The sequence below is a fragment of the Cheilinus undulatus genome, linkage group 6, assembly GCF_018320785.1.
Source record: "Cheilinus undulatus linkage group 6, ASM1832078v1, whole genome shotgun sequence".
Lineage (NCBI taxonomy): Eukaryota > Metazoa > Chordata > Actinopteri > Labriformes > Labridae > Cheilinus > Cheilinus undulatus.
The window spans coordinates 38,715,688-38,827,236 of record NC_054870.1 but is presented as its reverse complement, the minus strand read 5'-3'; the positions used below and the strand labels follow the sequence as shown (position 1 = coordinate 38,827,236).

General features: G+C 39.2%; 2 protein-coding genes across 5 annotated transcripts; both read left to right on the top strand.

The window, feature by feature from the left end:
* Window positions 1-1,595: 1,595 nt before the first annotated feature.
* On the top strand, window positions 1,596-23,772 carry zgc:123010 (uncharacterized protein LOC641500 homolog). 4 transcript variants are annotated; one of them, XM_041789821.1, is made up of 16 exons: window positions 1,596-1,783; window positions 11,747-11,829; window positions 11,913-11,993; window positions 14,053-14,109; window positions 14,199-14,411; window positions 14,587-14,700; window positions 17,619-17,664; window positions 17,837-17,927; window positions 18,038-18,179; window positions 18,280-18,384; window positions 18,567-18,660; window positions 18,773-18,806; window positions 19,361-19,438; window positions 19,605-19,707; window positions 21,084-21,205; window positions 21,291-23,772. In XM_041789821.1, exons 1-16 carry the CDS (start codon window positions 1,726-1,728, stop codon window positions 21,424-21,426), a joined length of 1,557 nt encoding a protein of 518 aa, XP_041645755.1. In that variant the 5' UTR covers window positions 1,596-1,725; the 3' UTR covers window positions 21,427-23,772. The 4 variants fall into 4 exon arrangements, with proteins under 4 accessions (XP_041645755.1, XP_041645754.1, XP_041645758.1 ...); XM_041789820.1 differs by having other exon boundaries at window positions 17,834-17,927; XM_041789824.1 differs by lacking the exon at window positions 21,084-21,205 and having other exon boundaries at window positions 17,834-17,927.
* A 10,895-nt stretch (window positions 23,773-34,667) lies between these two features.
* Window positions 34,668-80,033, top strand: loxl4 (lysyl oxidase-like 4). Its single transcript, XM_041788751.1, has 14 exons — window positions 34,668-34,983; window positions 37,883-38,181; window positions 38,568-38,782; window positions 55,126-55,164; window positions 56,152-56,365; window positions 56,707-56,884; window positions 65,284-65,438; window positions 65,528-65,695; window positions 66,397-66,559; window positions 66,641-66,884; window positions 67,892-68,007; window positions 68,313-68,449; window positions 75,243-75,354; window positions 77,313-80,033. The coding sequence occupies exons 1-14, from the start codon at window positions 34,668-34,670 to the stop codon at window positions 77,381-77,383; spliced, it is 2,427 nt and encodes an 808-aa protein (XP_041644685.1). The 3' UTR covers window positions 77,384-80,033.
* The last annotated feature ends 31,516 nt before the right edge of the window (window positions 80,034-111,549 follow it).

Below are 111,549 nucleotides of genomic sequence, written 5' to 3'. Positions count from 1 at the left end.
GTGTTTACCCACAACAGGGCACCACACTCTTAGCTCTGCCTCCCCCACCCTATTGCAAAGCTTGCTCTCTCTCTTTTTCTTGATCTCCCTAATCTGTCTCATTTTCCCCTCCTTTGTTACTCTTAGTTATTGGTAATAATTGTTGCACTGTAATCATGAGTGGTGTTTAGGAAGGTAGTATCAGCATAGTCACTACCTGGAGCTTGCATGTACGGAGCCTGGGTCTGTTGAAGTTGGCATGCTGCTGAAGCTGTGTGGGCCATGTAGTAAGATAGGTAAGATGATGTCTCCATGTTGGCATGGTGGGTGATGGGAGCCGGCCATGGAGGGGGGTGGCTCTGGGACACTGGAGATCACTGTTCAGCCCTCTGGAGGTGTCGTGGGACAAACTGGACAAAACACTGACGAAGGAGGGTTCCCACTTGACAACCCCTGTGAAGTGCAGGTTTCTTACTACCCATCAGTCTGCATGGGTGACTTGTGGAGGCAAATAGTAATGGATTAGAGATTTCTTCACTGAGCGCTGATCCTCTTTATAGGGCGCAAGTATCTTGTGTTTCATTCAAACTGATAGGATTCAATATGTTTATAATACAGTACTGTGCATAAGTTTTAGGCATGTTTAGGCCAAAAATTAAGGCTGCAGGAAAGTGTAGATTTGGTGAGTAAGCTGCCTGAGGGTACCATCAGGTGGGGAGGAGGATTTACACAACCTCAGTTGTGGTCTGGATGTTTTTGCGCATTACGAGGGACATGGGAAAATAATCTGTTGAAAAAAATAAAGCCCAGGAACCGGGACAAAAGAGATGCTGGCGAGCTTGACTCTGGTCGCCCAGCCCTGTGTAGTGGCAAATTGAGCCCTGTGATGAATCCTTAATGCCCTACATGCCTAAAACTTATGCACATGACTGTATATCATAACATTTGATGTGATACAAGCCTGTAGCCAAAGAGGTTCTGAAGGGCTGAAAGGACCCCCTCATTGCCAAAGGTCCAGAATCTAAGTTATTTTTAAATAATAACTTATACCCCTTCATAACACTGATGGCCAATAATTCTAAACTAATAAAACAAAACATCTAAAACAATCAGAAGTCATTACATTCATAAAAGCATTATGTCTGTGTGATTGTTTTAAGAACTTTTATGTGTGGCAAGATGTACAGTGCAGCTGTAACTTTGAAATACGGGCCACATTTTGGAAAGAAGGACCCCCACCCCCCTCAATTGGTTGACTGCAGGCCTGTGATATGGGCCTTCCTTTTAGAAAATCTGTCCGCACACACTCAGCTGCCTCTGCAGTAAAATGAGTACTTTAAAAGTTAAACAAACAATAATTCACATGTAAACAGAGAGTACATGTCAGCGAAACTACAAAGTGCATGTGTGGTTCCTGCGATTATTACTTGTACAATATTTTGACAGTAATATTATTTACACAGGTGGTAATGAAAATGGTATTTGTGTTGTGTTGTGTGCTGTGATAGCATTCGGTAGCAGACATTTAAAATCTGAACTATTCAATAATCGATAATGGTGTACTGTGCCTTTAAGACGCTGCCCAGGGTGGACCTAACGTCTACATTTGACGCTCAGGAAGTGGACCCAACCACCAAAGATTCCCACAGATTCGATAGCGATTGTCCCAATGTTACAAACGTGTTCACTCCGGGCTAAACACTTGTTTTGAGTATTTTTGAGAGATTATCGAGAGGAATATGCTGGATGGTTGCGCTCATGAAATTCACCAGAGACATATGCAGGCTGCTGGGACTCGGGAGCGGTAAGACATGCTACAGTTTTCAAAAAAAAAGTTTCTAAAGTTAACCGTAAGTTCAGCCGAAGTAATAATGAAACCGTTTTGACAATGAAACTACTGAGAATATATATTTAAAGTTACTTTTTTCATCTTCACACGTGTAATAGTGTTTTTTTAAGCTTGTGTTTTGTCGTGAAGATCATTTTGAGTTCTTGTTCAGACAATGAGAGTTCCCCTCCTGCCAGTTACACCCTTGCTCTCCCCACTTCCAAGTTTGCGTTGTCGGTGCCAAGTAGTGGTAATAAGGACTCTAAAAACATACTTTCACAGACTTTTACAGCCCTGTAGCCAGTAATAATAAAACTTAAAAGTCCACGCACGCCATATAAAGCAGGAAATGTGCATTAAAGGCTAAAACTAAAACAGATAGAGGAGCAACATTCCCCCGTGCATGTTGGTATGACAATAATGCCTCAAATAGGTGGCAAAAGCCCTGCAAGCTAGAACCTCTAGGGCCATATTTAGAGTTATATGAGCATCAAGTTATGTGCCGATAAAACCTGTCATGTGCCTATACTTTGTTCCTCTTCTTGACTTTGTCTGTGTTTAGTTTCCTACTTTAAATATGAGCAGTGAATTAGGTTTGTTTACAGGCTTTCTGCTAAATCCCCATCATAGTCAGAAGAGTATCTTTAAAGCGCTCTTTCATTAAGCTACCTCTGATATAGAACTGGTGTTAATGAGGATACTAGGAATGTACTTGTTATTTACCTGCTTAATGTTTATTAGACCTGGTAAATATGGGTAAACGCACACTGCAGGGCTCCAATATCCAAATAATTTAATGCATGTATGTTCTCTTCGACTCCACACTCTCCCTCTTTGGTTTGGATGTTTGTGTTAAGCCTTCCTCTAAAACTGAAATCTCCAATTTTTCAAATCAAGCTTAATTTAGGAATTTAATTTTTGCCCTTTCCTTAAAAAATTGCAATTTAATAGCCAGCATTTTCCATGAACAACAAAAGCTACCTCCTATTTGAAGCCATTCCTTCCTTTGCTCCTTTTTTGTTGGTATTTAATACATGTCAGAATAAATCTTTATCATCACACCGCTCATCCATAGGCATACCATTACTGCCCTGTCTTAACATTGATGGTTTATGATAAACATCTGGTAAATTAGTATTATTCTTGGAATTATAAAGTTCAGTGAAATTACAGTGAGTTAGGGCCTGTGTCCATGACCAGCATTATTAGCCCTGGTACTTTAAATCCAAAACTAATGTAGTCCAGCATTCTGAGCCCTCAATGCTCTGTGTCAGTTGTTTTGGCCGCCATGCTTCTAGCCCTCTTGGTTGAAAACTGTTCAACTGGTGGAACAGTGCTGTGCTGGTCAATGTCATTTCTCCCTCACTTGCCAATCAAAATCAAAGAGCAAGCGGGACTTCTGACCTAGCGGAGAAGAAACCGATCAACTCGTCTTTTTTTTTCAAGGGTACTTTTCAGGTCTGCAGCTGCTGCCTATGTTGGGATGGATTCCTTTACATTGTTTTCATGTTTTCTGTGTGATATTCCCATGAAATAGGGAAATATGAAGATCATAGAGCTATTTTAAAATATTACAACATCACAGATTCAACCAAGGAAAGGGGGAGTCATTAAAAAAATATCCTGTAAAATACATGCACACATTTCAAAACATCACTAAATTTGGTTGATTTAAAATGCCAAAATGATACTGCATGACGTTTTTGGGAGCCAACAGAGCCAGCTCTTATTACTGAGCTGAGTCAAATAGGGGTGTAATGGTTAGTGAGCTTAAATGCTCCCTTGTAGCTGGTGTTCTGTACCTCTGCATATCTGCTCATAATCTTTAAAATGTATCAATGCCTTCATCCCTCTACTTTCACATTAACAGGCTTTTAAAAAAAATAGCATGGAGATGCTGAGGAGAGAAGCCAGCATCTTGTTTCTCCACTGCTCTTGCCACTGAAGTTGGTTGTTCTCCATCATTGTTTTGAAGTGCCTGCTTCTTTCTCTTCTTAGGTGGCTGTTCTATAGCAGTTATTTACCTGCCACCTTGATTGGCAGGTAAATACTGTTACACGTGATTGCCTTGTTTCTTCGTTCAGATGTATTCCTTGTGTGACCACATGCACCAAACCATAACGCTCCAGGACAAATACAAATATTGTTACACCCCAAGAGCTAAATGATCCGGTCACTAGAAAGGCCAAAATTCCCATCACTACTGCAAATGATAAGGAAATGACTTGAAATAGGCTTTACTTTTGGTCTATCACTATAGTTTTGCAAAAGCAAACTGAAATAACATTCTGAGATAAATAAACTGAATTTTAAGCTGTCCTCTTTTAGCATGGGAACACTTGTTATTCGTGAAAAGTGTGCAAGTAAAGTAAAAAACGTATAACCATATTTTTATTATTTTGTGAATGAGAACCCTAGATGATAAGTCTTTTTATGTGGGATTGACATGACTATCATGAAAATCACTGGTGTGAGGAGTAGCATTATACGAGATTTATATGCCTGCATCAAATCTAGACCGGACATCTGAGTAGCCAAGAAACTACACAGAGGTCTATGTCCGTAGCCAGATGTGGAACCCCCTCAAAAGTAAACAATATAGACAGCAAGCCCTGTGATTGGTATGCAGGGTAGTATCAGGCGACTGCCAGTCTGAGTAATGTCTTCAGTAGAGATGTAGGCTATAATATTATCAGCAAGATATCAGTATTGGCAGATACTACCTTAGAAAGAGAATTATTGGTACAGGCAGATATGAATATTTCTGCCAATCTTTACAACAGATACTCTGGCAATAAAATTCAGCCTTTATCAGCTGTAGATAATGGCAGTCAACAAATAAGTAAGTTGTACTGTAGGCTGGAATAACGCACTTACGTCAGCTTAATTATTTTTCTTTATTGTCCATCATTCCTTACACATTAAAGTGGGCTTTAATGACTGAAATTTGTTAAATTGTCGATCCTCAAACTTTAAATTGTGTTTAAAAGCTAGAGTTTTAAGTCTGAACTACAGTGAAATCCGTATCAGCTAAAATTAATTTATAAATATCGGCATATCAGATGTCCAGGAATCCAATATTGTTCATCCATAGTCTACAGGCATGTTGCCCCCTAGGATCAGACAACAGTAAATTTTTAATATCTACTAAAAATATCAGGACATTTTGTCATCCATGTCTCTCTTAGTGGCTGAACAAGTGCAGAAAATTCCCTCATCTTCTGTCTGTTCTGATTGAGCAGCCTTTTTTCTACTTCCTTCAGTGCCTCCTCTCTTTTGTTCTTTCACAAAAACCGCTGCAAGCAACTATTGCTCATTATTTATCAGTTAATACATAATACTTTTTTCAGTCATCAGCAACTGTATGTAAACAAGCAGGAATTGTGGTGGCAGGACCAGGAACTGGCATAAAAATAGCAGCTGAGTATTGCAGTATAGTGTGGACATACCAATGCTCAGTTATGTAGTGCTCACAGCAGCGTATGTCACTACAGTGTAGCTACGGCGTAGATTGAACTCCAAAGTATGAACCAGGCTTCTGAAGTTATATTGCAATTATCAATTAATATTAAGTATGAAGTTTTCCTTTTAAAATATTTATTTATATAAACCCTTTCCCCAGACAAACATGGCAATTCAAAACACATGATGCAATCGTTAATGCATGTCAAGTACTGTAAAATGTAGTCTAAAAGGTTAGATGAGGTCATAATGGGAGCAGTCATCATAGATATAGGCTACAATAGGCTACATTACTCTATGTTTCTAAACATCTTTGAACTTTAATCTGCTCACCCTGCTTCACTTCAGTTATATTATCCACACACAAACACACCTAGCCCTCTTAATACACACAGCTCATCCTGCCCAGCACTCCCCCCTTGTCACCATGGATGTGTGTGGCTGAGAGATCTTTTGACAATACTCAGCTTTATATAAACTGAAGAACACTTAGTAAAATGTTTCTTGTGGGTTTTCTTGATCCACTTGTAGAATAACTTCATTTACATTACTGACACAATCCAAAACATTGCTGGATGTTAGACACTGCAATGTAATATATGAGGAGTAGCCTAAAGGCTCATTTGTGCCTATGTTTATACGCTTATGGCCAAAGCCTTCTGTTGTACCATGCACAAGAATAAAGGCTCAGGAAAGCATAGCAAATCAGAGTTTTCTACAATATTCTAATATTTTGAGATAGTGGGTTTTTAATTTTCATGAGCTGTAAGCTGTAATCACGTTGTATGAGATAGTATTTAAGATGTAGGGAAATGTAACATTTTGAAGTAAATCACAGGGAAAAATAAACTTTTACTTGATATTCTATTTTCTGGAGATGCACCTGTATTTGATGCTAGCTCATGTGATACAGGGACAGCCAGCTACAACAGAACAGTTGAGCAGAGATCAAACAGGAACTAAATGTCAGTGTTTTGAAATCTTAGAGAAATTCGACCACTGGCTTTGTACAATTAAACACTGATATAGGGGTGCATGGTATATGAGGTAGATGGTATAAATGATACAAATTTGGCCTACGGTAGAGATTTGGAATGTACCGACCAATCGCGATAACGCTTGTTGATGACGTCATCATATCTGCCTCAGTGTGACAATGGCTTCAAGCACAGAGACCACAGAGCAGGAGGAGCTGGTTAAAAAAAAACAGTGCTACGTAGAGGTGGGTGGTAAACCAGTATTAATACCGTCACCGATAAAATTTTTGCCACGGAATGGATTCAAGCAACACCGTCATCACCGGTTTAAATGCTGTTGTGCTGCAATGCACACATGGGGCATATCCGCTCACACAGCTGGCGGAGAGAGTGAGTTGTGACACACAGCTCAGGCTGAGTCTAGTCAATAGCACGTTTAGCTCTAGCATTACGTGTAGCCAGGTAACTAACTGAATGTCAAGGACTCTTGCCGCTGTAACTAGGCACAGTTAGCAGGCAAAAACACGTGTTTTTTTCTCTCAAAGTCTGACGGCTGTACCGCAACAAAGTCAGTGTGCTGTCTCTATTAGCCTGCCTGGGGCTGTAACACAAGCTAAGTGCTGCTTTGGCTGTTCTCAGAGCCCAGCGCTGCAGCTCTTCCTCTTACAACGGCATAAACAACCATTTAAAAGTCTATTTTAACTTATGACTTTCTTTTCCACAGTGAGTCAAAGATCCAGGCTGTGATGTTAAATGAGGTCAGAAAAGCTGCTGTAAACTAGCCGTATTCTCCGGTACAGCAGCCAAAGCTAAGCTAATACAATCCCAAACACAATACTTCTGTCAAGCTCTTCAGAATAAAGGTCTGCGGCTGTTATTTTTCTGAAACGCTTATATTGTGAACGCCTTCACTAGGAAACGTGTTCAAGTCATTAGCAGATTAACACACCTCATCAGGTTAGAGATGAAATGCGAAACTTGGAGTGCAGTTAGACAGAAGTAAACCTAGAGAGACTTAAAAAAAAATAAAACATGTTTTCTGTGTTCCTATACTTAGACATAAATTGAGTATGCCATCAAAGGCTTGTTTTAAGGGGAGAAGGGGGTTAATAACACTTGAATTTGGATTAAAAAGCATTATCTGTTTTTAATTTTGTAATACTGTGATATAATACCGTTATCGTCAAAGGCAAGAAAAATACCGTGATATGATTTTTAGGCTATTGCTGATACCACGTTTCATTACCAAAACCCCAAATCAGTTTGTATAATTGCTCAAGAAGCAAGATCCTGTTGTTGCAACCATGTTTATTTTGCTGATACCTTTCAGCACTGTCACTTGGCTGAGGCTGTTCAGGTAGTCAGCAGCTGTCAGAACATGGGGTAAGGCGTCTTCATGTCACAGTATCTCATTTTCTTTCAGAATTCTTTAGATGGCAAAATCTGATGTCTCAAATTTGAGATAAGGGCTCGTACTGGGATGTGATGTTTACGTGCCTAAACCCTGAACAGGATACTTAAAAAAAAAAAAACTGATCAAAACCAGGAGATTCATGTATAAAACACTCACTGCTCTAAGTCAGGATTTTTTTTAGATTGGTTTGTGAAAGATATTCCTTAACATTTCTCCCCCTGATCAGGAAAATCTGTCTTTACAAGGCGTTATTAACAGAAATGAAACTTACATTGACTATTTCCTCCTCCTTTCCTGTAATATGTCGAAGCACTGTAAAGAAAAGGGGATGTTTTTCAGGTTAAAATGTCCAGTCAAGTTGATGCACTGTTATTTAACATTCCTGTGGAAAGAGCTCACCTTTCAACTCCACATTAACTTTAGCGGTGTCCTTGAAGGGGAGAAACAGAGACTCTTTGTTGTGTTTTTTGGGGATTTTGTGTCATTATTAGAAGGACATTCCTTTATGGTTAGGATTTAACAGAAACTGTTGACTCAGCTAACACGGCGGAGCTGTGCTTTAGAGGTGCTTATATCATGACATTTGAGTACAGACAGCTGAGATCCCTTTTACTTTCTGAAGATACTGACTCCAAACAGCTGTAGAGTATTTACGAAAGTAAAGCTGTATATAATCATCAGCTTTTATTAATCAGGCTGTTTTTTAATGGTTGCTCAGTTAGTCTTAAATTTTTAGGAATTTCAAAAGTTGTATAAAGTGCTCATCACACCACACAGTAACCTTGCAAAGCAGATGGATTCGGCTGTTTCTGTATTTCTCACTGGCAAATCCATCTTGCAAAGCTCCTGTCTGAACAGAATGGGCCCTGTAAGAAAGTGACAGGACCAATCAGGAGTAAGAGGCAGTACTCCTGGATGTGGCGGAGTCGTGACGGAAGCAAGCAGCGACAATAGGCCGGTGCAACTATGGTGGAAGAGATAAGCGTGGATTCTGTGGCAGCATCAGTTTTATCAGAACTTGACAACATTTCTTCATTAAAAGAAGAACAAAGTACAGATATCTCCGTTCAGGTTTCACTCAACTCTGACCAGTCTCCGAGTCCCTGCTGCTGAAAAACACCCCTACAACATGATGCTGCCACCACTGTACCTCACTGTAAGGACAGTATTTGGCAGGTGATGAGCGGTGCCTGACTCCTCTTCAGACAGTTCAATGATAATTTCATCAGACAAGAGAATCTTGTTCCTCACAGTCTGAGAGTCCTTCAGGTGCTTTTGCACTAAGGAGAGGCTTCCATCTAGCCACTCGACAGTAAAGCTCAGATGGAGGATTGCAGTGATGTTTGTCCTTCTGGAGCTTTCTCCCATCTCCACATAGGATTGCTGGAACTCAGCCAGAGCAACCATCAGGTTCTTGGTTGCCTCTCTTATTAAGACCCTTCATACCCCACTTGCTCAGTTTGGCTGGATGACTGGCTCTTGGAAAAATTCTTGTTGTGCCGAACGTCTTCATTTACATATTATCGAGGCCGCTGTGCTCTTGGGAACCTTAAGGGCAGCAGTATTTTTTCTTTGTCTTACATCATATATTCAGCAGGTTTTTAAATACTGTTCTGATTTCATATGAGCCTCAAAGGATCAGCACATTGATGGAGACAAAGAGTGAAGTTCTTGTTTTCCTGCCTTTTTCCATAACAATTGTCATTTGTAATATGAAGAACTTGAACTTAAAGAGTCAAACTGCACTGAGCAGAATGAGGTTAACAATCATTTGGATCAATTACTTGCCAGTCACAACATGAGTCACAGACAAAGAATGAATTTGTCACTGCCCTGGAAATCTTTGTTGAACAAATAGTAATCTGACACTGCTTAGATTTCTACATTGTGCTGGGTGCTTTTGGTTTCCTTTTGTCTAACGATTGGGGTTAAATGAGCTCAATTTTTTTCTGTTTTGATCAGTTATGCACCCACTTCAGGCAGTGCTTGTTTTCTACAAAGTTCCTGTGCAGAGATGTCATGCTCACAAACCGCAGTGTTACAGGCAGCTGTGGGTTGCACGTTGTGCCTGTTTGAGTGGTACAGAGTGCAGATCTTCCTCTCCTCAGGCTAAAAAGAAACGACTTGAGTTGAATCTCACTAAGCAGTTTTTCTGTTCGGCTTCCCCTTCTTATTTTTTTTTCATCCAAAAGAGAGCATGACATAATTTTTCCTGTCTCCACCCAGTGTCATACATAGTTAGCTTATCTAAGGTCACAGTGATTAGACCTGAATACGAAGTACCACATATATTTGCCATCCGGACGACTAATGATTCTTTTCCAACAAGTCACGATTGCTTGTTTTATTACCAAGTCAGTTACATCTGAGTGGAACTTGTTGTACCTTTTCTGTTTCCAAGACAAATGTTTGCAGCTTTTGTTGAGTTTACACAGCACATGTCATGCTAAAGATTGAGACTTGATAAGCATCATGTGCACAAATGATGGCTGACTGGGCATTTTAGTAGGGATGCACGATAGTGGATTTTTGCTGATATCCGATATGCTGATATTCATTTTAGCTGATACCGATTTTTAAATGTGCTTTACATAACGTAAAATTCAGTCCTTTGAACACAGTTTAAGCTTTGAGGATGACAAAAGAAACAAAACTTTTTTCTTAAAACATACATTAAGGTTTGAAGAATGAGGATGAATAAAGAAAAAGATCTCAACTTACATAGGTCTATAGGTCCAGCCTAAAATTCCACGTTTCAGTCTATATGGCCAAATTTTGCAGTCGATATATGCCAAAATTCACAGCCAAGATATTGAATGTAAATATTGGCAGAAATTTTGATATCCACGGTTAGCGATACTTAGGGTTGTTCCGATAACAGTATCAGGAATATGTCTGATACTGCTTAGAATGCAGGTATTGGTATCGGGGAATACACGAGTTTATGCACCGATCCGATACCATTGTTTAGCTTTATATTTTGCTTTGTTTAGCCATGCTAAATGTTAGTGCTATAAACTGGCAGTTAATTCTTCTTTGCTGCCGGAAAGCACAGCATGCACGGGCTACCATTTTTATACTACTGAAGAAGAAGCAAAGGACTCACTGCATCAGCAAAGAATTGTGTCTGCCTGACAGGTTTTCTCTGAACGTGATTGTTAAAATGACTTCCAGACCAGCGCTATTGTACATGACAAGAAGTGACACAGTTTATCAAAAGTTAAATAACTTTTGAACCATAAATCGTTGCCTCTTACTTGGTTTTCCTCTTGAAGTTAGCTGTTGTGCCTTCCCATTAACGCTATTGATGCCTTTGAATCCTGTGGTCAGCATTTTCCACTGAGCCTGGAACTTGTTTGACTTTTGGGGACTCTAATGATTAAATCCGCACCAGTAAACCCGATATTGAAAGTCTTTTTTGTCCATTTTAATTGAATTATGATCATTTATTACAACTAACTCGAACGCCAACTCGAATGCTAACGCCATATTGCTTTCCCTTTGTGAGGGTCTGTCAGCCAGTTGCAGGCTGTTCTGTAATCATATCATGCTGCCTGAATAGAGCATAATGGAGAGAGAGATAGAGAGAGCCTGTGATGCAGCCCCCTGCATTATTGATATTTTAATATTTAGCAATAAAACTCAATAATCAGCAGGAAAACAACTTTAGGGTCACAGAAATGCTATATAGTAACAATTCTATTTGTTAAACCATGTTCTGAATCAAATATAGGTCTAAAATAATTTGCTAGGCTGCACAGTCAGTCCAGAAAGTTCACACCAGTATCGCATCAGTACTTGGTTTCCATCACCTTGGTATCAGAATTGTATTGTGAAGGAAAAAAATGTATCGAAACATCCCTACCGATAATTGCCTTTTCTTAGCTAATATCTTCTGATACCGCTATCAGGCTGATAATATTGTGCATCCCTACATTTTAGTCTTGTATGTGGTGTAATTTTAGGTCATTTTCTATAATCAAAGCCAAAGAATACAGAAAAAATGTATTCTTTCTGTATTCTTACTGTAAAGAATACAGTGTATTTATGCTCTAAAGAGCTACTAAGTTGTTTTCTTCTCATCAGGCCCTCCTGTCCAGCAGCAGGACGAGCAGATGGACTGTGGTGCCGCAAACCCTGACCCAAGTGAGGATGCCTCTTTGACACAGGTAAACAAATTGTGTCACAGTGACAGGGCATTGTACAATTGGTGGAGGTACAATGTGCAACGTTCATGTGATTGTGTGTTTAGGATGCATTAAATGGAGAGGAGGATCTGAGTGAGGAGGAGAAGGCCAGAAGAAGGGCGGAGCGACGCAAAGCCAAAAGGAAGGTGAGCACACACACCCTCATAGCTCTTAAATATGCAACATGAGTCATTTGTTAATTCTGCAATGCTATGAAGGACTACTAAAGTTTGACCTATATTTCATTTTTGTTTCCAAAAACTTCTTTAGAAAGCAGAAGTAGTGAATTTTCTCTAGGAATGTCATGGTACTATTGTAAATTGTCAATAACTCTTGCAAAAATCAAATGTTGTGCTCATACTAAAGATCAAACCATATGTTTAACCCTCTTGGTGTATTGGTCAAGATTTTTGGTTCCGATCTATTTTTTACTTATTAAATTCTGAGGCATTTTAGGTGAATTTACAGGAGCAGCAAGGAGTTTATTTGAAAATTCCTTCTTTTAACATACAGTTTGTAGTGTTTATGCACTGATACGATACCGCCATTGTCATATACAGCAATCAGTGACACGGGCTATGAAAGGTCAAATAACTTTTGAACCATAAATCGTAGCCTCTTACTTTTTTTCCTCTTGTAGTTAGCTTTTGCACCAGTCCATTGAGGCTATTCATGCCTAATAGCCCTCACTGAATCTTTTGTAGCAAGCCTTGAACTTGGGTGACTTTTCTGGGACTTTAAAGATAAATCCACACCGGTAGATCCGATAAAGAACAGTTGGTCCAGAAGGTCTACACCTGTGTTGGATCTGTCCGCTGTATCAGCCGATACCCAACACTCTAGTATCCGAATTTGTACTAGAAAGGAAACAATGGTGGTGGAACATCTATAGAGAATGGTGATGTTCCAATGCATATAAAGTCAAATAAATGCATTGAGTAAACCAGCTTAACACTGCAATGGTAAAAAGAAAAGTTTCACCATCATGATGCAATGGCAGCGCCAGCACCACTGTGACTCAATGTTTCAGTTATATGCAAGTATAATCCGACACAGCCACCACACAACTTTATCCCAATTTTTTAGATTGAATTAGTGCTAAACTGCACTGTTTCAAAAGATTGGTGCTGAAGCAGTTAGCAGTTGTTTTATCAGAGTAAAAAGAATTGTGGCAGCAAGACAGTAGTCACTAAGAACAACTAAAGTGGTAACTAGTGGCAGGCGGCTACATTGCAGTTTAGATGGTGTGTGTGACTGGGATTGTGAGCCTGAGCTGATAAAACATGTTATTAATTAGTTTGCCCAACTCGTAATTCTGGTGCAGATGACAAAAGGATCTGGATTTTACTGTTTAGCTGGCTATTCCTGCATCCCTAGTACAGTATGTGTGTACGCTTATGCCTGTGTGTGTCACTGGCTGCTCCTGCAAAACAGTTAAAGCAGAGCATGAGTTTAAGCTCTGTGTAACAGACTCTGTAAGGATAAACTGATACCAGGCTGTGGTGTCGCTTCACTTTAATGACAAATGGAAAATAAAAATAAACTACAATATAAGAAATCACCCAAAATTGCCTGGGATAGAATCTCTAAACCCAAATATGGCATAATTTTATGTCAGTTTTTAGTTTCCTTTCCTTTTAATTTTAATAAATGTAAATTACCATCAGAACTGTATTGCACATGGTAAAATTTATTTTCTTTAGAGAACCTGTTAATACCAATTTTTAATATATAAGTAGTTATCTTCTTTTCTTATTTGTCTTGTACTACTGCTCTTGAAAAAACAAAAGTGATTGATTAAAAAATGAAATATTTCTGATTAGAGTACTCAGTTAATCGACAGAAGAATTGATAGTTAGGGCTGTGCTTATGGCAAAAATCTAAATCACAGTTAATTGAACTTTTTACCTCAATTACAATTAATGAACACTTATTCCACTGCCAACCTTCAACTGTGTTTGTTCTGTAAATATTTGTATAATTTAGAAAAGATAACTGAAAGGAACTTACAAAGATTCACAATTTATGGTTATTTATTGAAACAACTGAAATCAAAACACATCTTTTCTAAGTTTAATTTCTTTTTTGTGATGCTGAGGTTGTTGGCATGTTACTAATGTTTTATGCTGTTCATTGATCTTTCTCAGGATCAATAAAATTGTGCTATTGTTCAGTCTTTTTAAGTGTTGACTCCATCTCTTTCAGCGCCGTCGAAAACGAAAGAAGCAGGAGCAGATTAAACAAAATGAGAATGCTGATCGGGTAATTCCCACATTATTTTTTTCTGGAAATTCAACGTATGTTTGATTTTTGCGATAGAAAAAGTGATATTATGTAAACCTTGGCCCTAGGATGACGAAGACGAGGATGGTGGTGCAGAGTCTGAACTTGATGAGAGTGAGTCTGAAGCAGAAGCTGGAGCTGAAGTTGAAAAGCAAATAGTGCAAAAAGGGGAGGAACATGAGACAAAATCAGCTGCCTCACACAGGGACATCGCCACTCAAGTTATGAGTTCTTCAGGGAACAAAGGACATCAGAAGACTCAAGCCAGATCCACTGAAGAGGTGTGGGTGCTAGAGTTTTATATTTTTAAGAATACACTTTTTACAAATATAGTAAAAAAATAATAAGAACTCTCACTGTTAGCACCCTCATTTCTTGTATAGGTGGTCAGATATTTGTGTAATACTTTTCAGCCTCATTGCTTAACAGTCTGTCTCTTTTCTGTTTGTCTCACAGGAGCCAGAGTGGGATGTGAGCAGTGCCTTCTTTGCTAATGCTGCTAGCCATATCAAACCCAAAGGATCCAGCCGCAAATCCAAAGAGAACAAGGAGAACGAAGCCAGGAGAGAGGTGAATGAATGCTAGTAGATGATTAAAACGGCTACATCGGATACCTTGCTGCTGTTTTACTTGTGACAGCTCCACAGTGTGATGACGTGGAAAAGTGGACTCTGGACCATGACAGCCTTTACAGCAGTGTGTCTGTACATGAGTGTGTTTTGACCTACTTTGTCTCAGCTGTGGGATGATACTTGGACTTTGGTTATCTGTCTCTTGAATTAGTCTAATGCATTACAGGTGGGGCTTAAATTAAAGCCTGAGCTATATATGACTTAACAGATCTTACTGGCACATAAAGGCCAATGGCAGATACATGAATCCAAGTGTATTTGATTTCTGATGATTTCAGACAATCCTTGGGGTGATGTCATCACATAGTTTGTCCATCAGACCACACTGTTAAAAATAAGAAACACCTGACTACCTATATAACCATATATGGGTGAAACAATCGCAGCAATATTCACAGAAAATGGGACCACTTTTTAATTATTGCCCAACAATTCACCGTATTGCCTTCAGTATTGATAGCAGATTAGCATTTCCAGCTAAAAGTCTCATCATAAAGGACTTGGACATTCCCTGTTGTCAGACCCTCTTAGCCAATCAATTAACCAAATTCAGTTGTCTATGTAATGTTGTGCTTGTTTTGTGTGAATTTGTTGTCATGTTAATGTTGTGACTGTTTGTGTATTTGGGGAATTTTATGTATTTTAAAAGCCCAGCTCAGGATGGTCGTTGCAAATTAGCTCAAGGTACAAATGCTGTAGTGTGTGGCAATGGTTTACTAGCTTCATACTTGTCCCTATACAAATAAACATTAAATAAATTAATTGTTGGAATTCATGTAACTCTAAATCATGACAACTAGTATAGGATTTAAAAAAAGAATGCATTTTTTATATTCAAATTAGACCTGTCAAAATTAATCACATTAATCGTTATTAACTACAATCCACAATTGGTGCACTAGTTTTTTAATTGCATGTTTTACTTTCGCTTCAGCAAAAATGGTTAAGTTTCATCAGCCTCTCCCTGCAGCCACAGTGATGTAAAATAAGTCCACCACTGCAACTTAATGTCTCATTTTAATTTAAGAAAAACACAGACAGCTTAGTGGACAAGCCAAGCCAAGCCAACCCAAACCATGTGTTATCAAACCTTTTTAGTATGCAACAAGTTTGTTTTTCTGTGGTTACATCCATGTAAAAATCTTCAATTTACCTATAGAAGCAGGTCTGTATAGAAAAAGTCAAAGTGACACAAAAACAGTTTAAGCTGCAAAATGTTGGAATATTAGAATGCATTTAAAACGTGTGATTAATCACGACTACAAAATTCCTGGGATGAATCACAATTAGAATTCCGACTCTTTTGACAGCCCTAATCCTATTTTTTTGGTGATATTACTTATAGACACTTGGTATTAATCAATAAGAAAGACCTTAGAACAGAATTCTTCCTTGTAAAAGGCAAAAACCTTGAGCAGAATGACAATTATGGTGAACAGCCATCTGTTTAAATCAGCTGGGGTAGAGAAAGTTGTCAGGAGGGAGAGGTTAAAATACAGCCAGAAATCAGCCTACCTTGAACTTGCATTAGTCTGTCGCAAAATCAGTAAAACTTCAGACAAGTTAGTGGAAAAAAATTACGTTACCAAGCTGCCATTGCCGCAGTGGTTGCTCACTGTAACACTGGCGCATTTGAATGAAAGCTCACTGAAGAGGTGAACATTTTTCTACTTTTAGCATTACTTTCTATGTTACTTAGTTTCTGACAGTGATAAAAAGCAGTGATTTCCAACCTCTTTTTCCTTAGGCCCCCCCTATTCATAACTAAGTCAAGCTAAACCCCTCCAGGACACCCTTTGGAAAAATTAAACTTCAGTTTGAACTTTTTCATTGCCAATATAACAGGCCTACTCACACTTATTGCTAACAAATGTGTGTGCACTTAGTTGTTTTAGGGGGGACATAATAGGAAGATGAGGGTATGGGATGTCAATTTAAGGTGGGATTAAGCTGCATAAATACATTAAAGAGAGGAAGAGAGCCACTGTAAAAATAAGTGCTTATGAATGTATATATGCCTTGCATTAGCGTTCCTGCTCCTAGGTCAACTTGGGTTGAAATAAAATTCTTCCTTCCTAACAGGCATAACTTTAGGTGAACCAAAACATTTAATTTTTGAGATTATAAATTGAAAATACCTGATTGTGTGGAAGAAAATCTGACGAGATTAAATTATATACTTATATACTATACTGTATTTTTTTTTTAAATTTAATTTGTGACTTTAAAACATGACATGTTTGAGTTTATAAAGTCAAAATGTATGACTTTCCAAAATGAGACATTTCGAGGGCATGGAAGTGCAACAGATAAAAAGGCACTACAGCAATTACTATGATCTCTCAGCTTTAGCAAAAAAAACGTACATTTAATTTCTTTATTACCTAAGATTGGCCTTTTGATTGCCCCTATGCATTATGTCCCTTTAGAGAAGTGTTTTTGCTAACACTACTAATCAGTGATGATGAAATGCAGCTGGTAAATTATTGAGCTAACTAGCAAGTACAATAACTTAAACAGCTTTGTAAACAGTGTAAACTGTTTATGTGAAAAGTGTCTCATACATGAAATGTGTAAGAGATTAAGATTATCAGATAAGAGTGTCAGATGAAGGGACCTCTATCCGCAACTATCTGACATTTTTAACCTGATGATCTCCTTTGCTGCCACAGTCTGCAGGCAGCAGCAGGGACTAATACAATATGGCCAGCACCAAAAATTCTGCCTTTGGCTGTGGCTGCTGTTAATAAAAAAAAAAAAAAAAAGTCCATATCTATATATTAAGTCTTTATCAACTGTGTGTATATAAAGTAAATGCTCAGAGCAGTGAGTATAATCCATTTTTTTTTCTTTCAGTCAAATGGAACCGACACCATGAACAAGAAAAGTGCCTCACTGACAGGTGCGCATAATTTCTGCTTAGCAGTGATTGTAAACACACTTTTTCATTGAGAAATAATCCAAGCCTGGGAGTAAATTATTGATTACACACATCTTTGTAAAAACGCATCAGACAGCCCTTAAGGGACTGACTCACCAGAGAGTTATTTACAAGCATGTTTTCTTTCCAGCAGAAAAAGGGATAAAGCTGGTGCAGGAGGGGCAGTACTCACAAGCAGTCAGTATGTTTACAGAAGCCATCAAATGTGACCCAAAGGATAACAGGTACTTTATGACTAAGTCTATAACAAAGCGAGAACCTATAGTGATGCTACTTTGATCATAATTTTTTTTTTCTTTTTTCTTTTTTTTTTTTTTTTAATCCGGTCTTGTAGGTTCTTTGGGAATCGCTCCTATTGCTATTTCTGCCTTGAGCAGTACCCTCAGGCCCTGGCAGACGCTGAGCGCTCTATTCAGCTGGCCCCAGACTGGCCCAAAGGATACTTCAGGAAGGGCAGTGCTCTCATGGGCATGAAGGTATGAACTAGATATGGTTGTAACCAGTACCTCTCTCTCACCTAACCTTTGTTTTAAGATGGTCCTTTTTCTAACTCTTCATCCTGGATGTGTGTTGCAGCGGTACAGTGAGGCAGAGAAGGCCATGGAGCAGGTGCTAAAACTGGATAAAGACTGTGAGGAGGCTGTCAATGACCTCTTTGACTGTAAAGTGCTGCAGCTGATGGTAAATAAAGCCACAAATAAAAATGGCTCAGGTGTTTCCTGTGGGCGTAGCTGCGAACAAAATAAAAAAAGAACTTACTCTGAACTTTCCATTTAAAGAAGTGATTCTAAATTCCTCATTTTCATATGAAACTTGAAAGTATTTTTATGAAGTCATCAATACATCACAATTATTTTCCTCAGGAGCTCGGTTTTGAAGAAGGGCAAAGTGTGGCACTCCTGGAGAAGTTTTCAACTGTGCAGGCTGTGCTGGCATCTTGTTCTGATGTGGCTAGGGGTATGTCAACATGTACACATTTCATTAAGAAAGCCTGCATGCTCTCTTCCTGAAAAATAAAATGTTTTTTTCTGGGATTATAACTGTAAATGATGTTCTGATTGTCATGCAGCTGTGAACCAGGATCCATCAGTTGTGCAACCAGGGTAAGTTACCATTGTTATTTGAATACAGTGGTTCTTAACTGGTTGGGTTTTACTTTGTTTTGCTGTGTTAATAAGTCAGGTTTTTTCATGATCTCAACCTACTTCTCTGTTTTGGGATAAGCTGGTTTTTCCATGATTATGTGTTAATTTCTAGAGATCTCTAGAAAACAGCCAAAATGGAACAAACTGAGTAAAATATAATGTAAGCATACATGTCTTCAGGGCTTCTGAACATTTTGCACTTGATTGAATTTAAGTAGTTGCCTTTTTTTTTTATTTAAGTGGCTATTTCTGATTAAGAAGGTGGTGATGGGTCTTGAGGCTAGACCAGGTGAGAGTCACTGGTCTAATTTAACTAAGGGTAATAAGTCAGTCTTGCGGGTAGAATGTTTTATATATATATATATTTTTATATATATATATATATATATATAGTAACTTCATGCATTTTTAGTCCTTTTAACACAGTTTTATCTGAAGTAGTTTCAACAAATAATATAACTCTGCTATTTAACAGTCTTTGATTACATTCTTTCTTTTACTCTTCCCTCTAGAAGCCCATGCGCATCTCTGTGGGTTGGAAATGTGACGACAGAGCTGACAGAGAAACATCTTTGGGACCTTTTTAAAATGTACGACTTTCTGCAAATGTATTACTAAATATTCTGAAATTGTTCTTGATTCTTATTATTTCACTTAAAAGACATTAAGCATATCTTTACCTATGAAAACAGAAATGTAATATTTAACTAAGGTAGTTATTGACTCACCTGCTAAGCTGTTTACTTTGCATTGTAGGTACGGGGAGATCGAAAGTATTCGTGTGCTGCATGAGAGATTCTGTGCCTTTGTAAACTTCAAGAATGCAAACATGGCTGCTCGTGCCATGGAGAAACTAAATGTGAGTACTCATTTGTGGAGCAAAATACATTATTTAAACAAAATAAAGTCTTAAATCAGTTGTCAGGCAATCAGTGATGGCTTGATCGTTGAAGACTTTTTTCTTCCAGCTTTTTAAATTTAAGACCTGTCTGCTTTTTTCTGAAACTTTTAACCATTGATTGGACAAAAGTCAAAGTATATTTCTAAAGCACATATAAAAACAACTACTGCACACAACAGTGCTGTACAAGCTTTAAACCAAATAGCAGTTAAAATAAATAAAAGTACAAAGAATCAAATGATTTCTTTTAATTGTTGGCATGGGGAATTGTTTCATTCACAGTGTATGGAATCCACTGCCAGGACGCTCTGGACCAAAACCATAACAAAGATTACAAGTAGAGACATGCTCAGCTCTGCCCAACTATGCTGCTTACTTGTGTGTATTGAGGACCCTCATTAAAGACAGCTCTCCCCTAAGGCATATTTACTAGACAATAAACCACCATTTTTGTTTTGTGGATGAATTTCACATACTGAGGGAGAAGGGCATTTTAAAGGTGGCCTTACTGATTCATACTGCCAGCTTCTTGCAATTAATTCTGGGATTGTTCACAGTGCAAACCAGGTAGCTAAATATTACCAGCTTTTCTCCCTAATTATATGAATTTCATCCACAAATACTGTTTAGTTAATACAACGCATGGAGTGCGGTATTAATTGACAGGAGTCCTTAATTCTTAACAAGGAGTAATTGATACAGGTGGGCAGAGCTGAGCAGTGAATCTCAACTCAACTTGAAAATGTCTAGGGGGGCTCCCAATGTAACTAAGTAAGCAGCACAGAAATGAATGAAATATAGTAACAGAACACATCAGTCTTTGATGTAACATCTTGTGTTTCCACAGCAACAATAAACTTGTTTAAGTCATGATGGCTGCCATGAGTAGACATGGACTATTACAGCTATAAGAATTTAGGATTTCTCTGGCTTTTAAGACTGTTAAAATATTTGAGGTAATCTAAACTGAATATAAACAGTACTATGCAGAATATAGAGGCATGTTTGGGCCAAGATTTGAGGCTGAAGTAAAGGCCTGTAATGGTGAGTAAGCGCGCATGAGGGCACCATCGGGTGGGATGGAGGATAAACACAACCCTGGTTGTGGTCTGGATGTCTTTGCGTATTACAAGGGAAGGGAAATAATCTGATGAGAAAATAAAGTCCACACTATGGATTGGGACTGAAACCCAGGGCTGTAAAGACCCAGCTTTCTATTTTTCAAACACTGTAATTACTACAATAATCATTGCAGTAACATCGGTACTCCTTTTGTCTCTTGATTTAGTCTCTTTTTAACAACATTATTATGGACTGTGTATCCTTCCGTACAGGGTTATTGTATTGAGAACACGCGTTTAGTTGTGCGTTATCCTGATCGTCGCACTCAGAGGGTCCTTCCCACTCCACTTAAGACCTGTCTCCCTGTCACACAGCAGACGGGGGCAGCTGCTGGGTAAGAAACACTCTATTGTCAATGAAATCCTACTACAAGACAACAATTTTAACAGTTTGACACTTTATATATTCTCTCTGCCCAGACCTCGACGGCGTGGCCCGGTGAACGGAGATGAGTGTTACTTCTGGAGAACCACCGGCTGCCACTTTGGGGATAAATGTCGCTACAAACACATTCCTGATCACAAAGGCAAGGACAGGAAGCCCTGGCAGCCTTGAACTCTACTTATCCTCACTCTCTGCTCCAGTGTTGTGTAGGAAACTTGGACCCACAGACTGAGCAAAAGGAGCCGGCACTCCCTGGACCAGGTTCTCCAGGCTAAAAAGAAAAAAAATCACTGTAGTGGAATGAACCAGAATAGTCAAAGGATTAGAGCCAGCATTCAGGCTCTTAGGCAGAAAAAGTCACTCGTATGCAACAGAAGACCTGCAGTATGAAGGTTTTTCTGTTATAACCAAAGCCTGACTCAACTCAAATTGCTCAAAAGTACAACATTAACCCAAGGGGACAACAAATCCACCTGCTGTTTGCAATGAAAACCTTCATAATTACAAGCCTTTTATGCTTATGGCGACCTATTCTCTTTTAAGGGATGCAACCTAACCTCAGTCCTGCAACGTAACAAGGAAGTGAAACTGCCGTGGTCCACTCTAAAAACTAAAGTAATGGTTCTGTCACTTCCAGCAGTAATGAAAGGACTCAGTATGGATTTTTCAGGCCAAGGTTCATCTGTGACGCTTGTTGGGACTTTCTTTTTGTAGGAAATCCCCTCAAAAAGCAGCGTTCCTCCTCATTTTACATGAAAAAACACTTTTATTTGCATTTTTTTAACCTGACTCTTTAAAGTTAAAATGTATCCACCAGTTATTCTGGCTGTGTTGGATATGAATGTTTTTTTTCTATGGCATTTCATTTTTTTTTTTTTAGTACTGATTGCATGAAATGTCAGGAGCAAAGTCTTTGTCTGTAGGCTTCTCCCAGTATTTTGGACAGTAGGAGAGTCAGATCTGTGGCCCTTATGCAAACAAAAAGCATCCTCAAGTATTTCTCAGCATTAGAATATGACGTGCTTTCTCGGTACTTGGACTTGTAAACATCACACTGCCTTGTGTCTATGCAAAGAAAAATGTAGACTCAGTTGTCGGGTCCGAGTCAGATATTAACACCAACCTCCTCAGGCAAATTTCTGTTTAGTGTTAAAGGTTGTCAACATTTTTGATACTTTACTTCTTTGCAATACCAGTTTAAGACAACTAATCTCCAGTATTTTTACAACGTATAGTAACAGGAAGTTGCAAAGCTTGAAAATACTTGAGATTCTCAGGCAGATTTTTAACCCAAAGTTACTGCAAGCAAAAGAGGACACTGTCTTAACAGCACTAATACATCGGAAATATTTTGGTACCAAAGGTTTCCAATGTAACTGCGCAATTTAGTCAGTGCACAGGAGCTTGTCTGCATTTTTTATCATGATAAACAAGAAATCACCTGATATAAGGTATCAATAATGTTGATTTCACTTTCACATGATCGTTTCTATGACAGAAACATACGAGATAAACTAGTTGATTCTATAGGACAGGGCCTTAAAAATCCTCAGTAATGTGCATGCACACATCCATGGCCACATGTGCTGCATGCCACTCAAAGGTTCAGAGTGCGTTTGAACCTTGTGAAGCAGTGTTTTTGACCTCGAGGGGTCTTGATTTCAGTATTTCAATGAACCAAAGAATGCTTCATCTGATGGCTCTGCACTGAAAACCTCTCAGTTCAACACTAGACAGTACAATAAAACCCATTAGCAAGTGTCTGTATCATTGGTTAGATAAAGATGACAGCCACCACCCCTGGTTTAAGTCCACACTACGTTCTCTCAAACTATGCACAGCATAAGGAATATTTATTTTCCTATTTATACTGGTTTTTCTTTCTTTTCATTTCTTCTTCTTTTTTTTTTACAACAATCAAACTGTTAAGTCTAAATCACAATGTTTAATTTACTGGTCTGCTTGTCTTTTCACTTTATAGTAGGTTAAAGAAATGTATTTCTTAACAAGTTCCCTCTTGTGCTTTTTCCTGGCTTTAAGAGGTGATTATTATCAAGAAGCTTCTAGTGCAAACACTGTTGTCACATGCTGCACTTCAGCTTTCCTTGCAGTACTTTCTATCTGTTGGCAAACACTTGTGAAAAAGGAATTGGACAACAAACCGTAAGGCTGCACTTGTGAATTAAACTATCACCTGACTGGTTCTGTTGTTGCACAGTTCATTAAAATATCTAAACTAATTTCATGTGATGGATTTTAGCATCACACATTAAGATTTCACATTATGGCTGTTTCAAACTTTGACAAAAGATTTTCCCTAGTTGAATTAGAACTTTTTGGTATGTTTTTTAAAAACTGGTTTTTACCTTTTCAAACTATTTCGGGAAAATGCTCATTTTAATTTTGATGTACACTTACATAACCAGAGCACTGCAATCCTGTTAATCTTCCAAATATTTTGTATTATGGTTACTGCACTGCAAGAGTCTTTTATATTTAATAAATGTATTTGAACCACCTCATTGTGAGTCTCTTCATGGTACAAAAGTTTCCAAACTTTGCAATACCAAGGACCTCAATATAGTATTACCCTTTTGCAAATTTTTAAAATTCCTTTTACTGTTTCTTTAATTCTATTAACAATAAATCTCGCTTAGAAATGTGCACATTGAACTTTTGCTGATTTATGATATTTTCAAATTAATTTTGGCCAATTCTGATACAATGATTCATATCCAGACTCCCATCACTTTTTTCTGTTATGTTGCAGCCTGATGCTGCATCTGAAATAAATAAATAAATATACATATATATATAAATATATATATATATATATATATAATTAATCTACACTCAACACATGACAACAAAGTAAAAATTGGATTTTAGAAATGTTTGCAAATTTGTAAAAAATGAAAAACTGAAAGATCATATTGACATAAGTATTTAGACCCTTTGCAAAAACACTTGAAATTTTGTTCAGGTTCCTCCCATTTCTCTTGATCATTGCTGAGATGTCTTTACACTTTGATTGGAGTCCATCTGTGGTAAATTAAACTGACTGGACATGATTTGGAAAGGCACACACCTCTCTACTGTAGGCCTCACAGCTGACAATACGTATCAGTGCAGAAACCAAGCCATGAGGTCAATGGAACTGCCTGCAGAGCTTAGAGACGGGATTGTTGCGAGGCACAGATCTGGAAAGGCTACAAAAACATTCTGCTGCACTGAGGGTTCCCAAGAGCACAGTTGTCTCCATAATTTGCAAATGGAAGAAGCAATTGGAGGAGAAGGTTCTTAGAGAGGTGACCAAGAGTCTGATTGTCACTCCAGAGATCCTGCGTGGATCTGGGACAAAGTTCCAGAAGGACAACCATCGCTATAGCCCTCCACCAATCTTGACTTATGACAGAGTGGCAAGACAGAAACCTTTCCTTGGTGAAAGTCTGCTTGGTGCGTGCAAAAATTCCATGTGAAAGCCTAGTGGGCTTTCAGATTCTTTTGCACTGAGGAGTGGTTTCTGTCTTGTCACTCTGCCATAAGCCCAGATTGGTGGAGGACCATCTTTCTGGAACTTTTTCCTATCTCCATACAGGATGTCTGCAGCTCAGTCAGACTTGGTCACCTCTCTCACTAAGGCCCTTCTCCCCGTATTGCTCAGTTTGGCAGGGCGACCAGCTTTTGGAAGAGTCCTGGTTGTGCCAAACTTCTTTCATCAGGTACAATCAATCTAATTTACCAGAAACATTTTTTGCATAGAGTCTGAATACTAATGTCAATGTGATATTTCAGTTTCTTATTTTTAATACATTTGCGAAAGTTTCTTAAATCTGTTGTTACTTTGGGTAATAAGTGTAGATTTTTTTTAACTGTAGCACCAGGTTACAATACAATAAAACTGACTAAAGAGAAGAGGGAATACATACATGAATGCACCTTAAATGCAGTTTAGACCAAAAATTTCAATCCTTAAAACAGATTGAAAAGTTGAAGGATGAGGAAAGAAATGTCAGGCCTTAAAAAAACACTTCAAAGTTTGAGTACGTAAAATGAACAAAGAAAAAGATTTAGGTCTTGTGGTTTTGCCTAAAACTCCCGAAACGTATTCCTACAAATGGCCAACATTTACAGCAAATATGTTGGTTGTAAATATCATCAGGGATTTTTATACCTGCCCTTACTTTTAATTATTTTTTTCAGCTGATATCTGCCAATATAGATATCATGTCTATAATATTGCATTCCCAATCTTGCTATTCAGTCATTTATTTCATTCAGGGTATTGTACTGTGGACAATGCATCATAACTAATGTCTTCCACATAATCAAAGTATAATACTACCAGTAATGTCAAAAATGAGAAATACAATGTTTTATTAACAAATAATGTTATAAGAAGATTCTATTCTTGATCCATTTTTTTCTCCTTCCTCCAAGTTTCTACGACCCCCTGGGGGATAAAAGCCCCACTTGAAAACTACTGGTATATAAGAAAAAATAGGGAAAAAATGTCTCAAGATATGTAGTCTGTTATCCTGCATGCTTGGCTGTTCTTGCCATCCACTAGGCGGCAGTGTTGTACATGAATGATTTGCAACTCTATGACCCTGACTGAACCAGCCTATGCAGTGCTTAGACATTGATCTTTTATGATCCCCAGGACCTAAGACTTTCCCCTAAGTAATTCCTGATGCCAAAAACCCTGAAGAAGTAAATCAAAGTGGGCCAGACTGGTGAGGGGGAAATCTTGTGACTGTCATCACTTGCAGGAGACACTTGTGTGGCCAGCATGAAAGCTGCATCAGGGGGAATCTGTATCCGCCCAGACCAGCAGGGGATGAAGACACCACTAGCTGTGCTGGGACTGTGTGGGAAAATCAAGCATTTTGAGCAGAGATGGACTAAACCCTGATGCCAGCTGTGAATGCATGGACTCAATGCAAGTGTGAGGGTTCTGCAAAATAGAAGCAGAATTGCATGCTTAAAAGTATAAAGCTTGATTTATATAGTCACTATAATCTAGATATTTTTGCTAATGCTTCAGGAATCTTTTTTTTAAACTGCCAGTGTATGTCCAAGTGTTAAAGTTGAATCACCCTCTCACCATCTGTGTTGTTCAGATTCTGGTACCTGGATTAACAAACCCTGAAGACATCACTGGGTTTCACCAGTGTGGCAGTCAGAGGACCTAATCAATAGTCATTTATTCTTCAACAAAACCATAGCTTACACAGAGAAAAACATTTTTTGCGAGCAGCTAATCCTTACTATAATATTGGAAAAAGCCTGAGTGACATCAGCCATTTGATTACTGAAGGGGGCTTTTGAACCCCATATGCAACAGCCGCCATATTGAAATGCTGCCTAAAACTTCAGATCAAGCAGGAAAAGGACAACTCATAACCTTCTTAGAACCAGAAATTATTACAATACAACCTCTCATGTTATTCTTATATAAAACATAATAGATCTAAAATCTTACTGTTCCTCTATCACAGCTGCCTTTGTCACAGCTGTTTCTTTTCATTGAGTGTGACTCTGGCCGTAACCTGCCCTGCCAAAGACAGCTGTGATGAGTGCCATCCAAGAGTGACGCCAAAATTAAATTCATTCAGACCCTGCTAAAACCACTGAGGTTGCAATAGTAAACATCCGATCTGTATCTTATTTAAAACAACAAATAAAAGGCCCCATTATACCTTGCATTAACATCTGTTTTGGGCATTCAGATAGCAAGCAGTTATCCTTAATGCTGCTAGGCATGGATGCACCTCATTGTGAGGTGACAAGTTGATATCCAACCACTCAGACTGCTTATGGAGGTGGTCTTGGATAGCGCTTAGATTCGGCACATTGATTGTATTTTAGGGCCTGAGCCAGATTAAAACCCAACCTTTTTCCCCCTGAAAATAATATGGCTTTTATAATTTAATTTTAATCTACAATTCAAAATTGTTTCAATGACAGAGATCTGTTTCTAATGAGACCTTATTGAGCAAAACGTGGGAGCATATAATAGATTAGGCCTTTCTATTCTTTATGATAAACAATGTTTGGTCACCTGTCTTTCACAAACAAAAATGTTCTTCACCAAGTTGTGAATTGTGGGCAAGCAGGCTTATATGTGAACCACAACTCAACCTATCAGATCTTCACAGCTGCAGTGTAAGGCCAACTCTGTTCTCCATTACTGTCCTCAACCTTTAAACTCAGGAGTTTAAACTGTTCCTAAAGGGAGACACAAAACACTACACGAACAGTTTTGTACCTGCAGCTATAGTACTTCTCAACACTGGCACACAATAATGCACCTAACTTGAACGGAATAAGTATTTTAGAGTAAATGTCTTTAAAAGCACTGACTCAGTTTAAACATCAGCAATGTTTATTTTAACATGTTAATATTGGTTTTCAATGTATTTTGTCTGATTGTGCCTTGACTTGTGATTAGTGTTATTTGTTTTTTTTTTTTTTAAATCTCTGGAATGCTGAAAACCCTGTCCAAATTCCAACTTATATATATATATACCTTTTTAGGTTCCAATAAAGAACCTTAGACCTGGAAAAGATGGCCGCAGGCAGCACTGCTCTTCACTCATTACACTGTTAAGCATTTTTTCTTTAAACAGATGACAAACTGAAGTATTTGCTCCTTTTTCCTTGGTGCATAATTGCAGGTTGTGCTCCCTTTCTTTCACTTGTCCACTGCTGCACTATTTCTCTGTGTGCTTGAGGATTGGAATAAGCTGGCAGCCCCACTTTTTAACAGCTTTTCTCCATTTTTAAGTCATATACATATATTTTCAGAAAATGGTATTTATGAGTTTTTATAAATATACCGCTCGGAGTGTAGTTTTTCAAAGACTAATGAATTCAATACATGTGATCAGGACTGGGTACATTATAGCATAATTTGAGAGGAGTCTGGCTGTAGACCCTACATCTTTGACGGCCACTCTCACACACTGTACATCAAATCACAGGCTCTGTCAAAACGGAAGTACATGCTCAAACTTTCAAAAAGAAATTAGATTAAATTTCTTCTTAGAGTAAGGATAAGGGTTTAGTTAAGGGTTATTAATACCAAAAGTTAAAAATTAAAATACCTGACCTGCAAAACCTAAATATGAAATGTTTCATAAAACAGAGTCAACAGTCTGTTTACAGAAAAAAATCTCATCTTCCATGAAAACACTCTAACATAGCAAGCGTAGCTCACACAACTTCATTAGCTATGTAGGCAACATAGTTAATGAAGCTACGTAGCTAGTGTAGCTTAGCTCACATAATGGCTATGTAAGCTACATAGATATTATATCTATGTTATTTACATAGCTATGTTTATCTTTAGCTATGTTTGCGAAAGCTTACTTTGCTAAAGCTAATTTAGCGACATTGACTTGTGTAGCAACACAAATTACGTAGCTAGCATAGCCAAATTAGTTTAACTAAAGCTAAGGAAGACAAAGCAAGCCATCGCTTGTGTAACTACTTCTGAAATGGATAAATATAATTTAATCCCAAAATAGATTTTTTTCTCTGTTTTATTACCTCCGCCAAGGAGGTTATGTGATGGGCAGGGTTTGTTAGTTAGTTAGTTAGTTTGTTAGATTGTTAGCAACATAACTCAAAAAGTTATGGACGGATTTTGATGAAATTTTCCGGAAATGTCAGAAATGGCATGAGGAAGAACTGATTTGAATTTAGGAGTGATCCGGATCACTGTCTGGATCCAGGAATTTTTTAAAGGATTCTTTGCTATGGGGAGATAGGGCTAATGGTGGAGGTCTGCGCTCTCCGAGTGCTTTTCTAGTTTATGAAATGTTGTTTAGTCCGTAATGTTTACAATATAGTTATTTCATCAATGTCACTGTAAGACTGTGTTTATGAATAAAGTTCAATAAAAAAAACTTTAAAACATTGTACTTGTGAGAGATATGTACAGTCTAAAGCCAGACTTTCTTGCATAATTTGAGTGGTGGGATTGCACTGAGGGGAGTTGTTGTTCTTCTCAATTTACTGGTGGGGGACAATCATGTTGGGACAGTCTCAGGGGCTTGGAGAATATCTTACCTGTAGCCTGGGATGCCTTCATCCAGATTGGTTTTTAATTTTAGTCTTAGTCTTTTAATAACATGTCTTTTAGTTTTAGTCATGTTTTAGTCCATAAAAATTTCTCACATTTTAGTCTTTACTTTAAGTCCAAGCATTTATTCTCTTGCCTAAATCTGGTACCAAATCATGGTAATATGCTCTCTGCCAAACCAGGGGTCCCTGCTTTCTGCAGCTGTGAGGCAGGAGAGATTCAGATGCATTTTTTTTTGACAGATTTAACCACAGTAGAAAAATATCATGGATTTTAAATGTCTCAAGAAAGATGAATCTGTAGGAGCTAATGAAACACGAACTAGCAGATTTTTGGGGTTATAAAACACATTTTAACCTTGATTAAACTGTTTTAAGACAGAGTGATCCCAAGTTGAGGATGAAATAAAGATGTCCCAGAAGCTAAATCCACTAAAATGAACCTCTATGCGGCGCTACCTCTTGTTCAACATATCCTCCGCACTGTACGTGCCTACATGCTAGTAAAAGTAAAAGCATTATGAAAGCCTAGAGAGCAGCGGTGGGGGTGAGCATGAGGAGGTGCTGCCGTTTGAAAAGGCACTTGTTTATTGTTGGAGAGCATGTATTTATTTCATGCCTCCACAGATTGTGGGTAAGGGCAGAGCCAGCTCGGTCTGCGTAATTAGAGAGCTGAGGAGAGAGAGAGCAAGAGAGCTGCTGCACTCAAGATACTCTTACCCCATGAGCCCTCTGAGAGATCTGTAACACACTCTCACTAACCCACTGAGCTGTTCAGTATTGGCGCTCAAGCACCTGGACACCTGTGTCGTCTAGTTTGATAAAGTAATACGCCACAGTGCATTATGGGTAATGATGGAAGGATGTCACATAAAGAAATGTTAGCTCAATTTTTTAACCCTTTTTTCCTTTTCTTCTTTACGTCTCTCACTCCTCTCCTTGTCGTCCTTGGAGATCCCTCTGATTTGGCCTCACTAATACGGGGTCTGCTCTTCCTGCTCGGTTTTACCAGTCAGGGAGGGACCACCATCCTGCCACCCAGTCGCACCATCACTGGCACACACAAACTTCTCAATTACAGCTTCAAAGTGAACATTTGTGCACACAAATACACACACGTGTAACGTCTGATTTTTTTTTTTCTTTACCCGGCTGGAACTCTGCATACGAGTTAGTGTTTTTACGGTCGCGGTTGATGTTTCAGTTCCTACCTCCCCTGTCATGATTGTAATTTTTCATGTCTATGAATAAACCTGGCTGCCTGAAAAAGGTGCCTTCTGAGGTTTGCTTAAAAAAAAAACTGAAATAGAGTTTATCAACACAACACCCTGGGGCCAAAAATTTCCATGTTGCTAATTCTGTTCCAAACACCCCTGAAATGTTTCAAAAACATAAATAAACACGTTAAAACATGTCTAAAAGCGAAGGAGACAAGTCAGATCAGGACCGAGTACTGAAGTGACCCCATGCTGAATTTTACACTAGTTTTTTTCATTGACATCTGCGCTGTAAATTAAATCATCATGCTTTCCATACCATGATAACAGGTTAGACTATATAACCTTCTCCTGAGCAGGGGTGGTAAAGAATATTCTCATCACTTGCGTTCCCCAGAGCTACGGTGAGGCCAGGCCTTTTTTTAGAGCTGGTGGTTTGCGGCCATCTCAACAAGGAAATATCTACCCTGTGGTATAGGGAGCTTCTTTAAGACACTTGGAACTTGATGTTTGAAACTATTCCTGAACCAGAGTCCTTCCTGTTGGTTGAGTTTACGCACGTTCACACTGAAGTTGTGCAACGCTCTGAGCGTGAAGTTGTGTAAAGTGTCGTGAACCTATCAGTATGGAGAAGTGTTAAGAAGTCCAATCACAGGAAATCCCTTGAAAATGGGATAAAGGATAGAAAGGAAGTTGTGTAAATACTGCAATGTCATTTGTCTTTCGGAGACAACTGCACCTAAAACCCTTGTTATTTAATTTTAGTGTTTAGCTTTTAATCTGTGATTACCAGTCTTTTTTAACTAAACATCTCCTGTATTTACAACAAAGCTTGATTTACCTGACCAAATTCAAAGAGAAAAATAAAGACATATTCACTTTTCAACTGACGTAATTAAGTTTTATCAGATTAAGCCAGTAGATACTGTTTTGATTGATATCTTTATTTGGAATATGTAGAACGACAACTTAAAAATGAAGAAAATAAGAAAAGAAAAACTAGAATAACTTCCATCTGCAAAACATTTAAGCATCTCAGTTTACATGGGTAAAAAGAAGTAGGAAGAGGAATAAACTTATTTAATCCCATCCCTTTAATTTCTAGTTATTGTTTTTACCAGTAAAATCCTCACTGAAATCTTAAGATCTTCTCAATTTTACATTCAACTTTTGAAACAGTTGTCCTACATACTGTCTTTGATCTATCAAAGTGATAAATGGGAAGGAATGAAACACATAATCATAGGATTTTATTTCTAATTCTTGTCTTGTTTTAAATCTATTTGTTAAGAAATTCTGCAGGTAATGAATGTATTGAAACCTTTTTTGAAATAAAATATAATGAAAATAAAATTTGCATTCAACAAGTTATGTAGGCTAGTACAAAGCACAGCTGATGAAATTTTCAAACTTAAAAACAACTGTACAAGTGTAGAACAGTGTAGTGCAACTGTCTCACTATTTTGCTCTCTCACACTCACTGAAGTACTGTAATTTTCAAAGAGAGACAAAGAAAAACATCAGATGTCTAATCTGGAATTAAATTATGTTTAGACGTGTGTTAGAAGTAGTTACATGAATGGTGGCTCACTTTAGCTTCGTTAGATTTAGCTACAGCTAACATAGCTATGCTACCTTTGTAATTAATGTTACCATATAAGCCAATATAGCAGAGTAAGCTTAACCAACAAAGCTAACGTAGTGACATGGATAACTCATCTACATAGCTGCTTTGAGAGCTTAGCTTTAGCTACGTTATCTACGTAGCTCTGTTATCTATAACTAAGTTAGCTTTAGCAACATGAGCTTTAGCAAACAGCTACACAGAACACATATTTACGAATCTTGCATAGCTGCTTTGTGATCTTAGCTTTAGCTATGTTATCTATGTAGCTCTGTTATCTCTAACTAAGTTAGCTTTAGCAAACATAGCAAAAGGTAACATAGCTACGTAGATAGCATTTTTATGAAGCCTACGTAGTTGCTTTGTGATCTTAGTATCAGCTATATTATCCATGTAGCTCCACTATCTATAAGTTAGCTTAGGTAAACGTAGCTACAGCGTCATTAGCTACATAGGTAGCTTACGTCATGCATTGTGAGCTTAGCTTTAGATATGTAGGCTACTTATCTACATTATCTACAGAGCTACGTAAGTTATGTTTGCTGTGTTAGAATGTTTTCATGCACATCTTATAATCAGGTTTTGTAGGTCAGGCATTTAACTTCTAACTTTTGGTATCCTAACCATGACTTTAACCTTTACCCTAACCGGAAATTGAATCTGATTTTATTTAAGAGACGGTGTCTCAAATAAACGGTCTGTGAAAGTGGCTGTCAGAGAATAACAGTCTGCAGCCAGACTGTCTTGCAAAATTTAGACTAGTGTTAAAGATCTTCTTTAAATGTCTCAAAAATCTACCAGTAGATTGGGATTTACACGTTTGTGACACCTGCTTTAAATTACTGATCTACAACCAAGACGCCGACACACAAAGAGTATGTTTCAAAGAGAAAAAAGAAATTGGCATAATAATAATCTGCAAGCGAGGCAAGCAAATATTTCTTGTCTTGGAAAAAATGTGTCTGCTTATTTACATTGTGCATCATATTTTAGTATCTCATCTAGTAAAATTTGTTTGTACACCAGCAGATATTTTTGGTCTTATTAGAAGCAAAGCAGATCTTTGGCATTTTATATCTTGAAGTAAGATGCTAACCAGGAATTGTCAAGTGAAAGTGTAATAAGGTATTTTTGAATAGAAATTATACAGCTAAGATTTGAGTTTTTGTAGTGTAATAAACATGCTTTACATGCTAGCATGTGTCATAACTCAAGACTTCTATATGTGAGAAAGATACCCAGAGGGAGAGGGAGCACGTGCGGTAGGGAGGGAGGGAGGCAGGGATGTAGAGAGAAGGAGGGAATAAGGGAGGTTTGACTAAGGAGGGCATTTAGAACACACACTCCTTCACTCAGTCACTCTCACCTAACCAGTGACGTCCACCACTGCAAACATTTGCTGCCTGCCAGGTGAGTGAACTTTCACCTAACCTCATAATTTCATCTGTTTTCTATGGAAGGGATGTTTTATTTAACCTAAGCTATTCTTGTTAAATTACATTTATAATCTAACTGCATGCAAGTACTTGGGTAACAGGTGTTACCAGGGTTGAGATGCTCTCTGTCATTTGGGGATTTGCTCTTTTGAGATAAATTTACAGGAGTTGAGCTGCTAAATATATAAGTTAACAAGGAATATTTTCTTTTATTTGAGTTCTTGTGAAGAAACTGGCAGACAATAAAAAAGTTTTACACAAGACATGCCACATTTTCTCACCATGATTCACTCAGGCTGGTCTTCAAAGTCTATTTGCTTGTCGCTGGTTTGCTCCTTTATAATTTCATCATCACATCATCACATGGATTTAGTGTGTTTGGTCTCGGTGTTGTCCTGTGGCCTGCAGTGGTTGTCTCGTCTCCTGCGCGTTTACCCGGCTGTGTCACTTTAACCTCCAGCCTCGTGCAGCCGTCTGGTTAGTTAGCCTTGGGGAATGTTAATTCACGTGAATTGCAATACAAAAGTGTGCTTGTGTATCTCTAATTATATGCCTGTGTTTGACATGACTATTCATTTTTATGTGTTTTGGCTCCCATTGCATCACTGCAAGATTGATGCTGCATCACTGCACATCATCAAACCAAATGAAGCACTATAAAACATTTTTGTCTGTCTTATTGCGAGCTATGCAAGCAATGCTAATTGCCTCGGCATTGTTAATTGTAGTAACAGAGAGGTGCATGCCGGCGGGCTTGAGATGAGTACCTGGACCTTTTTGTCCAGAGGATGTCACCGTTGGTCTGTTTATTAACCAGGCTGCTCTGGCTCCCTTGTGTTGTAGGAATACAATATTCAGTGTTAAAACACAGCAGTTCAAGTACCAATGTGGACCTGAAAGTTCTGGTAGAAGTTTGTCATAAAAGCCAAATTAGCATGTCGTTTTTAATGACCGCTAAATGAGAAAAGCTAAATCAATCTAACAAAACTTTTACTGAGTCATAAGTTGTTTCTGCCTTTACCTGCAGGCCCCCTCCTCTCTGTCAAGATGACCCGCACCTTCTGCTTGAGCTCCCTCCTCTTCCTCCTGCTGCTCTCCCTCGCCGCCCCCGCTCGCGCTGAACCTCGGCGGACCACGTCCGCTCAACACAGGACGCCTCGCGCACCAGCCGCCAAGGTGCGTTTGGCGAGTAACTACGCACGTGAACCACACGAAGGGCGCGTGGAGGTGCTGCACAACAACACCTGGGGGACCGTCTGTGATGATGAAGTGGATATCAAACTTGCTAACGTGGTGTGCCGAGAGCTGGGCTTCCAGGGTGGTTTAACGTGGGCACACAGCGCCAAGTATGGAGAGGGACAGGGTGAGAGCACTTCCGGTATCATATTACAATGAGTGATATTGGGTTGTCAGAAATTGTACCTAAAATTGTAATGTTGAAATTGTCTTTTAGACAGATTTACAAGGTGTTAATGATTGCACAAACTGTGACAAGCCTTGATATTTTGACAGCAGTAAACCCACATGAAATAAAGAAGAAATAACTTAATATTTATATTTGAGGGCTGCATTCAGTTTAGCTTTCCTAGCTTTTCACCGCTAGCTTACTTTTGACGAGTCTTACTTGATAGGAATCCCACCAACCTTTCTTGCTTTCAAATTGTATCACATTTAAAAGTCCCATTAAAGCAACAGAGTCAATTATGAGGTATAAAATATCTTTCTCTTATTGGCAAGATGCAACGTTTGATTCTCCAAATTCTCCAAAAAACTACCATTCTTGTCACTATGTGTTGGCCATACAGAGTTGACACCATAATCGTGTTGGGAATTTAGTAGACAGTAATTACATTTACTCAAATTACTGTAATTGAGTAGTTTTTGAGTTCATTTTAAAATCAGTACTTTAACTTCTACTCAAGACAAGAAAGTTTTAACCAGAGTACCTGTACATTTTCTTGAGTACAATAGCCTACTCTTGTAGCGCTGTTGACTCACAGCAAGAAGGTTCCTGGGTCACTCCTTTCTGTGCGGAGTTTGTATATGTTCTCCCCGGGTACTCCGGCCCCCTCCAACCACCAAAGACATGCTTGTTAGGTAGAATCTGGACTCTTCATTAGCTGTAGGTGTGAACTTGAGTGTGCCTCTTACAATACAATACAATACAGTAACTTTATTTATCCCCGAAGGGAAATTCGTTATATGTTACATGCTATATGTTACTTCTTGCTCTGTCTCTATATGTCAGCCCTGCAATTGACTGGCAACCAGTCCAGAGAGCACCCCGCCTCTTACCCAATGACAGCTTGGATAGGCTCCAGCCCCCAATGGAAAAGTGGTATAGGAAATAGATGGATAGATGGATGGACAATGCTCTTGTACATTTACACCTCTGTTGACTATACAGTAGCACATAGAGAGAATGATTCCAAATCACATCCCAAAACAGTTGTCACAGCAAAATCTGGAGTGTGGATATCGAAGATTTAAAAAGTTTCAGAGTTGATTTTAACCCCTTAAAGCCTGTTGTATCATATTTGATACATACTTTTATGATACCTCTATCTAATCAATATGGTCATAAATTACTGAAAGAAAACTTCTGAATACAATCTGAAACATGATAAAAATGCCCTCAAGTGGATTATCAGTTACCAAAAACACCTAATGCATTAAATCAGATACAAAATATATATACATGTTAAATTTTATGGAAATTTTGATTTTTTTGGATTTCAGTAGAAAGTGAAATAAACATTTTGGTTCCAAAAAATTATAATTTTCTGGCTATAATTTGTATTTTTAGGCTTTAAGGGGTTAACCTGTTCTGAGTGAAATGTTCTTCAAGGTTAGAGATAGACAGTGTCAACCAGTTTTAGTTTGACTCTGTAAGGAGTCAGTGAAAATAAGCTTCGCCTACTGCCATCTCAAATCTGGGGAGATGTGTTGGCAGAGTTACCCATCATGCCCTTGGGCAGTGTTTAGTCTTGTTTAGGTGCTGCCTGTTTTACAGTGCCGGGGTTCTTGTGGTCATTTTTTGATGGATTGTTGTTGTTTTTGATGTGAGACACATTTGCACCATGAATGAAGATATCCACTGAGTTAGAGTTATCGCCTGTGATTTTAGGTGTCCTTAGAGATCATAGTGCATATTCCTCATCAGTATGCATTGCCTTGCTATGACGTTGACTCTTTACTTTGTTCTTGCCAGAGAAGACCCACCATACCACAGATTTTCAGGAGATACTGCTCTGTCAAACTGTAAAAAATCTCTTTTAAAATGTTGAATGTAACTCTATATGAGTTTAATTAACACTGTTAATTTTGCTGTGTATTGTACTTAACTACAGAGGTGTTACTTAACTGGAACAATCTAGTTGTAGATTGATTCTCTTGTTTTCTTGCCAACATGAAAAAACATTTTACTGTACAACTCCTTAGTAGCTACTCAGTACTCAGTACTTACAGTAAACTTTACTTACCTACTTAAATACACTACGTTTTTACTTTTACTTGGGTAAATTTATAGACTAGTACTTTTACTTTAAGTTAAGTAAATTTTAACAAGAATAACTGTAATTTTACTTGAGTGCAATAGTCATGTATTTCTTCCACCTCTGTAAATAGCCTACACTGCTGAAATAATGTTGGACTGTCGTGTTCCATTCAGTAAATATTCAAAAAGTTGAAATATGTCAGCATTGTAACAGCAAAGCTTTCCACCCTGTGTGTGGCATGAGAGCAAAACAGCTGATTTGAGAATATGGTGGATTGTGTGCCTCCCTAACAACTAGCCAAGCCTACGACTTCATGAAGTCTGCCAATTAAGACATCCAAAATAACTAACATCATAAAGTGATAAAGATATCTTGTTGTGGGCTTGGAGACTGGCAGGCTTGTAGAGCAAATATATGGGGCAAAAGAGGGCATTTGTTTAAGAATAATGACAGCATTGGTTTGCCAGAGTTGTGCAACACTTGCAGTGGTTTATGGACATTCTTTACTGCTGCTTTTAAATCCAAATTAAAGAGAAGGTTGAGTGGAGTCAAGGAGTAGGATCTATAGTGCCCTGCCTTGTAAAATACTATGTATCTACAGCTTAACACACCGCTTAGGTGCAGCCTTAAATCAGAGTATTTGTAAAAGTCCAGTGTTAGGTGTTTAGGAACTGATTTGGGCCCTGCTGTAGATGCATTGCCCAGCTTGTCTATTGAATATCACAGTGAATATCACAATAACTGAATCATTCATCTTTTCATAAGGCCCAATATGGATGGATAATGTACGCTGTGATGGCTCAGAGAAGTCCCTGAAGGACTGCAAACACAATGGCTGGGGGGTGAATGACTGTAAACACTCTGAAGACTTGGGGGTGGTGTGCACCCCTGAGCGCAGGCTGGATGAGACCGCTAGCAGAGGGTACACTGCCATCACCAGATCCAATTACAGCCCCGCACCTCAGTGGCAAGGCCACGTAACCACCCGCAGGCATCCAGGATATGGCTATTATGGCAACGGACATCAACATGAAATACCCAGATACCAAAGACATCACTACCAGGTAAAGTCAACAAAGCTTTAAAGATATAATTATAACAAGTCATAAGCTTTTGGGAGTGATAGAGGAAGCAGTGTAATGTCTGTGTACCGATACTTTGTTAACATATATGGCCAATTTGTTTAATGTGCAGGAGTTGTCCTAAATTTTTGGTAATTAGAATCAAGAATGACCAAGTATTAGGTGTCCAGGACTTGTATTTTGGTTTCTGTGGTATCTAAACTGGTATCAGTATTGCTTGGTTTTACTCAGACAGAATCACACTTTAAAAATCCACTTCTGATAACCCTACTGTACCTCCCTACAGCAGTATATTACTCCTGATATATTTATAAATTCATCCTTGGAAAAACATATAACACCAGTTTTTATGCGTATCATCCTCTAAGGGTCGAGGCAAGGTGCAAATCGAGGAGGTCCGCCTTCGTCCAATCCTCATGGCTACCAAGAAGAAGAGCCTGATCACAGAGGGTGTGGTGGAAGTGAAGCATGCTGGGAGATGGAGGCAAGTTTGTGACTTGGGTTGGAGTCTCAACAGCAGCCGGGTCGTGTGTGGGATGCTTGGTTTCCCAGAGGCTGCTCAGCATAACGTCAAAACATACAAGTGAGTATGAATCTCTCCTGCTGCACAGTTCACCTCTATGAAGTTACTAAATTACAAAACACCAGACTTTTGACTGAGGTTCATAAGGGCGGCATGTTACGCCATTCATCCAGTTGTTAAGTGAATAGAAACACATCCAGAGAACAACAACAACAACAACTGCAGTGACATGCTGTTTAAAAACACTTTGAGTAAAGGTGTTTTTGGCCTTATCTTCCTTCTCCAGCCACTTCTCCTGTGTCCCTCTTTACTCCCACTCCTTTCTTCAGCCTCACAATGATGATAAAGAGATCCCTGTCCCCTCTCTACTGCCCTTTCTCTACAGCCCTCTCTAGTCAAATCACCTCTGTTCACCTCATTACCTCTCTCTCACTCTCCCTCCCTGTCTCTCCCTGATGCTATCTTCCGCCTGCAGCTCTCAGACAAACAGCCCCACTTTAACTTTTAGATTCCCATGCTGTGGTGTAATATCACTGCTGATTGTGCTTTAACTCTCCCATCGATATAGTATGTGAAGGAAGCTATTGCAGAGTGGGTATGAGGGTCTCTGAGGGGCGACCCATCTTAGTGTCAGGACAGTCTCTGCAGGCCTGAGTTAGCCATGCATCTCTCCACCTGTGTGCACAAATGCTGCCAGTGTGTCTTTGTTGGATGGATAGTGTTAATTTTTCTGTTTGTAGTGGTCCCCAAAAACACAAACAATACTTACATCATTGACTTCACAGAGAAATATAATATAAATGTATTTTGAAAAGTAGGCCAGTCTTTTTCGTAAGATAAGTATTATTGTGGGAGATATGCACATAAAGCTCCTGTGAGGAACTTTCAGTTGGTGCAAATTTTGACATCAACAGACAGATAAAATGACCTGTAGTCTCAGTGACAAGGCAGAATGTGTTTTGGATGAACAGAAACCTTTCCAGGGATGATACTAGGATGAAGGGATTCATGCACACATATTTTGAGCTGTGTGCTCATGTACATGTAAAATCTTTTGTGAGAAAATTGCAGTGTGAATGTGATGCTAAATACAACGCCAGCTCTCCATAGTTGTAAATGGTTGTTTTAGATGCTGTCTTCTAAAGATCACCTTCGTCCAGTTGAATTGAAAAACAACTAAAATATTCCAAATGTAGTAGCTTTTGTATGATTATATAAGCAAACTATCATATCCTTCATTGTGAACCCCTTTAATTTAAAAAAAAAAATATATATATATATATATATTTTTTTTTAATTTAACATTTATTTAACCAGGTTAGTCCCATTGAGATCAAAGATCCCCTTTTCAAGGGAGACGTGGCCAAAAATGGCAGCAATACAGTTTCAAAATCAAACACGCTCTAGCGAACACAGTTCATAATAAACAAGAGGTACAGTAATAATGAATACATAATCAAAAACAGTGGCATACGGAAAATTTGGTTTCAAGAGTTTTCACTAAAGATTTAAAAACATTCAGAGACAGAAGGTTCTGCAATTTAAATTCAATCTGCAGATTGTTTCATGCAAAGGGAGCAGAAAACCTAAAAGCCTTTTTTCCCAGCTCAGTTCAGACTTTGGGAACAACAAACCTCACAAAGTCAAATGAGGCGTTATGCAATCCATCCTTCAAGATCAACAGAGAGGAAAGGTACTCTGGATTTTTGCCTCAGATGGCTTTATAAATGAAAACGTGCCAATGTCCAAGACAACATGTGCTTAAGGAAGTCCAGTTGACTTTAGAATATAAAACACAATGATGAGTGAGAAATCCACGGTTTGTGGTAATCTCAGAGCTCCATGATGCACACTGTCCAACATGCAGACTCAAAGCAGAAGCGTTCATGTACAAGACATCACCATAGTCAAGAACAGGTAAAAAGGTAGACTCAACAAGTCTCTTTTTGACCATAAAAGAGAAACAGGACTTCTTTCTGTAGTAAGAACCAAGTAAAACCTTCAGCTTTTTAGCAACATACTGAATGTGCTCCTTAAAAGACAAGTTTTCATCGAGCAAAAACCCTAGATATTTAAAGGAAGAAACCAACTCAGTTTCTTGACTGTCCTTTGTAACAATTTTTTTTTCCCAGCCAATTTTCTTTTAGCTGCTCTTGAGGATGTAAAGAACATGAGTTTAGTTTTATCTGCATTGAGATAAATGCATTTTTTGATGAAAAAAGCATACATGCTTTTTGAAATAAACAAAGCATAGATATTAAATATTACCTATTAAGCTGTAAAAATAACAAACAAAAAACAGAAGGCATGACCTGCACTTTGCTCATTTTGAACAAAGCAAGGGCTGGTGTAATTTTCCTGTATTTAGTCTTCATGCTAAACCTGAGATCAGACTACATCTTTTTGTCTGTTTCAATGGTCTCTGCATCTCTTTACGCAATCACAGAACAGTAAATTTGTGTTGTGACTTGACCAACAGACATGACAGACTATACGGACTCATGATGATGTTGGAAAGAAGAGGAGGTAAGGCTAGACAACACTCAGATAGAAGACTGTAAACAAACATTACTTCACTTTGCTTGTTTGTCCAAACATGAAGATGAATGTTGCACTAACTTGTTGCTTATGCTGATGGCAGCTACTCACCAGGTTGCTATTTCTTGCCAAGGTTTCTCTGTCTTCAGTCTGACTAATTAGTCTCTCAAGGACACGTCATAAAGGCAGAAATGCTTGACAAACTTCTCTGTCTCATTGTTCCATCTCCTTGCACAAACATTATTCTTCTTTGTTTCACCATTTAGTTTAACATTTTGCATATTTAGAGCGCTCCGTGCGTTCAATGTTCAATTTCACTGAGATGGTGGAAGATATTGTAGAAGGCAAGAAAGAAAAATCAAACATGCTAGACCTTCTGTCAGGAGGTTGGGAAGTGTCCAAGATGTGGCCTTGACTGTTGTTCTCTCTGATCTACCACACAAGTTGAATATTGTATTATTGTATTAGGCCATAACCATGCTTACACTAGCAAAAACCACACCATCTATAGGATGCGATTTGTCAGTTGCTTATTGATGATTTTTGAATGATTCTTTTGAGCAGTGACGTTTGCTGGCAATGGTTTGGGGAATCTTAGGGAATCCGCCGTGGCTCCCTGGGATGGAGAGGTTTGAATTTATAGAAATGCAGGAAGAGGCGTGGTTGAGGTGTGTCCTAGTCCTGAAACTTTGCGATATAGCATCCATAAAAAATGTTGTCTGGCCTCAGCTTAATCTAAGCTAATTAGTTGCTGGTTCAGTAACTGCGTTCAAGTGACAGGTGATAGACTTGTGTCTTTACAGTCAACGAGTACTGCAAGGAAATCAGAAATACTTTTTAATCCCTTAATAGGTTGCCCTGACACACCACATGGATTTGTCTCACACATCCATCTGGAAAACTTCTCATACATAGCGTTTGGGAAAGGGCAGAGCCCTTGAAAAAAATCTAGGAGGGTGATTGGAATTAACGTTCTTTCTGTCACATATTTATGGGCCAATCAGAGCAACAAAACACGTGACGTAGCCGCTACCGAAAGGTAAATCCATAGAGAAATCCATGACGCGAGCCATGGCAACTGTAGACATGTCAGTACACGACTTTTGTCGTTTTTTTTTTTTTTTAAGAAAACAACTCACTGCTGTTCTTTGTCCTTCTTTTAACGAAGAAATGTCAAGTTCTGATAAAACACGCTTTAGCAGCATCCACGAGATTGTCTTCCGCCATATCTGCACTGGCCTCTTGTTGCTGCTTGCTTACGTCACGACTCTGCCACGCCCAAAAGTACTGCCACTCATCGCTGATTGGTCCTGTCACTTTCTAACCGGGCCCAAAGGGTTCAGACGGGAGCTTTGCAAGATGGATTCACCAGTGAGAAACACTGAAACAGGCGTATCCATCTGCTTTGCAAGGTTACTAATGGGTAACCTTGGACTTGACAATAGTTCCCACACAGAGTGTAAGCATAAAGATATAGATACCAGAACCATTATATAAGACACAAAGAATACAACACAAATGTCAAATGTATGGACAATAATAAGACAATATATAAATTAACAGGAACATAGTAAGATGGATGATTGGCTGTAGAGTTGATTGTATCTCAACGAGAAGGTAAGGAATTTGATATCCAGCTTCTGCAGCCACATGTCGATGTGTCCAAAGGTAAGACACTTAATCCCAGATTGCTGCCACTGCTGCACCAGTGACATATGAATGTGTATGAATGAAATAAGTGAATACTGAAGTGTTGTGGTTTAGTACTCTGCTTCAACAAGGAAAGATGCATGCATACTTTTGTGTAAATACTGTCATTTACAGTCACATGATCCTGATGATGCGTGAAAATCAAGGGCAGTAATTGACCTGCATGCTGCAGTTGTCAGAAAATTTCTAAATACATTGGGAATGATCTGTACACTTTACAAAAAGTTGTTTTTTCTAGTGGATTTGGTTGGAGCAGAGGAAACCAATATTACCAGTTATGTAGTCCTGCAGACTTCCTACTACATGTCTAGCCAGATAAAGGAAGACAACAGTCTTGACGAGTCTTATACTGAGATAAGAGCCTGGCTACACCTCTTTAACAGCTTTTCTCCCTTTTTGTCATAAACATGGTTTGAATGGAGACGAGCCAAATGATCCAGATCTCTAAAAAGACAAGTATTTCCCATTGCGTTGGGCGAGGCTGGACGAACATCAGCTGTGGAAACAAGCAAGATCAGGGTTTAAAATGACTAACTGTGACAAACTGTACTGAACCACACAGTGTGGTGGAATACATGTTAACCGCCATTCCTCAAGCTTTCTAAACTTTTTGCCTGATCGTGTCATGACTCTTCTCATCCTGCCCCTCCATCTGGAGTCACCTGATGTTATCTGTGAATAACCTCTTCTAGTAAGACATGTTCATAAATGCATTGTACTTAAGTGGCTACTTTTGCCTCTTGAACATTGATCTACTGTTCTCCTCCTCCCTCTGAAATAAAAACAAACATTGTCAGTGGTTTTTGGTAAGGCTCTGCTCCTAAACCACAGGAGGACCACACATTAGCAAAGAATAGCTCCACTGCTGTTATACCGTAAGACTGCATTGTGTCGACTGTCCTCGGTAGCAGGGGAACCCAGCTGGATCCTGGTTCTGGACTTCTGCCTGCCCTAGGTGATTCATAGTCTAACTATTCCTTTCTTCTTTTGGCTGGGGTTATTCTGACTCAACAAGCAGCACACAGCAACTCCTGCTCTGCTGTGGCTGTTAGACTTCTAGTACTTCTGAAATGTTGTAACTGTTGATGGAGTAACACATTAATTTTATTGGCTTCCTTTACTTTTTTATCGACTTTACAAACAACACGTGTTGGAGCACACTCACTCTCTGCCCTTGAATTTAGGCATCCTGGCTGAACTCTGCGTTATTGGGAACACTGTGACGCAATAACCTGATTCAATTGTTGGAGCAGGGGATCATCAGGCATCATATCTTTGGTAATAAAAGGTCCTCAGAATGAGGCATCGTTGAACATCCTGGCCTGGCTGTACACGACTCTACAGGATCATTTATTAGAGCACAGCTTCCACTGCATTGCAGGTGTGATGCATTTCATGGTTCTCTTCGATTTTCTACGGCCGCACAGATTCGCCACTTAATGCAAAGAACAGGAGATGAGAGGAAAAAGTAATATGTGAAGGAGGAAAGAGACTGGAGGGCTGCGATGACTGCAACACAGGATTTGGCTGCTTCCCAAGAGATGAGATATGACTGAGGGGGACGGGGCTGCTGTAGCTTGAAGGGCTTGGAGTGAAGCCTGCAGTGAATCTGCTCACTGGCTGTTTCAGGCTGTTGTTTCTTAAATCTCCCTCTAAGGTCAAAGAAAAGATAGAATAACATTTCATGGAGTCGTTTTGTTTTTGACCCAAGCCACAACAAAGTGGATAGAACTGTTTATCCCACACATTTGCTGCTGAATGTACAGCAAAAGTGGGGAACATATTGCATTTTGTAGACTCTGTTGTGGCTCAGTATGTATTATTTTAGTCTGCCTGTCCTGGGTTTGACCTGATGTTTTGCTCTTTCTCAGGCGCTGTGCTGGTCTAAACCACGATTATGTGTTTGTATTCAGACCAGTACCTGCTCTCTATCTCCACACATTTGTTTGTTTTCTCACAATATAAGTGTAAACAGACCTTAATGTCTTAGATGCCAGTGATGTGCTCAAGTGTATTTTTTTTTTTTTTTACATAAATTTCTTTTAGAAAGAAACCTTATGTATGTTATTGTATTCAAGTATTTACATAAAACAGACAGTTATTGAGGAGGACTTGAAATACAGGTGGTGCTGTTTCAGCCTTTCTGAGATGTAATTGTAAGGATTGCACTCTGACTAAAATTGTCACTGTAATTAAGATTACAAAATGTGAGCAGAGTCACAGCCAAACAGTTTAATTTGAGAGGATATGTCGCTCAGTTTATGTAACATCTTGAACACCTTAAACAGTGGACAGGAAGGTTAGGATGGATTGCACGGTTTGACCAAATATAGGCTGTGACACTCCCCTCCTGGACTCTCTCAGTCCATTCTTAGAAATCCTGGACCGTGCCATGTCTTCGGGCTCCCTGTGTCTTTTGGATGAGACTCTGAAGATGCTGTAATTACAGGTTGGTCATGACCAAGGCTCTCCAGGGTTTCTGCTGAGAGTGAAAAAACACCCCCAATTATAGCTGTGCGAGAGTAGGACAGAGCCGGCAAGGAAGGTGGAGGAGGAAAGGAACGAGAAAAAGAAGAGATGGAGAGAAAGAACAAGAGCTGCAGTCAGTCAGTCAGGCCGGGTTTTCGCTTGCTCGTGTGAAATATGTCCAATTACAGCAGCAGTTTGCAGCGGGGTGCGCTGTGTCAGCAGCTGTCTGTCTTCCTCTGTCACTGTAGTGATTTGGAGACTTAACCGACATTTTATGTTTAATTATGTTCCAGACAAAATTCTCTTATGATGAGGGTATCATTTTCAGGCTTTCGGGTGACATTTTATGTGACCTAGTCTGGTTTTTCTGTCTGATGACTGTGTGATCTTCTTCAATGACCTTCCCCTCTAATTTATTTCACCATCTTTTAATTTCTGTATGCGGCTATTTTAGCTATGATTGCTGACTGGTAAAACTAAGCGGAAGGGAAGGGATTTGTAACAGCTCACTCTGATCTGGATGGAAATATTTAACAACTGTTTACATGCAGAATACTTCATGCATACTTACAGTAAGGCAAGATAAAACTTATGGAAAACCACATCTTCAAAATAGTTTGTTTAGCCATGACCTTATTTTTCACTAATCTTGAGCAAAGCAAGCCACTTCTAAGTTTTGTAGAAAATTTCACTATCAAAACTAATTCAGTCATCTTAAAGCTAACTTAAGAGCTTTAAAAGCGTATTATAAACAAGGATATGATTGTGAAAAGTATACATCATTGCATATGACAGTGTATAAACCTACTTAGTTTTTGCCCCTTTTTGCTGAAATAAAGGGTCATGCAAATCATTGAAAAATATTTAATTAGCTATGTCTGAAGTACAGTTTTCTTTTATCAAATAAGTGTTCATACTTATAATTTTAGTAGGGCTGTAAAGATCAATCATATTAGGGCTGGGTGATATTGCCTAAAATTGATATCCCAATATATTTTTGATATATCCTGACACACGATATATTTGCGATATTTTGAAATGGCCTCTCAGCAGCTGTAATTCAGCCCCAAATGACACTAGTCTGGTGATAAAAATAGACTGATCTATTGGATTTTTAATAAAATTGTTTGCAGAAAGTAAAAATCAGTATAAAGTCAAATTTAGCTGTTTTATTTTGAAAAGGACTTCATTCAGTCTTTTACTAATAAATCAAAAAATACATAAATCATGAAATATTCTGTCTTTTACAGTGTATGGAAAGTCCTGAAATGTTTTCTATGTTACGTTTACTATTGCTGACTATAAAATGATTATTTTCCTCATTAAGGGTGATGCACACCTACACAGAACTCACCAACCATGCATGCAGTAAATGGCCAAAACCCTGCAGTCTAGTCCTCCATTCAGGCTCACAGCTGTGATTATATTAGTCCATTATCTGTGCTGATAAACGCTGGACCAGTTTCTGACAAGTTCATAACATGAGAGCGTCTTTGTTATTCAAGATACTCTCCTGTGTGATTATGGGGGGGGAAGCTTGTCTGGAGGCAGGGACATTTTAACTACTTCTTGTCGGTGAACTGTAAGGCTGAGATTCCGTAGTTGAGGAGAAGTGGATCACATTTTTCCGCTGCTGGGCTGTCTTCTCTCTAAAATGTACGCCTCTGGCAGGGAGTTTTCAGCAAAATGCTCGCGCCCAGGCAAATCTCATATTCTGGGTTAAGTGTCTTTTTAACAACACTGGGCTCATGTCTTTACCAATGTATTGTGTTACTGCCGCCGTTGTCTTGGAGACATCTTGCGGTGTATTTTTAACAAATAGTGAGTTCGACCTCTTCCTTTTCAAAGTTGAATGACTGCTTAACGCTGCAGGTCCAGCGTTGTTTCTCGTTAACTGTCTCAAAAGTCAGCTAACTCCCCGCAAACTAGCCACGCTGCTCTGTTTACCTTCCTCTTCCTTGCTTCTTGCCGCTGATGCGTGTTTGCAGAGGAGTTTTCTGGATAGGCGCAGGAGAGAGAGTGAGCTCTCTGCTGTGAAAGATACGTTTAGGGACAATGGGAGAAGTGAAACTCCAGCGAGAAATGCACGCTGATGGCTCAAAACTTCCACATAATTTATACTCGGATATTTGCGATATAGTCATTTTATACATCGTGGGTGGTAAAAGCCAGGATACATCGAGTACACTAATATTTAGCATAAAAATGCTAAATTTATAAAAATACAACAAATTTAATATAAGATTTAGTACATTTTAGTACAAAATAATACTTTACCATATTATCACTGCTTAAATAGGCAGCTAAGAAAGAATCGCAGATAAGAAAACTGGAGAATGTTAGAACCATCTTAAAAACTGCAGTGGGTTTAAAGAACAGATTTCTCCTTAAGAACGGTTGTTGATGGAGGTTTATTAAACCTAACAAACCTTCTTCCTCCTGCATTCAAAGAAACCTATCACTTGCACCTTTTTCTTACGCATTTCAGCATTCTTTCTCTTCTGTTGTCTTGTACAGTGCATTCAGAAAGTATTCAAACCCTTTGTACTTTTTTCATTTTCTTAAGTTGCTGCCTGAGGCTAAAATAAAAAAAAAAATCAGATTTATTCTCATTAATCCATACTCAGTGCCCCATCATGGCAAATTGAAAACAGGATTTTAGAATTGTTCGCAAATTTATTAAAATAAAAAACAGAAATATCACATTTGCTGCAAAAAAATCTTCTGCACTGAAGGTATTTAAGAGCACAGTGGCCGCCATAATTCTCACATAGAAGAAGTTAGGACTCTTTCAAGAGTCCTGGTCACCTGGCCAAACTAAGCAATCAGGAGAGACAAGCCTTATTAAGGGAGGTGATCAAGAACCCAATGGTCTCTCTGACTGAGTTTCAGAGATCCTGTGTGAAGATAGGGAAAAGTTCCAAAAGGACAGCCATCACCGCAGCCCTCCACCAAACTGGCTTTATGATAGAGTGGCTAGATGAAAGATTCTCCTCAGTGCAGAAATGAGAGCTCACTTTAAGTTTGCAAAAAAACTCCATGTAAAAAGCAAGACATTTTTTGTAGCCTTCTCCAGATCTGTCCCTTGCAACAATCCCGTCTCTGAGCTCTGCAGGCAGTTCCTTTGACCTCATAGCTTGGTTTTTGCTCTGATATGCATTGACAGATGTGAGGCCTTCTATAGAGAGGTGTGTGCCTTTCCAAATCATGTCCAGTCAGTTTAATTTGCCACAAGTAGACTCCATTTGAGTTGTAGAAACAAACAAGTGAAGAGGGTACTTTCTGAATATATGGCATAGTGTAGTTTGTCTTCCATGTTTGAAGCATATGCCCAGACATTTAAAACAATGTATTAAAAGAGTCTTGCATGCATTAACACACCTGTCCAACTAAGTCCTGCTTACTGCATTGTGCACTAATGGAGTGTAGATAGCTTAGAATATGTCTGTAGCTAAAGAAATGGGAAAAATTCAAAGGAAAAGTTGAATCAACTATCATAAGGCCAGAGTGATTAAAAAAAAAAAAAAGAATGAGTTTTTCTTTTAAATTTGAATCTGATTTGCACCTCAAAATGATTTTTTTCAGAAATAGTATTGTTAAGAAATAAAAGCCAGTTATATTTTGTTTTGCATATCCACAGCAGCAGACGCTGTTATAAAGCCAGTGAGCAGTGTGAGGGTTATGAAACCTAAACAGTGGTGTAATGCACGTCTTTAACAGGCAGGTGGGACTCCTTATCATTACACTCTGCTCTTCTGGCTCCGCAACAAGGGCTGTATACACCGTTTAGCTGAGCAAAGCAAAGTACTAATACCAAGGTATCTACGGACCTGTTTTTGCTTGTTATACATATTACAGTCACATAAAGGATGCCAAAACTTTCCATTCATCATTACTGCACAGTATGATACCAAGTGATGCGAGCCAATACAAGCTTTGTTATCTTATTGAACAATAGCATCAGGAAATATCAAAGCTTTAAATTAAAACTAAAGTTATCGTGTCTTTGGAAGTATATTTGCTAAAATATACAATTTAGACATTGTGTCAGAGTTTGCTGTGTTTTGGTAATTAAGGATAAACAGTATCCCATACTGAGTGTCTTCTTATATCACAGCTATGGTGTTGAAACAGGAATTGATATTGTTTCAAATTTATTAGGATTGTATTTAAGTTTGAGAATCTGTTATGGATTTTTTGACCAGGCTAATGCATTTACACCTTTTGTGGCCTGATAGTTACTTATTGATTTTATACACATAACGAACTGAAAATAGAGATCTGGATTGGCAGTCTGTTTCAAAAGAAGAGCTTGTAAGGTAAAAATTCAAAGCTTTAGTCCTTGTCCTGAAGAATATGAGGTCACAAACAATTCACAGGCATGTTTGCTTCATTGGAAAAATTGTGTTACAGCGCATGTTTCTCATTGTGTCTGCCTGATGACATGCTACTGCAAAGCCACATGGTAGACACATCTAAGATATTTTACAAGTGCAAGTCAAGACACTGTAAAGAATTAGTCCTGTACAATGTGTTAGTCACTGTCTACAGCAAGACATCGCATGCAGCTATTTAAGGGGATACATGTGGTTTAAATGACTAGATTTTCTGCCTTCAGTCGAATGTTTGATACAGTTTTTAAAAGGTAGCAAGTAAGGCTGATTATAGGATTTTATTTACATATGGTTTTGATTTAAGACTGTTTTGGTCTAAAAGAAGCTGTATGTTTGCTCCAAATAGACCTGAGAATGTAGATTTTGCTGAATGATCTATGAAATGAAAGTACCCACCAAACTAATATTTACATGGGAGGTCTTGACTCTCTGCTGGTGCATTAGGTACTTACAGCTTCAGGAAACAGGTTGTTATATGAATTCTGGAAACCGTTCAGTCAGCAGTCCATGACTTTGCACAAACAAACATCTACATCACATCATGTGAGTGACAACGCTTCTCTTCATTCCATCATCATCAGTTTGTTTATAATGTTTTCTGACTTTCCTCTTACAGCAGTGTCAGGAGTCCATGTCAGTAATTCAAATATTTACCTTTCTTCACAAATATCCTAGGATGTGTGTTTCTTTAAAGGCTATTCCACTAAAACCCGCATGAGTCAGGGAAGATTTTTTTTTTTTATTTTATTGTGTGTAAGTAGCCACATATAAAACCAAAAGAACATGCTGATGCCATGCTGACGTCAAACTCCACTGAGATTAAACTTGAAAATATGTGTGCTTAGCTGTGCATTACCACAACAGCTTACTTTGTGAAATGCCAGTTTTAAAGGTTAAATTTATTCATTTTTTTTTTTCACGAAGCAGCCATTTCTTTGTATTAAAACTCAAGGTTGGAAGGCCAAAAAAAATCATCAGATTGTTGGGTGGTTGTACTTTATTTTATTGAAAGACAACATCCAGTTAAAACATGGAAGAAAATCTGACCATATTTTAAGGCTAAATGGCATTATAAAAACACATTTGCTACCATAGCTAATGAAAACATTCGGCCACTTTCTGGCTTAAGGTCTGTATCCTAAAGTTAATGCCTCTTATCATGTTTTCTGTCATGATACTGTCTGCTATTAGATTGTAATGTTAGAATTCAGCTAACATGGATAAATAGATATAAAAAAGTAGTTTTACCCTGAAATACGGTGCAAGTTCTTCCATTGTTTTTCCTTTTCATTGCCTTTTAAGTGCTTTTCAAGATTTTAGATATTGTTGCTGCCTTGCAGAAACTTTATCTCTCCATTTTTCCTGAGTTTCATTCTTTCATAAATCAGTGCTATTGTTCATCCTCTACGTCTGTCAGTGGGTTTTACAAATTTCAGACCAATTGAAAGTATCATAAAGAGTTTTTGCCTAAACCCCATAACTCCTCAAGATTGGAGGAACTTAAACAAAGCCGCAACTCCAAGGTCCATTTTAGCTTGTCCGAAATCTTGTAACTGCATTTTAGCTCAGTTTTGAGAAAAAAAAAATGTTTTTTTTCCCCTCATTTCCTGAAAAGTAATTTTTGAGACATGACGTTTGTATTAATCTTGCCAAACCAGTGGTTTGGCCAGATTACCTGTCTGACATCAGGCAGATCCCACAGCTTCAAGCTGAAACACTCTTCCTGGTTTGAGAATGGCGGGGCCAATCAGCATCATTAGAGGAAAAGAGGCACTTGAGTTATCAAGCATTTACCTTTTAGGTGTTCACTTATTTCCCGTTCAGTGCATAACAAGTTCCTTTTCCATGGTTAAGTTCATGTTTAAATCTTTGATCTACTTGTAAAGCAGGTCTGGAAGTCTATTACCCTTAGTTTAAGACAGCAGAAAAATCCCAAATGACACAAAAACAGTTTCAAATGCAGATAGTGGAATTTCAAAATGCTATAAAAAGAGTGTGATCAATTCCCCCCACCCCCTCAAGAAAAATAAAGTTTTTTTTTTTCTTTTTACTGAATTGAATAATATGGAAACATTATATCTTGCATGCCAGGCCAGGTTCGGCCCAATGCAAAATAACTGAGATTCTTAAATTGTTCAACATATAACCTTGAACACAGCAGTAAATCATTTTGCTTCTTGTTAGCTACACATTTACACAACTCCTGAAAGTTTTGATATTGTCAAGGTGAGCTGCATGTGTGAATGAAAACAGCTGAATATTTCACACAGACTTTATCCTCACATTTCCAACCAACCCTCTAGGATAATTTACATAAGAAGTTGGGGTCATGTGTGAATTCCAAAGGAAATATCCAAAAAAAAAAAATCCTGAACAGTCATGGTGGGTGATGTTTATATCCTGCAACCGCTGCATGGCCGGTTAGATCGTCATGCATGCATTTTAGCTCAGAAGCTGCTTCACAGTCCTTTTTGTATGCAGGTGTGTTCTTTAGTCATTCATTTAAACTGTGAATACATCCAACTCAACATAGCAACATAGCATTAGACATAGCACTGATTGAAAGGCAAAAAACTGTCCTCATGGCATCAGAATCTGTAGCTTTGTCCACCCTTGTGGAGTATGCTATAAAAACTTCGATGTGGCTTCTGCGGCATCCTCATTACATCAGGATCTGCCTTACGAGACGCTCCCCTAAAGTCTAACAAGGAAAATCTCCCACCCTGAGGTGTGAAAGCACAACTCCTGATGATTTTAGAGGCAGGCTGTCCTTGAATTAATCAGAAATTTCTGGGAATGCCTGTGGAAAACAGCTGACTCCAGGGGACCTTGGCTGCCTCGGGAATATGGTTATTAGGCTACATATTCCAGACACTAGATTGTTAATCTGGTTGTCCACCAATCAGTGTGTAAAGAGTCTGATACCTAGCGCCTGAAGTCCATACTTTAAACCTTTTAAGAGGCAACACTAAGGGACGTATGAGCTAATGTAGCATGAGTTACAAGGAATATTTTACAAATCACCTTTTTTTTTTTCAAGTTAGGACTATCAGAATGTCTGTTGTAAAGCAATGGCATCCAATTTAAGGCCCCTTATAATTTCTGTCAGGCTGTAGTGTGTGGTTCTTTGAGTGTTTATGTGTAATTGACGTGAATGTTAGAGATGCTGCATGCCCTCTGTAGTGGTTTAAGGATGTCCTGGCATGGTCTGTGTGGCAATTCTGCTTTGTGTGTCAGCCAAGAGAACAGAAGGCTTTCCTCTCCTCCGCTCTTCAAGTCAGCCTGCCTACTTGGTACATAAATCTTTATTTGGTTCTGGCATTTCTCGTGCAGTGCAGCTTAGTGCCAGAGTTTTTGTTTGTATATCGTGCTTGGTCAGGCCATGTTTTCCCAGAAATGTTGTACATCACTGATGTTGAATGTCATGATTTATTTGGACTGCGTGTGGCTTTAGAGGTTAACGATCTAGTTGAAAATATAATATGTTTTCTTATCCTTTTATAGTTTGAACATCCTGTAGTTATGTACAAACTCTGGCGCAGTATTGCAGCAAGCTTTACTTAGGTTTTGTATTTCAAAGGGTGTGTGTTAGTTTAAAGGAAAGTACATGTGACTTAATGTAAAGGTGGATTATTTGGATAAAAATATCCAGCAGTACATTCCTGTTGAACACTTAACCTTATGTTGGGACAGGAAATACTGTTAGGGCTCAGGAACATATGATACACTGGCTGTAAATTCTAAACATAAACACAGTAAAAAGCAAGCAGCCCACATTCCAGATGGAAATATGCTCCTGATCCTATAAAGCAAGGAAGAGAGACAGAACGTGGAGTTGGTAAAAAGAACAGTACATTTTTCTTTCAACTGTAGCTGTCGTCGCCGTCGATGTACCTAACTTCACACTTACCACAAAGCCGCACGCACAGCTCATTCTGGTTTTATATACTTAAGTTCTATTTGGAGCTGCATGATTCATTTTTGTGATAAAGTCAGGGTCTGAGATGTAGCTATTTAGAGTCACAACATAGACGACTTCTCTCTACATGTTTGTGCTGCTACTCACTGTGGCAGACGTTGCTCTTGTGTGGGCCAAGCCAAACCAAGCCAAACTGGAGGTCTGCAAAGTCATGGTCCAATGTAAAGTTAATCTGTGATAACCATATTTCATATTCAGTATCAATTACAAATACCTTTGTCAAAACAACAAAAATTAATTATATTTATTTATTCTGAAGTAAAATATAACCTTTTTTCAAAACAAAATGACCTTTTTTCTGGATTGGCACATTGAACATTTAGACAGTAATGGCGCATTTTTACTAGCAAGGCCATGCTTTTCACAAACATCTGGATGCCAGAAAATAAAGTAGAAGAAACTGAGACAACTTTAATGTAAACAATGAAATAATTGTGACGAGGAAAAAATTTGCAAAAGAAAAAAAGGCTTAAAGAGCAGCAAAAATTGAATACAAATGTCAAATATGGTTTTCATGATTTAAAAAGGGTCATAAAGTGGCAAAAATAAGGGCAGAAAATGGAGAAAAGCAGTTAAAATAGGCAAAAACGGGTTATATAGTGGCAAAAACTAGGCAAAACAATGGTGAAAAGCAGTTAAAAACCGCCAAAAAGAGTTATAAATTAGGCAGGAAAAGGTTGAAAAGGGGTTCAAAATTGGCAAAAGTGGCAAAATGGGTGCAAGGTTGCAAAAATGAGTTTTAAGTGATAGAAGAGTTGCAAAAAAGGGTGGACAAAGTAGTAAAAAGGGGTTTACAATTAGCCTAAATGGGTCAAAAGTGTCAAAAATTGTGTGAAAGTGGCAGAAATAGGTTAAAAGTGGAAGAAGTGTGGTAAAAATGGGCTGGTAAAGTAGTGAACAAAGGTACAAAAGTGGCAAAAATGGTTTAGAGTGGTAAAAATGGGTTAATCGTTAGATACGTGGTGAAAAAAATGGGTGGAAACAGTGATAAAAGGGGGTTAATGAAATGGCATGAATAAATAATCTTTACATCAGAACCCAAACCCAGCACCAAAATGAACTAACTGTAAGCCAGGATGCTAGCCCCAATGCTACTTATTAAACACACATGCATGGATATCATTAATAAATCATAGGAGGGGAGGCCCATCCAATTCATTGGGTAGGCCTGCCTACAGTCACTACTCCCTCCATGAGAACTTGGTTATACATGGCACCTTGGAGGGTATGAGGTGATGATCTTTGTTTATGATCTTACTAAATTACAGACTTGATAGAGCTAACACCCATTGTGCTTTTGTTTCTTTTTACAGGAAAATATGGGACACCAAGGTTGCAGATCCTTCAACGAGGTAAGGAAAAGTCAATAATCTCTCATGGTGCCATGCTTATAAAGATGACTTATTCATAATGCACTTTATAATACTGGAGTTACACGGTGCCACATAGGCAGACACAGAAATAGACTGGGTTAAAAAGCAAGCAAATTAAAGTCCAAAATAGAATGCTAAAAATATTCAAACCAAAATCCTACTGTGTTCAATAGGAAACTACTGACCAGGAGGAACTGAACTTCTGAAACACTGGACTGCCACAGAGAAAACACTGTGTTGCCTTCTTATCTCTGACAATAAATTAGAGATGCACGGATGCATCAGTTTAACATCGGTACAAACGACATAACGACTGATTCAGAGAAGAGACTGATAATTTAGCAGAAGATGTGAGCTGTTGGGCAAACTTTGATCTCTTTTCATGGTCAGGCATGAGAGAAAATGAAGACATTGTGAGAGTGTTATACCAAAAGAGGTAATAAAAAACCCCATTGGCATCATCCATTTGCTAAGCTGTTTTAAACATCTGTATCAGCACTTGCCCTGATTTTTACAATCGGTACATCTCAAGAACAAACAGAGTTATGTCTGCAAACACTGTGATTACTGACTTTTAAATATGAAATGGATAAAAAAGCCTTTTGAAATTACTACACCACAACCCATTCTGTTAAAAGTCACCTAACTTTTCTGTGTTTTTCCACGATTTCTGTATTTGGACTGAGCCCAGTTGGAAAACAGGCATCTCACATGTTTTCACTGCACCTATCAGAGCTTAGCAGCACTGGAATCCAAATGTGATGAAAGATGCAGAGTTGTTTGTTCATTTTTCCTCCACTCTCAGTCAAATCTGTTCAAAAAGGGAAAACAACATATTTCATTTTATCAACTTGATCTCGGCTTGTCGCAGCAAAGTAAAAGATATGGCATGTTTATGAGCAATACTTAAGATTTTAAACTATGCTGACAAGAGTACTTGACTGAAAACGTTTCTCTTCTTTTTAGACTGAGCTTCATGGCAAAGAAAAAGGGATTCTGGGTAGAGAAAATCCACTGTCGGGGTATGGAGAACTCCTTGTCAGAGTGCCTTGCTCAGCTCTCGATCCCCCGTAGTCCCACACCTTGTAAGAACGGGAGACATGCAGTGGTCAAATGTGTACCAGGACCTCAGTTTGCTCGCATCTCTTCAGGAAGACCCCAGGCCCCTTATCCAGTTGTGGTAAGATTAATAAAGTTAAGCCTCAAAACACTGTGTGCTATGTCCTGATGAAGACTCGCTTGAGTCAAAACCCCAAGACATCCCTGTTTGATAAAGGACTTTTATATCATATCAGAGTGCCTCGGATTTTCACTACTGACTGCCTTTTTTACCTTGGACTTTGTTTGTTAATAACTAGTCCAGTCATCCATTCATTCTTTATGGTTCATCCTTGTCTTCTCATCCTGAAGAGCAACTGATCCTGGCTAGACTCTTGTAATTTCTGACCCCATGTAGCACTAATCCTCTGATATATACACTGAATGATTTTTATGGAAGGAGTTTTCTGCTGTTCTCCACAGCCGGTGCGTCTGAAGGCTGGTCCCCGACTCGGTGAAGGGCGTGTGGAGGTGCTCAGAGATGGAAAGTGGGGTACTATTGTGGATCACATGTGGGAAAGAACTGCAGCCAGCGTGGTGTGCAGAGAACTGGGCTTTGGTACTGCCAAGGATGCCCTGCATGGAGCCTTCATGGGTCAAGGTAAGAGAGAGAGAGAGAGAGAGAGAGAGCTGCTGTCACTTTTGCACTATTTAGACTGGGGAAACTCTAATTTGATCCAGACATTTTCAGTCTGCTCTGCAGTTTGGATGATTAAATGTGTTTATCATGCGTCATCGTATTCCAGAGAAGACAGGGAGACTTTTCCAGGGTTTTGCTTATGTTTTGCTTATCTTATGATGCCTCGCCCGTCTGCGCTGACTGATCAGATAATGTATGGGCACATGTGTTTTTCTGTGTGTGTATGTTACCTGAAGCTGTGATTACATGAGTGCAGTGCCAGGGCTTCCAGCTGCCCAAATACCATGCACAGTTTTCCTCAAACACACATGCACAAAAAAATGAAACACTGTAAGTCATGGTGGTTGAAACTGGCATTTTGAAACAAAATCCACCAACACAGTCTTGCTCACTAAGCTTTTAGTTTACTGTGTGAAAACGGAGTCCTGTGGTCTTTTTCCCTTCGATTTAAAATTTTCAGCTTTGGGGATGTTAAGATTCAGTCAGTATCCAGCTGCGCCAGTGGTGTCCCCACCCTTAGGAGATGTGAGAACGGCTTCCCCATGCCTCGGGGTTAGGGTGTAGTCTCTAATCATGCTGATCAAGATGAAATGTGGGATGACAGTCTGCTGGTTTAGCTGTTCAGTTGATCATACAAAGGATATTTTTGTATGTGTTGGATTAGTCTTCTTCCTTTTAAACCCTAAAAATGTTTTAATGGTTTTCTGTCAGTGATGTCATCCTCTTTACCTTTCTCTTTGATGTGTCCAACGTAGCTTAAATCTAGTTCAGTTACCTCCTCTAGTCGGACTTTGAACTCCTTAAAGCTCGTCTGGTTTCAATCAGCACCTTTAGTCGTTTGTTAAAGCTTCAGCTTCACCGTGGTTCCAGCAGTCTGAGGGTGAGGTGTTTAATTGTTAGGAGCACCAGAAAGCTTCCAATTTACTACCCAAAATAGGTTTTCTGTGATCTTGTTGCAAAGCTACACTTAGTGTATGTATGTGAAATGCCTGAAAGTGTTAGCATGCATAGGTAGCCTGGTTGTGTGTGTTAAAAAAAGGCACAGAGTTATAACAGTTAGATGTGGCTCTGTTGTGCCTGACAAATAGCAGGTTTCATCTATATGTTAACCCCATATTAGTCTTAACTCCCTTCTAGAAATGCAGGTTTTCTATACCTTGCTTGTAATTCATTCACTTACAGTTTTAGCCCTATCTTTGTGGCTGTGCAGCAGCAAGCACTGACTGCACTTGAAATGGGTATTTTTATGGCTTTTAAACTGACTCTATCATTCTTCTTCTCTATTCCTGGTCACAAGAGCAGAGTGCAGGGTTTACAATTAAAGTGATAAAACGGCCAATCTCTCGATGGTAAGCACCAGAACTAAACAAATTCTTAATACTTTTAACAGTTCTCAGATCTCAGTCAAATGTTCTACCTAAACTGTAACAAAGCCTACTAGTAGCCACTGTGGCTAATGGCTACTGCCATGCTGTCATAATTCTCTCATTACTCAATATAAATAACGTTGTATGATTGATCAGTAGCATCTTGCAGGGAGAGGGTGGTTTAGCTTCTTTTTTTAACTAGACAGTGGGAATAAAGTTGTACATACTCATATGTAACAGAAGCAATGAGTTCACCACATTCAGCACAGGAATGGAGATGCTAACATGCATGGAGGACCGCAGACCGGCAGTGCTAGTCAGAGGTGGAAAAAGGATACAACTATTGTACTCAAGAAAAAGTACTGTTACTCTGGATAAAATTTATGTAAGTAAAAGTAAAATTACTGGTGTATAAATCCACTAAAGTTAAAGTAAAAAGTATTGAAGTTAAAGTTTACTTTAAGTACTTAGTACTGAGTAGCTACTGAGAGGTTGTACTGTAAATAGTGATCTTTTCTTATTAGCAATGACAACAAGAGAATAGAAATTTACAGCCATGTCTTCAGGTAAAGTCACACCTCTATAATGAAGTAAAATACACAGTGAACACAGTGATAGTGTTACTTTAACTCAGATAGAATTAAACTGAACACTTTAAAAGTGTCCATGTTGGTCCTACATATAGTTAAGGTGTTAGTATTTTACAATATAATGGAGCTGCAGTGACCCCTGAAAATCTGTGGCAAGGTTGGCCTCCTCTGTCAAGAACAGGGCAGGGAATCAACCTAATAGCAAGGCAATGCATACTAATGCACTGTTCTTTAGGAGCACCTAAAGTCACACACATGAGCTCTAACTCTGTGGGAAACTTCATTCAAGGTGCAAATGTGTCTGTAAACTAAAAAAACAGTCCACTAGAAACAAAACAAAAGAACCCGAGCAGGGATCACTGTAGAATAAGCAACATCTAAACAAAACTAAACATGTTTAAAACACATCTAAACACTCCCCTGTTTCACTCGGAATGGAGTGAAAATGACACTTGGAGGTAAAATCAACTCCTTAATGTTTAAACCTTCACACTTGCTGAATGATCACAATTAAAATTCCCTTTGAACTGGGTTTGAAGTTATTCACTTGGAGACATCTTTAATTTAAATGAACATTCATAATAGATTTTGCACTAAAAATATACATTTAAAGTTGATCAGTGTCTGCTTCTGGTGTTATATCAGCTAATTTAGAGACTTAAATTTAACAAAAGGAATTTTGCATAAACATCTGAAACCATTTGAGTCAGTGTCAAAAAGAATGTATAATGTTGAAAAAGCAGAACAGTCCACAATTATCTACTAGAGTCATTCCTCTAGTAACTTTACTCCAGTGAAGCCTGATACTGAATGAAAAGCTCTGCTAAATCCCTGGAGCCATAAAAAGGTAGCAGGACAGTTATACTGGTCAGCAGAATACTGTGTCTGGAGTTCTGCACCAAAGCACAGTGCCAAAATGCATGACCTGCCACTGTTTTTACCTTGATTAAATTACATGTAAATTACACAAGCCTCCTGCAGAATAACCGAACACACCTCTAGACATAAACTGGTTAAAACTCAATAATGTACCTGTTACAAGAGATACATTTTAGCTCGTATATTTTCCTCTTTTCTTGTACCAGACTGCTTTGCATTTGCAGCATTTTTACACTTAAACATGGCCAATAAAAATAATTCCTATACATAACATACAGTAAATAGTCTGATCTGAGTGTATGTAGAAGTACAGTATGGGGCTGAATGATTTAATTTCAGTCTTCATAGCTTCCTTTCTATGACATGCAGTCTGTTAGACATTTTACAGTGACATATAATTTTCCATGTGTTCCAAGGCCACATAAATACACGCCTATATGTCGTTGGTAAGGGCCTAAATTAGCCTCTTTGATAGAAGCTCTGTAACTCTCACTAAGAATTTCTTGTACATGCAACTAAGCTCTCATGGAGTAGATTTATCTCATGAATCTTCTGCATTTAGTGATAAAAAGCATTTTGTTCAGGTTCACTTGCTTTCCATCAGCACGTGAGAAAAACGTCTTCATGATTTTTATCAAATCCATCAGTGAGCCGTTAAAATCCCTAGGACCTCACAGGAGCTGTTTTACAATTTAGACTGATCTGATGTGATAAAGTTTTTATTTGAGTGGCTGGTTGGCTGCAGAGACTGGTAGACAGTATGCCAGGTGGCTGTTCTGGCTTTGAATGTGGTCTGGAGATCAGATTTGTATGAAAATTTAATGCACATACGCATTTACCTACATGTGAGAAGTAAAGGCCTATACATAGAAGGACAAATCATCCCCCACTCAGATAAGCAAAAAATCATTGCCTAGGTATATAAGATTGTGTTAGATACTTTTTCAGTACCACTTGCTTTTAACCAAAAGCTGCAGCAGACAAAGAGAATGACTGTGATCCATTTCAATTTTGCAGGCCAACAAATACTGACATTCTTTAAAAGCATTAGGCTAGTTAAATTTTAGTACTAATGACATGTTGAATATGTATTTGTAAAGTTAGACAGTGTGCAGTTTGACACTGTACAGTGTTGACTGGCAATTTTGGTCATTAAAACAAGAAATTGACCTATATTGGGTGCCTAAGGCTACTTTTTGTGGTATTAAGCAGGTATCTATATATTTTTTTTCTAGTACATGTTTTACAAGTTCAAAAGTCTGACTTAAACTAAAATGACAGCCTGTCAGAATACTGTGCATTGTCACTGGCATTGCCCGTTGCTATTTTGCTTCTTTAGTGAACAACTTTAGTGGTGCTGGGGAGGAAGAAAGGGTGGCTAGCACCAAGTTATCAGTGCTATAAAGACTTCCTACAATGGTATTAATTTTCTTTACAAGGTTTTCCTTCATACAGCAAATGGTGAAAGCTCTCATCCATCACTGTTTGTTGTATGAACGTGCTGGATTGTCTTCTCCGTCTTCATGTAGACTAAACACCTGGAGTATTCTTATCTACAAGGATACTTTTCCTTCGTATCTTCTGACTTACATCAGTCAGAGGAGCTCAGGAATCTATCTTCTCCCTTTTCAGGATGTTTTCTTACTGTCTGTACTAAGGGTCAGAACTGCAAGGCACCTAAATTTGCTTCTCCTTCTCCTTCTCCACTGCCTGAAATACAAAAGGAAACATCTTGACTTGGTCTCATTGGATGCTTTTAAGAGGATGCTGGATAACTTGGAGGCAGACAGATGTTCTGCCTGATCTGGTGGCTTTTTATTCAATTTTTGACAAATTTGTACTCACTTATTTCCTGTTTGCTAGTTTGCTTTTAATGCTTGTACATGCAGCTGCTGATGGTCTGTCACTTTAACTGTGCTGCTGCCTGTCTTGGCCAGGACACTCATGAAAAGAAAGTTTTAATCTCAATGAGATTGACTAGATTAATTCAGACTAAAGAAGCTAAGAGACGGTTGAGAAAGAAGATAATTCCCTCTTACCAGCAGCTGTGGTGGATGTGCATGTAAACAAAGAGTTGTCTCTTTACCACTGCCATGTTCCCGGCAATGAAAAGCAATCATGATTCCTGTTCTCAAGCCATTTTAATTCAGCTTACAGCAGGATATATGATTGTTTGTCTGTTTATTCCATTAAAATATCAAAAAGCATCAACAACCCAAACATGGTTAGTTTCAGTGACTGAATTAGCAGAACTGAAACTCGTGTATGAGGCTGTTAACATGAAATTCTGCTGTTGACGTTTGATATGGTGCCTAATGGAGATTGACTAACTTATAAACCAGCCTCAGCTTTTGGCATCTCCATACTGGCTTAATTTTCTCTGGCTATGGTGGAGCACTCACACAAGGATCATTTGCTCTGTGCAATGCTGGAGCACGGTCGTGCCCCCTCTCCAGTTCCCTATTGGCCTGTCCAAACATTTCTCCAGGCGCATTCAGGTCTGGGCTCAGATACAGCATCATGTATGTCATAAATGACACATGCAGTTTACAAGAGGTGCTGCCTCAGAAAGTCAGCTTCATGGAGAAATATACAAACAGTAAGACAGTAACTTGACTCACTTTGTGACCTTTTTTTAAAGTAATTTTGTCAGATATGGCTCTTTAACAGTCCGCCATTATTTGCAATGATAGTTTAGAGGAATGATCTAGGGATGTACAAAAATGGATTTTTGCAGATGTCCGATGAGAAGATATTTACAAAATACTTTTAGCTAATACTTATTAGGGATGCGCAGGGTTAATTGGTAAAACGGTTAAAATCGTCAATTTAGCCGGCGCAGGATTTACTAGATGGTTAAACTAATTACCTATCATTTTTTATGAGCACGGGCTTGAAATCCCCATCTATAATGCTCTTTTAAACTGTAATGAACCTCCTGCCACTAGAGGCCACTGTAGCTTCAGTCAATGGCCACTGCCTTCCTCTTGCCGGCACTTTACCAAATGTAAATATGAGAATCTCATCAGTGGCTTAGCGGTTAGTGTGTAAAGCCAGAAGACTGTGTGATCTCATTCTGTAAACATCGAAGAAGCGGAAAGTGTCAAACGGCTGAAAGCCTCCTGCCTACTGTGGTCGAAAGTTGAAATTAAATCACAAAACTACAGCACCAACAAATTGGATTATTAATTAATTCAATATCTAAACAGTTTTTAAAAAATATCAATACAGTATCACCCTGCAAATACTGCACTATTTAGATGTATTATTTTCTAACACCCCTATTTTAAAATTAAAGGAATGATGATGAATAAAGACAGACTTCAGCTGATGTAGGTCTGTTGGTCCAACCTAAAACTCCAATAAACTTACTTGTTCATACAGGCAATATTTACAGCTTATGTAGGCAGATGTTTATAGCCAAAATATTGGTTGCAAATATCAGCAGAAATTTTAAAATCTTCTGATACAGATTATTCCCTTTTTAAGCTAATATCTGCTGATACTGATATCATACAATAATATCATGTATCTCTAGAATGATCATTTCAGTTACTTTACGTTCATGCTTGTGTGCATGCATAAGCGACTGTACTGTGCTGAAGCCACCCTCTTCCATCCATGCCCAGGCCAAGGAAGAGCACCATGCCTGTGTCCAGATAGACAAACTGGACTTTGTGGATCAAACGTGCTTGGGCACAGTACGGGCTGCCTATTGAGTGTGCACTAATGCAGGTTACCCCATGCTTGTTTTCTTCTTTTCCAGCTTGAAATCCTATCAGCAAAAAACTCCAAAAAACATGATTCTGATGCCAGCTGGCCCCTGCTGTCTTAGAGCCGCCAGGCAGACAGATCTATTTACAAACCTAAAATATTTAGGCTCTCGGCTAAGAAACAGATGCATGATGACAGAACGACTTTGTCAGAGGCATTGAAAGAGATGTCCCACTAAAAGAAAAAACAACATACACTGCATTAATGTATCCAAAAACGGCATGTAATTTCAGAGAAGAAAAAAGGATAGGGTTTCCCTTGCAACCACTAACCAACTATTTGTGCTATTCTCAACAAGAATGTTGCCCTGTTTCAATTCAATTTTTTTATCCTTCCAAATTATTGGTGGCATTTGCCAATTCCAGTTTTATGGTAAACAAGTTAAACTGTGGCTTGTAAATAGTAAAATTTTAGCCACCACATTTTCAGCTGAAAGCAGCATGCCTCAGATGTTTGATTTTCAGGGTTTTATTATCTGGAACAATTGATTTCATGGAGAACTATGAAAAATTTTCCAAGCTCTATTCAGACTCCATCTGCCAATCCTCTCACTCCCATCATCATTGCATTTATCACCGCCATCAGTACGCTAAATTACAGGGACAAAGTTTCTGTTTCCTTTCATGACCAGCTTTATTTCACTGTGTAATTTTGCCTGTGAAGTGCGTCTACATACTGTGTGCTATACGTACATAAGGGAATGAAACACTGAATGCCTGCGTGTGTGTTTCTGTGCATGTAGAGTGTGTGTGGTCAGCTTCTAGGAAATTATTTTGGGTTTTCGTGGATTTCCCAAACTAAGATTTAAATACAGCGTGTCACTGTGCATTTTGAACAGTGGCCCCTGTGTTTGTCTTGATAACTTAAACAGTGGGAATTTGGATCTAGTTTGTGGCCTTTACCATGCAGATAGAAGCGGAAGTGGTATAAAAGTGTCTTTTTTATACATATAAACCCACGCGTGGTGACCAGTATGGACGCAGGCCTACAATCTACCAAAACCAACACAGAGACAGATCCAGTTAGACTGCAGTCTTGTCGCTACCATTTCTGTCATCTTCCTTTTCACCCATTCTTTGTTTTTTTCCCCCCTTTTTCCCTGGTTTATGTGGTTTAGGTTGTGTTTATTTCAATTCAACCTCTTTTTCAAGCTTGCAGTTTGCAACTTCTGTTTAAGAAACAGACTTAAGCCATAGTTTGTACTGTGTTTTGATATACTGCTATCATTATGGTAGCAGCTGTTTGCTTTCAGAAAATCCTTAGCGTTTCCACTATCTCCTCTGTTGTTTGAAGATTATCTCGTCTTTACCGACAAACAAGTACTAGAGAAAGTCTTTTATCTGTTGACAAAGATTTGGGCTTGTTTGCTCACCCAGGGTGGTGGAATACACACAATGCTGTTGTGCCATGAGCTGCATAATGGTGGTGATGAGGTGTGACAGATCCCCAAAGTAGATCTTTGTGGGACTGCTGCTTGGTTTGTAGGAACATTTTGTCATGACAGATAGAGGCTTTTTATTGTTGGTTTCACACTAAAGTAGAGAAAGCACATTCAGATTCTTACATGTGTGTGGCGTCCTTGAACAATAAAGTCTGCTAATGTCGTTGTGTCTACACTGGGTGGCCCGTAACTGTGTGCAGGAAATATTCCCCTGCAGTTATGTCCTTGCTATTCTGGTTTTTGTATTTCCTTGCTTTATTTTTGTCTGCAGAGTCTTAAAATCTACCATATCTCCACCTCTCTCTTCAGGTACTGGACCTATCCATATGAACAGCGTGCAGTGTATGGGATCAGAGCGCTCCATCCTGGACTGCTACTTCCAGGAGGTCCAACCATGGACGTTTAAACACAGTCAGGATGCATCAGTACGCTGTAATGTCCCAAAGACTGGCATAGAAAAGACGGTATGAAAACTATACACAATCACAAGACGTTCTTATTTGCTTTCATAGACCAGTCCCATATTTAATGCCTTTAATCTGATGGATTTCAGGTGCGGCTCACTGGTGGTAGGATCCCATCAGAAGGTCGTGTGGAGGTTTTGATGGAGATAGGTGGGCGAAAGCGCTGGGGCGGTGTCTGCAGTGAGAACTGGGGCATCAATGAGGCCATGGTGGTGTGCAGACAGCTCGGCCTGGGCTTCGCTGCCAGCGCTCACCAGGTAACAGAGCATGTGAATGTCACAGCATTAATAACTGTCAAGTTCATGCAGTGTTTATGTTTATGACAAAGCTACAGGAAGCTTGTCATTTTAACTTTTGGAAGTTGCAAGCAAACTCCTGCATACTGGTGAGCTTGTAAGAGATACATTTAATGGCTCGCTTTATTTTGACCTTTCTCAGGCCAAGGACAAAAACCTTCATTAGGTTATACCTGAAAAAAATATTGTGAATAAATGAATTTTGCAAGTTAGACATTGCAGGATTTGGATTGTAGTTTTTGATGGACATTTCATCTGCCTTTGAAAATAATGTGGGAAGATTTGTTTTCTATTTTGACTCTGATAGAATACTTCCCCTTAACTGGGTGCACCAAAATATACCCCTGCAACTTTCTCACAGTCTGTTTATCGATGTTTATAGTAATGGGTTTGATATCCCAAATAAACAAACCATTGATGCTCTTCCACCTTTAAAACAATTAGTGCAATTTAAAAATGTCTGCAGAGAGTAGTCATTTGTCCAAAACTTGTCAAAATCCTATCAGCAGTGTCTCAGTTATTGATAGAAAAATAAACAAACAGATGTTTAAACAAATGATAGCATGGAGGCTAATCCATAGTCACAGCCCCTGTACTCTCTGTGGAGGACAATGAGCTATGAGACAGAGAAATGAGCAATGATATGGTCCTCTCTTTGACAGGAGACCTGGTACTGGCCTGGTGACCAAAGTGCAGCTGAAGTGATTCTTAGTGGGACGCACTGTGTGGGCACTGAGCTTTCAATTCAGCAATGCCGGCGCAACAACCATGTCCACTGTCCTCGAGGAGGGGGAACCAAGGCAGCTGGGGTCAGCTGTTCAGACAGTAAGTCAGACTTCTTTCCCTTTTTTTTTCTATTTTAAATCTGCTTGAACCTTGATATAACATTTGATATTTCACCTTCAGCTGCCCCTGACCTTGTCCTGGACGCCCAGCTGGTGCAGGAGACAGCCTACCTGGAAGACCGACCTCTCCATCTGCTCACCTGTGCAAACGAGGAGAACTGTCTGTCCTCATCTGCTGCCAGGATGAACTGGCCGTATGGCCACCGGCGCCTGCTGCGCTTCTCATCCCGAATCATGAACCTTGGTCGATCTGATTTCAGACCCAAAGCAACAAGAGAGAGCTGGACATGGCACCAATGTCACAGGTAAATCATCCCTGAGGGGATTAGGGAGGTGTTTCATAGTTTGACATAGTGGGATGTTGCGATGGAAAAAACTGTTTAAATACTTGCTATTTGTGGGATGATGTGGTTGCACTTGTGGTCATTCTGGATGGGAAAACTGTGGTTTAGAGTGCCCTGCATGCAGGTGAGTTTTTAGAGGCTGTCAAAAATACTCTCACAAACACCTGTTCCCTGTACAAAATAGCTTGTTCGTGCATTAATGACATAGCTCCCTTCACGTTGAGTAATTTTAGTTATATTTATTTTAATTGCATTCAATTGCTACCAGGAAAGAAAACAGGTAAAGTGTGATCTCAGTGCCAGAGCACATTTAGTTTGACGAGGGGTCGGCATGCAACATAAGCATTTAACATAAGAAGCTTTGTGTGGCACCGTGCCTCTGCAGCATTTTGTCTTTAGTATTAAATACATGAAATATTGTCCCTAGATTCACTGTGAAGACATTCCACTTTACCTCATAGTTTTCTCACTTTAGTTTCTTGTCAGATGAGGGGGGCGCTTTCATGCCTTTCTTAAAGACAGAAGAAGGAGCCTCTTGAAGCCCACAGTGCAGGCTGTGTGAGATTTGTCACAGTCTGGTGCGGGTGGCCTGAAACAGTGCTGTCATCTCTCCAGATTCATTAGCCGCCCTGCAGCACGTGTCTGTGGAAATCCAGTCAGCATAGGTCAGATGCAATACAAAGGACAGGGCGGCTCAAGCACCAGTCAGTTTGTTACAACAACACATCACTGCTATGGACGTGTTTCAAAGCCCACCATTCACTCAGAATGAGTAAACAGCTCAACATAGATGCCGCTAAAACAAGTGCCTGTAAGAGGTGTTATGGTGACACCCACGCTCATGTTGGAGCAGTGAGGTCATTAGGCTACAGGCCATAGGGAGCTAGTGTTCGGTTAGCATAAATGCTCACACTCATGGCCTCACGTATGCACACACTCTCACCTGGAGTTTCCCTCTGTCGTCCCAGGCACTACCACAGCATCGAGGTGTTCACACATTACGACCTGCTGACTCTGAACGGCACCAGGGTTGCAGAGGGACACAAGGCCAGTTTCTGTCTGGAGGACACGTACTGCCCCGATGGTAATGTTCACTATTCATCAGTCCCAGTGAAAAACTGAGTCCCATTAGTGACAGGAAATTAATATCAATATTTCAGCAGCAGCTACTTAGATAGTTACTGTGTGGTTAATGTATTAGATCAGCGCTGCTGTTGTTTGTTCACTCTCCATTTCCTTGTTATATCAGGGGTGAAATGGCTCATATGAAGAAGGAGTGTTTATATGTTGTTGAACATAATTCAGCAAGCTAAAGGCTCTTAAGCATTAAATGAGCTCTGATGTTATGATTGATAATGTTGTCTATGTGTGTGTTAATGTGTGTGTTAGGAATCCAGAAGCGGTTCTCCTGCTATAACATGGGTGATCAGGGCATCTCTGTGGGCTGCTGGGACACATACCGACATGATATTGACTGCCAGTGGGTCGATGTGACAGATGTGCGTCCAGGAGACTACATATTCCAGGTCAGAAATCATATTATGTCTTACTCTTTCTCACTTATTTATTTATTTATTTATTTATTTTTTTTGGGGGGGGGGGGGGGTGTTGATGTAAATATATGCAACATAAAACACAAAAAAACAATAAAAACAAGAGCAAAAACTGAAGCTATAGAGCTACATAAAAGTGACACCCTACATTCTTATAATCAGTTATGAAGGTTGTTCAATAATATTATCACTCAGTGTTTCTGTAACCAATCAAATTTATTTCATGAAAATCTTGCTGGATGAACCTAAGATGGAACAAAATATTTGATGAACAAAGAGACAGGACAAACCAAATAACGAACATTTTTAAGCAGTGGATCATTACAGAGGCCTTTGACATGCATGCATACATTTTATTTTACTCCGTTTCTTGTGATGACATGTAAAATTTAAGTTGCTCTGTAGTGATTTTGGGAACTAACACATTGGTGTGACTAGATTAGCTTTCTTGTCCCAAGATACTGAAATAAAGAAGTTGAGATCTAAAATATTGTGACCATAAAAAATGAAGTGGAAATCAAATTTGTGGATGTAGAAAGTGGATACAGAAAGCATTCAGACCCCTCTCACTTTTGTCAGTTTTGTTATTTTTCAGCCTGATGCTACAATAAAAACAAAACATTTTAATTCTACACTCAGTACCCCATGATGACAAAGTGAAAACAGAATTTTAGAAATGTTTTTAAATTTGTTAATAAAAAGCTGAAATATCACTTTGGCAAAAGTAATCAGACTTTCATAATTTCATGGCTTGGTTTCTGATCTGTTTCTACACCTCCAGTCGAGGTGTAGAAACATCTCAGCAACAATCAAGAGATGTGGGCGGAACCTGAGCTAAATTTCAAGTGTTGTTTCATAGCATCTGATTGCTTGTGTCTAAGGAATATTTCAGTTTTGTAGTTTTTTTCATGAATTTGCAAAAGTTTGCAACATAACAAAATTGGGAAAAAAGTGAAGGGGATTTGAACACTGAATGCAGTGTGTGAGTTTGGGGCTACTGCACATCAGACTTTCTGACATTTTTCCAGGTGTACATTCGTGACCCACTGATAATATCTCCATGACCTGCTTTTGGGCCTTGACCCACCAGTTGAGAACCACTGTATGTAAAGTGCTATTTGCTCTATAAGGTAGCTGGCTGGCTTTTAAGATTTTCAGTGGCAGCAGAGACAAATGATTTCATATAGATGTTTTTCTTTACACAAGGAACTCTGTAACCTTGTCCTGAAGGCAAAAGCAGAAGTGTTTTAACTCAGAAAGAAACAAAACGTTTTTCCTGAAATCTGTAACTCCTCTTTTGAGGCAGAGATTGACCTCATGAGAAAATGTTCAAAGGCTCTTTAGGTGGACATCCTCGTGACTGGCTGGGTTTTTTGTCTATTTTAGTAAGACCTCTCGACCTGCCTCACCACCTCAACCACCCCTCTGTCTATTATTACTTCAACCCAGGTCAATAAGTCGAGTCATTGTGGCACTACACTAAAACACATCAAGGACTCTATTTCCCATTATCCTCCATCCTCCTTTCAGGCTACTGATCCAAACGTGGTATGCAGCGTCCTCAGATCTCACGCTGCCAATTATGCCCCATGGATGTCTGTGTGTTGTTTACTGCTGCTACTTCATCTGAGAGGTCACACTCAGTCTTTGTAATTAAACTTCTCCACTCTCTATTGAAGATGCATGTATTAAATGTCCTAGTTATAGTTGAGACACATATACATATAAATGAATGTGCTGACAGGATGTATTTTGAGCATGTTGACTGGGATGTAATTATAAAGTTGTTTATTGGTATGGCACATTGTGGAGGTGGAAAGATTGAATGATAGACGAGGAAAGAAGTGGAGTTGAGATGAATGAGAGAAAGAAATTGAAAGAAGTACAAAGATGAAAAGGTCAGGGTCATTTTAGGAGACCAGGACTAAGTGGAATTGCTAAGTTTAGCAGAGAAGAACAAGAGAGGCTGAGCTATTCTCTACTCAAGGCTGAAGAATTGAAAAATCCGTACACATCTTATCAACCGATCCACGTGTGTGGATGCTAAATTATGATGAGGTATAGCACAACAGCTACCCTAAATAAAGATTTTTAGAGTCTTAAACATTTTTGAAAGTATAAGGAACCCCACACAGGATGACAAATTAAAGATTTTACAGTTTTGTTCTTGTTGAGTTGTGTTGTGCAACAAGATGACAAACACAGCACACACTCTACACACTAACATTTTTCCTGAAGTAGGCTTGCTTCCTGGTTGGCTGCCCTTCCATTTCATGTTACAGTTCACAGATTGTATGCTTACCTATCCTCTATATCCCATCGTGCAAAGCTCCCGACTGAACCGTTTGGGCCCTGTTAGAAAGTGACAGGACCAATCAGCGACCAGGGGCAGTACTTTTGGGCGCGGAGGAATCATGGTGTATGCAAGCAGCAACAAGAGGCCGGTGCAATTATGGCGGAAAAGCTTAGCCTGCTAAAGTGCCAGTTTTATCAGAACTTGACGACATTTCTTCATTAAAAGAAGAACAAAGAACAGCATTGAGTTGTGTTCTTTTCAAAAACAACAAAAGTCATGTACTGACATGTCTACAGTCGCAATCGTTCCAGTTATGCAGTTCTATATGGAGTTTACTCCTTCGGTAGGGGCACAGCTAGTTAGTGGCTACGTCAGGTGTTTTGTTGCTCTGATTGGCCTGTAGAGATGTGACAGACAGAACGTTCATCCAATCACCCTCTGAGTATTTTTTCAAAGGCTCAGCCCTTTCCCAAACGCTGTGTATGAGTGGAAACAGAGATGGATGTGTGAAACACATCCATCTGTGTTTCACACATCCATCTGGCGTGCCAGGTTAGCTCTGATCGTCTTCCAAGGAGATCAGAGAGAATAAAACCACACCTGACACACCTCACTTAACAGGACAATCTGGCAAGATAATCTTTAGGAGCATCAGATAATCTGGCCTTTGCTGACTTTGATCAGAGGGGGTAATCTGCCAGAAATCAGTATGATAATACTGTGATTATAGTGTGTACCAGAGGTGGAAAGTAACTAATAACATTAACTCAGACTACTTTAATTGAGTAGATTTTTTAAGGTACTTGTACATTTAAAAAAAACAGTACCTTCACTTCTACTTAAGTAGAGAGATTGAGATTGATTCCACGTCACATCTCAAAACAGCTGTTGAATACAACAAAAACTGGAGTGTTGATATCTCAGGTTAGACATTTCAAAGTTAATTTTAACTCCCAAAGTGTAATTTGAACTTCATTCTGAGAAGAATGATAATTAGTGTTGGAGTTATTTGACAATGTTGATCCACGAGTACTTTTAAACTCTGAATTGTCAGGCTCTGCCTGCTGTGATTTTATATCTGGAAGATGTGTGAGAAGATTTACCCATCATGCCGTTAGGGCAGACTGTTTAGATGACTTTCATATGTGGTCAGCTGTATTTGGATGTTGTTGTACAGTCATCCCTACTGGGGTTCTGTTGGTCATGCTTCTGGTGGATTCTTGTTTTTTGTGATGTGACACATTTAGTTAGAGGTAGAGTTTCTGCCTGTGGCTTTAGGTACTCCTAAAGGATGCATGGTGCGTTTTTATAAATCTGTATGCATTGCCTTGCTATGAGGTTGACTCTCTGCTTTGTTCTTGCGAGAGGAGACCCACCATGCCACAGATTTGCAAGAGTTTGTGCAGCTCTGTCATACTGTGAAATATTTAACACCTTTAAAAGTGCAGTTTAACTATATGTAGTGAAAACTTTTAAAGTGTTAACTTTAACTATATATGAGTTGAATTAACACTTATTTTACTTCATTATAGAGGCGTGAATTTACCTGAACAACCCAGTTGGATATTTATTCTCATGTTATTCTTGCCAATCAGTAAAGATCATATTTTACTGTACAACTCCTCAGTAGCTACTAGGATGACATTGTGCATGACATTATGAAAACAAAGGCATAAAAAGCTTCAGTTTTAACAAGGGCTGTTAATTGATTAAAAATATTACTCAAGTTAATCACATCACCATTCTGTGATTAATCATAGCATTTCTTTGGTTTTGTTCATTTTTAGATTTTTAAATGTTCTTATTATCAAGTGTTTATTTTCATTATTTTAACTTTATGTACAGCCCTTTGAAAGCACTTTTTAATAAAAAATGTATTATTGTAATTGTAATTACTAGTATTTTTATTATTATTAATATTATTATTATTATCTATAAATTAATATTTTAACTATTACCATTTACTTGTATTTATGGTTGAGATAAATTAGTACAAGTATGGTGTTTAAATGAAGAAATATTAAACAAACTAGAGTTTTTAAACTTATTTGTGGTTTGTAAATCAGAATGTCTTTATTCACTGAGCAATAATATTTATAAACTGCAAACGAGCCCAGAAGACAATCACATCAGGTACAAAATAATGTGCTTTAAAGTGAATGATCAGGTGTGCTGTTACCCCGAGGTAGCTGAAGTTGCTGACTGATGTCCAGTGGTCTCTCGTCAGTGTAATAAATGTAGCTCGGGCCAGTTGCTACACTTAAGTTGCCTGTTTAGCTGTCATATAGTTCGATTCTTGTGACTGTAGTTCTCGTAGGTGCTCTGTGGTACGGGTCATCTGAGGCGACCCAGATGATGTCTTGAAGCCCCTTGTTGTCAACGATGTCGATGGTCTGCAGTCTCTGGCGACCCATTAGCGATCGCATTAGTTAGCTTAGATGTTGTCGTTTAGTGGACAAATGTGGGTCTGCTAGACTGCACCGGTGTAGCTTGGCGTTATGGCTTGATCCCGTGTTGTTGTTAGTGTCTTTGCTAACATTAGCAAAGATGCGTTTTGCACGGAGGTGGTACTCCAGACTCATTGTTCTTCGGTGTAAAGAAAGTTCATCACCGCAGTATGTACACACAACTTTTGTTTCATCCAGACTTCCATTAGGCAGTTTTTTAAAATCAAATTCTGTGAAGCAGACCTGGGTCTGTCTCCTCACTCATCACTGCTGGCTGAGCTTGACCCACCTTTAACCTTTTCACCCCAGGGACGTAAACATCCGCGCAGGAGGACTACAGGAGGAAGTTGTGGTCAAACTTAGTCATATGATTAAATTTTGTTACTATTTTTTTAACGCGTTAAGCTTTCAAGGTTAATCGTGAGCGTTAACGCATTTATATTAACAGGCCTAGTTTTAACATGAGACATTATTACTCATACAGTGAATTTACTGAGGGATGTACCAGCAGACTTCTCTCTTTTTCTTTATCTCTGTTGCATGCACTTGCAATGGCCATCATGTCCTCACAAAAAGTTCTCCAATTATATATCAGCAGCAATGAATATAGTAGGGCAGCTCTGAGTATCATCTATGTGTAAGAAACACTGTCTTACATTTCTCTAATAAAGTGCAGATAATGCTCTACTCTTCTGATTCTGGGGTTTACAGACAGAAAGGTTTGGCAGGCCTACCCTTGAACCACCCACTGCTAATGAAACACACCAATTACCCAAATTAACTATTGCCTCCCTTTAGTCAAACAGCAGCTACTGCCCCTCTTCCATTAGAAACGGCTAATTTGCCACCAAGGAATTCCTCCTGGCCTGTTTTTATTTTTACTGCCACTTTCTCACCAAGTAACACGTTCTAAACTAAACCGTCTTTCTACAAAGAGCCTCATACACGCTTGTCCAACACTGTAATTTAAAAAAATTAAAAAGGGACACTTATTGTGTATTCACCAAGTTTCTTTTAACGTTTTCTTGGTTTATTTTAGTGTCGTTTTCCTTCTTTCTCCCCCGTAGCTGTTTGTAACATGTATTTAAAGTGGGTGTAGCAGTTTACAGAGCAGCTATTAGAGTAAATGACTTCTCAGTATTATCACCAGACCAGATTAGGAGAAAGGTTGTTGTATCAGCAGTTATAGAGCTGCTCTGCAAATAACACACTATTAGCACAGTGTATGCCAGCACTCAGAATGAGATGGATTTCAGATATGCAAACATACCTATGCATAATAACTCCATTGCAACAGACTCTAATTTTAGCTGATTCAGTGCTTATTATTGCATACCTTTGTGGGTATGAGGAGCAGATTTATCCCCTGCAGGAGCTACACTGTGCTATAACCACATTCCACAATCTTACACAAAAGTTGCATAACTTCTAGTAAAGCTAGTTATCATGTTGTTGTGGGAAGAAGTCTCTTTGTGACATGTTTTCATACAAGTTATAAAGTATTTTACGATGGGCTTTCCTCAAAGAACTACCAGTTTGTTCCACGCTTTACATAACACATGATAAAAGCAAGTGTTTACCACCACAATTATTCAGTCCATATGCTGAACTGTAGACTACCAAGTTAACGTCATCCTAACATAAAGTCTATGAGAAACTATTGTGTTTAGCTGTCAAAATAGGAATACTGTATGGAAAAGTCATCCAGCTTTTTATAGATGAGAAAGGGATGGACTATAAAAACAGTAGCAGTCACGAGTGCTCTTATATAAAAAGCCCTCTGACAATTTTACATGCAAGTATTCTTTATTGAAATGGATTTCTCAGCATGTACAGAGGGGAGATTGAGTCCTTATATGACCAGGTGCCTGGCCAGTTAGAGGCACTATATTAAAACAACAAAGTGATAAATGCTCCCCGTTTTCTCATGAATGTTTTATGAATACTATAAAGTACACAGCAGCAGGTCAAAAGGTCAGAATTGTCGGCCTATTGTAAATTGTGTTGATTGTCTGTTTTGCAGGTGGAAGTAAATCCTTCAATGGACATGGCTGAGTCTGACTTTTTGAACAACGTCATGAGATGTCGATGCAAGTATGATGGCCACAGAGTTTACATGTATGGATGTCATGCAGGTGAGGATAGCATACAGTTTTTTAACTCTTGGTGACCTCTGTAAATTCACTGTCTTCACACAGCAGCCATTTTTCCAAGTTATGCTAAGGATGATAACTTACAATCCATTAATAATGTCATACTTATATGTTCCCATGCTTTAAATGTGTTACCCTTAAGTTTCAGGCTGCAAGTCATTTATATTTAGGGTCTTTTGAATGACAATGATCAATTCATAACCTAGATGGATCAACAACTAAAATATACTGAACACTGAAAACCTGAAGGACAAAAAAGTTTGGTGCAACATAAGATGATCCCACCATGCAGTATGATGGTACGATACAATATGATAAACTTTATTGCTCCTTTGGGTAAATTTGTCTTGGACTTTAGGAATTAAACATATTCAGCTGCCTCCACAGGAGCTGAAACATTGGCCCATAACAAGACAGTCTGGCCGCAGACCGTTCATCTAAGATGCTGTATATCTCAGAACAGCAATACACACTAAAACTTTTGAAATAATATCTGATTTTACTTCAGTTTAGGGTAAAGGTAAACGTTAAGATAACGGTTAGGATACCAAAAATGCAAAGTTAAAAAATCTTTCCTGCAAAACCTGATCAACAAAAAGTTTAATAAAGCTGAGTGGAAAAAAGCTCTTTGAATGCATTCTAACACAGCAAGCATGGCTTATGCAGGTGCACAAGTTATGTACGCTACTTAGATAATAGATCTACATAGCTAATGTAGCTATGTAGATTATGTAGTTAAAGCGAAGCTCACAAGGCAGCTATGTAAGCTACTGTACGTATCTTTGTTTTTTATGTAGCAAAGTTAGCTTCAGCTAAATTTACTAAAGTTCTTGCTGCTAAAGCTTACTTAGCTATAAATAACGTAGCTATGTAGATAATGTAGTTATGTAGCTAACCTTGCTAAGCTAAGCTCACAAAGCAGCTGTGTTAGCTACATATATCAATATCTAGCAATGTTAGCTTTAGCTACATTTGCTAAAGTTCTCATTGCTAAAGCTAACTCAACCACATTGGCTCATGAAGTACCATTAATTTCGTAGCTAGAAAAGCTACTTTAACTACAAAGCTAAAGTGAGCAACTGTTTGTGTAACTTCTTCTAAAAAAGGTCTACACATAATTTGATCCCAGGTTAGACCACTGGTTTTTCTCTAACTCATTTTTGAAAATTTGTTTATTCTGTAATGTTTGTAAAGTGTTTATTTAGTGGTTATTTAACCACCAGACTTTGTTTATGAATCAAGTAGAATTAAAAAAAAAAAAAAAGAAAACTTAAACTGGAAATATGTGGTACTAGCAAATTTTAGCAGTTCTGTTCTGAGTTATGAGGTGTCTTAGATTAACAGTCTATGACCACTCCGTGTCAGAGCTCTTTGGTCTGCAGGCCGACCCCTCTCCATGATAACCCATCAGCTATGGTCAGACAACAGCTACAGTTTGCTTACAGCTATTAAAGCCTGATTTATGCTTCTATGTTAAAACTATGCTGTAGCTTTCATCGTAGATCTATGTGACTCTGAACCCTGTGCACAGGCCCTCACATGGCTCGCACTTCCTCCAAAGTGTAACTGTCTGCAAAACTTCAAGCCCTGTGATTGGTCCGCTAGTTATCAATGATGACTGCCAGTCTCTGAGTATGTCAACAGGTTTATTGTATATTAGGGATGCACAAATGCATCGGATTAGCATCTGTATCAGCCAATATTGGCCCAGCTGTGGACATGAACTGGTGTCAGTAGCATTTGTTTATCTGATGTGTCATATCAGTTTAATACTTCACCACACCTAACATCTGATTTAGAGATTTATTGTTGGCCAGAAGATGTGACCCAGATCAGTAATTAACAGGTGTGGCCAAATACTTTTGTCCACAAAGTGTATATAAAATACATATAATATTCTTCACTTCTGTGTCAGTGACAGTCATTTTTTTCCCTTGCAGGTGATGCATACAGTGCTGAAATTGAAGACCTGTTCGAGCACCAGAGGCAGATCACCAACAACTTTGTGTAGCCCGTTCAGGGCCCAGAACAAAGGCCTTCATGTGGGGCCCCGAGACTTCTCAGGATGGGCTGAGGTCGATGGCCCTCAGGACCTTGGGACCCACGATAACACAACACAAAACGGCACCTGTTCACTTCATTCGTAGATGTGGATAAAGAAAAACATAACATCACAGAAGTGACCTTAGCATGGACTCTGTTGACAACGACAGTGGAACAGGTGCAAGATGGCTCAAGATGATATTTTACTCTACTTACCAAAGAAGATTTTGGATTTTGATATAACTGTACTGATTTTTGTGAATGTTGATGACTTGTAACTTAAGATGGTTATTCAGAACATATAAGCATGAACGATCGCTACATTACTACAAATAATGCGTCACAAAGACATGGGGGAGCGAGGGCTGTTGGGAAGTGTAACTCTTCCAGTGTGATTTAAGAGAGTCTAACAAAAATGAGGATTACAGTTAGTTTCTGTTGCAAGAAGAGGATTTAATGCACTTGTAGCAAATTAATATAATTGGCTTTTTTGTTTTAAATAACATATTTTTTCTTAATGAATCGTTTGTAACTTCTTTTGCATATCTTCACATTGGTGCTCTCTAACAATACTGTATCTAGTTTTATTAACCTCACTCTGTTTCAGGTGACCAGTGTTGTATTTTGAGCTGTTACTTTTAATGATTATCTGGTATTTTATTTTTGCTTTGGCTTAACAAATTCCTTTAATTTTATTTTTTATAAAATTGTAGTTGTGCTAAAAGTTTTGCTTCTCATCTAGAGTAGTCAAGGAGAGGTTAAATGTTTTTTTTAATGGAACAAAGCACTTTATCTTTTAAACATCAGTATTCCAGTTTTGCCCCCAGATGCATTTTTAACCAGCTACCAAATTGACTCACAACAGTACTTTGTTTTACAAAGCAAGCTTTGTGTTTAGCTTTCATTTGCAATGTTCTATTTATGCTGTAATTTTATTTATTCACAGACTTCAAACATACACAGCGAGCTCTGTAAAGATTTTGCAAGCTAGACGTTAATCAAGAAAACGGTTTTTGTTTAAAAGATTATTAGCCAGTGAAGAAATTATTTCATACTACAGTTACAGGACCTAGTATTAAAACAGTCCTGTTATGCAGCTGAATAATTGTTCATATATTTTATTTTAGTTATTAAAACAACTGTAACTGTATGGATTTTCTCTCCCAGCCTTTCTGATGGGAGGGGAAACTGGTGAAACCACAGTTTTGTGGTAGGCAGGCAGGCAGGGTTTAGAGAGCATATAAAAAGCCTTTTAATTACGTCTGTTTGGGTTAGACTTAAGGTTACGGTTAAGGTTAGGGCTATAGCATGTGCTTTATGAAGAAACACTATTGAATTGTTGCTTGTGGAATCAGAGTAACAGCAAGGATCTGGGTTTCCTTCTTTAGACGAACTACGAGGAAGATTCCTAGTTTCTGAGCGATCTGGTGACGAGGGTGGAGATTGAAAGAAGTAGAAAGTCAGAGACAGAAAGAGAGAATGGGATGAAGTTTGGAGAAAGACTTACAGTTTTTACTACCAGAGCTGCCTTTTTTTTGTAGGCAGCCATACAGAGACCACAAGCTGGCATTTTCAGCTCCCCAACAAGAACAACTTGTTTGTCTGGGACAAAAAATAAACCCCTAGATTCATGCTTAGGCCCGGTAAACAGTGGCCTTATTTTAACTAAAGCTGGGCCTGCTTAAATATATAAATATATATTTCCTGCACTTTTTTTGCTTACTTTTTAGCTCCAACAGTCCAGCTCCATTTACTTTACAACATGGAACTTGTGTTAATCATGTTGTTTTACCACATTAATGTGTTTGATGTGTTTGGCTTATTGTCTCAGTGGTTGAAAACCTGTTAAGATGGTTTTGCAGTGGAATCTTTTCAAGGACAAGTGGTGGAAACAAAACATCACTTTTAAAGACAAATGGAGACTTAATTAGTTTCTTTAACAGACTTTATTCCTCCTTACTGTCTTTGACTCTATAAAAAAAGTTAAGACTGTAGCTCTTTCTAATAATCATGCACACCTTACCAAACACAGGCAGCCAAATTACTACATGTCTGATAAAATGTCAGGAAACAGATCTGAAAGTCTATAATAAGTGTTTCCTGATGTTATATTTTCTTTGTTTGTGCTTGTGTACAGTTGCTTTTGGCATATTTCAATGATCTGTTGTGTGTTATTTAAACTATATTCCATAGGCTAACTTGGTTCATACTCACCACTGTTTTTGCATTACTGTATTTGTACCCAGCACAGCACTGGGACATTGTTTTCCATGGCCAGTTCTGCTTTTCTTTTGTCTTTAAAGCTGAGAGTGTGAGCTATGTGGTGCTTATCTACAATCACATTCACAGAAAGCTGTGCTCTCAGGGACTTTGACCTCATCTTAAGAGTAAAAATGAAAATCATATCAAATGATTTAGGGTTGCTTATAGCTGTGATGCCTCCATGTTGACACCAAATGAACTGGTTGTTTCTGAGAACAATCCTATGATAAAGGGATCTGCAGCCACATGTTTGTTTTGCAGGTAAAAATTGAAGGTATGATAGTGATAAGCTTTATGTTATCAGGAAGAAAGCGATATCTGTGGATAGACACTGGCTGAATCAAAAGCATATTTCAGTTGAGCAACAATCACAATCCATTCATTCATCATTACTGTGAATCAATAAAAATTCATCACATACTAAGCTGTCTCCTGCTTCCTGCCTCCCTTTTAATGTATGATGCTGAAGAACATTTGATGATGCAAACGTGGCTTGCATTTTGCATCAAAAGCAGCACAGATTCAGTATTTTATGTACAATATTCCTTCCCCCTGCACATATTTTGTGAGTAATTTTGCCCTCTGACGTCTTGGTTTTTAGCCACTTTAGGACCGGTGAAATACTGTAACTTGTTTTTTCAAGGCTTCCCATAAAACAACCCGGCTTTCCCAAGCTCAAACCTTTTAAGCTGTTAAATTTTCTGCTACTTAATCCTTCGCAAACACTCTCTCTCATGGGAACTGAGAAATTGCTGACTGACTATTTCAGTAAGAAAAATACACAGAAGTGTCCAGGAATTAATGACTAAATTCATAGCATATCAAATCTGGTAAAAGAGGGTGGAGTAATCAGCTATGTCTGGAAAGGAAATTTACTATTAACAAAAGTCTGATTTGATCACAGCTGACATGTCCACCCAGAAAGAAAACAGCAGGGCTGTGAAGTGGTCACCGGCTGCCATGAAGTAGCTGCTGGGCAAACACGAAAGGAACACTTGAAAGCAGAGCACCTGGGTTCATGGAGGGTACTCGTACATATTCAGCATCCTTTCATGCCATTTCAGCACACTGTAAATCTAAAAACATACATACAAGCAAGCAAACATAGCTGATCAAAGGCTATCCTTTAGGCCTTGAAAACTTTTCTTTAAAAACAATCATATTAAGCTAGATTTTAGTTTATTTCAAGGGTCAATGATAGAACATGCCACTACAGGTTTAACAATTAAAAAGCAAACATGGAAATAAAACAAAAAAATATTAAATGAAACCATTATACCAGGGGTGTTAAACTCCAGGCCTGGGGGCCAAATCCAGCCCATGGTACAGTTATACTTGGCCTGCAACGTCATATTCTTATTATAACTGGCCCACTGGTATGAGGTCTACAGATTTCCTTCAGTATAAAAATGTATGATTGAATCATGACTTTGACTTTTTTATAATGTTTTTACCTTCTCAACCCTTAACTTTGACTTTTGATCCTATATTTTTACCTTTTAGATTTACATTTAAAAATTTAAACCCATATTTTGACCTTTTAAACTCATAATTTGGAATTTTATCTCAGATTTTTAGCCTTTAAGCTTATCATTTTGACCTTTTGTTTAATCTCAAAATCATTTATGATCAGTGCTAAGTTTTTTTTGTGTGTGTCCCCCCCCCCATGATTCATATCTGTTGAAAATGAAGTTGACAGTTTATGGTTTAATGTTGACCCTGTTAGGCTCTCAGGTTAGACCTACATTCAGAATCTGCCCCCTGCTGTGGTTGAATTTGTCACCCCTGTATTATACAATGATTCTCATGTGGTATGCACAAGCACCAGTTATACTGAAAGTATAGCAAGCCAGATATTAACATTAGGTTAGCTCACAATAAGATAACTCGCAAATCTTAGCAGATTTTAAAAATGCGCAAGATCACACAGACACAAGAATAGTTTCAACATATTTTTGGCTATATAATACCCCAGATTCCTCTGACACAAGATCTCACAGAAACCTGTTTGATCACGCATGATTTCAAAAGAAAAACATATATGGAGGACGATTGAGTCAGCTGGCCTAAAATCATATGTGTTGACAGCCTATATAGAAACTATGTACACTCACTGATCATTTTATTAGGTATACCAGTTCAGCTTTATTTGTATCCATAGATTTGTTGGCAGCCAGTAAGATTATCACACACAGGCCTCAACTCACTGCCAGTTGCACATGTGCCCATCTGCATACTCTAATGCTCAGTTCATCACATCACCTTGACCATGTCTAGACTTATTTGACTTTAATATCCCCAAGGGGAAATACCTTTTTAAAGAACCATGTTCATCTGACAAAAAAAAACTAAGGAAAATACAAAAACACATTTCATACATAGAGGAAAGCACACAATATCAAACACTGATCACACTGTTCAGTGAGGCCTTTTATTCAGGGCAGTTGGACAGGTACAGTGCATTCAGGCCCCTTCACTTTTTTCGGTTTGTCATGTTGCAGCCTAATGCTTTGATCTCTTGGTCAGCTCTTCTCTTATAAATCTACTCTCAGAACTCCATAATGACAAAGTGAAAACAAAGTTCTGATGTAAGTATTCAGATCCTTCACTCAGTCCTTAGTTGAAGCACCTTCGGCAGCAATCACAGCAAGCAAGCAACAAGCAAACCTGGATTGGGGGATTTTCTACCATTCTTTTTTGCAAATCCTCTCAAGCTCAGTCAGGTTAGACGGGGACTGCTGATAGACAGCTATTTTCAGGTCTCAGCAGAGATGTTTGATGGGTTTGAGTCAGGGCTCTGGCTAGGCCACTCTAGGACATTCACAGAGTTGCCCCTAAGCCACTCCTGTGTCGTCTTAGCTGTGTGGTCAGGGTCATTGCCATGTTGGACGGTGAAGCGTCAGCCCAGTCTGAGGTCTTGAGTGCTGCAGAGCTGGTTTTCATTAAGGATATCTCTGTACTTTGCTCCATTCAGCTTTCCCCCAACCCTAATCAGTCTCCCAGTCCCTGCTCCTGAAAAACACCACCACAGCATGATGCTGCCACCACCATGATTCATTGTTGGGACGGTATTGGACAGGTGGTGAGCAGAGCCTGGCTCCCTCTAGACATAACATTTAGAATTGAGGCCAAACACTTCAATCTTGGTTTCATGAGAGAATCTTGTTACTCAGTCTGAGAGTCCTTTGGGTGCTTCTTGCAGAACTGTAAACAGGCTTTCTTTGTTTTGCACTGAGGAGAGGCTTCCATCTTCCACCCTGCCATTCCCAAACTATGACTGATCTCCACACAGGATCCCTGGAGCACAGCTCTTGGGGACCTTCAGTGCAACAGATTTTTTTTTTGTTTGTAGCCTTCCCCTGATCTGTGCCTTGCAACAATCATGCCTCTGAGCTCTGCAGGAAGTTCCTTTGACCTCATTGCTTTGTTTTTGCTCCGATATGCATTGTCAGCTGTGAGGCCTTCTATAGAGAGATGTATGCCTCTCCAAAGCATGTCCAACCAATTCATTTTAACCACAGGTGGACTCCAATCAAGGTGTTGAAACATCTCAGTCACGATCCAGAGAAACAGGAGGAACCTGAGCTTAATTACAAGTGTTGTTGCAAAGGGTCTGAATACTTATGTTAATGTGTTGTTTCAGTTTTTTATTGTTAAAAATTTTCAAAGATTTCTAAAATTCTGTTTTTGCCTTCTATGTATCTGAATGGCATGACTTGTATCATCAACCCCACATTGTCAAAGTGAGCCCTTGCTTTATCACCACGTAGGAACTGTTGTGGTCAGATTCTGTTGAGCTTTTTAACCACACAGAATGATCATCTTGATGAATCTACTTGCTCTTGCTACAGTTTCTTTCACTATCTGGAAACATGTAGTCACTATCTTGGAAACATCTAAAATGATCACGTTTTACTTGCAGACACTTGAAACTAGTGTCTCTGCCCTTAAAGAATATCATTTGTAAGTCAGAACTTGATTACATCTCCAGGACGGCCCTTTCTTGTGCTTGGACTCAATTAAACCCGGAACAGGAGTGAGAAAGCAATCTGAGTCAGAAAAACAACAGAAGTTGAGGAAATATGCCCAAACTCCATCCATAAACACTCAGCCATGCAGCTCTCGTTTTATCCTTACAGGCCCACTTCCTGTTTGCAGCACGTGTTTTTATTCGGGAGGCCCCCTTTGCCACCCCACCCCGACCTGATGGGGACCACAGACGGCTACACAATGGAGACTGTGTGCACTCTCTGAATGACAGACCTGTCCATACAAGCTACAAGTGCACCCCCTCCACACCCATGTCACCCTCCCTCATGTCACCCAAACACACATACAAACAAGTGGACTGCATACCGTCATCTCTTTTGGAGGCAGTGTTCCATGCTTTATACGGCAGGCAGACAAACACGACGAGGGATTTTTGTGATCAAACTTCAGATTATCGAGTAGGAATGTGTACACTGACGGAGCCATGTGTTGGCTTTGATAAAGGAAATGTCTGCCTCTTATTTCAGCCTTCTCTCAAGGCCATGAGCTGCTTCTGCCTTAACTTAAAAGCTGATGAGAAGCCTCATTAGTGTTTCCTTTTGCTTGCAATTGAATTACCTGTTTTCATTATTTAGTATGTGTACAGTATGTGAGTGTTTCAGTGGATCACAAGGAGAGGCTCCGACTCATCTCCTAGGATTGTTAATATTTACTGATAAGGAGATGCTTCCCTGAATAATGAGTACATTTGCATAATTGTCCCATCCTGTTGAGTAGACAAACACATTATGAGACACGTTCAATTTCCATGTCTGGCCTTTAGAGAGAGTAAATGAATAGGCAGTGAGATATAATGACTTAGAGGAGCAATGAGAGTGCTTGCAAATTAGCACAATGCCTTTTCTTAGGTGCTTGTACATTTTTATCTGCTCCTTTATGTGCTTGTTTAAGTATTTCGTGCAACTGAATGTGTCTTTATGTGTGTGCAAGAGCTTGTGCACGTACATAACCCCCCTCTCTTCGTCTCCCCACCCCAGTCTTCTCCTCTGCACGATGAGATTTATTGCAAAACAGCCCTGTGAGAGAGTACACATGCTCTGCCCAGTCTCCGTACTGCACCCTGACAATTACTGCTATATATACCACTCCAAATGAGAGCCATGAACCGGCGTGATTATAGGGTGGAGCAGAGGCACAGGGAGAGGTGGGGGGGGAACGAAAGAGTGGGGCAAGTTGAGAAAGAGAGCGAGAGAGTGAGAAAGAGAGGAGAAGGGAGACAGGCAATCCAAGTGGAAGTGACTGAAGTTTTGTGAATTGTGTTGTGGATTTCTCATAAATCAGTGTGTATGACAAGCTATGTTTTAGTCTTAAAAGCTTCCTTTTCATAAAAATGAAGTGGGGAAGATGAGATTAAAGAGAGGAGAAGCATGCTGGGAATGAGCAGCATCTTCAGGACTATTTTGATGCTTAAAAAGGAAAGATGTCGACCCCTGCGTCTGCATAGATCTCATCTATAAATTACACTTCAATGCAGGAATGAGAGGTTACAATAACATTTGGTAAAGAAGTGCTGCCCTCTACTGGACAAGAAAGGAAGCAAATCAGTCCAGCATGAAGGAGAACTGTAAATCCTCTCTACAAGATTAAAATGAATGAAAATTCAGCCACAAACAGAAAAAAATACAAGCTGAAGGTTTCAAGTAAGATATTATTATTACAGTTATTCATGACAGTGTAATCAAAAAAAAATCTAAACTATGACTAGTTTAAAATACAAATTATTTGGTTGTTAGACCATTTCCTGAGCGCTGAAACACTATTGCAATTGCTCCATATGTAGACATGCTAAATGTACATAAGTTAAGAGCAGCTCTACACAGTTATTGAGGAGGAAATAGAGGTTTTGCCATCTAAATGTTAAACATTGCAACAGGTTTCTAAATTGTGGTTTCCAAAACGTTTTTTAACCACAATTATCTGTCAAAATACATTAGCCTGATGTGATAAAAAATTAGCTAGCAGCAAAATGATATGGAACAAAGCTCCCTCAGCTGAAGCACAAGACCTGATAATAAAATAATTATTGGACAAAAAAAATGAATTGACACCTACTTATTGCCCAAGGTAGCTAAAATTACGTTAGCAACAATTGTAAGCTTTAATCCATCATAACACTATCAAACACAACAGGAAGTGAATGCTAATATTAGCTGTCATCTGACACTAGCCGTCAAGCTATCAAATACAAGTAGTGAGCTAAATAAAATCATTAACAGGATGCTCCAAACTCCTTCAGCCAAAAATAACAACCAACATTATGCTAGCTTGCTAGCTAGCACAGATAATGCACAGCCTCTCTGTGACCCTTAAAGTTTCTTCTCCTGCTAATTGTTGTGAGTTTTACTGCTAAATATTAAATAACAGCGACAAGGAGGGCAACATTACAAGCTCTCTATCTCTCCTTTTCTCCATTATGCACTGTTTAGACCATCTCCAAAATAATCTGCGTGTTCAAGCCAGACTATTAGCTTAGCTCAGTTGAGCTAGTTGTCTTCCATTTGTTTCCTATTCAACAACAACAACAAAAAACCCTCTTAAATTTCAAGGTGAAAACAGATTTCTACAAAGTAATGTTGATTAAATGAAAATGTAATGTAAAATAAGTCACTGCATAAATATTCACCTCCTTCAAGTCAGTATTTAGTAGATGCACCTTTGGCTGCAATCACAACACTGAATCTGTGTGGATAGGTCTCAGTCAGGCTTGCACATACGGCTACTGTAATTTTATTCCATTCTTCTTTGCAAAACTGCTCAAGCTCTGTCAGGCTGCACGGAGATCGGGCATGAACAGCCCTTTTCACATCCCCCTCGTTGTCTTTAAACTATTTCTGTGTAGCTTTTGCTGAATGCTTCGGATCATTGTCTTGCTGGAAAATAAATCCTCTCCCAAGTCATAGTTTTCTTGCAGACTGGATAAGACTATCCTCCAGGATTTTCCGATGTTTTTGCCACATTCATCCCACCCTCTTCCTTTATAAGCCTTCCAAGGCTTGCTGCTGGGAAGCATCCTCACATTATGATGCTGCCACCACTGTGCTTAACAGCTGAGATGGTGCGTCTGTAGTGATGTGCAGTGTTTGGTGTCCATGAAACATGCCTTTTGGTGAACTCTAGTCGCGTTTTCATGAGTTTTCTTCAACAGTGGCTTTCTCTTTGCCACTCTACCATTAAGCTTGACTGGTGAAGAATCCAGGCAACAGTTGATATATGCAGAGTCTCTCTCATCTCAACTGCTGAAGCTTATAACTCCTCTAGAGTAGTCATAGGTGTCTTGGTGGCCTCTCTCACCAGTCTCCTTGCTTGGTCACTCAGTTTGTGAGGACAGGCTGGGCAGATTTACACATGTGCCATATTCCTTCCATTTCTTCATGATAGTGTCTTTATACACTTGGGACACATTCACTGCACTCAGGTGACCGCAATTCACTAATTGTGAGACTACTAGCACCAACTGACTGGATCTCTGTTAAATCAGCCACTTTAAAGGGGTGAATATTTATGCAATCAGTTATTTTACATTACATATTTTTATCTAATTGAAATTACATTGAAGAAATCTGATTTCACTTTGACATCGCAGGTTTTTTTTGTGCTTTTTTTGTGTCAAAAAGCCAAAATATCCTGACCATGATTGGTTTGTAAAAAAAAATAAAAGGGTAAAACATCAAAGGGGTTGAATACTTTTTATAGGTACTGTAGTTCCTGAAAAATTTTGGATTATATTATAGTGTACATATGACTGTGTTACAAAGTTAGAAGGTTCCTATTGATTTGGGTTTTTCATAAGCTCTATAGAGCTGTATGTTATATTTACTTGTATTGATAGTCCCCAGATGGAGTAAAAAAGTGCAAATGCAGACAAAAGAGCAAAGGGAAAGGGACTTTTGGAAGCCTGACAAGAGGAAGGCATAAAAAGAGGAGAATTATGTTTGACACAAACACCCTGGTAGGTGAAGAAGCTTCCAAAGGCTATAAAAGAGCCAGGCATCTTATCTCCTCTTCATCCATCTCTCTTTTTCCTATTGGCTGTCCAACACTGAGCTCATCATGTCAGCTGAGAAACAGCCTGCTGTCAGTCACAGGGCTGCCCTGACTGTACCGTCACCTCCGCCCGGCTGTCTGGCAACATCCGCCTACCTTAACAGCAGCATCCAAGGAAAGATTAATAACACAGGAACTGATGTCACAGCAAAAAATGTCCACATATGATGAATTGAATGGCTGGATATAATAGATGCAGGTTGTTGCAGAGCTCAGGCCCCGCTGATGAGCCATTCACTAAATAGATCAGTCTACCTTATGGGGTCATGAGACTGTGAGGAAAGTGGTGAACCTGGAAGTGTTGAGTAGTGAAATAGCTGTTCATTTTAATCCCCCCCTCCATGAGCCGAAACCATCCCTGTGGGGGGAAAAGCAGCAGGATCACATTACCCATGGACCAGTTTTCATCGTACAGAAACCCATGCTCCGCCTCACTCCAGCGGCTCGCATAATTGGAAGCATCTTGGCATGAAGATAGAGTCAAGGTGGCATATCAATGGGCGCGTACTCCAAGGGCATGCAGATAAGAAAAGGCTGGCTGTCTTTACAGGTCGTGTCCATGATGGGGTCGCTGGCCCTCCCCTAAAGAGACAGCAGACCGTGTGTTTACTCATATACAAAAGGCTATGGTAGATCAGTGGTGTGGAGCACTCCTGGTACAGTTCACTCTCAGTGTTGCTCATCCCTAACGGCAACAAGAAACTGCTTTTTTACCAAGTCATGTCCCATTTCATATGCATGTGTAGCAGTGGAGCATCTCTGCAGCTAAGGATAAACAGAGATGTGATGAGATTTCAGCTAACTTATTAACACAAGTTAGCAGCATAACTTTCTGCATTATTGTTGCATTTTACTCAAAAGCTGATTCTGTATCTACACTGTACTTAGATTTTGGGTGCAGTAATGTAGTTTTAGAAGGCTTGAGCACAGTTTTAAGACAATTATCACAAGTCACACCCTTAATCTGAAGTTAAAATCATTTTTTTAGTGACTTGAACCACTGATAGATTCAGGGTTGATGCAGCAGAAGCAAAGTTACCTTTCTAGTTATTCTGTGTAAGTCAAGATCCAAAATCACTGGTTACCCATAATGCAAAGTGATCATCATCATATCATTTTAGGCTCATTTATGCTCCCTTTAAGTACAGAAATAGATCAGTGCGTTTTAAAAGGTACAGCCATCACTGCCTATATACTCACACATGTCTGTTACATAAGGTAGGACTTTGACAAATGTAATCGTCACTGTCTCACACAGACCTCCTCGGCCCCTTCAATGCTGCACCGTCCATCCTTCATCCAGCTTTATTGTTCTGTTTCTGCGCTCAAGTGAGCTGCCATCATATAAACTCTATATGGACAAAAGTATTTGGCCACCATCAGGGACTGTGATGCCGAATGGAGTTGGCCTTCCTTTTGATGCCATAACATTATCCACTCTACTTGGAAGCTTTTCTACAAGATTTTGGAGTGTTTTTGTGGGAATTTACACCCATTCATTCTGTAGAGCATTCATGAGATCAGGCATTGATGTTGGACAAGTAGGCCTGGCTCACATTATTTGTCCCTGTTCATCCCAAAGGTGCTCAGTGGAGTTAAGGTCAGGGCTCTGTGTGGACCAGTTAAGTTCTTCCACAAATCTCATCAAACCGTTTCTTTATAGTCCTTGCTTTGTGCATTGGTGCACAGCAATGCTGGAATAGAAAAGGGCATTCCCCTAAACTTTTGCCACAAAGCTGGAAGCATAGCATTGTCTAAAATGCCTTGGTATGCTGAAGCATTAAGATTGCCCTTCACTGGAGAAAAGGGGCCTATTTCAAATACTGAAAAACAGCCCCATACCATTATCAATCCTCCACCAAACTTTACAATTGGCACAGTGCGGTCAGACAGGTAACGTCCCGGCGTCCACCAAACCCAGACTCGACCAACTGACTGCCGAACAGAGAAGTGTGATTTATCACTCCATAGAACACATTTCCACTGCTCCACAGTCCAGTGTCAATGCTTTACACCACTCCATTCAACATGTAGCACTGGAGCCTCCAATAGTGGTGACTGTGAGATGCCCCCATTAACCACCTTTAATAAAAATGTTCTGTCATTTAGAGGTAGCCCTGTCAACCACAGTCAGTCTGGGATTGCTCCAGCTTTACAACTTTCAATTGGCAATTTTACCAATTGCTTCATTAAATTGTGCAATACATAAGCACTTTATCTCCCACCTCCTCATGCTCTTGAACTTGGATGGTACTTTCTTCCTGTTCTCTATTGCACAACATCACTCATCCATCTTTTGTTTGGTTTTATGCACGTCTTTGTGAACTATTTTTTGTTGTTCTTTGGTTTCTGCTTGTCACTACACTACCTGTGTTTTACGAGGTTCTATGCACATTTATATACAGGTGCATCTCCAAGACTTTTTTCTTCAATTGTTATGATTACAACTTACAGCGCACCTAAATAAAAATCCACTATCTCTAAATGTTAGAATATCCCAAAAATCAGTCCAAAGAAGGATTGATAATACAGAAATGTTGCCTGAAAATTATGCTTATTTATGGACATTGTAATTGGTTGGAGCTCCTTTTGCACGAATTACTGCATCAATGTGACGTGGCATGGAGTCAATCAGTCCATGGCACTGCTGGGGTGTTATGAAGCCCAGGTTGCTCTGATAGCAGCCTTCAGCTCATCTGCATTGTTGAGTCTGGTGTCTCTCATCTCTCTCTTGATATTTTTCCATAGAATCTCTATGGAGTTCAGGTCAGACCAGTTGGCTGGCCAATCAATCATGGTACAAACTAGATTCTGGTTTTGGCTTCACTGTGATCAGCTGCCAAGTCCTGCTGGAAAAGGAAATCAGTATCTCCATAAAGCTTCTCAGCAGAAGGAAGCACGAAGTGCTCTAAAATCTCCTAGTAGACAGCTGACAGTGTTGTCTCCGGCATGGTACCCCAAACCATCACTGACTGTGGAAACCGAAAACACTGGACATCAAGCACCTTGGTATCTGTGTCTCTCTGATCTTCTTCCAGACTCTGGGACCTTGATTTCCAAATGAAACTCAAAATTTAATTTCATATGAAAACAAGACAGTCCAGCTTTTTTTTCTCCTTAGCCCATGTGAGACGTTCATAACATCTGTGGTTCAGGATTGGCTTGACACTAAGAACACACCTGTAGTCCATTTCCTGGACCTGTCTGTGTGCAGCTCTTGATCCACTGACTCCAGTGACCCTCCCCTAAGTTCTTGAACCTGCCTTGTTTGACAATCCCCTGAAGGCTGAGCTCATCCCTGTTGCTTGCCCATCTTTTTAATCACACTTTTCCCTTCTAGTCAACTTTCTGTGAATATGATTTGATACAGCCTCCGAGAACAGCCTGCCCTTTTAACAATGACCTTCTGTGGCTTTCTCTCCTTGTGGAGGATGTCAGTGATTGCCTTCTGAACAACTGTCAAGTCAGCAGTCTTCCCCATGATTGCAGTTGTGTGTACTGAACCAGTGAGTGAATAATGGCCCAAGAAACCTTTGCATATTGGACTTTTCTACAATATTCTGATATTCTAAGATAGTAAATTTCTGATTTTTGTGAGCTGAAAGCTGTAATCATCAAAATTAAAACAAAACAATATTTCCCTTTGTATGAGATGAACACAGAATTTATAAGTTTAACTTTTTGGAGTAAATCATGGGGAATAAAATTACATTTACATGTTTTAGATGCACCTGTATATGTGTGTAACTTGCTGGGGAACACAGATGGAAACTACCCTGCGGGTATAATCCTGCATATTAGCATATTTATGTTCAGTAATGTGCACTTTCCATAATTTAAACAAGTAAATAAATGGAAAAATAACTGTGACTTTCTCTCAATCACACATTATTAAAGTCAAGTGTGTTACTTATCATATGGATGTCATAAAACTGATCACTTCCTCTTCCACACACCTTCTTGTTTCTCAGTACTTATATCTTCTATCTGCTTCCTGTCCTGCAACAGTATCCTCTCCACTCTTCGCCTCTCCAGAGCGGGACCTCACCACCTCTGCACAAATAAAACCGCGTGCCAAGCTGCATTAACTCTGCATCCTTATCGCCTTTCTGACTTGAGACATTTTATGAGCGGGAGCTGTCAGCCCCCTCAGCCTCCAACAACAAGAGAGGGTATGCTTTATGCACTGCTGCATCACTGGCAACTCTGTTTACTACGACACCATTATCATTTAACTGCATGTACACTTGGAAAGGTCACATTTGGACTTCAATTCATCACATCTCATTATATGATGTATATATTATGTAGCGTTAAAGATGTGGCAGAGCTAGAGGCAGGTTTAACTGAGCAAAGTTTTGGTGAGCAGCTTTGAGTACACATGTAAGTGAGGCAGAGGTCCTGCTGAAGCCACTGCTGCTGGTCTAAACCAGCTCTCTGGACCCTGTCAAAGTCTGACCACACTGGCCCTCGCTGTCTGAAAAAAGGCATACATGATTACTGAGGAGAAAATGACCCAAAAACTTCCTGTAATATGGGCATAAATCCACTAATATCCTATAAAAGTCTAAAATAATGTCAGAGCATCTAATTTTAACAGTGGCATGTATTTGGTCATCATTCTCCACCAGGATAAATGTCATTTCATGCTCCTAAGTTTATAATTTAAATGTCTGGTGTTTTGCTTTTTTAGCATGCATCCACTGTTGCATGAATCAGCTTGCTGCCTTACACTCCACTACAACATTAGTATATGCAAAACCTCATAATCACGCTGTGGCTTTGGCCCCTCGTGGGTTCTATGGCGCTGACTTAATTCTGCTCCACTAATCACAATAATTATAGATATTACAGTAGCCGTGGTAATTACTGTAGTGCACTGGCTCCTATCCTTTAATGGATGCTTAAACAAACAGATTTCAGATAACTTTTAGAAGAAAACTAATTTATGGCCTGTGAGGGGAGATCAATCAGGTGACGGGGGTCTGGATTGGGAGGGTGAATCATGGTGGGGTTCGGTAATTAATACAGAGTGCAGTAAGAGATGGAACCTGGCTTTTCTTCCTTTTTTTCTGATTCTGTGTCCCTCTCATCCCTACATCCCTCCTTCTCGCCGTGCCTTTGCCACATTATTTATCTCCGCTGTCACACCATTGTTGTGATTATGGATGTCATGCAGCCGTAAAGCGCTCCACGATCAATAGGCCTGAAATTAAACCAAAAAATGAATTTCCGCAGCGTCGGCCACATGCACTCCTGAGCAGGAATTACCTTGCAGTAGGACGGCTGATTATCCCACTGAGGAGACAGCTGCAGAGACACAGGAGGAAGGAAAGGGCTTGACTGAAGCTGGCAGCAAGGACAGCGCTGCTATTTTTTACAGTTATGGATCACAAATCACTCGTCAACTATGGAACAATCTTTCCTAACAAGCCCTAAGTTTTATTCAGCACACCAGCAGATAGATGACCTCAGGGACCTAATCTTAACACTTAAAGATGTTTGTTACTCATGCCATTTTACTGCTCCAGCACATTAGGAGAGTTTGTAAAGCATAAAGGAGCAAATGTAACAAGCCTAGGTTACTGATGGTGACACAGACCAGCTTAGGAGATGATGTCGTCATTTTCCTCCAGGCTGGGATCAATAAACTATTCAGCATGACGAGATGAAAAAGTGCTCATTACTCCCATCATGAGGTCATTTGGTGGGAGACTTTGGCTGCTGATCACTTTTATCACCTTAATGTTCAAGTCTTTCAGAACAGTTACAAACTCGATGTGAAAGAAGCTTTAGTTAAAGGATTGTTGCTGCTATCTGTTTGATCTTAGTACCTAATAAAGAAAACACAAAGTGCCAAAAGCTGCAGTTCCTCAAATGGTCACTTGAAAAGTGAGCCAATCCCCATAAAGCCTCATATTAAATACCCATTTCTTTTCCAGCTGAATCATACATGTTTAAAAGTCTGGTGAAAAAAACTGTACTTTGAGGGGAAATATAAAAATGCATAATTTTAAGACATTTTAAGGACTTTTTGAGTCTCCAACTAAGAAAAATGACGATCCCTTTTGCCCCTTATTGATTCCCAAGTTTAAACGTTTTTTTTCTTTTTTTTTTGCAAGTTGCCTCAAAACAATTGTTTGCAAAATATTCCCTTATTTTACAACATGAAGCCAATGTCCTGAACTTGCTTTTCATCATCTTTTTGTGATTCTCTCTTCCATTTATAAAACAATGGATAAACAGAGATTAAAAGTTGGAGTTACTGTTGTGGGTTTAATCCATGGATAGCATCATTAGAACGGCTCAGTGCAGTGTCCAGAGGGAACAAAAAGTATATGGCTACGATCTATAGTTCAAAAGTCATTTAACTTTAGATAACCTTCGTTATTTCTTGTCAACATCAGTCTCAGAGGTTAACTGAAGTCTCACATTATATGACTATTTCCAAAAGTTTTCAAAGCTAGAGAAATTTTTGATTTTTATAAATGTAACAAGATGTGTCTTGTCTTTGAGCCTGCCATCTGTTGCCAGTTCAATCGCCCGAAGTCACCCCCGTTAATGTGGGACCCCTGTCCAACTCTGCACTTCCAGGTAGTAGAGACCAGCACTGCTCAGTGCAGTCCATCTCAGCAGCCACACTCTCAGTACACTTTCTGTTTTTGAATTGAGGACTCAGCTTATTAGAAGTGGCACCTTATAAGGAATTTATCTTAACAGAACCCTGAAAATTAGTTTCCAATCATAAATTTCTCATAATGAGGGAGAAAAAGCTTTATAACATGCACTTCTGGGTTTGTACCAGAGACGTGAAGAGCACATATGAATTCAAGGATCCTGGAGCACCTGTGCTTTTAATGAAGACAGAAGTGCACTTTTTAAAGCTCTCCCTCATTATGAGATATTCATTTTTTTCCCCACGGTTTTATTTATTAAATTTTGTACACAAAGAGGTACTAGGTTCAAAGTACTTATAAATGACAGTGTTAAACGGTTCACATCAACAGACAAAAACAAGCAACACTGGGACGGGGTGGTCAGTTGGGTCATACTGTGGATCATGGTCATGTTAGTGTGTATAATAATCTCAGTCCTTAAAGCAGAGTAGAAGAGGGAAGACAAAAAGATACAACAAAGAAATAATTACATCAACACAATAATGAGAGGCTTAACTGACAAACAGAGGCCAGCAGCAGGACAGAGCAGGATCTTATTCAGGAACAAGTGGGAAAATAATCTTTTCTGCATAAACAAGGAAGGGGCCCCACACCTCTCTGAATTTACGAGAGGATCCTTTTATTCAAGTTTCAAATTATTAGAAATCTCTTTTACCCACAGGGTGTGGGAAGGGGGTGATGTTGACTTCCACCTCACTAGAATGAGGCGTCGAGCCAATAAAGTAACAAAGGCGATTATATGTAGTTGCGGTTTAGGTAAGGGCACCAGAGAGATTCCAAACAAGGCAGTCATTGCATCAGGTATGAGACATTCATGAATAAAACAAAACATCAATTTTCTGTTTAGTAAATACTCCATATGTGGTGCCGCTTTTACTGTACAGAGTCCTCAATTCAAAACAAGAAGTAAAATGTGGAAACGGGTGGAGCAGAGCAGTGCTGGTATATACTCATATTGTGTTATTGTTTTGACTGAGAGCCCCCTAGTGGCAAAATATACATACTGAGAAATGTAGTCAATGGTGACGTTTCAGTGAGAAAATTCTACTAACGGAAACTTTAAGTTGGTTTTGAATGTGTTTATGATTTTGTTTCTGTTGCCTCAGATAGGGTCAGCAGGACTTTCTGGTAAAATAGAACTTAAATAAATAAATAAACTTGACCATGGTGATCTTTTTTGAAAAACAGCCGTTAGAATGTCACGGTGTGAACCCAGCGTGTTTCTTTGTTTTAGGCTGTCTCTCCTCAAAGTTTGAATGCGTGGCAGCTCATCTCTGTCTGCTCATGCCAGCCATCGCTGACACAGAGCCGGCAGGAGAAGACTGAAATGTCAGGGAAAATGTTTTCACACTTCTAAAATACCTAGTGGCTCTCTTAAACCTGTCTCCCTTCTAGCCTCTTCGCCTTTCCCGCACCCCCCTTCACCGCAGCGAGCCTCATCCGTTTGTTTCTCTCTTGTTTCCCTCGTCCCTCATTTGGAATCGATTTGCTATTAATGCCAGAGCATCTCAGAGGGAGGGTGACAGGGGGTCGAGGTGGATGCTGCTGCTTGACAGGCTTCTTCATCTCCGAAACAGGAAGTTTGGTTTACATCAGCCGTTGGGCGGGAACTGTCATCAGCATACCTCGGGGCTAATGTGCTGGATTTATGCGCTGCTCTCCTCCTCTTGGTGTGGACCAAGTTAGAAGAGGCAGAAGTATGATTTGAGGTGTTTCTAGCGTTTTCTTCCACAGGTTTGTAAACAGAGAGCTGGAGACAGTTGAGAATTATACCTGGTCACTCTGAAAGCTGTAAATTAGAGCTCGGCTGTGACTTTAATGCATTTATGTAACATGGCGAACAACTTCCCCTTGAGTATTCCTTTTCTCCTTTCCTTTTTCTTGACATGTCAAGACAAATTCCATTCATCACTCCAAGGAGCCTGGTGCTGGGCAATAACCACTGTTTGGTTTTCAAATCAATTTGACAAATCCTCTGAGAATTGTAAAACAGTCTTAGAGCAAATAATGGCCTGACAGTCCACATTAGCCGAGAGCATGTGACTCCAGACTGACGTCTAACCATGTGGCTCCTGGGTTTACAAAAAAAAAAACATTGTGTTCTGTCACTTGGTAAGATGTCGATAAAGGTCAGGATTTTGAACACACAAAGGACACTGGTACCTGGAAGCAAATTGTCTCATAGCCTAACAAAGGCACCAGCTTCCTCTAAAAGTGACGAAAACATCATTTGACTCATGGCCTGGTTTTAAAGTCACACGCAACAGAGACAAAAGAGAGAAGTTCATTCAAGTAAATTAATTCTTTCTCTGTGCTTAATTTTCTGTGTCATCTCAAATTTTAAAATGAGCACGCCACCAATTAGCAGTTTTAGCCTCGAGATTTCACATCTTTTCTTTCTATCCCTGCTCTCCCCTCCTCACTCCATCTGTTATGAGCGTAGCAGCGACTAAACTCATTCTCAACTATTTATTTGCTTTATTTCCTGAGATCAGCTATAAAGAACAAACACTATTAAGCCAGCCAATCAATAAGGGAACATCAGTGCTGTTATCCCCCCTCCTCTTTCCCTCTCCACAAAATAGATTTATATCTTCTGCCCGAGCAACATAAATCAAATATTCATACATTAAATTAAAAAATGTGATTGATAGCAACGCTACTGTGAGAGTGTAGAAAACCTCATGATGTATAAAAAAATAAAACAAATATTAGCTGGGGACTGTGGAGGGTGAAGAGAAAACAAACAAGAGTAATTCTTCACAGTCCTGTGATGGCGTCCAAGTTCAACAGATGAGCTGTTGCTTCAGGAAAAGAAAAGTGACACTTCTGTAAACTGAAGCTACAGAGGCAGATCATGTGAATAATTACCTGCAAGTAAACAGAAAAAGTAACTGAGCAGTTGTCACAGTTGAAATGGAAGCTGCTAGAAGGCGAAAAGCAGCATTTCCACTGCAAAAACTTTGAGTCAGGAGAAGGGGGTTTTACAGGAGGTCACTGTGATTCTAGTCCAAAGAAAGTTCCTGGAATCTTATCTTACACTGCAGAAAGTTCCTGCTCTAACTTTGCATTAAAATAAATCCTATAATCTCTTAAAAAGAAGCACCTGAGATTAAAGTTACATTTCCACTGCAGGAACTACTGGTGGGTAATACAGCGAAATTTAATGTTTTATTTTATTCCAAGTAAATACAGGACTGGTATCGCTGACATGATACCTGATACTTTTTACTTTTTCAAAAGAAATTTGCTGTTAAGCAGAGCTGGGTCCATCTCCTCAATCTTCACTGCTGGCTATGACCCACCTCTCACCTCTTCACCCGTCCCGAGGCATATAGACATCTGTGCTGGAGGACTATGGGCAGGGCCATCACTAGGATTGAAAGATGGGGGGCTTAGCCTCTAGGGTTTTAGGTAATGCTTTGCATATGGTGCGCACCAATTTTTTTTTCTTTATGCCTTAAAATGCTTAATTAATTCATTTATTATTAGTTGTAGAGCATGTATCAGGACCTATAATCAGGCTCACTCTCTTTTCCTTGGAAGTCTGTCTTTTCCTGAACCTTGAGGAGGTCTTCCTGAGTGAGTTTATGAGTTGGTATTTAAAGGTCTATATGCTGGAGTGAGTTCATGAAAAGATGTTGGAAAACATATCCATTAATGCATTTAGTAAAATATAATTGTGTTGTATAATATTTATAAATGTTTGGTTTCATAAATCCTCTCTTTCTTCTTTCAGGCTGTTCATGCTTTCCAAATAACACTAGCTTATTTCTGCCAGTCACTGATATTTCTCTGTCTGAAGACAGTCTATACCAGGAGAACTCAACCTTATTCTGCCCAAGAGCCATGATGTCTTAAAATCCTACAGCCAGAGCCACATTCCAAAACAGGGGATGTAAGAAGATCCATAGATCAGCTGAGCCATAGATGAAATAAAAGGAAACAGTAAATTGTTGGATTATTCTGCAATTAAATGGGATGCAATGGGCCACATAAAAATCTTTGTAGTTTTAGAGGAAAGAATATGTTACTGATAATGAGCATATATTTTTTATTCATGTAAGTTCCACCTGGTGTAAGGACTTGTTAAAATATTAGTTTGAGCTCTGAGATGTTTTTCAAAGAGCTGATGAATTATGGTTGGCCATTTGGGAACATTTGGGACATTAACTGTAGTTCTGTGGCTCTGTTTAGCTTAAAAGAGATGTTTTCTAATTTTTTCCACTCATTATTGATGCTTTTAGCTAAAGGGGGAGGGGCCTCATATTAGTCTTTGCCTCAAAATGACTGAAACTGTCCCTGCCTCACACCTGCAGCTCTCCTAGACACATCGTTGCACTTTGCCTCATTCTGTAGCTTTGGTGTGCTGTTTCTGCTCTTTTGACAGTATTTATTATCAGTAATACATTAAAGATCAAGTAAAACACCCACGTTTGGACAAGTTTCATTTGATATTATGTGATCTCAACATGTGATACGTGTTTGTGTGTGGGTCACTGACGACGCATATCGCAATGATCATCATAAAATACCAGTGTGGAAGAGCATGGGCAGAAAGCGACTAAAGAAACTTGTTAAAACGAGGGCAGACGAAGCTGCAGTCTGAACACAGTACTGCACACCTGAATGAATGATCTTACTGAGAGATGCAGCACCAGTGGACTTCCTCTGCTCTCTCTTACGCGCGTTCCTCCATCACGCACACCCGACATTAACAATACACTAATCCCTGTAGAAAATAAAAGTTTTCATTTAGATTTGGCACTAAAGAGCCACTGACGACTGGGGAGCCATGGGCTGAGTATTTCTCCTCTATACATTAAAATGGGGGGGTTTTATGCCTTTTTCAAGGCTTTACACCATCTCACTGATACCCACTTAGTAGCATTACATGGTTTACAGCTCAAAAAACTACTCATGTTTCTCACACTGGCGTCCTGAAAAACCCTTATTTTAACCTCTGTCTGAAACGCTGCGTTTTCGCTGCTGTCTCTTTAACACCCCCCCGCTCCATGGACCTGCTTTCCTCCGACTGGCCGACTTTCCAGAGCTGGCAGGTGGCAGGGCTCAATGTTTTGTGCCCGCCCCCTCCAATGTGGCTAATGTTGTTATGCTAGTAGTTGAAAACTTTAAATGAACCAGTCTGACTGAGTAAAATATGGCGAATTTTGATATACGTCTGTACGTGTTAGACCCTGAGTCTGATCCTGATAGTTTGGTGAGAGGGGGGAAGAAAACCAGCAGCAGTGAAGGATAGAGCAGGATGTATCTGCTTGGTAAGTGTTTAATTACTGTGTTGCTAAATGGCTAAATGGCTAAAAGGTCTTGTGGGGGCGGTCTGTTCCGCTTTGCCGGCAGCACAGAAGAACCACGAACCAGTCAGGAGATTCTATTGCGATGACCTCATCAGTTTGCTCCATTGAAATCTCGTCTCGGGAGAATCTCAGAGAGATTTTCAACAAACCGTTTTCATCAGTTCACACTCTAATTCCAAGATTACTGCTGGATACGTTTATCTTGTGGTTTGAAAATTTGCATACGTGGAGTATGGACACCCGACATTGTGACTTTATATTTATGTTTTAACAATCGGAAAAGTATAATACCCCCTCTTTAAGCAGTGAGTAACATAACACTGTGGTGCATTCCTAAATTAATTTTGTCTCTGTTTTTACTGTAATGATTGTAAGGGAGGCTGAGGAACATGTGGTGGCCTCAGCCCCCCCAAAAACAGCCTAATGACGTCCCTGGCTATGGGAGGATGTTGTGTTCAAATTTGGTCATATGATTAAATGTAAAATAAAATTGTAATATTATTTTTCTACCACTTTAAGGTTAATCATCAGCATTGATGTGTTTAACATCAACAGCTCTAAACATAAACATGTTTTTGATTAGAATGGTAGAGGGGCGACTATCAACCGAATAAACCTTGTGAGGTAAGCAGTCAAGTAACGATGCACCGCTCGTGAATGAGCTCGTGCTACGAAACAACTCTTTTATGTTAGCTGTGATAGCATAGCTCCTATTTGAGTGCCAGTTTCCTTTCCTCCATCCTTTCTCATCATTTAATCCAGATTTTAAAAAGCATAACTGGGGCTAAATGAAGAGCCGTTGAGGAGCCAAATAATCTGAATCTCTAAAATGAGACTGGTTTCTTATCACAGCCCTTGGGACTGGAGGCTGGTAAGATGGACATCAGCTGAGGAAACACGAGTAACATCAGACTTTAATGTGCAAAACCATGGCAAAACTGTACCAACTAAACCACACCACAGACCATACACAAGTGGCTCATCCAGGCTTTAGACTTTGAATCACAAAAAAAGCTTAAGCATTAAGTATATCTCTATTTTCACACTTTGAACACTGGACATAGTTAGTCTTAAGCAGCTCAAAACATTGCCAAAACATGGGGAGCATTTTTCTTTGCAGAAATAAGGCTAAAAAAAACAAAATAAATAAAATTAAAAATTAAAAAATTAAAAACACAATGTACCATTTATCAGTGATCTTGAGGTAACCTTTTTTAACAGCAGGATTTTATTTTTATTTATTTTTAGAAAAATGAAAATTGTTTTGATCTTTTTTATAGGCTACACTCTATTTTGTCTGTTTAAATGCTAAACAAAAATCTTTTTTTTTTTTTTTTTTTTAGAAAAGGTGGTAAAATTATAGGGAAAACTAACAGTAATGAAGGGGAGCAGATTTAGAAAGTTGCTCCACAAGTCAAATTAAATAACTTGCAGTTGCATTAAAGTCAAATACAGAACTTATTTCCCTCCTGGTATTTATGACCTACAGAGCTACCCGTAGCTTTGGCTCATTGAAAACTGTCTGGTAACATCTTAGAAGGAAAGTGAGCAGCCCAGATTACACATTTTTGTTTTAAAACCCCCTAAAATCAATTGATATTTGATATTCATGATCAGCTCTGATCTTGATTAAAACCAATGCAAAAAATGGAACAAAATATAATTTTATATTTTATTTATTTTTATTTATAGGGGCTGTCAAGTTAAATTGTGCTAAACGTAATTAATTAAGGTCCCAAATTAGTGCACTAATTATTTTTAATCATGATTAATCGCATGTTTCATTATCCCTTTGAACTTCAGTTAATCCATGTCTCCCTGCAGCCACTGTGATGTAAAATAAGTCAAGCACTGCTTTAATCCCAGCTCAGTGGACTAGTCAAAAGTCATCCAAACCTTGTTAATGTTCCCTAATTTTTAGCGTAAGTCCATGGCAAGTTCCTTAATCTGCAGTTAGGTTCATGTTATAATCTTAGATTTACCTCCAAAAGCAGGTCTGCATACAAACAGGAAGTCAATTACCCTTCATTTGAGACTCTGGATAAAAATCCAAACTGACACAAAACCAGTTTAAAATGCAAAATAGTGGAAATTTAAAATGTGATCCAAAGGGTGAGATTAATCGTGATTAACTACCGAAATTCTGCGATTACATTTTTTGTCTTTTGACAGCCCGATTTTTTATGCACCATGAGTGTAACAATTTCTTTTAAATCATGTAAGTGTTAAGACCATCAGTAAAAAGTTTGTAAAGGCATATTTCCACAGCAGGAACTTTCTTCAGGGACTATGGACCCTTGTAGGAACCTAGTTTGGCTCCAGCACAGTGACCAGAGTCTATTTATCCTCCTAAAGGTTCCTGCTAGAGTACTACTTTCTAAAAGAAGAGGGACTTTTGGATAGGACTTACAGCTCTGAAGATTCCTGATTGGTGGAGCTCTTGCAGACATTGGCAGACCAGTTGGTTGAACATTTAAATCTCTAAGATCTTAGTGAAAGGCGGACACCAATGGACTGGTAAATTCCTTCCAAAGTACAACCTTTAACTTTTTAAGAGAATATCATTTTTGGGGCTTTTTGTCATTATTCCGATAGTACAGCAGAAGAGAGACAGGAAATAAAGCGAGAGAGACAATAGGGGAAGACATACACCAAACAGCATAGAGACCGGGAATCGATCCCCTGACCTGTGCATCAAGGAGCCTCTACCGACTGAGCTAGACCAGCATCCAAATTTTAACTTTTTGAGGAACATTTCTGAAAAGTCCTAAATAGTTTTGGTGGAAACAACACACAAAGACATTTGTCTTGTCTCTTTAAGGAGCAGATCATCTTCCAGCCTCTACCCTCCACATGCCACTCTGTGAAAAAAAAACAGGTTCATTCACAAAGTGACACTTAACGGGATCCATACAGATTGCGTCATGCATTACAGGGCCCAGCGGTTATAGGCGCATTCCAGAGGAGAGAGGCAGAGAAATATAGCGGCATCCATCAGAGGCTCGGCCAGAGAGAAAAAGGTGCAGGAACAGAGAGGAGAACGGCAGCTGAGGGTTGGGGGGCTGCCAAGGACATTTAAGAGAGCTGTCAGGGGAAGCTGATCTATGAAGGACCCTGTTGGCTAAACCTATATCCCACTATGCGAGGATGTGTGTAAATGTGAGTGTGTGCTGGGAAAAAAAAAGTGCAGTTACTCCAATGCATGCAGGAACACATGCTCCTCACCCTGGAGGCTGGAGTACAGTAGACTGCACAGGTTCAGAGTTTAGAGCTGCAGATCATCCACTCAGAAAATTCAAAGTAAACTCTGAGCAGGAAATGAATCAGACAATAAAAAGCATCAGGGGTGGAAAACAGGAGACAAAATGTTCAACAGCAGCTTTTATCTGCACATATCTCTGCTTTTGTACAGTACATCTAGCACATATGGAATCAATTTCATGTTGTTTTCGATGTAGATGTGTGCTAATACGTCAAGATGCTAACATATGCTTCTTTTTTATTATATATTGTTGATATGATACTGTGAGGAAAGGGTAGGACTACATGTAGGGCTAATAATGAATCTACATCAGACTTTTAACTACTAAAACAAAGACAAAAACTATGAAGTTATAGTGACCCCTCAGCTTCACCTGCAATGGAATGAGTATTTTAGGGAAAGCCAGATTCCATCCTTTATTCCATCCTACCTGCATGAGATATGTTGTTTTTTTTTTTTTTTTGTATGTTAATGTGATGATTTGTGTGCCGAGGGGTGGCAGGGTTTGAAAATAATTTGATCTGCCAAAGGAAATCTTTGTTGGTGACGTGTGGAAGTTGTAGACAGAGGTGGAAAGTACAAATACTTCTTTACCGTACTGAAGTAGATTACTTTACTTGAGTATTTATTTTTCTGACAACTTTTTACTTTTACACCTGCTCTGTGTACTTTGTCTGTCAATTCATTTAAGGCTGACATGACAGGTACTCTTCTCATTTGTTTTTCAAAGTAAAAGCCTGATCGGGTTGTTTCTGTGGTGAGATTACCCCCATTTTCACAAGGTGCTTTTATTCTGAAATTTTTCTGGGATAGTTCTTCGGTCTTAGCAGTAAATTGCAAAGTTGCTTTGGTTTTCCTCTGCATCCGTGCTCGATGTTCATTTCTACTAAATGATTTAAAAACATCAGATTATGACAGCTATTAACTCATACGTGACCTGATATGTTCACCTTGGCAGCATAAGCCATCAATCTGCTCACTGCGATGCTAGGATCAAATGCAGACTTGGCCTTGCACATGGAGTGATGGGATTGATGGGCAAGACAGTGTGCCGCTCCAGGTATCGGATGAAATGGTCTTACTTTACTCTTGTGAGGCCTGAGCGTTGACTGATGGCCAAGGGCACTGGCTGGACTTTTTTGCAATGACTTCTCATCTGTGCATTTTTGGGTACATTGGCAGGACTGTGTGTCTAGTGCTACCATTCTCAGGAGGAGGGATGGGAAGGATCAGCTGCTGGATACAGGAAAAGCAGCTGTGTTTATATGGCACAGGCCTTGTTGATGGCCATCAGGAAACCAAAGCAGTACAGGGCCAAAGTTGACCGGTATATGCTCTCATACCTGACCTGACCTGCCAAAGGGGGACCTGGCAGAAAAAGAAGTTTGGGGACCACTGTGATAAAGAAAGAGGGCAAGAGACACAAAACTAGCATTGACCCATGCACTTCTCCATGCATGCTCACTGCTGAACACATCAGCTGTCCACATCCCCTCCTTACATCTATCTGACAGAACTGCTCCACTCCTTCACTGTCAGCCTATCATGTTGCAGAGGTCTATTCAAATGTGGCTCTCTCTTTCACCAGTTTATTCACGAAATGGTTGTGTCTGACCCTCCCACCTCCCAATCATGGCCAAGTCTGCAAGATGACATCATCAGCCATCAACCCCAGGCTTCGCAGAACGACCAGCCTCTAAACGGCATGATGTTGGGAAGACATTATCAGCCACCAGACCCAGTCTTAGCAGTATGGTCAGCCTCTTTATCCCATCAACCTCAAACAAAATCCTCAGTCATCATCTGGTCAATCCCAGCCAGTCATTCAATACCACATCCATGTAAAATAAATATCATTCAATTTCACATCTATGCAGAACAAATTTAATCTCAAATCATTTTCTGTCTCCTCTGATTGAACTGGCCATGGCAGAAAACTGCTGAACATGAGTCTGGTTCTCCTTGTTGTTTCTGACTGTGAAAAGAAGTTTTCCCTGGCCAAGGTAACTTCTCCAAATGTTGCTAAGTGCTGTGCTCATGCTCGATTAAGGTTTGGTCTTTGTAAATAATATAATACAGAGAACAGTCTAGTCCTGCCTTCATTGTGAAGTTTCTTAAGATAAAATGTGTTATGGATTTGTGCCATTCAAAAAAAAAAGATCAATTGAAAGGCAGAAGAGAAATGAAAGAAACAGAATTTACTTGAAAGTAGAATACATATAATGTGAGTTGTATAAAGGGATACATTGAAATGGTAAAACCCAGGTTTTAAAGAGTGTCATGATTATATCATGATGTCCCTGCTACTGTTATCGAAGCCATAAGTTGGCATGTGTCCATTGTTTCTGTGATAACTTATCTTTTTTTTTTCTTTTCTAGGGACTTTGAGTTACTTAATTTGTATTCTTCACTTTTGTATTTAAAGAGTTGCAAAAGCACAGAACACACATCAATATTGGTGTAATTTGCCTTATAGGGTGGCCAAAGGCAGCATGGCATGTTGTAGCTGGGCCCATCAGGGACCACCTCATATTCTCTTTACTAGATCAACAAATATTAGCTTATTACTATCATATCCAACTGAAACTGTCATGGGAAAACCAGTACCATAATCTCAAAATAATAAAACAAAGATATACAAGGCAAGTTTGCTAGAAAACTTTGCAGAGGTGCAAAACTGAATAATAACAATAGACTATTAATATATCCGCACAAAATGTTAAGTTCTTGAGGTGCTTATGTTGTCAGTGGTTTTACCATCGTTTTAAACTGAATGATGGCTCAGCTGCGCACATCAGTCTGCTCCAGGAGGCGGACTCCTCCTCATCTTTATCTGAGGTATCTCAGCAGCAGCAGCAGTGAAACAGTGTGACTCTCTAGGCTTCTTGCAGGCCTGTTAGCCCAAGGACTGAACGCCGGGCAACTCTGCCAGAGGGGACGCAGCAGCGGGACCATTACTAAAGCTTAATGATATGAGAAGTGTTCCCCTATCCAGTGTGGAGGAGATTTATCATGATGCTGTAGCACTATACATCTCTCAGCAGCCCTTAAAGAGGAAAGAGGACATTTCTTCATGCTGTAGTAAAAGCCCCTCCCTCCCTCGTTCTTCCCTTGAGCTTTCCACCCTCCTCATCTTCACTTAAAGAAGCTCTATTTTAAGATCTTTGCGTACAAGGAAGGAGAGAGGTGGGGCATGACCTTGGTGATGAGCGAGGGTGAAATAAGGTGGCGAGAAGCGCAGGCTGGGAGCGTGTAAGGGATGTAGACACAAACCACAACATCTTGTCTGGGATTTGTCCCAGTGTGCCCCATGAGGGAGGAATACAATTCACTCTGTGCCTCAAAGTCACACTACACAGTGTCAGCGGCTTGAGCTGAGCGCTGATAGATGTGGCTTTGTCTCCTCATAAATAAAAACAGTCCTGTGAGAGACTGTAGATCAGGGAGTAAATAGCTGAAGGTAAAGCCTGGAGGATTTTCTCTTTCTCTAAGCCGTCACATTCTGTGGCTGCGTCAGAGAGCCGCAGCCTGTAAATCAAATGGAGCAGATAAATGGCAACACAAGAGCAATCAAATAAGTAAAAGCAGTGGCGACTTTGGGTCTTTAACTTGATTTTATAGCCTGCAGACCATACGCAGTAATCACAGCACAGAGAAGCTTTCTGTCCAGGGTGTTTGCATTGTTTGAGTCACAGCCACCTGCCTGCAGATTTACACCTGCACATCACAGACAATAACAGTAAAGACAGAAGTGCACTGCTTTATGACTTCAGCACTTTCCGTTTGAAGTCTTCCAGCACCAGTGAGTTTAAATTATGGTGGGAGACGTCCTTGGGATGTGAACATCTCATTTCACCAGCAGCAACCGTGCACGCACATGCACGCAAACACACCACTCGTTTCATTGGGGGTCTCAGTGAGGCTGGACTCACTGGAGCATGGCATAAGAATTATACATCTGGCAGCAGTATACCTGCCAAATAACACACACACACACACAGCCACACACACCTATGAGAACTCAGAAACAAAACACTAACTTTTGGCTCATCACTATGAGAGAATTTCTTTAATTTTTCTTTTTTCTTTAATTTAACTTCTGAGTGCATGTTACTCTGGTTTATGCAAATATGATGTTGTTTGCCTTTTGTCTCTAATCTGCACACTAGTTTCCTCTTCAATAAAGGTCAGACTATTTTTTTGTCTGTTATAATGTCACTGTGTCAGATTAGGGGATTACAAAGCTGTAAATTCATACCATGACTTGTCCAACAGACATGACAGACACACAGAGACACAGAGACATGCAATAAATCAATGAAGCCGTTGTGACAGGGCTAGACAACATTTAGTAAGAGTTATACTATATTTGTCTATCCAAACGTTGGGATGAATACTACTCTGGTTGATGTAAATGCTAACGGAAGGGATGTCCTAGTCAACAACTTATCCTCTCACAGCGCCAACTTCTTCACTCTTCTTTTGCTTTGCCATTCAGTTTGTTTACATTCGTGACTGCTGCAGGTGCAGAGCGCTCTGTGCTCTTATTGGTCAGCATCACAAGATGAAACGACAGATTCCTGCGGCTGATGGGTCCTGAAACTCTATCACTGTCGAATCAGGCAATAACCACATAAAAACGTGAAGTCTCACCTCATCTTCGGGTTAGCTATGGGAGCACATGCCGGTTCTGCACTCTAAAGCTGCGTCAGCTTTAGTCCTGTGCTGCTCTGTCCTCCTGATGGCATCCTCTAGGCCTGTGAAAGGCCCATGCCCCATCTCTTCTGGTATCCTCCCAGCTGCCCTCTCCACGATGTACATAGTTGCCCCAGGCAAAATCTACAGGTAACATAAAAGCAGTGTTAGACTCAGGATGCTTGAAGGTCTGTACTCTGATAACGTTTTGTTTGTTTCTTCAAACTTACTGATACAGACCAAACATTTAAACACTTAGGGATTTCATTAAAAATCTGTACACATTAAGAAAGGTAAAAGGGATGGGGGGGGGGCACAAAAGCAACATGCTGACTGAAAGAAGAATGGGGAGAAGAGAAAAATGGATGCAATTTATAAAGGAGGTCCCCAAATGATAACTTGGTGCAACAATTTAAGATTTAATTAATAATCTGAACATATTTATGGTTTAATCCTCCGTGAAGTACCAAGGACAGTTGGAGCAATGGTGTTGGGTGCAAATTGAACACACTGTCATGTTTTGTTTACTGAAAGGGCACCCATGTTTTATGTACCACAGGGTCATCAAAAAATGCACTGTGCTTTTTTTCTTTCTTTTTTGTTTTCTAAAAAAAGAAAAGGGCACCAAGAGGAGGGCAGTTGTCCCTCTGCCCACCCCCTAAGTCCACCAGTACACAGAAAGGCAATAAAAAAAAAGATCAAGTAAGATTACCATAAAATACTCAAACAGGTTGACCAGAAATCATAAGGCAGTAACTTTACCCTTAAATATTTAGAAGAAGAAGAAGAATGGAAATTGGTAAATGGACTTGAGCTTGTACAGCACAATCTAGTAATCTGACAAAGTTCTTTTATACCACAGGTCACACCTACCCATTCACTCCAGATTTACACACTGCTATCGGAGGTTGCTCTGGAGAATTGGCCATCCCTATTGGCTAATCACATTCAGACACATCCAAACCCGTTGACACGCTGACAAAGCAGTGGGAGCAAATTTGAGTTAAGCGTCTTGCCCAAGAACACATCAACATGTGACTGCTGGGGATCAAACCCATGGCCTGAGATGACCAACACCAGAAGGGACAGAAATTATGGTGAATTCAGCTTTATTGGGAAACTTTTTGAATTTCTGTCTTCCATTTACTTTACTGCCATGAACTTCAAGGAAAAAGTCAAACACTTAATACCTTCCTGTAACACCAAAGATGCTGTCTCATTTTTGAAGAAAAGTAGTTTAATAATGGTCGAAAGGGTGAAGAAATAAAAACAATTTTGTTAAACTGTACCGTTTAACATTTCAGTCAGGAACACTAGTCATACATTTAACCACTGATTGGATACAGTTTCACTTTATTCAATAGATTCTCCCTGGGTTAGTCAAGCAGCATCCTTTGACTTTCCAGGAGGTGCATATCTAGAAACCCCTGTAGATACTTTTATGACAGTTGTTAAAGAAAATATAGTCCATGCATTCTCAGTTCATATTCCATTCACATTTTCCAGTTATATAACACATCAATACATCTTGACATTGTGAACCTGGATTTTAAAATGCACCAGCAGTTCATATACTCATAGTGAAAAAGGAAAAGGCCTCAGACAAATTCAGCTGATACAGAAGGAAGGTCAGGTAGACTGATGCAGAAGAGGAGAGGAAGAGAGGCCCATGTGCAGACAGGGCTGTGAAGCCCATTAGTTAGTGGGAAGGAGGAGTCTGGCTACACATGCTCAATAGATTTTGGCTTTTTTGACCAAAAAAATCATCTTTAATATCAAAGTAAATACAGATTTCTACAAAGTAATTTCAATAAAACAAAAACATGTCATGTAAAATAAGTGATTGCATAAATATTAACCCCCTTTAAAGGGACTGACCTAATTCTAGCATCCTGATGTGCAAGCCTGACTGAGACCTATCCACACAGACTCAGTGCTGTGATTGCAGCCAAAGGTGAATCAGCTAAATACTGACTTGAAGGAGGTGAATATTTATGCAGTCACATATTTTTATTTAATTGACATTACATCATAGAAATTTGTTTTTACTTTGAAATTAAAGAGTTTTTTGTAATTGTATTTATTAATTTTAAAAGCCAGATTATACTGACCATGATTGATTTACACATCCAGGGGGGTGAATACTTTTTTATAGGTACTGATCTCAGGAAGTGAACCGGCACCTCTTCAGCCACCAGACCACTTTCCAGACTTGAACAGGTGACCCTCCAGTTCCCAATCCAAGTCCCAGAATGAATGAGAATGAGCCAGCTGCTCTACATATACAAATATACATATATATTAGACTTCTGAGCATGATAATAAACGTTTTGTGATAATGAAGTGACTTTTATTGAGAATTCTGCTCTGTTTAATGGTTTGTTTACAAGCTGCAGTGTTTGGAGGGTGTGGCCACAGTTTGACAGATATGAGTGACTACAGAACTGTGATTGATGATATAAACAACACGGGCTGCCAACCTTTTTCATAACGGTGACCCCTAAAAACAGGTCTGATCATACAACTGCACATGCATCAAGATTATATCCCAGAAACAAGTTATAGTGATGCCCATGAAAATAATTTACACCTATGAAGTATTTTTACTCTACCTCTGCTTACTATTTTTAAATGTAAGTTGTACTTAACCCTTGTGTTGTCTTCTGGTAAATAATGACCATCCCATTTTTCATATTTTACATTGCTTTTTTTTGCCTCAGTTATCTTGTTTTATACTTATTTTATGATGTTTTTATACACAGTGTGGGTGACGGTTTGGTACAACATCTGCAGCACTGCTGATGCTGTATCAATCCATCTGTCAATGGTCATTGTCAACTGTCATTCGTGAAGAAGACCCCGAGATACAGTACTTGAGGCAAGTGCTCACACCCCACCCAGAGGAAGCAATCCACTGTTTTCAAGCAGAGAATTGTGGCCTTGAACTTGGAGGTGCTGACCCTTATCCTAACTGCATCGCACTCAGTGACAAACTGCTCTGATGTCAGCTGAAGTTCCCCGACAAAAGAAGCCAAAAGAAAAATCTGCAAAAAGCAGAGATGAAATTCTGAGATCCCAGAAACCCTCCTCACCCAAACTGCACCATATCCTGTCCATCCTGTCTTAGTGATAGGGTGAGGAGCTTGGACATCTGGATGGAGCTCAAAGTAAACCTGCTGCTCTTTCACACTGAAAGAAGCCAGTTAAGGTGGATCGGCGTTTGATTTGGATGCCTCCTGGTCGCTTCCCTGTGGAGGTCTTTCAGGCGCGTCCAACAGGGAGGAGACCATGGGGGGTAGACCAAGGACTCACTGGAGGGATCATTTATCTCATTCGGCCTGGGAATGCCTCGGAATCCACCAGAAAGAGCTGGAAAATGTTGCTGGGGAGAGAGATGCATGGGTTGACTTTGGATGGATGGATGGAGAACATTTAATAACTTTTCCATTTCTACATGTTTGCTAAAAAGTTTGACTGTTTTCTTTAGTGCAGTGGTTCTAAACTAGTGGCTTAGGACCCAAAAAGGTCATGAAACAAATTCCAGTGGGCCATGAATGTGTCTATGTCTATGATGTGTAGACACCCAAAATGGACTTCCATACAGTTTTTTAATGATCTTTCTTTTAATGACTAAATGTTGGTCTTTTTGCAGAGAGTTAAACTATCTAGATAGAATAAAATAAAACATATTAAGATGTGCTTGTAAAAATGAAGTCTCTTTGTTCAAACATGTTTTGTTCTATTTAGTGTCTGAACTACAACAGTTTTCATTTTCACCACTGCCTCAGTGATGCATTCGAAGCAAGTATGCAACTTCTGAGGCTTC

What these genes read in the sequence shown, in the direction of transcription:
- loxl4 (XM_041788751.1), top strand. Translation starts at nt 34,668, where the DNA reads ATGACCCGCACCTTCTGCTTGAGCTCCCTCCTCTTCCTCCTGCTGCTC. An exon ending in ACATGGCACCAATGTCACAG is followed by an intron (nt 66,885 to 67,891) that starts GTAAATCATCCC and finishes CTGTCGTCCCAG; the next exon opens with GCACTACCACAGCATCGAGG. An exon ending in CAGGAGACTACATATTCCAG is followed by an intron (nt 68,450 to 75,242) that starts GTCAGAAATCAT and finishes TCTGTTTTGCAG; the next exon opens with GTGGAAGTAAATCCTTCAAT.
- zgc:123010 (XM_041789820.1), top strand. Translation starts at nt 1,726, where the DNA reads ATGGTTGCGCTCATGAAATTCACCAGAGACATATGCAGGCTGCTGGGA. An exon ending in GAAAAGTGCCTCACTGACAG is followed by an intron (nt 17,665 to 17,833) that starts GTGCGCATAATT and finishes TTTTCTTTCCAG; the next exon opens with CAGAAAAAGGGATAAAGCTG. An exon ending in TTGTTCTGATGTGGCTAGGG is followed by an intron (nt 18,661 to 18,772) that starts GTATGTCAACAT and finishes ATTGTCATGCAG; the next exon opens with CTGTGAACCAGGATCCATCA.